A 144,179-nucleotide genomic window follows, 5' to 3' on the forward strand; every position below is an offset into this window, starting at 1 on the left:
ATAAAAATCTTTAATTCCTTTATGCGATCTGACCTTAATGCACTAAAAACTGGCTTTTGAATACTGCAATTTAGCTTCCAGTATTTCAGCCAGAAAGTGAGAAAAATCAAAACCATTAAATCAATGAGCTGCCTTAACCAAAAATTCAGCTGAATTCAGATTATTTAAGTTCTGGAACAGGCTTCCAAGGGTAGTTGTGGAATCCCCATTCTTAGAGGCTCTACGTTTCTATGATTAAACTATACATTGAAACAGAAAGTAGGAGTAAAAGCTAGAACATACCATGACCCCAATCCTGCAGTCAGATACATGTGAGTAGACTCCTATAGCAATACAAAATTCTAATGACATCACATGATCTCCACCTAGGCTTAGAGGTCAGTGCATGCCCAGGCAATTGCTAAGTGTATGCATGTATGTAGGATATACCCATGTCAATGCTAAATGTTCTTGGAACTGAATTTTCACATTCTCTGACTTTGTGATACTAACTGTACAGCTTGAATATTGCATTAATTTAAGATTTTTGTTGTGCATTTAAGCTTGGACTTTCAAAGGGACGCAAGAGAGATAAGCACCCAAATCCCATGGATTTGGGTGCCTAAATCCCTGAAACTCTTGAAAACTTTAGTTTCCTTGAGAGCTTTTGTTTGTTTTTGTTTTCTTTTTAAGTGGAAAAAACAGAACTGTTCACTGGGGCGAATATACATTTCTGGCTTCCAGGTTACATGGACTTAGCTTCACAAATAATACTTGTCTTCACAAATAGGACTTCCAGGGTCTTCAAACCAACAAGTCTGCACTTTGTTATACAGAGTGTGTGTGCACACTTAAATCTAAAAAAATGTTCTTTAGTCTCTAAGTTGCAGTTAATTGTGAAATTAAAACCAATTTTTTTAATAGACTCAGACTTCAAGGCGAGAAAGGACCATAATGATCATCTAGTCTGACCTCCTGCATATTGCAGGCCATAGAACCTCACCCACCCACTCCTGCAATATACCCCTAACCGCTAGCTGAGTTACTGAAGTCCTTGAATCATGACTGAAAGACTTCCAGTTACAGCGAATCTACTATTTACACTACAAGTGACCTGTACTCATGCTGCAGAGGAAGGTGAAAAAGCCCCAGGGTCTCTGCTAATCTGATTTGGGGGAAAATTCCTTCCCAACCCCAAATATCAGTTAGACCCTGACCATGTGGGCAAGACCCACCAGCCAGACACCCAGGAAAGAATTCTCTGTAGTAACTCAGAGCCCTCCACATCTAGTGTCATATCACCGGCAGTTGGAGATATTTGCTGCTAGCACTTGCAGATCGGCTACATGCCATTGTAGGCAGTCTCATCATACCATCCCCTCCATAAACTTATCAAGATCAGTCTTGAAGGCAGTTGGGTTTTTTGTCCCCATTGTTCTTCCAGTACTTCACCCTGATTGTTAGAACCTTTGCCTAATTTCAAGCCTAAACTTATTGATGGCCAGTTGACATCCTTTTATTCTTGTGTCCACACTGGTGCTTAACTTAAATAACTCCTCTCCCTCTGTGGTATTTATCTCTGATGTATTTATAAAGACCAATCATTTCTCTCCTCAGCCTTCTTTTGGTTAGGCTAAACAAGCCAAGCTCTTTCAGACCAAGGAAAAAGCACTAGCACTCAGTAAGCCACCCCCACACACACGTTTTCTCATCTTTTCCATAACTCAAACATATTCAGTCATCATGCTTGAACTGTACAATACTAAAAAATCCCAGATTTGAGCAGACAACAGCTATGGAAAATTGCATCCTAAAAGGTTAAACCAACTATGGCTGCTGGGGTATTAAAGCCCAAATATTTGGCATATGCTCCTGTTAGCCATTAAAATACACCACTGTCAGTTCTCGTGCTGCTTTCTGGTATGAAACAGTTAATAAGCAGTAAAAGTTGACCTGAAAAGGATCATGGATTAGTACCAAAATGATGGTGCATTTTTGTTTTTTAAAACTCCTCCTCCCTCCCCAATTCCTTACCATCCATGATTATCCAAAACCTTAAAAATCTATACTTTCTAGTTATAGTCACATTTGAGTTCCTTTTTAGAGTGTACTTTTTGGCCACTTGGAGCAGAGTAATATTTTTTGCAAGAAACTATTGGAAGAACAATATTTTGGAAAAATATGTCAATGCATGTTAATGATATCTTTGTAAGATATAACTCAGTTTCCTGTACTTGCATGTATGTATGACTCAACACCTGCTAAACCATGGCCTATTTGGGGGCAATATACCTGGTTATCAATTTAATTCTCTGCTGTAAAATTAAAAGATTAAGGCAGCATTTTTGGTGTTCATGCTTGTAGGTGTAAGTTTGTTTTATTAGACTTTGCACAAAGCCAACATATCTTTCTGTACTGCTGTGCCAGCTTCCTTTTGGATGGTGTACTGGTGTTGTATGAGGCTGCACTCTCTCCATTAGCAATCTGATGCATCAGTAGGAAAGACAGTTTGATGCCAGGACAGGTCAGGTTTCTTTCCTTGATGTGACTTCAGTGAAAAATTTCTAGAGAGAGTTAAAAAGTTTGCAAGAGTAACTAGGAAATGTAGCTGTGTCCTGTCACTTCTTTACAGATTTCAACATTCAAAAATTAGAACTGTTGTCCTACATTTTCCCATTAGTTACATTCTCTTCACCAACCCAGATATTTCATGAACACTCAGTGAACTAGAGAATTGCACAATCTGTCAATAAAGTAAGCGTATTTTGAACTACTGTCCATATGACTCAATTTGTCAGTAAAAACTGCCACCAGCGCTGTGCTTGCAGAAAAATGTCCATAAATGCATTATTGCGACTGGCAGATCGATGTCTATAATAAAAACAAATAGATTTAACAAGTGCTTGCTTTTACGACTTATGCTATTGGTAGAATGTGCATTCAGTTTCACCCTTCGACTTCTGGGAATGGGCAATACAGGCTATGTTGGATACTTTGCTGACTACACTAGTGTTACAAACAGAAAATTATTCTAACACAGGAAATCTTTTAAAGTATTAGACTGAATACATCTAGGATTTAGCTCATTGTTCTAAACATTTTTTCCAAAACCTGCATATTTAACAACTTAAAATAATGAAAAGAATTATGCAGAAAACGGAAACTTGTTTTTAAAATAGTCGCATCCCAGGTAAGGCCGGTGCAGAAACACTGTATTTTTGCTCCCTTGGTGCCATGATTCAGCTCCTATGCCACTAATCTAATTGAGAATAACCATCACTGTTCACACAGAGTTTCAACATTCACCATGTGGGCAAGGGTGTCACCTTTTATATCAGTAGCCTCTGGGGTAGTGTAAGAAGGAAATTATATATTGCTTAGCTAGAGCATGACTGGGTGTAGTGGCTGTCACAGACTGGTTTAACTTTTAAGGATTACAGCTGTTTTAGCTCTACCACATACTTAACTGTGCACTTAAGTAAGGGCCAACATTAACAAAAACTACCATCTATTTCCTAAACCTATTCTTCTTTTGGTTGTATATACCTTTCCAGACTATTAGGCTTCTCTTTGCAACTGAAGTTAATTTATCCTGTCACCTAAACCTACACCTTAAAAAACATTACTAAATCCCAGTTCGCTTTGGAACAGTTTTACCACATTATACAGTTTTCCCAAAATGAACTGCCCAACTCCCTGATTTTGCCTTTTACATAAACCCCAACAGCCTTTTCAAAGGGCAGAAGCTTCTCCTTCAGGCTACTCGCTCTTTAGTAATGCCATGAATTGATTCTCTACATATGTTAAGCATTAAACAGTGGTGACAAGTTAATTACAGAGTTATCAGGAGATAAAGAAGTCACGGTAACACAAGTTACAGTACAACTACTATAGTTTCCTATGGATCTTCTGTGTAGTTGCTGAATAAATGGTGTAATTAACTTGTCATGGATGAGACTGCAGATAGAAGCTGCCAAACCCATCCTTACAAGCTCCTAAATACACGTATTTGGCTACATTGATGTCAAAATCTTTGAGTAAAAGTTGCTTCTATCCTACCAAATACAAGCAAGATTGTAGGAAAGTTTTAGTGTTTAGGGTATTCCTACTTATAAATCTAACCAAGTCTATGAGCAAAACTATACTGTTTTATTTTTACTAAATGTTGATAAACCTATATTGTATGGATATACAAAGCACTCACAAAACGCTGTTGGAAAAAACCAAAATACATAAGCAACTTCAGAACTTTTAGAATGAGTATACTGTATTTCTAGGTAAGTAGGAGAAATCTCCTATGGTATTAAGGAAATCATTTTTGTTTTCCAGATCTAAGACTATTTCAACTTGATAGACGTGATGGCACTTAAACAGGCTTTCAAAGGAAAACACTGAGAAGGCACTGCTCCAGCTAGCCAAATTTAAGAATTGTACACAAAGAATAAAAAGCCCTCTACATTTTCTGGAAGAGAAAAATCAACTACTAAACTAGTAATTATGGTTTGAGACAAGATATTCTAAAGGTGCGAACACTGGGCAGGGAACCAAAGCGCCCCATCCACTTCTGTGGTGGAGTTAATAAAAACCCTGCAGATCTCAGTCTGTTGGGCAGGAGTGGATGTAAAGCGCATGTCACCTCTGTGAACTTCTTCCACCCTTCTCTCCAAAAATCCTGTAGAAGCGCTGCCAGAGTTAGGGATTTATGCACAAGGAGAACATGCTCACCACAACTGAGCACAGTGGGACAGCTGAAAGAATAGGGACCATTTTTAATGGTCTTTTAATGGACCCATTGCCCCTGGGTTATGAGGGGAGGGAAAATAGACTGTATCTGAGGTAAGGGAGAACCGAAGTGCCCAGTTCAGGTGGGGACACAGAACCACCAGGTGCATACGTGGAGACGGCAAGAGGTATTTATATCTTGTGTCCTCCAGACAGAACTCTGTCTCATCACAGACAAACAGCACCCCTCCACACATCCACAGGATCAGAATAAGGACTGTGTCTTTTACGATCTGCTGTGAGTATTGCACTAGTTGCCTTTTTTCTTTTGACACTGAGAAGAAACTTTTCCTTCGCTACCAGATTGGCCGATGCAGGATGGGTGGGTTTTGGATTTTTTATTGGTTGGATTTTTTTTGCTTTCCCCATGGCAGTTCAGGGACTCATTAGGGTAGGTCAGGAGGTTAGGTCAAGATGTCACAACTTAGGAGGTAGTAACTGGGCAGTGCAGGTATCATTCCATAAAGGTTTGATTCCCTGCTAAACCAGCTTGGAAGTGGATTTAAGGGAAGGCATCCCCTAACAAAGCTGGGGAATTGGCTCTTAATATCTGTACACCAGGGAGAGAAAGCCTCCTTTTTTTTATCCCTGCCCCGTAACAAGGGGAGGGCAGCAGCATCCCCGCAATTGGCCAGGACTAGGTTGAAAAGAGGGAATAGGTGATAATGATTAAGGAAAGAATGACGACAAGAATGTACAACTTACTGTCCGTTATACCCAGATGTAGGAAGTTTTAAAAGGTGTGACTTAATTATACCACACACATTTCATCCTGTTTTCTTCCTGAATGGACCAGGTAAGGACTGGGTTGGTAGGAGAAGGGCATAAGCTCATTAAATCTCCTTGGGAATTCCGCATGACAATTACTTCTGACTCGGTTGACAAACCTACCTCAACAGGTAGGGAGGAATTTTTCTGTGGGCAGGCACCAATAGTAGATTCCATACTATGGGTCCATTGAAGCTACATTTGCTATGCAATCAAGGGAAGACTAAAGGCCATATACACAGTTCAGCAGCATACCATTTCTATATAGTTACCTTGGTCTCCAATGGACTGCCAACATTCAACGGGTTCTCAGTCGAAAACTTTCACATTTCCACGAAATGGTTAACCCTAGCCCCCGCCCCAAACAGAATATTCCACAAGAAATCCCATGGAATTTCTAATCTGGCATATGTTTCCCTCATACTCCCCGCATAGCGACAATTTGGACTCAAGAATTAATCAGCTCTGCCACTAAGTGACCTTGAGCAAGTCACTTATTCACACTGTATCTTTATTTCACTGCTTGAAAAAGAAGATAGTCACCCATGATACAGAGAGAGAATTAATACTTATAAGGTGCTTTGAAAATTTGAAATACTATAGAAGTGTGACATTCTATCATTTAATAAGGTAAAAGCAGAGACCAAAATGAAAAAAAAAAAGAATTAAAAAATGAAAAAGATGCAGAAATTAACAATAACTACACTATGACTTGCTTGGGAATGATGAAGTAGCAAAGAGGATTTTTATATTTACTGTCTATATTTTTACAGTTTGTATTACAAATATAGCAATAAACCAATACTCCTTATTAACCTTTATTTTGCCTTCTCCTTACATTAAAAAGAGGAGTGACCGATTTGGCACCATATTACCAAATATTTTCTACACAGCAAACAATTATCTCAGCCCAGATTGAGCAGATGAGGAGTTCTGGAACATAGTTCATGCTGGCTACAATATTACTGGTTTGCTTCACTTTTTTCCACCATAGGGAGATTTTGTATGACAGAAGTGGATACGGGGCATTTGAAGGATTTAATTTTGTTGTTGTAGGACAGGCCTTAAGGAGTCACCTATTTGCTTGACATAGCAAGAGATCTGGTATTTCCATTTTATCTCAGATCCAAGATGATGAAAATACTAGGAGGCAACCAGATCTCCCAATTCACTGTAGCCTGAGGGAAGGGAGGACAGGGTGACCTGCAATAAAACAAGAATGAGGAGGAAAACTGAAATATTTAGGATTACTCTGTTCCCACCTGCAGATTCCAGATGCAGAGGCCTACTGATACCGCTAGTTTATGAGTGCTTGCAGGCTTCTACTGTAGGAAATACTCTGAATCTGGACCCAACTCCACAGTGCTCATAAAACCAAGAACCCCATTACTAGGAATTTTTTTCCAGTTGTCTCTTTCATGTACTATAGGATTGTACAGTGTAAATTTCAGTGAGATATTTAAAGTGAGGTTTTATTTTGAAAAGGGTTCACAAAAAATGGCACCTTCTTACTCATCAAGTCTGCTTTCTGGGTGCATTAGTTATATCTCATTATTCAGTGATGAGAATGCAGATTTTTAAAACCACTTTTTACTAGTTGGCCCTGAAGGATCAACACTGTTCTGGGAAAGCCTAACTTTATTTTTTCCAGCCTTACATAGCCACAGAATTGATAACTAAGTTCTGCTTTTAGTGCCATCCACACCAACCCATTTTGTCTTCAAATTATGCCTTTAAGAACTTCGCCTAAACGCAGTAGGTTGCAAAGGTGCAGCCAACAACATAATTTGAGATTGGTGGGATTCTATAGGTGTAAAAGAGATTAGCATTTGGCCAACTGAATCTTTACTACTGTGATCTTGAATTTGCAGGCCTGACAGCCAAGAAAGGCTCTCTTTTTATTTGTAAAATAAACAAATGGGATCTGGAAATCACTGAGACGCACTGTGTGTGGACCCCCACGATGCCTTTTTCAAAGAGTCACTTTCGGAGAAAGAGCACGCTTTAAGTTTCATCTCATTCGCTTGAAAATTTCCTATTCAGAATGTCCCAGCTGCATACCACCCTACACTAGAGAAATGCACAGCATGTTACAAGACCTTAGCATAGCTTTAAAAACACCCAAACAACCAAACAAAGGGAGGCAAGGGGAAGAAACCAAACTCTTCAAGCACTTTCCCAGGCTGTTCAAAGGAGAACTGCAGGCACAGCAAAAAAAAGTCTGAAGAGGAGACTTTTAAACCTGCTCTCCCTCCCCCACTTCTGGTTTTTTAACTACACTAGGGGATTTCAATGACTTTCTAACAAATAAACATGCTGCCCAGCTCCCTCTTTCCCTTGTACGAACAACCCTAAACCAGCAGGCCCAGTTATTCCGCATGTGCCAGCACAAGCCCCATTCCTAAGCAGAGCCGCAGCAAAAGGGAGGAGCCAGGGGCGGCGTTTGCATTTGCAAGCGAATAAAGCCTCCGGAGCTTCCACACCAACCCCCTGACCTGCAGCGGGGGAAGGAGGGGAGCGGGGACTGAAAACACCAGCCCAGACTCTACTTTGCCCCTCTCACCCGCTTTGCACCGCCATCGCTGGCTTTAGAGGGGCCGCAAGAAAATGCCCCAGCACTCACCGCTCTGCAGAACGGATTACAAGAGAGAAAAAAAAAAACCAACAACCAAAAAAACCCCTAAGACTTCACCACAAGAACAAACGCAGCAGCCCGCGCACACAAGTTGGAGCAGCGGCTCCTGCCGCCGGAAGCGCGCTTAATTTCCTCATACGCAATTTGCAGGAGTTAGCTTCAGCGTCACGTGCCCAAATCCTCTCGCGCCCGGAGCCCGGCTGCACCCCGGCGCACCTGCGAGCCCGCCCAGCGGGCATTAAAATGGAGCGGCCGCAGGAGCCTCGGAGGCGCTGCAGTAACCTGTGGCTGGGGGGGGAGAGAGAGAGACTGACTGACTGACTGACTGCCTGCGGTTGTTGTATGAAAGGGGAAAGCAGGCCACCGGGAGGGTTAGTGAAGGGCCTGGCTAGGGTGGGAGGTTTCCTGCGAAATTTGCAGGAAAAAGGTGAAAACCGCATAGATCCCGCTTCTTCTTTTTTTTTTTTTTTAGCTTCAGTCTGTACCATCAACACAAAGAACAAGCATTGCTGCTCCTGCTGCATCGAAATAAAACCCAGACCACCTTAGTGCATGAAGCCGGGGAGGGGAGGACTAGATCTGGTACCCAGATCCAGCTGGCTCTTGCCCACTTTTTGGCTCCAGACCCCCAAATTGTACCACTAAAGGGAGAATGAGTGTGGTGTCTACTGAACCAAAAAATCTGGCTCCTGATTCATCCTGGCTTACTAGCACTGGAAAAATGTACGTGTGGTTTCTGGATCCTGCCACTTTTTAGCCCCAGTACTCCCAAGTTCTAAACACTAAAAATGTAGTAGCTCCTAGGGCAGCCAACAATGCCGACATTGTTGCAGATTGATGTGCAACAGGAGCTGGATCCAGACAGCATTTGTATTCCAAACTGCAAAATTCTACCAGTTAAATCACAAATATGTGTGTGGTACTATCCGCTCTCACCCCCATCACATCTGAGCGCCTCACAAATCTTTAATGTATTTATCCTCATGAGAGCCCTGTAACGGGACCATGCTGTTATTCCCGTTTTACAGATGCCACAGAGAGCCTAAGTGACGTGCTGAGGGTCATGCAGCATGAGTGCTGGAGCAGGGAATTAATCCCAGGCGCCACTAGTTCTCGGCCCATACTCTAACCAGTTAGAAATCTTTCCTCTCAGAAGTACAGCTGTCCCAAATTGACTGCAAACATCCAGACTCCAGTGTATCCTTATAGAATAAAAAGACCCACAAAAATACAGGTTCAGGGTGAAGGCTAAAAATTGTCTGGATTCAGATGCTGGGTATGAGTTCTTGTGATGCTACGTCTAGTTCTTGAGTATGGGTATGAGTTCTTGTGACCTATGTGTATTTGGGCATGGACTTTTTGCATGGATTAAAAGTAATTACACTTGTTCTCTCTCTAGGCAATGGAATTTGGCTGCTTGCTGCCAAAATTGGTAGTGTCCAGCAGGACCCAAGAGCTGGATCCAGGTTTATGCAGCCCTCGTATGCTGAGATATACCCAGGTTTGGATTTTCTTTGATACAGTAAAATAAACTAGATCTGTGTTCTATTTTAATAGCTTTTGGGGTTGATGGTCAAAGACTGGTGGGATCCAGACAGATCTAGCTGCTATACTTTTCTGACTTTGTAAAGTGGGAAAGATAGGGAGGTAAGTTTATAAATAGAGAGTTTGCAAAGTGGGATGCTTAGTGTTTATAAAAGAGGCAATATGGCGTGAGGAGAAGGGTTAGGGTTTGTGCATAGGAAGGCAGGCTGTAGGGTGAGAGTTAGCCAAGTTTATAAACAATAGAGAGAAGGCAAGTGAGGGGAGGGTTACTAAATCTTACAAGAAGGTGGAAGCTCTTATTTCTAATTAAATGCAAAAATATTTTTGTGAGGACAACAATATTTCAGTATGTGAAGCTTAATCCCAAATTTATTGGGCCTAATTTTAAGGGTCTTTACATTTAGCTGAGAGATTCTCAGGGGGTTAAAAGCTGGAGGCTGTCAAACAAGGGAGGCATCCACTTAAATGAGGGAGATTTTAAATGACTCCTTTTGGCATTCTACAAAATTCTTCTTTGTAAGAGAAGTACGTTGTAAATAAAAATGCATTACATTAATTCCAAAAATGGTCTGGTTCTGCAGTCTAAAACTTTCAAGAGTTTGCCTGAGTAAAGACTCCAGGTTAAGGACCAAAAAGGATTTCTCCTTTCCAATTAGGATGACCAGATGTCCCGGTTTTATAGGGACAGCCCCAATATTTAGGGCTTTTTCTTATATAGGTGACTATTACTCCCCACCCCATGTCCTGATTTTTCATACTTGCTATCTGGTCACCCCATTTCCAGCTGGCAGCACTATAATATGGGCCTTGAGGGCTGACTTAAAATTTGGTAATTGCTGACTAGACTACTACTATGCTGGGGCATTGCAGAACTCCTAGTACTCCTAACTTTTTGAGGAGCAATCTTTCTGAACACCAGGCCTAGCTCTGCTGTATGCTCTCTAGCCCTTTAACCTTAAAACTGCTTAACAGGTCTGAAAGTAGCATGTTTGCCATAAGTATGTTTGGCTGTCTTTCCCCTCTAGATAGGGAAAGTGTAGTTTAATTTTGACTGAAGAATCACTTCTAAAATAGTCATCAGGTAAAAATGTCCTGATCTCCAAACAATTTCCTGCTGTTAGCTGCTACCCACAAAGAAATTGGTTTAAAATGACAGGCTTAAGTGATCTCAAGGCTGAATGGCAATTAATGTAAATAGTTTAACAATATATAAATCACATCCAAAGTACTTGACGTGAACAGTTTTTTAATTAAACATTTGCCGTTGAACACAAAAATACCTACATTACAACAGAGAAGAAAAATGGAAAAGTCGTTTCGTTGTTTGCAATAGATTGTAACCAATTAGAGAAATGTGGTTAATATGTTCTGATATTTTTGTGCATTGAGAATTAATCACTATTACTTGCCTCTGCAGCAGCCATTAATGAACAACCGATTCTTAGAAAATTGTGTTAATTTCCTGTATGGCACTACTGGACAAATACATTTAGGCATGATAACGGGCTACACATGCTGATGAGACTGGATTTTTAATAGGATATGTTTTAATATAGCCCAGGTCACTTGTAAATGAAATGTTATTACCATTGTGTGGTCCAAAACACGTTAAGTGGCCTTGTGAAATAAGTGATCTCAGCTCACTTCTAATGGCCCAGTTTGGTTCTTAGTCAAGTCAAGAGTCCAAATAGGAATTGCAGGTATCCACATCACAGAATTTTCCATCATGTTTTGACGGCAGCGGACACTCTTATTTGTATCAACAGAAAGGTTCAGGAGAGTCTGAGTTAGGCCCTGATCCTGTACATGTGTAAACATTCTTTAATGAGATTACTCTCATGCTTAAAGATAAGCCCATTCATAAGTGTTTGGACGATTAGACAGAAGACTGAACTATTGTCAAGGTTGGTCCCTCCATGTTAGAATTAAGATCCATTGGTAATGCAGTGTGGGGGAGTCATCTCTGCTCTACCCGTTGTTCTATAGACAACTTTATTTTCTACCCCAATCATTCTGACCTCTTTCCCTGACATAAAACTGTGATTTAAAAACAATGACAAACACGTTAATATTTTTTGTTGCTTTGTTAATTGTGCTTCATTCAAAATGCATGGCTGGGGGGAAATCAATGTTTTGACAAAATAGAAAAGCACATTATAGTTTAAATATTTTTATTATTGTATATGCAGGGCTTGTTCAAATGAATGGCACATACTGTATTTTGGCACTGTATTTTCTCTGAACGTAGAGTCCACCTAGCAATTGTCATTACATGAAAGCAATATACTTTTCAAAATATCTTCAATCAATTGTTGCACATATTAACCATAATGCATACATGATATCCTCTATATATCTGAGAAAGTCTATTTCACCAGTACAGATACAGGAAAAGGATACCTAGACTTCATGAAGATGGGTGCCCCTGTCTTGCAATAAGTTCTGTGCAGCCAGAACATACACCCATGCAGAACGAGTCCCCCATATTTGCGCATAGAAGTTGAAAAGTGTCACATGATCTAATAGAATAATTAGCATGAAATGCTTGGACCGTCTCATTCCCTCTCATTGAAAAATTGTTTTGGTAATTTTTATGTACACAATACTGTCTAAGGTAAAAGGAGTCTTAAAAGCTTTGGCCTGTTATTTTCTTATTCTTAGAGGGTATTAGAAACAATATAGAAAGTTGTTTTTTTAAAGAAACTCTTTAAACTCCCTGACTGTGTCATTCTAAATCTATACAATTGTATTTTTAAGCAATACAGAACTAGAGTTCTTTGAGAAAATTAACAAAATAATGTATGAGAGAGAATGATTGAATGTAATCGAATTAGGCTTGCAAACACTTTTGATAAACAATCTCAAACTTTTGTGGAAGGACTTTACTGAGCCAATGTCTTTAATTGCATTTGGCCAAACTTGCTTTCGAATAGAATTGGGCTTTGTAAGGGTTTTGTGATACAGAAGATTTACCCCCAGCTACAGTAATATAGACTTGGCTTGCTTTTTAAGTCATATCATGGTTTTGGTTCTAAAAATGATTAGGAAATAGGAAGCAGTTCTCAGGGTTGAAAGAATTTGATGGTGAGATACCCCATGTATATTTAGGTTTCAGAGTAGCAGCCGTGTTAGTCTGTATTTGCAAAAAGAAAAGGAGTACTTGTGGCACCTTAGAGACTAACCAATTTATTTGAGCATGAGCTTTCGTGAGCTAGAGCTCACTTCATCGGATGCATATGCTCAAATAAATTGGTTAGTCTCTAAGGTGACACTAGTACTTCTTTTCTTTTCATGTATATTTACTGTTTTTAGAATATAAATGAGGAAAAGTGTACTTCTCTGAATGCAGGAATGCTTTCTATTATAGACTCATAGACTTTAAGGCCAGAAGGGATCATCATGATCATCTAGTTGACCTGCACATCACCTCTCCCACTCACTCCCGAAATAGGCTCATCACCTCTGACTGTTACAGAAGTCCTCAAATCATGATTTAAAGACTTCAAATTACTGAGGGTTTGTCTACACTAGCACTTTACAGCGCTGCAACTTTCTCACTCAGAGGTGTGAAAAAACACCGCCCTGAGCGCAGCAAGTTTCAGCACTGTAAAGTGCCAGTGTAGACAGTGCACCAGCACTGGGAGCCAGGCTCCCAGCACTGGTAGCTACGCCCCTCATGGAGGTGGGTTTTTTTAGAGCCCTGGGAAAGTTCTCTCCCAGCGCTCTGCCGCGACTACAGAAGCCACGTTAAAGCGCTGCCGCGGCAGCACTTTAACATTGCCAGTGTAAATTAGCCCTCAGAATCCACCATTTACAATAGTTTAAAACTGCAAGTGACTCCATGCTGTAGAGGAAGGCAAAAAAAAAAAACCAACCAAACACCCCAGGGTCTCTGCCAATCTGATTTGGGGGGAAATTCCTTCCTGACCCCAAATAATGTCATGATCATGTTGGCAAGACCCACCAGCCAGACGCCTGAGAAAGAATTCTCTGTAGTAATTCAGAGCCCTCCCCATCTAGTGCCCCATCACCGGCTGTTGGAGATATTTGCTGCTAGCAGTCGCAGATCGGCTGCATGCCATTATAGACAGTCTTATCATCCCCTCCATAAACGTATCAAGATCAGTCTTGAAGCCAGTTAGCTATTTTGCCCCCACTGTTCCCCTTGGAAAGCTGTTCCAGAGTTTCACTCCTCTGATGGTTAGAAACTTTTGTCTAATTTCAAGCCGAAACTTATTGATGGCCAGTTTATATCCATTTGTTCTTGTGTCCATACTAGCGCTTAATTTAAATAACTCCTCTCCCTCCCTGGTATTTATTCCTCTGATGTATTTATAGAGAGCAATCATATCTCCCCTCATCTTCCTTTTGGTTAGGCTAAACAAGCCAAGCTCTTAGAGTCTGCTTCCATAAGGGCTCATCCTAGAAGCCCTTCTCTGTATTTGTTTCAGTTTGAATTAATCTTTCTTAAACATGAGATATCAGAATAGCACACAATATTCCAGATGAGGTCTCACCAGTGATTTGTATAGTGGTGCTAACACTTCCCTCTTGCTAGAAATAACTTGCCTGATGCATCCTAGGACTGCAGTAGCTTTTTTCATGGCCTCATCACATTGGTGGCTCATATTCATATGATCAACCAGTACATCAGTCTTTCTCCTACTTTGTCACTTCCAACTGTTATGTCCTCATCTTACAGCAAAAATTCTTGTTGTTAGTCCCTAAGTGCATGAACTTGACCTTTGCACTATTAAATTTCATTCCATTGCTATTACTCCAGTTTTCAAGGTCATCCAGATCTTGTATGATATTCCAGTCCTCCAGTGTATTGGCGATACCTTCCAACTCTGTCACCCACAATTTTTTATTAGCACACTCCTACTTTTTGTGCCAATGTCATTAATAAAAATGTTAAATAAGATTGGTCCCAAGACCGATCCATGGGAAACTCCACTAGTAACCTCCCTCCAGCCCAACAGTTCATCTTTCAGTATGATCCGTTGTAATCACCCCTTTAACCATTCCTTGTCCATCTTTCAATTCTCATCGTAATCCCCATCTTTTCCAATTTAACTGATAATTTCCCATGTGGAACTGTATCAAATGCCTTACTTTAATCCAGGTAGATTACATCTACTGCATTTCCTTTGTTTAAAAAAATCAGTTATCTTCTCAAAAAAAGAGATCAGGTTGGTCTGCCTGATCTATCTTTTGTAAAATCATGTTTTATTTTATCCCAATTACCATTTACCTCTATGTCCTTAACTACTTTCACTTTTAAAATTTGTCTTCTAAATCTGATATTGTTCAATGTATTAACGATTGAATATCTTAAAGATTGTAATCTGGACATTTGCCAGTGACACCCAAATTATTTAAACTACTGTAGTTATGAGGGATTGTGAGGAAATATTTAAGCAGCTGGGTGGCTGGGTTCCCATTATGGCAGATGAAACTCAGCATTGACAACTGGAAGGCGATATACTATGGAAGAAATAAATTAAACTTCTGAAACAGACTGATGGGTTCTGAATTAACCTCTCAGGAAAAACATCTAGGTGTAATCATGAACATTTAATGAACGTGTCTGCTCAATGAGCAGCAGCAATCCAACAAGCAAATAAAATGCTGGAATGTATTAAGAAAGAGTCAGAGAATAGCACGGTAAAAAATGTAATGGCATTATATAAACTAGTGGTATAGTCTCACCTGACATGTTATATTTAGTTATGGTTGTCTTATCTCAAAATGCATATATCTGAAATAGGAAAGTTCTATACAGGGGCAAGAGGAATGGTTAGATGCACAGTAGAAGGGGCTTGTATAACAGATAAGACCTTTAAAACGTGTATCTGTATTAGTTTGTCAAGGAGTTAAGAAGGAATGTGCTAAAAGTATATGGAGGTATAATAATCAATGTGGGCTAATCAAATGGTATAATTAGTGACTTAGATGTACAACGTTATACAAAAAATGCCTGGCCTTAGCTTTGGCTTTTGCCTAAAATAAAAATCCAATTCAATTAAAAGTAGAACTAGCAGATACTCCAGACCCAGAAGCCTCAAATAACCAACAAAACCAACCAAACTAGGAGGAGTGGTAGATACGCTGGAGGGCAGGGATAGGATACAGAGGGACCTAGACAAATTGGAGGATTGGGCCAAAAGAAATCTGATGAGGTTCAATAAGGATAAGTGCAGGGTCCTGCACTTAGGACGGAAGAACCCAATGCACAGCTACAGACTAGGGACCGAATGGCTAGGCAGCAGTTCTGCGGAAAAGGACCTAGGGTGACAGTGGACGAGAAGCTGGATATGAGTCAGCAGTGTGCCCTTGTTGCCAAGAAGGCCAATGGCATTTTGGGATGTATAAGTAGGGGCATTGCGAGCAGATCGAGGGACGTGATCGTTCCCCTCTATTCGACACTGGTGAGGCTTCATCTGGAGTATTGTGTCCAGTTTTGGGCCCCAGACTACAAGAAGGATGTGGATAAATTGGAGAGAGTCCAGTGAAGGGCAACAAAAATGATTAGGGGTCTGGAACACATGACTTATGAGGAGAGGTTGAGGGAACTGGGATTGTTTAGTCTGCAGAAGAGAAGAATGAGGGGGGGATTTGATAGCTGCTTTCAACTACCTGAGAGGTGGTTCCAGAGAGGATGGTTCTAGACTATTCTCAGTGGTAGAAGAGGACAGGAGAAGGAGTAATGGTCTCAAGTTCAAGTGGGGGAGGTTTAGGTTGGATATTAGGAAAAACTTTTTCACTAGGAGGGTGGAGAAACACTGGAATGTGTTACTTAGGGAGGTGGTAGAATCTCCTTCCTTAGAAGTTTTTAAGGTCAGACTTGACAAAGCCCTGGCTGGGGTGATTTAATTGGGGATTGGTCCTGCTTTGGACAGGGGGTTGGACTAGATGACCTCCTGAGGTCCCTTCCAACCCTGATATTCTATGATTCTATGAACAATTATAAAAACCAAGCCCAATGATGCTCCCCATCCCCACACAAACATTGGCCCCCAACAAAATCCTTTCTCTCCCCAAACATAGGTAAGCTATTCTGAACAAATCTGGGCTATTTCAGACTAAGGGAGCATATGTTCCACAGCTGAGGTCTTCCCTCAGAAAACATCCTGCTGTCTCAAGTGCTTCCTCACAAGTATCTCCATTGATCACAACTGCGACAGCATGTGGAGAAAACTGGGCTGTCAAGCAGGCAGGTCTTAAGTTGTTCAGGGCTTTCTAGTTCAAGACCAACACCTTAAATTCTACCCAGAAACCAATAGAAAGCCAGCACAAACAGACTCCAGATTGCTAGTACTGTTAAGATATACTGCTTATTCAGCAGGCTGTTGCATTTTTTACCAACTTCAGTTCTGGGTTGGTTTAAGATCTAGCCCCATGTAGAACAGGTAACCATAATCAAATCCTGAGATGAAAAAGGCCTCGATCACATTCACAGAGTTTATATTTGAAAGAACTAATCATAACTGATTACTGTCACCTAGAATCCTACTTTCGACATCTCTGACTCAAAGAATATTTCCAACACACCTCTAAACAACATACTAACCCACAGAATCCTTCCTACCAAGACTAGAAAAAGAAGGATTCTGTGTGGACCCCTCCTGAAGGTCGAAACAACAGACTGGACTTCTACATAGAGTGCTTCCGTTGACGTGCATGGGCTGAAATTGTGGAAAAGCAGCATCACTTGCCCCATAACCTAAGCCGTGCTGAACACAATGCCATCCACAGCCACAGGAACAACTCTGACATCATAATCAAAAAGGCTGATAAAGGAGGTGCTGATGTCATCATGAATAAGTTGGAATATGAATAGGAGGCTGCAAGGCAGCTCTCTAACTCCACATTCTACATGCCATTATCCTCTGATCCCACTGAGGATTACCAAAGGAAACTACACCATCTGCTCAAGAAACTCCCTCAAAAAGCACAGGAACAGATCTGTGCAGACACATGCCTAGAACTCCGACCAGGGGTATTCTATCTGCTTCCCAAGATCCATAAACCTAGGAATCCTGGATGCCCCATCATCTCACGCATTGGCACCCTAACTGCAGGATTGTCTGGCTACGTGGACTCTCTCCTCAGGCCCTACGCTACCAGCACTCCCAGCTATCTTCGAGACACCACTGACTTCCTGAGGAAACTACAATCCATCGGTGATCTTCCAGAAAACACCATCCTGGACACTATGGATGTAGAAGCCCTCTACACCAACATTCTACACAAAGATGGACTACAAGTTATCAGGAGGAGTATCCCCAATAATGTCACGGCAAACCTGGTGGCTGACCTTTGTCCTCACCCACAACTGTTTCAGATTTGGGGACAATATATCCCTTCAAGTCAGTGGCACTGCCATGGGTACCCGCATAGGCCCACAGTATGCTAACATTTTTATGGCTGACTTAGAACAACGCTTCCTTAGCTCCCGTCCCCTAACACCCCTACTCTACTTGCGCTACATTGATGACACCTTTATCTGAACCCATGGAAAAGAAGCCCTTGAGGAATTCCACCATGATTTCAACAATTTCCATCCCACCATCAACCTCAGCCTAGACCAATTCACACAAGCGGTCCATTTCCTGGACACTACTGTGCTAATAAGCGATGGTCACATAAACACCACCCTATACCAGAAACCTACTGACCACTATACTTACCTACATGCTTCCAGCTTCCATCCAGGACACACCACATGATCCATTGTCCACAGCCAAGCTCTAAGATACAACCGCATTTGCTCCAATCCCTCAGACAGAGACAAACACCTACAAGATCTCTATCAACCATTCTTGAAACTACAGTACCCACCTGCTGAAGTGAAAAAACAGATTGACAGAGCCAGAAGAGTACCCAGAAGTCACCTACTACACGACAGGCCCAACAAAGAAAATAACAGAACGCCACTAGCTGTCACCTTCAGCCCCCAACTAAAACCTCTCCAGCGCATCATCAAAGATTTACAGCCTATCCTGAAAAATGATCCCTCACTCTCACAGGTCTTGGGAGACAGACCAGTCCTCACTTACAGACATCCCCCCAACCTGAAGCAAATACTCACCAGCAACCACACAACAAAGACACTAACCCAGGAACCTATCCTTCCAACAAAGCCCAATGCCAACTTTGTCTACATATTTATTCAAGTGACACCATCATAGGACCTAATCACATTAGCCAAGCCATCAGGGGCTTGTTCACCTGCACATCTACCAATGTGATATATGCCATCATGTGCCAGCAATTCCCCTCTGCCATGTACATTGGCCAAACCAGACAGTCTCTATGCAAAAGAATAAATGGACACAAATCTGACATCAGGAATCATAACATTCAAAAACCGGTAGGAGAACACTTCAACCTGTCTGGCCACTCAGTAAAAGATTTAAGGGTGGCAATTTTGCAACAGAAAAGCTTCAAAAACAGACTCCAGTGAGAAACTGCTGAGCTTGAATTAATATGCAAATTAGAGACCATTAATTTGGGTTTGAATAGAGACTGGGAGTGGCTGGGTCATTACACATATTGAATCTATTTCCTTAAGTTAAGTATCCTCACACCTTCTTGTCAACTGTCTAAATGGGCCATCTTGATTATCACTACAGAAGTTTTTTTCTCCTGCTGATAATAGCTCATTTTAACTAATTAGCCTCTCACAGTTTTTATGGTAACTTCCAACTTATCTGTATGTGTGTATGTATATATATATATAATCTCTCCTTACTATATGTTCCATTCTATGCATCCTGTGAAGTGGGCTGGAGCCCACGAAAGCTTATGCTCTAATAAATTTGTTAGTCTCTAAGGTGCCACAAGTACTCCTGTTCTTTTAGCCTAGCTGCTGGAGATTTTAAGAGTGACATCTGGTATCAAACCTCATGTTTACAGGGATAACTTGATCACTAGTGGGATCCAGAAATGAATGTTTTCCCCCTTTTGGTAAAGGTATATATCATTACGCAATGGACCAGGTGCTTGAGGATTTACACAAACCTGAGGAGTATTGGGCATAGGCCACTCTTAGTGGCAGGAGAGTGGATTACATAGGAGTAATGGTGTAGTAGTCCAGTGGATCCCAAGTGGCTCTTTAATGTGTCTCCTGCAGCTTATAGAGTCACAGACTTTAAGGTCAGAAGGGACCATTATGATCGTCTAGTGTGACCTCCTGCACAACGCAGGCCACAGAATCTCACCCACCGACTCCTGTAATAAACCCCTAACCTATGTCTGAGCTATTGAAGTCCTAAAATCATGGTTTAAAGACTTCAAAGTGCAGAGAATCCTCCAGCAAGTGACCCATGCCCACGCTGCAGAGGAAGGCGAAAAATCCCCAGAGCCTCTGCCAATCTTCCCTGGAGGAAAATTCCTTCCCAACCCGAAATATGGAGATCAGCTAAACCCTGAGCATGTGGGCAAGACTCACCAGCCAGACACCCAGGAAAGAATTCTCTGTAGTAACTCAGATCCCACCCCATCTAACATCCCATCACAGGCCATTGGGCATATTTACCGCTAATAGTCAAAGATCAATTAATTGCCAAAATTAGGCTTACGATTCCCTCCCTAAACGGCTCACATCATACGATTCCCTCCCTAAACTTATCAGGCTTAGTCTTGAAGCCAGATAGTCTTTTGCCCCCACTGCTCCCTTGGAAGGCTGTTCCAGAACTTCACTCCTCTAATCGTTAGAAACCTTCATCTAATTTCAAGTCTAAATTTCCTGATGGCCAGCTTATATTCATTTGTTCTTGTGCCCACATTGGTACAATAGTTCCTTTCCCTCCCTGGTATTTATCCCTCTGATATATTTATAGAGAGCAATCATATCTTCCCTCAGCCTTCTTTTGGTTAGGCTAAACAAGCCAAGTTCTTTGAGTCTCCTTTCATAAGACAGGTTTTCCATTCCTTGGATCATTCTAGTAGCCCTTCTCTGTACCTGTTCCAGTTCATCCAATTCATCCTCCTTAAACATGTAAGACCAGAACTGCACACAGTATTCCAGATGAGGTCTCACCAGTGCCTTGTATAACGGTACTAACACTTCCTTATCGCTACTGGAAATACCTCGCCAGATGCATCCCAAGACCGCATTAGCTTTTTTCACAGCCATATCACATTGGCGGCTCATAGTCATCCTGAGATCAACCATTACACTGATGTCCTTCTCCTCTTCTGTTACTTCCAACTGATGAGTCCCCAGCTTATAAAAAAAATTCTTGTTATTAATCCCTAAATGCATGACCTTGCACTTTTCATTATTAAATTTCATCCTATTACTCCAATTTACAAGGTCATCCAGATCTTCCTGTATGATATCCCGGTCCTCCTCTGTATTGGCAATACCTCCCAGCTTTGTGTCATCCACAAACTTTATTAGCACACTCCCACTTTTTGTGCCAAGGTCAGTAATAAAAAGATTAAATAAGATTGGTCCCAAAACCGATCCCTGAGGAACTCCACTAGTAACCTCCCTCCAGCCTGACAGTTCACCTTTCAGTATGACCCGTTGTAGTCTCCCCTTTAACCAGTTCCTTATCCACCTTTCAGTTTTCATATTGATCCCCATCTTTTCCAATGTAGGTAATAATTCTCCATGTGGAACCGTATCAAATGCCTTACTAAAATCGAGGTAAATTAGTTTCACTGTGTTTCCTTTGTCTAAAAAATCTGTTACCTTCTCAAAGAAGGAGATCAGGTTGGTTTGGCATGATCTACCTTTTGTAAAACCATGTTGTATTTTGTCCCAATTACCATTGACCTCAATGTCCTTAACTATTTTCTCCTTCAAAATCTTTTCCAAGACCTTGCATACTACAGATTTCAAACTAACAGGCCTGTAGTTACCTGGATCACTTTTTTTCCCTTTCTTAAAAATAGGAACTATGTTAGCAATTCTCCAGTCATACAGTACAACCCCTGAGTTTACAGATTCATTAAAAATTCTTGCTAATGGGCTTGCAATTTCATGTGCCAGTTCCTTTAATATTCTTGGATGAAGATTATTACCCCCCTCCCCCCGATTTAGTCCCATTAAGCAGTTCGAGTTTGGCTTCTACCTTGGATGTGGTAATATCTACCTCCATACCCTCATTCCCATTTGTCAGCCTACCATTATCCCTAAGCTCCTCATTAGCCTCATTAAAGACTGAGGCAAAGTATTTGTTTAGATACTGGGCCATGCCTAGATTATCCTTAACCTCCACTCCATCCTCAGTGTTTAGCAGCCCCACTTCTTTCTTTGTTTTCTTATTTATATGGCTATAGAACCTTTTACTATTGGTTTTAATTCCCTTTGCAAGGTCCAACTCTATATGGCTTTTGGCCTTTCTCACTTTATCCCTACATGTTCTGACCTCAATAAGGTAGCTTTCCTTGCTGATCCCTCCGATCTTTCACTCGGTGTAGGCTTTCTGCTTTTTCTTAATCACCTCTCTTGAGATGCTTGTTCATCCAGCTTGGTCTACAACTCCTGCCTATGAATTTTTTCCCCTTTCTTGGGATGCAGGCTTCGATAGTTTCTGCAACTTTGACTTGAAGTAATTCCAGGCCTCCTCCACCTTTAGATCCACAAGTTCTTCAGTCCAATCCACTTCTCTAACTAATTTCCTTAATTTTTTTAAGTTAGCCCTTTTGAAACCAAAAACCCTAGTCAGAGATCTATTTTTGTTTATCCTTCCATTTAGTTTGAACTGAATTAGCTCATGATCGCTCAAACCAAGGTTGTCCCCTACAACCATTTCTTCTACGAGGTCTTCACTACTCAACAAAACCAAACCTAAAATGGCATCCCCTCTTTTTGGTTTAGCAACTACTTGGTGAAGGAATCCATCAGCTATCGCATCCAGGAAAATCTGAGCCCTATTATTATTACTAGTGCTAGTCCTCCAGTCTATATCTGGGAAGTTAAAGTCTCCCATGATCACACAATTCCCATTAGTATTTACTTCATTAAAAACATTAAAGAGGTCTCTATCCACATCCAAATCGGATCCCGGAGGTCTATAGCACACCCCAAGCACTATCCCAGAGGAGGTTCTAGTAGCTTTCTTCCCCGATGTGATTTTTGCCCAGACAGACTCTGTCTTATCCATTCCATCACTTTTTATTTCTTTACAGTCTACCACATCATTGATATACAATGTGTGATACAGCATGGCCAGAAGGCAGCAGGAGAGTGTTAGAAGGAAGCCTTATTCCATGTAGAGGGAAGAAAGTTTGCTATAGATTAATTAAAGCACCTGAAGCCAATTGGAGTACCTGAAGCCAGTCGCCTGATAAAACCCCCCTGCTTCAATCAGACAAGGGAAGGAGTTGAAGCAGAGCGGATTGGTGTTGGAGCAGAGAGCAGTTTGGAGGGAAGCAGAGGAGAGTTTGGAGAAGTGCTGCAGTGGGCTAAGAAGACCCAAGACCCTAGGTAAAGGGACACCTGGTTTGTGCAGAGGGAGGGCAGGAACCCCACAAGCTGAAGGGCAGGAGAGGGAAGTAGCCCAGGGGAAGGAACCGCTAGTTCAAGTGGTTTACCGCTATCCCTCGGGCCGCTAGGCTGGGACCCGGAGTAAGGGCAGTCCCGGGTCCCTCCCTCTCCACTCCCCTCCTCTAGGACACAAGTGGGGCAGTTAATACCCCAGTTCAGGGGCGAGAAACAGTGCCCTGAACCCTCCCCAAGAAGAGAAAGTGCGAGACCCATCAAAGTAGTGCCGGCAATTTGTCACACGTGGTGTCAAGTGTGGGATCTACGCACTGGGGACTTAAACCAGGGTTAGCCAAAACCCTCCCATCCCTAAGGTGGACGACGTGGTCAAGGCCCTAATACAAGCCATTGCAGCCCAGCAGGAGGTTACCCGGGTCCAAGCAACCGCCCAACAGAAGAGGATTCGGATGCAGCAGGAGACTAATCATAGAATCATAGAACCATAGAATATCAGGGTTGGAAGGGACCCCAGAAGGTCATCTAGTCCAACCCCCTGCTCGAAGCAGGACCAATTCCCAGTTAAATCATCCCAGCCAGGGCTTTGTCAAGCCTGACCTTAAAAACCTCTAAGGAAGGAGATTCTACCACCTCCCTAGGTAACGCATTCCAGTGTTTCACCACCCTCTTAGTGAAAAAGTTTTTCCTAATATCCAATCTAAACCTCCCCCACTGCAACTTGAGACCATTACTCCTCATTCTGTCATCTGCTACCATTGAGAACAGTCTAGAGCCATCCTCTTTGGAACCCCCTTTCAGGTAGTTGAAAGCAGCTATCAAATCCCCCCTCATTCTTCTCTTCTGCAGGCTAAACAATCCCAGCTCCCTCAGCCTCTCCTCATAACTCGTGTTCCAGACCCCTAATCATTTTTGTTGCCCTTCGCTGGACTCTCTCCAATTTATCCACATCCTTCTTGAAGTGTGGGGCCCAAAACTGGACACAGTACTCCAGATGAGGCCTCACCAATGTCGAATAGAGGGGAACGATCACGTCCCTCGATCTGCTCGCTATGCCCCTACTTATACATCCCAAAATGCCATTGGCCTTCTTGGCAACAAGGGCACACTGCTGACTCATATCCAGCTTCTCGTCCACTGTCACCCCTAGGTCCTTTTCCGCAGAACTGCTGCCAAGCCATTCGGTCCCTAGTCTGTAGCTGTGCATTGGGTTCTTCCGTCCTAAGTGCAGGACCCTGCACTTATCCTTATTGAACCTCATCAGATTTCTTTTGGCCCAATCCTCCAATTTGTCTAGGTCCTTCTGTATCCTATCCCTCCCCTCCAGCGTATCTACCACTCCTCCCAGTTTAGTATCATCCGCAAATTTGCTCAGAGTGCAATCCACACCATCCTCCAGATCATTTATGAAGATATTGAACAAAACCGGCCCCAGGACCGACCCCTGGGGCACTCCACTTGACACCGGCTGCCAACTAGACATGGAGCCATTGATCACTACCCGTTGAGCCCGACAATCTAGCCAGCTTTCTACCCACCTTATAGTGCATTCATCCAGCCTGTACTTCTTTAACTTGCTGACAAGAATACTGTGGGAGACCGTGTCAAAAGCTTTGCTAAAGTCAAGAAACAGTCTGTTGATGAGTCAGACTGCCCAGGACTGAGCCCTGCTGCAAGAGCTGATGAACCAGATGAAGACCCTTATGAAGCTGAACCGCAACTGCGATAGGACCCGGACCATATGGGCCAGCCACTGCCTACAGAAAATGACACAGGAGACTGATGTGGAGGCATACCTCCTGGCTTTTGAAAGAGCAGCCCTGCAGGAGACCTGGCCCCGAGATCAGTGGTCTGGTATCCTCGCCCCATTCCTGTGTGGGGAGGCCCAGAAGGTCTACTATGATATGGCCGCGGAGACTGCAGCAGATTACCCCCAGCTGAAGGCAGAGATCCTGTCCAGATCCCGAGTAATGACGGTGTTGCGAGCCCAGAGGTTCCATGAGTGGCAGTATATGGAGGACAAGACACCCGGATCGCAGTTGTTTGACCTGATCCACCTGTCCTGGAAATGGCTGCGCCCTGAGGCCCTCAGCTCTGAGAAGATGATTGAGCTCCTGGTACTGGACCGGTATATGAGGGGGCTACCACCAGGCCTCTGGACTTGGGTTGGTCAGAATGATCCCTCCACCTATGATGGTCTTCCTCGTGGAAAGACAGCTGGCAGCCCGCAAACTGTTCCAGACCCCAGGGGGTGAGACATGGCAAACCAGGAAGCCAGTCCCAAACCCAAGGCCCCGGACTGTCGAGAACTCCAGGAGAACCATAACTGGGAGGAAAGACACTGAGGAATGGCCCGAGGGCAAGAAGGGACCTGGGGGTTTGGGAATAGAGGGCTGGGCTGGCCGGCCAAAGAGCCCCAGGCAAGGGGCGGCAACTGGAATAAGGGGGCAGTGTTACAGGTGTGGGGAATTGGGGCATATAGGAGCCCAATCCCCCAACAGGAAAGAGCCTATACAATGTAATTTGGGGGATCACAGGGAGCAATGTGGCCTAATTGGCCTGGTAGGGGTCGCAATGACCTCACGTGGGTATACAAGATCAGTAAAAATGAATGGAATTGAAACCATAGCATTAGTAGGCTCCGGGAGTGCTGTCACACTGGTCTCGGGGAAGTTGGTGGGGCAAGACCAACTAACCCCAGCCAAAAACACAGGGGTAACGTGCGTTCATGGCACCGTAAATTTCTACCCCACAATGCCGGTATGGATTGTGATACAGGGGAATACTACCAGTGTCACTGCAGGGGTGGTCCACAGGCTCCTGAACTTGGTCTTAATTGGTAAGGACTTCCCTGGGTTTGAGAGCTTACTCTCCCCAGTAGAGCCAGGGGAAGGTAGCAACCCCCGGGCTGAGACGGAGGCACCTGCAGATAGCCTCACCTCAGTGTTTGCCGAATTTTCCACAGAGTTATTCTCATTCCCTAGAAAACCCTGAAAGTCTAGGTGAGAAAGGAGGGCAGATAAAAGATTAGGGACCAGGATTCTAGCAGAGAACCAGAAAGCCTCCCTTGTTGGTAGGTGAACCCGTTCAGGAGGCCAGGAGATAATTCAGGCCAGTGAGGACTCAGAGGCGGTTCCTAGCCCAAGTAGGGGCAACCCAGGGGGCAGAGTATAAACAGGCCGCCTGAAATTAGGTCAGATTGGTACCGAACGTGAGAATTTTGGGTAGGACCAAGCCAATGACCCACTATGTGTGAATGTGAGGGAGGAGGTAGTGGAGGTAAATGGTGTACCCGTGGAAGGAAAGACCAAAGGCCCAAGGCCATATTATGTGCTCAAACGCGATCTGTTGTACAGGATAGCACAAATACGAGGGGAAGAAGTAGAGCAACTCTTAGTCCCACGGAAACACACAAGGGCAGTACTAGAGTTAGCTCACAGTCATCTATTTGGGGGACATCTAGGAATAGACAAGACACTGGATAGAGTCCTAAGAAGGTTTTATTGGCCAGGAATATGTGCAGAGGTCCAGCGCTATTGTGCCTCCTGCCCGGAATGCCAGTTGCATAGCCCTGACCTCACTTGCGGTCCCCATTAGTACCTTTGCCTATTATTGAAGTCCCTTTAAAGAGGATAGCAATGGATATAGTGGGACCACTGGAAAGATCAGCACGGGGCCACAGAAACATACTAGTCATCCTTGACTACGCCACGCGGTATCCAGAAGCCATTCCTTTAAGAAACCCCACATCCAGGGCAATAGCAAAAGAACTACTCCAGGTTTTTGCCAGAGTGGGCATCCCTAAGGAGATCCTGACAGACCAAGGAGCCCCGTTCATGTCAAAATTAAAGAAAGACTTATGTACCCTACTCCGCATCCAGGCCATACGGACCTCAGTCTACCATCCACAAAGAGATGGACTGGTCAAGCGGTTTAACCGTATCCTTAAAAGTATGATCCGGAAGGTGGTAGCACAGGACGGAAAAAACTGGGATACCCTTCTACTGTATCTAATGTTTGCTTTCGAGGAAGTCCCCCAGGCGTCCACTGGTTTCTTTCCCTTTGAACTACTATACGGACACCTCCCACGTGGAATATTAGATATTGCCAAGGAAGATTGGGAAGAACAACCCAACCCAGGAAAGAATGTCATCGAGCACGTGACACAGATGAGAGAACGAATAACTCGAATAACCCCTATAGTACGAGAACATTTGGAAAAAGCACAAGAGGCCCAGCGGACATATTACAACCGTTGGGCGAAAGTACAGAGATTTCAGCCCCGGGAACAGGTAATGGTGCTAGTACTGACAGCAGAAAGCAAACTCCTAGGCAGCTGGCATGGACCATATGAGATAGTGGAAGCCATTGGGGAGGTGGACTATAAGGTTAGACAATCAGACCACCGAAGGCCAGAGCAAATCTACCACATCAACTTCCTGAAGCCCTGACGTGACCAAGAGACGTGCCTGGTCATTCGGGGAGCTCCACCCCAGACAGACGACCCACAGGGACAGGTGAAGATATCTTCTGAGTTAACTCCAGAACAATAAACAGAGGTCATTGATATGATCCAACGGAACCAGGACGTGTTCTGTACACAGCTGTGCCGTATGACACTGGTCCAACATCATATTGTCACCAGTCCCGGAGTAAGGGTAATGATAAGACCGTACCAAATACCGGAAGCTAAAAGGGAAGAAATTAAGACAGAAGTGAAGAAGATGCTGGAACTCGGGGTTATTGAAGAATCCCACAGCCAGTGGTCCAGCCCTATCGTCCTAGTCCCCAAGCCTGACGGCACCCTGAGGTTTTACAAGGACTTCCAGAAGTTGAATGAAGTATCCCAATTGGATGCCTATCCGATACCACGGATTGACGAGCTTGTTGATCAGTTAGGCAAGGCCCGATACCTAACCACTCTGGACCTGACCAAAGGATATTGGCAGATTCCCCGGCCGAGAATGCCAAGGAAAAGACTGCCTTCTCTACACCTGATGGCCTGTCCCAATACACAGTCCTTCCTTTCGGACTCCATGGGGCCCCTGCAACATTCCAATGACTTATGGACAAATTGCTGCAACCCCATGCCAAGTATGCCGCTGCCTATCGAGACGACATAGTCATCCATAACCCTGACTGGGAAACGCACCTCAGAAAAGTAGAAGCGGTGCTAGACGCCCTGTGGAAGGCCAGCCTCACTGCCAACCCTCTCAAATGTGTGATAGGACTAGCTGAGGCCAGATACCTCGGATATGTAGTAGGGAGAGGTTTGGTGAAACCCCAATGGAACAAAGTGGAGGCAATACAAGGTTGGCCTCGACCAGTCCGCAAAAAGCAGGTCAGAGCATTTCTAGGGATAGTAGGATGCTATCGGAGATTCATCCCTCATTTCGCCGCAGGGCCGTTGACGGATTTGATAAAGGCTCAAAGCCCCGAGATAGTAAAGTGGACTGATGTGGCAGAAGGAGCATTTGCAGATTTAAGGACAGTCCTTTGCTGCCATCCAGTACTCATAGCTCCAGACTTCAAGAAGGAATTCATCCTACAAACAGATGCCTCGGAGGCAGGGCTAGGAGCCATCCTTTCGCAGATGGTAGGGGAGGAGGAACACCCGATCTTGTACCTCAGCCGGAAACTCCTCCCCAGGGAACAGAAGTATGATTATATTATGATTATATTAGACAACACTTAAACAACAATGTTGACCCATGAAGTAAACTACTACTGTTTTTTTGTTTTTTTTACTGGAGCAGCTATTCACTATGGGTTTTGAGGACCAAAGAAAACTTAAATAATGCATAGGCTTTGTGTTGGTCCTCTGCACAGGGTTTAATTTCATCCTATATCTCTTGCTTTTTAATCCATATCAAGACAATACTTATTAGTTCCCACTGATTTTTTATTAGTAGTACTATTATTTTTAATGCTATCTTCACATAACATACTCTTGATCATGTACAAAACAACAAATTCCCCCAAATCAGGAGCATCATCAGTGCAATCTCCGCACCACCACCACACCAGATCCACTTACTTATGAGAACACAAGAATTAATACCAGGAGACTCAAGTGCTGAACAAGGAGATGCCTATTAAAGGTGACCAGGTTTGAATTCACAGGTATTTCTTGCTAGAGGAAATTCTAAAGGTCAGAACCCATCCACCTCTGCAAAAGCCACTGCTGAGACAGACTCGGAGGACATTCCTTCTATAAGCACCACTTGACACCTCGAGCATTCCTTCCAAAAGCAAATGAAATGGCAGCACTTAGGGGAGAGGTGATATTAAAGAAAACTGGAACCTAGACCATTTAGGACTTTGTAGGCCTCAAATTTCACCGAAAGGAATTCTTCGAGCCTAGAGATTGGAATACAGGTATTATGTTTTTGCTAGGATACCTAACTGAAAAGATGGGCTGCCGAACCCTGCACTAGTTGAAGCATCTACATGGCCTTCAGAGGTGCATTCTAGTGCTCTAGTCATGAGGTAACCCAGGCATGGATGGCTGGTGAAGCTTGCATCTAAGGGAAAGGCACGATTGATTACTTTCTTCCATCTTTCACCTCAGCTGTATAAGCACTTTCTTCCAACTGTGAATCCAGGAGTAGAATCAAGTCTAGTGAGATCCTGCAAAAGCACACCACTTTTTAACACAGATGGACAAAGTTACTCAATGGACATAGTCAATAAGCATAGACTTTTTTTTTTTTGGGTGTGGTGGGAAGAGGCCAGTTTGCATCATGTTTGAGAGATGCTGGCAGCAAAACAAGTAATATGTTCTTGTTGGTGCTTGAACTTCAGTGCAGGGATTGCCTCTACTATGAGTATACACCACACCTAGCACAATTGGAACCCTGATCTTAGCTGGGCTCCTGTGCACCAATTATAAATAACAGTACAATGGAAATGCACTTGGTATACATATGTATGGGTCAGATTGCACCTCATCCCTTCAGAGGGCAGTCACAAGTGGCCTGGTCTCCCTGCAAGGGCTATGAGGTGTATAGAAACCACTAAACTGCTCATCCACTGTACTCCAGGAACATGAATCATCCAAAAGTAGGCACGGAGGATGCCTGAGCATGGCCATGCTCTAACCTTCACTGGCTCATAGAGAAAGGGTGGACATTGCAGGAGGAACCATCATTCTCCCCCTACATGCTGGGGAAACATGAGTCACAATCTTGCCTGCAGCAACTGGGTTTGATGCAGCCCCCACTGCCTCCTACTCTGCTGTGGATAAAAGCCACAATGTAGCCCTATGTGAGTTTGTTTGAACAAATAAATAAGCATTGCTTTTCACAATCAGAAAAAAATAGCCAAAGAAAACCAGAAACTCTGATTTCATTTGCCAAGACACTTCTATTTTCTGAACAGCAGGGATACATTCTGCAAATGTAAATCTGGGAAGTTCATGTCAATACATATTTAGGTATTTTCTTTGTGCTCACATCATGTGAGTTAATTGGTCCTGTATGGGGTGGATGTGTGTTTATGTAAGTGTAAAAGTACTTTGAACTTGATTTCTAAACAGTTTTTTAATAATATAAATAATCTCTTCACCTAGAGTCTTCTTTGGAGTACGTTATTGCCTGTACATTTTAATTGGTGTGAAGTGCTGAGCAGCACGCACCTGTGTCGCTGGGAAGTATGGCATAGGTGTGCGTGTGTTTGGGAAATTCATAAAGAGTTAAATGTTGATGATGTGGGATATGATTTGTGCCTGCTGGCTGGGAAAGTGAAAAGTGAGGACTGGGTGAGACGGGAGGAAGAGACTGTGAGGGATAGTCACCACAGTGCTCGTTGTTGGATTTGGATGAGATGAGATGCTCCTGAGACATTTGAAGGCCTATGGATTTAAGAATGCCACTAGATGTAATCACTATCTGGAGGACTGTTATGACCATCCATATTATACCCCTGTTCGATCGTTAACAGTGGATTTTCAACAGTGACAGATCATTTAAGAAACTTGCTACTGTAGTAGTGGGGCTAGATTCTCCCTGTATTGAACCTTGTGTAGTCATTTATGCCTGTGCAGAGTGAATGTTTAACACAACCACATCATCATGGCATAGATGTATATCACTACACAACTCGTAAAAGAGTAGAAAATCAGGTCCACAACATATATATCCAGGGTTTGGGAAGTCCACTTGCCTGTGGTGAATAGGAAGCATCAGTTTCTTCATGGCAATGTGGGTAGCTTTCAGTCCTCAAGCAAGTAAGTGTCAGGCAAATTTTTCAAGTCTTGTATATCTGTAAAGTGTGATACTCTCTGATTAAGGTAAGCACTGGATTATACATCTCTTCCCATGCATATAATCAGTAAGAGGATGGGACTGTTGTTGTAAAAGTGGAGGAAACAGAGCAGGAGGGGGAAGTATTACAGATGCTGGTGAGCTGTGGAGTTCAGTAACCAAAAACCCTGAAGTTGAATATTTCTGAAGTTTAAGGAAGTTTAGATCTGGATTTGAGGTTCTTAACTTGCCATTATCACTGTCGCCAAAACCCCTGATACAGACACCCCTAAACTTTCTGAAAGTTTGGATTTGATTCTGCATTTGAACTTGGAAGCTTGGGCCCATCTCTGTTCTAAACAAAAAAAAAAAAAAATGAAGTAAGGAATCTGGAGGCATCCAGCAGGAAAACAAATGATCCCTGAGACAGGAGAGGAAGGAAATGGGGTGGTTTGAAGTGTGGAATTACTGGTAAATCAAGAAAATGAATTTTAGTAGACAAACTATTTTCAGTACTTATGTTTATCCAAGAAGCTTGCATAAGGCAGGAATATCATTTCCTGTAATCAATGTGCTGGGAGTTGTTTGCCAGCCACTAATGCCTTTAGGGAAATCTAGTACCAACCCATGTACATTAAAGGGATAGTAGTGGAAATTAGCTTAATTTTCTGGAAGACCAAAGCATAGAAAAGTTATGGTGGTTGATATTCCTTGCCTTTGGTTTGTTTGCAGTCTCAAAATTATCTCTCGGCTGCCCCCATGCCAGACTTTACTGGAAAATGCTTATTCACACTAAAGATGAAACTAGTGATTGGAACTCTTTTATACCTATCATACTGACGCAAGTATCCTGTGAAAGTACCCTTTGTTTGAATTGCTCAAAACCCCCCAAATAATTTATCAGGATTTTTGGTGAAATAGGGCAATTGACTTCACTAGACTTGGAGGCCTATATTAAATGGAGCTTTTGTAGCTATTGCCAACTTCCAATAGGACTCATGCATTTTGTAAATTTCTTAGAAAAATCACTTCACATTGTTTTTGGTTTTTTGCAGCTCACATATTAAATATATTTACAGTAGTGTATGTCCTTCACAACTGGTGTTACTGCCATTATTCATTGCTAGTCAGTTTGGAGACATGCCCATCTTCGTAATCTTAAAAATTGCAATTCAATATTCTTTTTCCAAATGAATAACCTTTCATGTAAACCATATTGGTATCAAATAACTGATTTGTTTTATTTCACTCAAAAATCTCCCTCCATTGATTACTGTGTTTGGACAGATTTGCTTCTTCCTTCCAAATGATCCTACACTGCTCATCATGGAGCACTGAAAAATAAAGACTGTTCATTCTTTTAGCCTTTTTAGCCACAATATATTTATATACAACTATCTCTTTATATATTAGAATCACATACTCTATCCTTAGAAATGAAGCTACTCAAAGTTGGTACTAACCTGCCTCTTGCATCAGTGGAAATGGATATTGTGATTGCTGTGTTGAAACATGTGCTCAAATGCATTGGGAGTTTTATACTATTTTTCAAACTGCCAAATAGATAATGCCAGAACGTTTCTGAAATGGGATACTAACATCAAGATATACTGCACCAATCAACAAACAGCAGGAAAAGTATAGTATAAAACTACAGATGTAGGAGACTACTACAGAATTTCCATTTTCATTTCCTATGTCAACAGCTTTGTAACTTACCTAGAGATTGTTTTATGTTTTCAGGCAAATTCTCAGTAGACTACAAGCCCAACATTCGACTCAGCCTTCAGAATCCAAAGAATAAGATATTCTGTAGTTTATGAAATAGTTGTTTATGAAAGTATCCTTTGTTTGAATTGCTCAAAAACCAAACATGAATTCAAACTTTGACAGAGTAAGCAGAAAATAAGAGGATCATAGTCATATACCAAATGTAGCCTTAACTACTGAGGTTCTCCTATTGAAAATGCAATTTTGTGTCTAGATGTTTATGGATGTCCTCAAATTCCCTTTCATAACAGCCCTCTTTGACAGACCTTTTTTCAGCTCTGAAATGTGAGAAGCAAGGTTGCTGCAGAATACTGTGTATGCCAGTACAGGAGGCACACCCACTGTCCCTCAGTCCAACAGTTTTCTTATGGAAGTCAATGGTGAGATAGGGATGAGTAAGAGGGTGGCTGACTCTAAGGGTATGTCTACACTACGGAATAAGGTCGAATTTATAGAAGTCGGTTTTTTAGAAATCGGTTTTATAAATTCGAGTGTGTGTGTCCCCACAGAAAATACTCTAAGTGCATTAAGTGCATTAACTCGGCGGAGCGCTTCCACAGTACCAAGGCAAGCGTCGACTTCCAGAGCGTTGCACTGTGGGTAGCTATCCCACAGTTTCCGCAGTCTCCGCTGCCCATTGGAATTTTGGGTTGAGATCCCAATGCCTGATGGGGCTAAAACATTGTCGCGGGTGGTTCTGGGTACATATCGTCAGCCCCCCGTTCCCTCCCTCCCCCCGTGAAAGCAAGGGCAGACAATCATTTCGCGCCTTTTTTCCTGAGTTACCTGTGCAGACGCCATACCATGGCAAGCATGGAGCCCGCTCAGGTAACCGTCACCCTATGTCTCCTGGGTGCTGGCAGACGCGATATGGCATTGCTACACAGTAGCAGCAACCCCTTGCCTTGTGGCAGCAGACGGTACAGTACGACTGGTAGCCGTCATCGTCATGTCTGAGGTGCTCCTGGTCGCCTCTGTGAGGTCGATCAGGAGCGCCTGGGCAGACATGGGCACAGGGACTAAATTTGGAGTGACTTGACCAGGTCATTCTCTTTAGTCCTGCAGTCAGTCCTATTGAACCGTCTTATGGTGAGCGGGCAGGCGATACGGACTGCTAGCAGTCGTACTGTACCATCTTCTGCCAGGCAGGCAAGAGATGAGGATTGCTAGCAGTCGTATTGCACCATCTTCTGCCAGGCAGGCAAGAGATGGGGATGGCTAGCAGTCGTACTGTACCATCTTCTGCCGAGCAGCCATGAGATGTGGATGGCATGCAGTCCTTCTGCACCGTCTGCTGCCAGCCAAAGATGTAAAAGATAGATGGAGTGGGTCAAAACAAGAAATAGACCAGATTTGTTTTGTACTCATTTGCCTCCTCCCCTGTCTAGGGGACTCATTCCTCTAGGTCACACTGCAGTCACTCACAGAGAAGGTGCAGCGAGGTAAATCTAGCCATGTATCAATCAGAGGCCAGGCTAACCTCCTTGTTCCAATAACAACGATAACTTAGGTGCACCATTTCTTATTGGAACCCTCCGTGCAGTCATGCCTGAAATACTCCTTGATGTACAGGCACCCCCTTTGTTGATTTTAGCTCCCTGAAGCCAACCCTGTAAGCCGTGTCGTCAGTTGCCCCTCCCTCCGTCAGAGCAACGGCAGACAATCGTTCCGCGCCTTTCTTCTGTGCGGACGCCATACCAAGGCAAGCATGGAGGCCGCTCAGCTCACTTTGGCAATTAGGAGCACATTAAACACCACACGCATTATCCAGCAGTATATGCAGCACCAGAACCTGGCAAAGCGATACCGGGCGAGGAGGCGACGTCAGCGCGGTCACGTGAGTGATCAGGACATGGACACAGATTTCTCTGAAAGCATGGGCCCTGCCAATGCATGCATCATGGTGCTAATGGGGCAGGTTCATGCTGTGGAACGCCGATTCTGGGCTCGGGAAACAAGCACAGACTGGTGGGACCGCATAGTGTTGCAGGTCTGGGACGATTCCCAGTGGCTACGAAACTTTCGCATGCGTAAGGGCACTTTCATGGAACTTTGTGACTTGCTTTCCCCTGCCCTGAAGCGCATGAATACCAAGATGAGAGCAGCCCTCACAGTTGAGAAGCGAGTGGCGATAGCCCTGTGGAAGCTTGCAACGCCAGACAGCTACCGGTCAGTTGGGAATCAATTTGGAGTGGGCAAATCTACTGTGGGGGCTGCTGTGATGCAAGTAGCCCACGCAATCAAAGATCTGCTGATATCAAGGGTAGTGACCCTGGGAAATGTGCAGGTCATAGTGGATGGCTTTGCTGCAATGGGATTCCCTAACTGTGGTGGGGCTATAGACGGAACCCATATCCCTATCTTGGCACCGGAGCACCAAGCCGCCGAGTACATAAACCGCAAGGGGTACTTTTCGATAGTGCTGCAAGCTCTGGTGGATCACAAGGGACGTTTCACCAACATCAACGTGGGATGGCCGGGAAAGGTGCATGATGCTCGCATCTTCAGGAACTCTGGTCTGTTTCAAAAGCTGCAGGAAGGGACTTTATTCCCAGACCAGAAAATAACTGTTGGGGATGTTGAAATGCCTATATGTATCTTTGGGGACCCAGCCTACCCCTTAATGCCATGGCTCATGAAGCCATACACAGGCAGCCTGGACAGTGGTCAGGAGCTGTTCAACTACAGGCTGAGCAAGTGCAGAATGGTGGTAGAATGTGCATTTGGACGTTTAAAGGCGCGCTGGCGCAGTTTACTGACTTGCTTAGACCTCAGCGAAACCAATATTCCCACTGTTATTACTGCTTGCTGTGTGCTCCACAATATCTGTGAGAGTAAGGGGGAGACGTTTATGGCGGGGTGGGAGGTTGAGGCAAATTGCCTGGCTGCTGGTTACGCGCAGCCAGACACCAGGGCGGTTAGAAGAGCACAGGAGGGCGCGGTACGCATCAGAGAAGCTTTGAAAAACAGTTTCATGACTGGCCAGGCTACGGTGTGAAAGTTCTGTTTGTTTCTCCTTGATGAACGCCCCCGCCCCTTGGTTCACTCTACTTCCCTGTAAGCTAACCACCCGCCCCTCCTCCCTTCAATCACCGCTTGCAGAGGCAATAAAGTCATTGTTGCTTCACATTCATGCATTCGTTATTCATTCATCACACAAATAGGGGGATGACTACCAAGGTAGCCCAGGAGGGGTGGTGGAGGAGGGAAGGAAAATGCCACACAGCACTTTAAGCACAGCACTTTAAAAGTTTACAACTTTAAAATTTATTGAATGACAGCCTTCTTTTTTTTGGGCAATCCTCTGTGGTGGAGTGGCTGGTTGGCCGGAGGCCCCCCCACCGCGTTCTTGGGCGTCTGGGTGTGGAGGCTATGGAACTTGGGGAGGAGGGCGGTTGGTTACAGAGGGGCTGCAGTGGCAGTCTGTGCTCCAGCTGCCTTTGCTGCAGCTCAACCATACACTGGAGCATACTGGTTTGGTCCTGCAGCAGCCTCAGCATTGAATCCTGCCTCCTTTCATCACGCTGCCGCCACCTTTGAGCTTCAGCCCTGTCTTCAGCCCGCCACTTACTCTCTTCAGCCCGCCACTTACTCTCTTCAGCCCGCCACTTACTCTCTTCAGCCCTCCACCTCTCCTCCCGGTCATTTTGTGCTTTCCTGCACTCTGACATTTTTTGCCTCCACGCATTCGTCTGTGCTCTGTCAGTGTGGGAGGACAGCATGAGCTCGGAGAACATTTCATCGCGAGTGCGTTTTTTTTTCTTTCTAAGCTTCACTAGCCTCTGGGAAGGAGAAGATCCTGTGATCATTGAAACACATGCAGCTGGTGGAGAAAAAAAAAGGGACAGCGGTATTTAAAAAGACACATTTTATAAAACAGTCGCTACACTCTTTCAGGGTAAACCTTGCTGTTAACATTACATACATAGCACATGTGCTTTCGTTACAAGGTCGCATTTTGCCTCTTCCCACCGCGTGAACGGATTTTGGTTGAATGCCAGCAAACATACACTGCAATGCTTTGTTCTACAGTGATTCCCCAGTACATGTTGCTGGCCTGGAGTGGTAAAGTGTCCTACCATGAAGGACGAAATAAGGCTGCCCTCCCCAGAAACCTTTTGCAAAGGCAGAACCGCAAATGCCAGGGCAAAGTAATCCTTTCACATGCTTGCTTTTAAACCATGTATAGCATTTTAAAAGGTACACTCACCAGAGGTCCCTTTTCTGCCTGCTGAGTCCAGGAGGCAGCCTTGGGTGGGTTCGGGGGGTACTGGCTCCAGGTCTAGGGTGAGAAACAGTTCCTGGCTGTCGGGAAAACCGGTTTCTCCGCTTGCTTGCTGTGAGCTATCTACAACCTCCTCATCATCATCTTCTTCGTCCCCAAAACCTACTTCTGTATTGCCTCCATCTCCATTGAAGGAGTCAAACAACACGGCTGGGGTAGTGGTGGCTGAACCCCCTAAAATGGCATGCAGCTCATCATAGAAGCGGCATGTTTGGGGCTCTGACCCAGAGCGGCTGTTCGCCTCTCTGGTTTTCTGGTAGGCTTGCCTCAGCTCCTTCAGTTTCACGCGGCACTGCTTCGGGTCCCTGTTATGGCCTCTGTCCTTCATGCCCTGGGAGATTTTCAGAAAGGTTTTGGCATTTCGAAAACTGGAACGGAGTTCTGATAGCACGGATTCCTCTCCCCAAACAGCGGTCAGATCCCGTACCTCCCGTTCGGTCCATGCTGGAGCTCTTTTGCGATTCTGGGACTCTATCATGGTCACCTGTGCTGATGAGCTCTGCATGGTCACCTGCAGCTTGCCACGCTGGCCAAACAGGAAATGAGATTCAAAAGTTCGCGGTTCTTTTCCTGTCTACCTGGTCAGTGCATCTGAGTTGAGAGCGCTGTCCAGAGCGGTCAGAATGGAGCACTCTGGGATAGCTCCTGGAGGCCAATACCATCGAATTGTGTCCACAGTACCCCAAATTCGAGCCGGCAACGTCGATTTAAGCACTAATCCACTTGTCAGGGGTGGAGTAAGGAAATCGATTTTAAGAGCCCTTTAAGTCGAAATAAAGGGCTTCATTGTGTGGACGGGTGCAGGTTTAAATCGATTTAACGCTGCTAAATTCGACCTAAAGTCCTAGTGTAGACCAGGGCTAAGGCTATGTCTACACTTACGATGGCATGTAAAGTATACACACTGCACTCCTCTTAGCACAGGTATAAATACCAGTGTACACAGCGAGACACTGCTCAGGTGAGTAAAGACCTTACGGTATATACCTTACACAGCTCTCTGCATGCCCAAGCAGTGTCTCCCCCATTTACACTGCTATTTTTAGCAGTGTAGTGTCCTGCTGTCTCCCCGCTGCTAGAGCTTTTTCCTGCTGCAGGAAAAAATTCCAGGAGTGGGAAGAAGTTCTGACAAGGGCTAGGTAGCAGGGAAGGCTCTGGCAACTCCCCTCCTGCTGGAATCTTTCCCTGCTGCCTCCCCCCAGCCAGAGGCTTTCACTGTTATGTGTATTTACATACCCCAGTGTGGACACAGCCTGCTTTTCAGTGCAGCATGCACGTACCTATGTGTACCCCACATGCTGCCACCTAAGATTTTGTATAGAGATATAGGGCTTTTCTTATGAGTCACCCTGGGCTTAGGTGCTAAAATTTGGTGGATCTGTTTGAGGACTCAGTCTTATGAATTCCGATTTCATGAACCCTAACCTCAATGTGTCTTGAATCAGCCATTTGTTAGCAAAGACTGGTCATGTATCACACAACGTGTGTGGAAGCCACAAGGCACTGCAGGACAACCAAAAATTTGTAAATTGGAATTACTCTGACCTGGTAGAACTATGCTAAAGAGAGTGGCCACCCTCAGGGAAGCTGGTTCTCCCAAGTTGCCTTCCGAAGTTGCAGTTGGAGCAATGGAAAATCTCCATCAGTAAAGAAGGAACAAAAAGAGAGATGTTAAAAGCTGCTGTTAAAAAGAATCCTGACCATTCAAGCTCAGAGGAGCTTGTTTTAGGGAAGAGAGGGAGACCCTGGCCAGAACCTGAAGGCTAAACAAGAGGAAAGTGGTACAGGAAGGGCTTGAGACTCCTGAAGGGACTGACAAAAACTGAAAGGGCTCTATAGGATGGGTGAGGATGCTGAAGAGAGAGGGGTTTACATGCAGTTTTTGTTACTTTTTTATAGATCTATGTATCTCTTGTGTCCTCTATGAGTAAAGTATGTGTGTGTTTAGAAGTTCTTTTGCAGAGTCTGTGTTACTTGCTTACACTGTGGCATGGTTTCCAAAGAGGGAAACAGTAAACCAGAGGCTCCAAAGCATTAGTGGAACTGTGAAAGCACGCAGCAGGGAGGCTTGAGAGAACTGATACTAGTTTCAGGGCCTGGCTGTTAGACCATTAGGTCTGCACTGTCAAGAAGGTTGACAGAATGAGGGTACGCACCAGAACATTTGCCTGGAGGCCCAGAGCCAAAGAGCTAGTGCTTAAACTCTGCCCATCCCCAGCAAGCCAACAGCATGTGGGATCTAAGGATTGAGTCCAGTACAACAGCCTAATGAGTGTCCACAAGGGAGAGCTTATCAGGGTTGTAACGTGGCATTGAGATTCAGAGTCATTGCTTCTGATTCATGCTGAAAGATGGGGCTGATTTATTTCCTACCCAAATATAAAGGAGGTGAGTGTCTCTTTGGAACAATGGCAGTTCTCCCATTGAGTTTAGTGAGAGTAGTCATACCAGTAAAGATTGCAAGATCAGACCCATTTTGTAAGAAGTTATTAAATCCTGATCCAACACCCTTTGAAGTCAATGGAAAGATTCCCATTGATTTCATTGTGCTTTGGATCAGGTCAATAAATCATGAAAAGTGAATTACTCACATTTTCCCTAATTTCCACAGAAAACGGCCTTTTCTAAAAACACCTGATCTTTAAGAAAGTTGATAATGTTCTTCTTATGGGTTTGTTTTTATTAGTCCTCTAAAAGAACCAGGGATTTTCCAGAGGGCTGCAGGCTAAAGAAAGCTGATATCATTCTTAATTGCTCTATAATACCTGTATTACACAAGAAAGTAAAACATCAAAGGATAACAATAGACCAGTCCAAAGAAACACTTCGGAAATTTGGTTAATAACATGCCTGCAAGAAGAGTAGGTGGGCACTTCAATAGTGAAGGTGAAAATGTGTACTCTGATGAGGTCCGGAGTTTTCTGAGACTTACTGTATTAGTGACTATGATGAACATGGGAAAAGCATCAGCAAAGACAAGACAAAAGGAAGCCTGAAGAACGACAAGGGAACATATTAGTCTTAAAGAAGATGAAATTTGTATTTTTAACAAGCGATATTTTTATGAGCAGTTCCCAGAAATCAGGATGAGATAATCGGCAATTGCTCAATGTCTTATGAGCAATTATGAGGAGAGGCTGAGGGAACTGGGATTGTTTAGTCTGCGAAAGAGAAAACGAGGTGGGATTTGATAGCTTCTTTCAACTACCTGAAAGGGGGTTCCAAAGAGGATGGATCTAGACTGTTCTCAGTGGTAGCTGATGACAGAACAAGGAGTAATGGTCTCAAGTCGCAGTGGGGGAGGTTTAGGTTGGATATTAGGAAACACTGTTTCACTAGGAGGGTGGTGAAGCACTGGAAAGGGTTACCTAGGGAGGTGGTGGAATCTCCTTCCTTAGATATTTTTAAGGTCAGGCTTGACAAAGCCCTGTCTGGGATGATTTAGTTGGGGATTGGTCCTGCTTTGAGCAGGGGGTTGGACTAGATGACCTCCTGAGGTCCCTTCCAACCCTGATATTCTATGATTCTTTGAGTGTCCTATATTTGCAAATCTCATTTTAGAAGTTCCTAATTTTTGTTACAACCTTGTGCTGCCTCCTGTAATAGCATTGACTTCTCCTGTCATTTTAAAACTGCCAGTGATTTATAGAAATGGAAAAGAAATATTCAATATAATGTTATACAACTTAATAGAACTAATAATTTAAGTCTTAAAGAAAAATGGAACCAAAATGTCTACAATACTTGAAAAGAAGTCAATAACATTTTAATTATCAATAATATTGTTCATTACTGAACAGATACAAATATTATACTTAATTCTAAGGATTACTTAAAAAACCTTTCGCTGTAAACTCAAAATATTTTCTTCCCAGATATTTTGGATTTGTGGGGTTTTTTTGGCTGGGTTTTTGTAAAAATATGTATCCTGTCAATTCCTTAATACAATCTTTTCATGTTGCCACTGAACTGCCTTGAGCTCTAGATTGGAGTTGATGAGTTTCAGCTTCCTTATTTCTGAACTCTGCCAACAAAGGTTCCAACTTGTGTGGCTGCTAAGTCATAAAGAACCCTAAAATTATGTGCAAATAACAGTCACAACACAATATTCCTAACCTGTATTTACATGATTTCCACATTACGAAATACTGAAAAAAATCTGTTTTCCTAATATGTATTTTGAGACACATAAAACTAAGACATCTTACAATTCTGCTCTAACTTTTTTCTGTTTACTTTATTTATTACGTATAGTATTACTGTTAAATGAGTAAAGCAAATTTTCAGAGTACTTACACATGAAATTTAGGACCTTATCCATGCACAGAACATGCTTCTCACTACTTCACATGGAAAGAGGCAGCATTTCTCCCTTTTTCTGTACCACATCTACACAGATATGGGAATCAATGTGGGGAATGGCTGGATGAGGAGGAGGAATGGCCTGGGAGCAACATGAATTGTCCTTCCACTGACCTTGTGAAGTTCCCCAAGAAAAGGGAAGTACTGTATTGCCTTCTATGCATGCCCTCTTTGATCGGCCCCTTTAAATGGGTAGAAGAATATTCAAAGTCCGCCACCAGCTTGACAAGTCCTGCTAGTGTCAATTTTCCCCCAGATCAGATTGGCAGTGACCTTGGGAGGTTTTTGCCTTCATCTATTGCATGAAAGGTGGCTCACAGGCCAGGATTATCTGGGTATATCTGACTTAATCATTTCCCTGATATTGCAGAGACCTTGAGCATTAATGCATCTCGGACCCTCCTGTTCTCTGCCTTTGGCACATAATAGTCTAGTATCCTATGGGCTGTAATACTTTACTCTCATTTTGGTTGTTGGGTTTAGGGTGCATGGGGTATTGCTGGCCTGTGATATACAGGAGGTCACACTAGATAATCTAGTGGTCCCTTCTGGCCTTAAACTCTGACTCCATTGTGGGGTGAGGTAGGTGCTGGGGTCCTAGCGTGGAGGCAGAGGATCCATAGGTATTGGTGCAGGGTTCATGGCCCATTCCTGGTGGTGGTAAACTTCCCTTGCCCCTCCATGGATAATTTTAGGAGGAATTTCATGTGATGCTGTATGATTGAATATGACTATTTATAGCATTGATATTACTGCTGTTATACAAATGCAATAAATCTTGTACAAAGTATGACATGTAAGGTGTCAATGGAAAAGTTATGATTTGCTAAGTATGATTATCGTGTTTATATGTATGTATCATTTTTGTATCTGAACTTATGAATATTGGCTGTGCACTGGCATCATATACATGTTGTATTCCTGGGTTACATCCACCCAGATAAAATTTACATTAAGGCCAGACAACTATGTATTGATGACCCATCAAGGACACAAAATGGGCCATAGAAAAAACTCATTCCACCCAGATAGCTCTTCTTGTGGATGCCTAAGACTCCAAGGAGCCAATGGCCACCCCTTGTGAGTCATCAAGCCATGTAAGGACATATGATATGCTCAAGTGACCCTGGACTCCATCTTAGGCCAGTAGCTTTCCACACACAGTAAATTTCCAGGCACATGGCAAAATATAAAAAAGGACCCTAACATATCTCCATTTAACCTCTTTCCTGCCCTGATTCTCTGGCCTGTGAATTTAGGAGCATTTTGAAGCATGGGCTGAGAACCTTCCAATCTTTTGGAAGTTACCAGAGAGACTTTACAAGATAGCAGTCTATTCCATCACTGCTACAAACCTGATACAAATAAATTGCTAAATCCTAATATGTGTATAATCTATTAACCATTATTAACTCTCTTCTTCTTTTCTTCTATTATTAAACCTTTAGTTTTTAGTTACTAAAGGATTGGCATCAGCATGATTACAGGGTAAGATCTGAGTTATATATTGACCTGGCTATGTGTCTGATCTCTTGGGATTAGAAGAACCCTGTATTTGATTAAAGTGATTTTCAGTAACCATTCATCAGAGTCTGGTGTCTGGGTGGGGCAACCTGGGCTGGAATGCCTAAGGAGACTACATTTTTTACTTCTTGTTAACCAGTGTGGTGAGATAGAAGTTTACTGTTGTTACTGGCTTGGTATAATCTAATGAGAGAATAACCAGCAGTTTGTGTGAGTCTGCCGTAGTTCTCAGAAGTTTGTGCTGAATTTGGCATTCTCAGCTGTGACCCACTGAGGCATGGTGACACTCCATGAAGGAGATTTTATTTTTTGGCACTTAGTATCAATCACATTATGCAGCAGCTCTGAAAAACACCTAATCCCTTCAGAAGCACCTGAACCATTCTCTTTACTTTAACTACTGCTTGAACTTGCTAGTATATTTCAGGGAATATTATAAAATAAATAATATGCCATTGTCACATCATACTAACTTAAATCATGATCCCACTGTGTCAGTGGGGGTCCCAGTGAACTGCTGCTGCCCTGCTCTTACCCAGTGGTTCACTACTAACTGGTTGAAGAGACCATGAAACCTGAAGCTGCATCAGGGAGGCTTCCTTTGGGTCCTGATTGGAGGAACAGTGGGACCTCTAATTGGTCAGGGCTTCCTACTTAACTTGCTGCGCCTCTTTTTCTGTTTATCTGTACAACTGGGTGAATTCCTGGTTGGCTGCTACATTGGACTGTGCCTTCTTGTCTGACTTCTGATTCCTGTCTCTGGTCCTGACCTTTGTCTTGACTCCTGATGCTAACTTCAGCCCAGACTGCTAGGTTTGACTGCCCTGGGTGAGATGCTTAGACCAAACCCTGTATAGTTTTGTTCTTGTGCATTTACTTTATCTTAAAAAATGGTAGTAAAAATGATGCTCTGAGGTTTATGGGCTCTATTGGATATTGAGTTCATTATGGTGAAGTAGTAATCTCTTGAAACATTTTTATGCTGGTCAAACACCTGAATTTTTATAAGTTTTTTTTTTTGTAATCACTATTAAAGCACATCCATAATATTTTTGTTATCCTAGTTCCAGTGCAGCTAAATATTTTGAGTACAGTCCTCTTTTTTAGGTAGTGATGGTATAGCAGTTACAACAAAGGATGAGCAGCTAAAATCTAATCTGACTTTACTTATTGATTCAGTTCCTGACCTGGGCAAGACTCTTGACCGCCTTATGCCTCAGTCAACTCAGCTGGAAAATTGGGTAAAGAGCAGGGCCTGCTGGAAAACCATCTTCAATTTGAACTAAGATTTCCTGGATACTTAAGGAGTGTAGTGCTTTGGCACAGACGTAATTGATAGTGGACTGTACAGCAAAAACATCCTGAGCTGTGTGACAAAATTGGTGATATCTCATTTGTTGTTGAGGCTCTGGGTGGTCTCTGCAGTCAGAGACTAATCCCATTTCTTGTGTTTGAAGCATTTTTTTTCAGTTATGTAGCATTAGTTTCTGTCCCAGGCAACCCCTCTGTACCTGCCCTTGTTAGGAGCACAGACCAAGCACTGCTGGACTCTGAGAAGGCACTCTGAGGTAAATTACAGTTCCTGTTGAGTTTAGGGGTTGCAGAACTAGATTATTCTGCCCTAGATTTATTGCAACCAAAGGTGGCATCAGTTGCTGTTGTATCAATAAAAATGGCATCCATGATCACCCCAGTATCCACATGTTACCTTTTCAGAATGTCTTTGCTATCCCAAACTGGGTTTCATATTGTCAGTCTGTAGCCAGACTTTGCTTTAATTGAGTTGTCGCAGGGTCACTTTACGTTTCCATACCCATTTATCACATTGCAACTCCTAAAAATAGGCATAAATATTAGTGTAAGCAGGGTCTGAATAAGTTCTCTCCTGGCAGCTTGCTGGGAAGGAGAGAGACTTCTGGAGCAAACTGTATTTACATGAACACACCTACTCTGCCAAGATATCCAGCAGATAGAGCTGTGTTGCTCAACGTGATCAACATTGGCTGGTGTTGGGTTACAAATCACTTTAATATGGAATGCAGGGGTAGTGAAATGTTGTTATCAATGTTGTTGTCTTTATTGTAGGAATAAAGGGGAGCGGAACTGTGCTTAACTTGTCCCAAAGAGCTGAAAATCACTAAGAGACTGACCTGCAAAGATCACAGCAGAGAGGCAGGCGGCAGCGATGAGGTGGCCAGCTGAGAGGGACGAGTGGCTGGTGGGGCAGCCAGCCAGCACAAGTGCTCAGATGGCGGAGCAAGCAAGGTGCCTTCTTCCCCGGGTGGAAGGTGAATTCACACAGATGTACCTCTGAACCCTGGGTCCTCACTGACCAAGGACAACCACTGTGAGTGGGGTGTGGTGAGGGAGCAGAGGGGGCATAGCAAAGAAACTTTTGGTTGTAGAATTCAAGACTGTGAGGCAGAAGACACTGCCCCACGCAGTCTGGGCTGGGAGTCCTACTCATGGTTTTTTGATTATGAATCCTGCTTGTGGCATTTTCCCTAATTAATGTCAGGTGACTTCTCTCCTTTCATTAAAAGTTTCTTTTGTACACTCAGAGTCTGTGCTTGCGCATGAAGAAGTATTGCCTCTGAGGCACCCAGGGGTGGTGTATATTTTTCCCAGGTTATTGGGTGGGGGCTCAAGCTGGTTCTGTGTTGTATTGTTGAAAAGGAACCCCTAGATATTGAACCCTGGCCTGGTTGCTGCCAGCTCCATCCGGCAGAAGGGTTATATTAGAAATGTATGAATTCAAAGCAAGCTGAACTCACACTTTTTCCTGGTTCATGCTACATACTTTCTGTGGTGCCTCTACAGTTAGTACACTGCTGATTGCAGTCTTCAGATACACTCATCCTCAATCTGAACAGTTTGTCCAGTCCTGCAGTTTTGTTGCTGCAGTGTTGAAGTCATATGGATCAAAGCCAAAGGCATGAAAATGGCATGTAGATAACCACTCGAAACTGATGTGCAGGCAGCAAGTGATCACCCACATGCACAAACAAAGCACCATCCTCTCACTAATTTGGCACTGTATGCAGTGGTTGAAGGCCAGCATCATCTGCTTGTGCCAGCAGATTTAAACTGCCCCAAACCTGCTAATCCATTCTGCATGACCCAAATTGGAAAAATTGCTATTTTATGTTCCTAATCCCCCATCTGCTATTTGTTTTCCTTCCTTTATCTTCCCATGATTTGGGAAGGAATTCAGGAATGCAGAGCACTACCTCTAATGTAGAGTGGCATATAGCTGATACTGCTTGCATCCTCTTAGTAGGTAAACTTGCTACGTTGTGTTCAGTCTGTAAATCACACCCACCCTTCTAGGTGTTCGCAATTTAGAAAATGATTCATGGGATTCCCACAAGCCTTTGATGATTGTGTTTAGGAATGTCATCTCTGCCAGCTGTATAGCAACAGCAGGAAGGACCAACCTCTTCTCAGCCAAATCTAACAAATACTGCAACACCTGTCCTTTAAATAAGTCAATATTTACCACATTTCTCTGGCTCTAAAGGACAGAAAAATAGTCATAACTGGATACTGTAGGCAGTAGCATGTTTGATGGCTACATTATTCGCAAGCAATTCTCAAGTGTTTCTTTTCCCAGGTTGTACAGGGACATGAACACTGCCTTGGGTTCCTTTCTGAATTTTCAGGGAGGGTTCTGAAACATTGCCTGTTAAAATGAATCAAAGCTTTGATTGTCATGATTTTTCCATGGGTTGTGCTTAACCTTAATATTTGTATTCTGCCACAAAAATCTCAAAAGATCACCCACAACAGCTTTAATGAGATCAATAAAAAGGAGACTTTGCTCACTTTAACCTGAAAACCACCTTGCCCCAAATTGTCACAATTAAGAAAAAATATTCCAGAAGTAATAACATCCAGCTCTTACATAACGATTTTCAGCAGTGGATCGCAAAGCACTTGACAAAGGAAATCAGCATCCTTATCCCCATTTTACAGATGGGGAAACTGACACACAGGCTGAGGAAGTGACTTGCCTAAGGTCACCCAACAGCAGACCTAGAAACAGTCTAGATTTCTTGAATTTCTGTGCAGTGTTCTATCCACTGACTAGACAACACTACCTCCCTCTAACTGAACCAAATTCCACATGCTTTTTGACCAGCCCTGAGAGCACTAACCTGCCAGTAAATTAGGTGTAAATTTAATTGATTTTAGAAGAGCTTTTGACACACATTTCACAAAATCCTACTCCAGAATTCAAATGATCTTGGATATAGGAATTTACGTTGGAGATAAAAAACTGGCTGAAGGACTACAAAGTTGTAGTGGTGAACATCAGTAATTTGAGTTGAGGGTGGGTTTTGGTAGGATACCATGGAAATATTAGGTACCTACTCATTTAACATCTGCATTAGTGATCTTGAAAATTGAGTAAATAGTGCATTAATTACATGGCTAGAAGATACTAACTTGAGAGGTTTTATAAACACCCGTGAGGACAGAGAAATTATGCAAAAGACCTTGTTAAGTTAAACATATGGTCAAGAAATAAAGTGGAATTTAACTTGGAGAAGTCCAAGTTAATTTTTCTGGAGAAAATAATCTAGAATGTATGTATTCAATTCAACTGGGCAAAGGTGGGCATACAGTAGGTAAATCTGAAAAGTAGCAGCATCCGAAGAATCGTAGGAGCAATAATGGGTTCACATTACACATAAGTTTGAAATGTGGTACGGCAACAAAAACTGTTAATGGAATTTTTGAATACTTAGGTACAGGCAATGTGTGAAATCCTGGCTCCCCTGAAGTTACTTAGATTCTTGCAGTACAATGCATTGACTTCATTAGGACCAGGATTTCACCCATCAGTCACAAAGCAGGTAAATTCATAGCACTTCTCTACAAGACCCCTGTGTAGATTGCACCTGGAGTGTGTTTATTCAGTTTGCTGATATTTTTGTGATAATGAGGAACACAAAACTTTAGGATGTTCAGCTAAGAACACCAAAAACAATTAAGAGGTGGAGGCAGTGACTTATTAAGAGAGTAAAAGAACTATTTATGTATGGTGTGACTAATAACTAAGGAGAGATACAGTAACTATCTACAGATATTTGATGGGTGAATCACCAAGTGTTTAATAAGCATAATGGAATGAAATTAAGAAGAAAAAAGAAAATCTTAACCTGAATATCCAGGAAAACTTTCTATCAGTGATGTCTTGCAGATTGTTTTCCTTTGTCATTTTAAAGTTAAAGTTAACATTTTTCCTGAGGCTTTAGGCACAGATTGTGCCAGAATGAAGGTACAGAATATAAGCATAATGGTGCAAAGAACTGAATGTAAAAAGTGGTGCCCTGACTTGAAGGCAGGATTCTATGTGCAGTCTAGCCAGAGCCACATAAGAAGCACTACTAATGTCCCTCTTTTGTGACATGACACATCTGTATATGCATCCAAAAAGTTTATTACCTATTTTGAAAACTCATACATAATCTGCTATCTATTATCACCCATAGATTTCTCTTGCAATTACTTCTTTCCAGATTTCCTCCTACCATTGAGAACCTTTGTTTCAGATTATTTTTCCCTAGATATATTAGCTTGCATTTTTCAAAGTTAAATCTCACTTTTCACACAGAGGCCATACATTCCACTTTGAAATACTCTCTGATAATTGAGGCCATAAGACCTGGTTATCAGAGAAACATAGAAGTTAGAGATGAAAAGTTCTATTAGGTCATCCAGCCCATCTCCCTGCCAGTGCAGGACTATTCCATGGGTCTGACTAGTTCATGGTGTACTGACAGCCTTCCTTTGTCAAAACGGAGTCATAGTGGTATCTTGGAACAGCTCTCTTTGGACCTAAACTCAGACTTTGCTGTTGTAGACAGATAAGTTCTCTTTCATGTCAGTGTGCCATCAGAAAAGAAAATTCAACACATTGATGCAATGAGTCAGACATTGTTAGTGGAAGATCCTGCACAATTTCAAAAGATATTATATGTCTAAGCATCAAAGTACTTGAACAAAAATAAAAAACAGATTGGCTAATTCTCTGGGTAGGATTCTTATTCTGTCAGTTTTCAGCATAGAACAAAACAAACATTGAAGTGCGTGAAATACAAAAACACGTTTTGTGCTTTAAAATGGAGTCATCTTTTTGTGCATGAAAGATAGTAAGATGGCACCCACTCATGCACAAAGTAATCAAAATTAATATTTTTAGCAGCAAATTGCTAATACTAAGCAAGGGCCTGATCATTTTCTCATTGAAATAAAGGGAAAACTCCCTGATTTCACTGGGAGCAGGATCATACTGCAAAACAAAGGTTGGATTACTTGAAACTATAATTGACCCAGTTTTGTAGTGGTAAGGGGGGCAGGGATGAGGAGGGTCCTAACCATCTTCAGTTTCTTGGTATATCAAGACTCAACTGTTACTACCAGTCTGTCTGTCTAATGTACTCTTTCCACCTGCTGGATATTCTGCTATCTATGTTAATAGCATTCAGTATTGCAATAAAGGCAGTCCTGGCTGATGTTCAATTAGATTAAAACCAGTGAGTTTTTAGTGCTCTTCTAGTTCTTTTCAATACGTGGGTGCTTTTTTGTTTCTTCGGGTGGGGGTGGGGGAAGTTACCTTTATCATAGTAAAAGTTGGAGCAAAGAAATAGTTACATTTATATCCCTTCCAGTCTGGTCTAAAAGAAAATAAAAAGGTTTTGTTCTCCTTTCCTATGCAGGCTAACTGAGTCTCAGCTGATATACATATTGAGGGGAGCATACCTCAAATAAAAGCATTTTTCATTAGAGTCAAAGACTGTCTTTAAACAATTATGTGACATTCGTTTGTTATTCTACTTGAAATACAAACAGGCCATTTCATGCAATATCTACAGTATGGAAAAATACTGATTTTCTGTCTTATTTATTATTCTCTGAAATAGGTTTTTTGCTGACCTAATATATTGAAAAAGGACCTTCTGTTCTTCCCCGATGGGTCTCAAGGCTCTTTGGGTCATTTTATATACATTGCACATCTTTGACCAAGACTTTCAAAGGGTGTGCACCACTTGAGAGAATGTTATATAACTCCACAGAAAGAAGCCTTGTCTGTAATTAAAATTCTATACAAAATAACAAGATCGTCATCAGATTCTTTATATTCATATACAATCTGTTGCCATGGGAGCTAGCACTGAATAGCAAGGTAGGCAAAATCAGTAATGTTACATTACATTTGCCCTATAGCCACTGGAGCGCCCCTTAAAATAAAGTCACCTTTTATCTCTGCTTTCGGAATAAACACTAAACTGGATTTTTAGTGCAAAATCCTGATTTCAAGGTTATTGATGCCAGACTAAATTAATACAGTCTGTGCGATAGCATACAAAATCCCCAGCAAAGCCAGGGATACTCCTGTCTTTTGAAAGCTTGACATTTGTTTTTCATCATGAACTTAAAGGTCACCAGCTACAGATGAATCAGGACACCTACTTGAGTTTACATTTACATGCATTTTTATTTTATTCCCACATGCACTTTTTTATAAGATCTCTCACTGGAATAAAACAGTAGTCCTCTCTTATTATCCAGGTTTGAAAAACGAAAAGAGTTATCATCCTACTCTCTTTAAGAACAAACTAGTTGTTTTTAATCTCATTATACTGCAGTTCCAAGAAATACATGAGTTTTCTTTTAGCTCTCTGCGGATATTGCTGCTTATACCAAACATCACAAGTCTCTATAATCAGCTATAAGCGATGTTAAAAAAAGTGATAGATTAAGCCTGAATCACTAGTTTGCTACTTTTATAATCTCACATGATGATTGCTAAAATACTGTCAATGTTGCATTGTCAAAGTAATTGGAAACCGGTCTCTGTGTACTGGTACTTGTTTAATTTTTATTTCATTTCTGGAGAGATGTATGCAATTAATCAAAATGCAGGATTCAGAATTTATGATGAATCAAAATATAGGATTTGGAATTGTCAACAGATGTGCTCCATCTCTTCTGCATATGAAATTTTTGTTTTTGTTCAGGATAGGCATGTGACCTGTATTGCTGCACAGATTTTGTGAAACCAAATATTTTATATTTTTACCAAAATACATGTGGAGCTGACAGAGCATGATGCATTCATTTTCCTTGATTTTGTAGTGAGGGAAAGGCTAGCATGAATAATTCAAAAATAATGCTGAGACTGTTAAGATTTAGTACTGGAGAGGTCATCACAGTTGGGAGAATGAGCTGGGAGACTATTACTATTCCACGATCTTTGAATCTCAAGGTGACATCATTATTTCTCTATATCTATAATGTGGTGCAGCAACCAACTTATTGCGGTGTTTCTCATGTAGGGTAGAAAGATCAATTACATACAGACCTCAAAATGTGAACTATAAGCATAGTGTCCAATAAAACTGTCATTAACAGTCACCACAATTTTAGCTGTATGCTTCCAGGTCAAGCTGTTTTAAAAATGATAACTGACATTGAAAGGTTGAATAAAGAGCACTCATTCTAAAGGGAGCAATTTTTTAGCCAAATAACTTAAACTCTTTCATTAACAAATGTGTTAATTCCTTCCCTGATGTTACAAAAGTATTTAATCTTGAGTTTAAAAAAGTGTGTGTGTGTGGGGGGGGGGGGCTTGAGCATTTAAACAAAAGAGTATTCAGTCTACCCTGGAAACACAGAGGTTTGCTACATGATCGACATCAATGGTAAGTATTGTTGAACACAGATAAAGCATCTCCATGCAATCCGATTTAATTTATTCCTGTTTTCAACAAGAAACTGAAAGACACTACCCAAAATGGAACTTATATAAGAGTAATGTTTACCACATTACATTAACTATTGCCTCACCTTCCCATATATTGATAGCTAAATCTGTTCCCCACAGAATATATGGTATCCAAAATAATTAAGGTCACCCACAAATATTCAAAAGTAATGTGTGACAGCAAATAGCCTTTAGTACTGCAGAAGTATCTCTCTTTTGGATAAACACTGATTTGTATGTTTAATTAAACATACATTTACACTAGAGACTATTCCTCAAGAAGCGTAACTCTTCCAGTCAATTCTCTTTCTATTTTTTTGTTTTCATTTTCACATCAATATTTGAATTATAAATTGTAGTTTTGAAATAGGGGGATTGGGTGGGGGATAAACCATGCATCCAATAATGTTTTGATAATAGTTTCAAAGTTATTCTAAAACTTATGCTATACATTTAAAGCAAAGATTACATTTTGTTATTCAAACAAGCCAAATCACTCTTCTCCTTCCTCATTTTTTTCAGATTTTTTCCTATAGAATTTAAGACAAGCAGGGACCAATGTGATCATCATTTCATCACATTTTTCTCATACCTCTTGGTTACTTTCTTCAGCGATAGGTGAGCACTGACACTTTCCCCAGACAGAAACTAAATGTCAAGTTGTGGAAAAAATTTGTTCAGTAGTTCCAGCATCTGACTCCTTGGTAGTTTTCACAGGCAATTGTGTGCTGATGCTTGTGAATCTAACATATGGTTAGGTTCCAAATAAGCTTGTTGGCTGCTTTATACTTCTGAATTCCATCCTCCTTTCATTCATCTCTGCAGCTTTGGCAATTAGATGCTACCCCAGAAAGTATTCATCTGATGGATCAAGTGTATGCAGGGAAGACTGATTAAAAAGGAAGACTCTTTATCACTTTGTTTGCAAAGATCTTCTGATGAGAAGAGCCAGAAAGAAAGGAGACTGTGATTGGACCATGGAATTTAGTCTAGCTAAATCAAGAGATGAAGTAAAATGAATCAGAGGGATCAAAGGCTAATAGGTATATATGATGATCCCATCAGAAACATAAAACAGCTGTAAAATACAGAGCTTTTTTTAAACTTACAGTAGACTACAGGTAGATTGCAGGTGGATTTTTTTAAAAAAATAAATAAAACGGTGGCCTTCTAAACCAAGCTTTTTTTCTGGCTTGACCAAACATTTATGCACCATTTTTTAGGCATGCAGAGTGAAGTTGACCCTTGTGTAGATGGCCAGCACAAGACTTATGCATGACTTAAGTCCCACTTAAGCCTCATTTTGAGAACTTAAGTGAACTTAAATTGTGCTGTAACCCTTTTGCTAGCCATCTGCGCAGGGATGGATTTTGTTCTTTAGAGTAGTTGCAAGCAATAGGCAACAAAGAAGGACAAACTGCTTTGAGGATTGTTAAGGACAGTCACAATGTTCATAGTTTCACTGTGAAAGTGGCCAAAAAATATGAATGTAGCAGCTAGTAGGAGTTTGTATTCTATCTGCAGTGTAATGAAACCCAGGTGACTACTCTCACAGGGGAGGAAAGAAGGTCTTACAGTAAAGGAACTTAAATGGGACCCAGGAGACGGGGGTTCAATTCCTGGCTCTGCCACAGACTTTTTGTATGAATACAAGCAAGTCATTTAGTCTCCTTCTGCTTTAGTTCCCCATCTAAAAAAGGGGATTGATAATACTTCCCTAGGTCACAGAGATATGATGACGATTATTCATATTTGTGAAGTGTTAGGATATTGTTATGATGGGGACCGTACGATTAGGTGGACTGTGCAATCAGTACAGATAAAGCACAGTATATGGAGGAAGTATGGTCTAGTAGTTAGGCACAGGACCTGGAGTCAGGAGGTGTGGCTTCTATTCATCCACAGACTCATGTGACCCTAAGAAAATCAATTGGTCAAATTGTGGCATAGTTTCTGTAAAGCTGAAATAATTCTAACTTATCTCACAAGGTTGCTGTGGGGCCAAATTATTGCTGTAAAGCTATGTCAAAAGCTATGTTACACTAGCTGAAAATCTGGCATAGAGTATGGGGACATAACACAGTAATAAATATGTTGTAAGCTAAAGCCATCTTGCTCTCCCTGATACCTCACTTGACAGCTAAATAATGATCATACAATCAAGAGATACTGTAAGAGGAGTTTGAGCTCATCCCCATACCAAAGAGGGAGGAAATCTGCATTTCAAAGTGCTCAGAACTGGTGACATTTCTGTTTAGAAATTAAAACCCCAATTCCTTCATGAATGAAGTAACACTTCAGGCAGTAGAAACACAAAAACCAACCAACCATTCTCAATAGATTTGTTCATCAACACCTATAGTGGAAACTCAGTCAACTAATTATAGATTTATTTTTTTTAAGTGATGAAATATTGCATCAATAAGAAACAAACCTCTAGAATATGTTCGTTATCTTCCACATTAAACGAAGTCTATGACCCGTTAGCTCCCCTATTAAATTTAATAGGTTGCCTCATGAGAAGCAGCTCATTAATATGAATATGAAGAACATGCTTCAACCTGCAAAGTAAATAACACATATGAGTGTTTACCATGGGCACATTTACTCTTAAAAATGAACTGTTTCAATAGAAATAGGCTAGGAATCAGGTACCTTGTTTCTATTCACTGCTGTATCAGACTTGTGGTGTGACATTGAGGAAATCATTTAAGTGCTTTGTGCCTGTTTCTGCAACTGTTGAAAAAAAAAAAGGAAATTGTAATACTGTACCTATGTCACATGGCTATTGTAAGGCTAAATAATCAGCATTAATAATATTGGGCTAGACAGCGACATTACAAGTTGCCCTGAATACGGCACAGCATGTAGTGTGAGCAGCAGACAGAGAATGAATTATGACCATGGCACCCCCTCACGTGCCAGGGAAAAGCAATCTGCTCCAGATCTGTACCAGTTTCAGATTATTTCTTCTTTTGTGCTGGTGCAGCTCCATCAGCCAGTACTTTTGGGGTGAGCGGAGATCAAGGTTCCACTCATTCCTTGGCCATACCAACCTACTCCCTGCTTGCAGGGAGAGGAGTATTGGCCCTATGGTGGCTACTCTCCCTACTGTACTGTGACCTGTGATGTGGGTTCCCTGCACAAGGGAGTAAAGGGACCTCTTCAGTCCCTTAATTCCCTGTGTGCAAACACAGGACGAAAGACAACCTTGCTCATTACTGAAATGTTTAGAAGCCATCCTATGTGCTTAGGTTTCTGTTTGATTTACTTACAGTAAGTTACTAAGGGCAAAATTAACAAAATCCCACACTAAAAATTTAAACAGAAAAAGGTCAGGAAATACAGAGGTTATAGCTCTCATAGGAACATTTACCCACATTGGGGTCAGTTTTCAGAGGGGCAGCTTCTTTTTGGCGAGCTCATTTTCTCTCAAAAATTAACACACATCTGTGAATTACAGGCATAATTCTGAGGACTGGCACCCTGAGAACTTGATTATATTATTCATTCTTTTTGAGTTATCAGTAAGTAAAATTTCCTTTATATATTTTTGCTGAAAGAGTTTATTCATTCTACCATTGTTCATAAATAGCTACAGGGATTGTCTTCAAATTTTGTAGGGGAATTAATCTCTGGGTTTAGACCAATCTTGGAAAGCTTCAGACTCAACAGTGGAAAAGAAAAGGTTATAACTGAAGCCTGAACAAAACAAAAAGAAATAAATTAAAAAAATCAGGCCTGATCCTACAAGGGGATGTGACCAAGTGGACTATTACACTGATGCAAAGCCCCACTGAATTCAGTGGTCCAGAACCTTCACATCTGTTCACAATGGAGACACTCCAATGGCGTCAATCCTGTGTGGAAGAGGGGCTTTGTCTCGGTTTAGTGGGGAAAATTCCCCTTTCCTCTTACTTTTTAAACTTTAAAAAGTAACACAGAAAATAGGATTTCCCCCCACAATTTCCATAAAAAACAAATTAAAATCTTCAGGATAGAACTAGTGTAATCCTCTGGGATCATGTGGCGGTCCATTGACTTCAGTGGAATTCCATCTACTTGAAGTATTTTTAAGTCTTTTAGGCAGAGACCATGTCTTCTTGTTTTCACTGCAAAGTACCTGTTACATCCTGGAGGCTATAAAAGGGCAAGATTTCACTCGCAGCCCCCTGTAAGGAGCAGCATGTGTGACAGGTTTTTCCCAGGGTACCGGCTGGGGTACCTCTGAGCCGTCTGACCCACCAGCCTAGGCTCCCTTTCACACTGTGTTGCTGTGACAAGCTGTAGACCACTCCCACCAGCATTCACATAGCCAGGGACACAAGCAGCTGCAGTTACATGCAGGCTTTGGCCAGCCACTGCATGAACCAACAATAGAGAGGCTGCAGCCAAAGTAACCACTGGCTCCCCAGCCTTAGACTCCACAGCTGTACTGTCCTGCCCTTGTTGAAACTCCAACCAGTATGAATTTATTACCCAGTTCGCCCCTCCCTCAATGTGGAGAGTAATATGCAACAAACTTTTGTTAACGAAGTTGAGATTTTTCCACAGACACTTCACTTAAAGGCACAGTGGTTTAGATTAAAACATAAAACAAGTTTATTAACTACAAAAGATAGATTTTAAGTGATAGCAAACAGATCAAAGCAGATTACCTAGTAAATAAACAAAAATGCAAACTAAGCCTAAAATACTAGAAAGATTGGGTATGAATTAGTAATTTCTCACCCTGACTGATGATACAAGCAGGCCTGCAGAGTCTTAAGGCACAAGCTGCACTTGCTTTGCAGCTTGGAATCCCCACCACCGTTCCAAGTCCTTTTTCTTCAGAGCATCTCTCAGGTGTTGAGTTGTGGGGGAGTGAATAACAACAGATGATGTCACTCCCTGCCTTATATATCTTTTCCATGGGGTAGAAACCCTTTGTTTCAAAAACAGTTCCAGCCCAGTTTGTGGAAAAATACCGGTACCCAAAATGGAGATCAGTGACATGTGGTCTGGTCACATGTCCTTGCATGCCCTGCTGAGTCATAGCAGCCATTACTTACAAGCTGTCTGGAGCATTCTCAGGAAGGCTCACCAGGTGGGGGGATAAGCTTCTCCTAGCTCCTATTTTTTTTCCTAATGGCCCATTACCCTGAATAGGCCCTTCACAACCAGCTATCTAGGCTGGAAGCATTTTGCCTAGTGGATGTTTCCCAGGTGTAACCACATTTGAAATACAGATACATAGTCAATATTTATAACTTCAGATACAAAAATGAAACATGCATAAATAGGATAATCATATTCAGAAAATCATAACTTTTCTGACACCCTACATGACCTAGCTTGTAAAAATGCATCATAATTATGCCATTATCATATCCTAATATTACTATGATGAATATGGGGTGTACTGTCACAGCATGTATGTCACTGCATGTGCTCCGTAGGAAGAACTCCAGAAAGGAACTGTGACCCTCAAAACATCCTCCTGAGTTACAGTTCCTTCAACATACCTGTTTTGTGCAGGGAGGGAAGTGTGCTGCATCAGCCCATTACAGGAGGCAGCAATGCCGGCTGGAGCATGAGTGGGTGGGAGCCATGCCTCTGTCTACTACCCTCCTCTCTCCACACACTCTTCATGCATTTGTTGGGGGTGGAGAGGGAGTATCAGGGTTACAGACCCTGCTCTCCCTACTGTACCTGGATTCATGATCTATGAAGGGTCACAAGGTGGAGGGCCTTCATTTCCTGCATCACAGTATAAGGCTGGGTCATAATAGAGGCCAAAATAAATAATTTCCTAATAATAGTTATCAACTCAACAATAGAGTTTGCCATCACAATTTTTTTTTTAATAATTAAACACTTCGGAATTAATTCAAAGTACTTAGAAAAGTTTGCACGGTTTTGACCTACACTCTGCTCCTTAATGCGTACAAATGCAATGTGTTGGGTATTCCAATAATTTTTTACATTTTTGTTCCATTACACGTACTCAGGAGAACGTCTTTATTTCAAATTTAAAATAGTCTATGAAAATCTGTATTGACGTAGCATCTTATTAGGCTACTTGCAAAATATTCCCAGAACTAATTTTTAATTAATATAGTTCACTGAAAACTTATAAAAGATTCATACATAATATGATAAAAAGAAATAAACATCTTCAATAGCATGTCATTTTATTTTTCTAATTTCTTTGTAGAACATTGAGGGTTTTTTTACTCCTGTGTTGTCAGAACGAAAACACCTAGTCTTGTGAAATGACTTACACTTGTCATTTTGTTTATCATAACATGTCAAATTTGGCAGATCTGCCAAAATACATTTATTAAATCAGGGCAGTTCTGTCACTATTACTTACATTGGGTGTTACCCCATTCTACAAGTAGTCCTATTTCTTTCAGCTGGAGTTCTTGTAGAGTAAGATACTACTCCTCAAAGGGCTTGATCCATAGCTCACTGAAGTCAGTAGAAAGGATTTCATTTATACAAACTGGCTTTGGATCAGTCCAAAAGTGATGAAGGATGGCAGAATTGGGCTCTTAATGTCTGATCCTGCAAATATTTACGATTGGGACTTTTCATGGTAGAAAGCACCACACCTGTAATTAAGTGTTTGTAGGATTGGGTCCTTAGAGAAATAAAAAGGGCATATTCCTGTCTCAAGATCTTTCAGTAAGAAAGACCCTATGTGCTCTTTGGTACATTATATGTAAATTATCTTCGGACCAAGGAATTATGCATAAGAGTCCATGGAATATTGTGAGACTTCTCCAAGAAGCCCTCTCCTTACTCCTTTTTCTCCCCCAGAGTCCCGACCAGGGGAGTATCAATATCTTGTGATGCTTAATAAATCTACTTATTTTAGTCTGCTCCCAGATTTTAAGTTTGCATCAGAGTTTTATATTACAATATTTTCTGGCACTGTAGAAGTTGTTGGGGGGGAAATCTGGAGAGTTTGATAGCTGAGCTGGGCAAAGCTGTGGCTTTTGGTTGCCAGGAAAGCATTGCTTTGGTGTATCCTGAAAGCAGTTGCAGGAGGCCTTTGCTGCTGAGATGGGACTTCATCTCCTTAGCCCTTCTGCTTTTGGGCAGCGGCAGTGGTGGAATTAGATTTAGGGAATGGCAATTTGCATTCCTCATTTCCCACATCAGTAATATCTAGTTATCCTATTATTTGCCATTACATCCAGCAACAATGGATGAGCCTGTTTGCTCTATGATTCTTCTAAAATGTTCAGCAGTAAAATAGCTAATGCTGATATTTGCATCATAATAAGGTTTCATTCCCACCGATATGGAAGAGAGAAGTTGACACTTGTCCCAAAGCTATTGTTTTAGACTGTCTGCAGACTCAGGCAGACATCAGTGTAAGTGGGGGAGGAGGAGTGGCATTTCAGGAGGCCATACAGGGTGTACCTACCCTCTTGGGTGGCAGAAAGCCTGGGTGGGTGGGTAAGGTTCTGTGGCCTGCAATGTGCAGGAGTTCAGACTAGTTGATCATTGTGGTCCCTTTTGATCTTAAAGTCTGTGAGTCTAAGGGACTCCCTGTGCAGCTGTGTGAAGGAGGGCATGGGGAAGTGCTGGGAAGGGTAAGGAACAAAGGAACTTCCTCCCATGAGTGAATGGATTTTAGGGCTGCAGAAACTACTCCAGCTAGTGAAGCTGCTTTGTATCCTGGATGGACAGACTCCCCACCTTTTACCCCTACAGACATCTTCAGTGACCGACCCAGTTTCTTAGGCAGGGCAGGGGAGGATGTTGCTCTACATGTAGTTTCTTTTAAAGAGCTTTAGTGATGTTGTTAGAAGTATTAGTGATCACATTCCAGAAATCATGAGCATCACAACAGAGGAGCGACAGGGTTTGGCTCATAAAGGACTATATAGAGTCTGAACACCTATACAAGAAATGAGGTAGGTCAAAATTTGGGGCCTACCAACCTGGACAGTACCCCTTTACTTACTTTAACCAGGGAAATATTACAAGACCAATAACAAGACCATGATACAGTAATAACACCAGCCATCTCCATTTAGGCCTCCCTTAATTTCATGTTGTTGGACATCTTTGTCCCAGTCAAAGTAACACAGCATCCTTGGCAGGGTCCAATCCTGCAAGGTGCCGAGCACCCTCAACTCCTGTGCTATTTTAGGGCATTCAGCCCAGTCAATGTAAGTCTTTACATCGACTTCAATGGGCTTTGTATCAGGCCCTAACTGTAAACTGATACATTCTCATGTAGGTAAGCTAAAGTAATGAAATTACTTATTTAAACATATATTGTCTATGGTAATGTTATTTAGTTTAAATCAGTAGTACTTCCTGATCCCTATGTAGATTTGCATAGTGCAATATTAACCTATCTACTAATGATATTGTAAGTCTGGGTTTTAGCTTATTTTAAACTTAATCAAAAGCACCATTGGGTATTCTTTAATGTTATAGGAAAGGAATGATTAATTTAAGGTTCAGGTGCAAGATAGGGTCAGGAAAGAAATGTTACTGGTTATAGTGATCATTTCAAGATGAATTTGTGGTTTGAAGCTTCATTTTGTATGATGGGTGACATGCGAGTGATCACAGTGTTTTGGTGCAATGTTCTGTGATGGGCTTTTCATAAAAATTAGCTGACAATGTCATGAGTATACAAGTAAATTTATAGCTTTCATACTGGACTACCATTCCCAAAGCAATTTCCAATCACTTGGGCTTTTTATTAAGTTTATTGTTCTTTTATTGTTCAGCAGAGTGTAAGCAGTGAGATTACAAATAAATGTAAGTTTCACTGGGTATGAAGTCAAGCTTGTAGAATTAGGAAAGAAGCAAGTGAAGGAAAGCAAAAATTAATTTGAATCATCATTGGTGATATGAAAGAGCACATTTTGACTTTTCTTGTCAAATGTACATACTGTATACAGCGTCTGAATTTGACATACTGTTTGTTAAAGTTGAAACAGAAAATTCAGAAAACAGTGTGTCATTTATGCTCAAAATATATTGATGAAGCTTTTGACTTTCTTACTGAAATCATCGTTGATTTTTTTCCCAGTTCACTTCCTACCTCTTTGTTCTTATTTCTCACTATCACTTGCTTGTAGCATAACAGAAACCAACAAGTGAAGGACAACAAACTTTCTCACTTCAGAATCATTCTCATAGTATCTTCAGCATGAGACCTTCAGCATTTATTTCCCTCACCTTTTCCCCCCTCAGAGAATGAATATTTTATCATTTTGGTTAATATCCCGACTAGCAGAGCAGAAAATCAGACATAGCTTTGAATGACACATTTTCAACTGCAAGTTAGTCAAAAAAAAATCATTCTTATGTGGGTCTTCAATACTTACACAGTTTTCAGGAAGCTTAATTAAAATGTGTGTTCTTTCCTTGTTATTACTATAGTGGACTCCACTTAAAACTAGATGCTGTTTGTCTGAACAATCTGACAATAACTGGGATCCAAAAGCAAATCAATTTGCTGTGTTGCTTCCGCTATTACGTAAGTTATAAATAAAATGATTTTTTCCCCAGATGGCTCCCTGGTGGCCTTGCAGTCCTCCCAGTACCTGTTTTTATCCCTGCTTTAACTGCCCCATGGCTTCTCTAATCCACTTGCCCCTATAGCCTTGTTCCATCGCCTCTTGGACTCACTGAAGTCTTTCCCCAAATGGTACTTTGCTTCATATGAAAAAGAGCCAAGCTTTCAGTGGTGGAAACAAGTTCAAACACAGTTAATGCAGTATCCAAGATGACCATAAGATTCCTAGCAGCTTCAGCCCCCAAAAAGATTTGCAAAAGCAACTATCCTGTTCCTTTCTATGACTGAAGAGCAGCTTTTTATTATTGTTAATGTTACATACCACTCAAGAGGGTGTTTTAGTCAGACAGATAATATCAAATGCTTTGCATCCCAAGCGTAAGGAATTTGAAGTTCTTCCTTTTTCAGTGCCAAGTGGAGAAAACTGATGTTTGAACAAGAGTGTGGTAGGTGACAATTAGTCATGGCCCACCTTGTCTCTGTAGAGGCTGTCTAGCATCTACCATGTAACAGCTAGGGTCCCTCTGCTGCATGGTTCTGATGCTGAAAGCTTCACATGACAATTGTGCTTACGCATGAACAGTCCCATTAAAGGTGATGGGACTACTCATGTGATTAAAGACTACTCACCTAGAGAGCAGGTTCAGGCTGCAAGTTCATCTTCTATTGTGTTTTGCTTAACTCAGTCATTTAAAAGACTGAAAGGCTGACATTTTTCTACCAGGCCTGTTTATGCCATGGGTGAATTATGCCTTCAGATATGTGGAAGGATTCCTATTGAAATCAATGGAAACCATACGTATACAAGAACGGAACATGTCACTTTATCAACTCTTTATTTTCTAACTTGCCTCTTTACGACAGCTGAAATCAGTAATTTTTATACGTTTTGTGCGTGTGTTTATTTTAGAAAATTGGTGAGAAGTAATCTACAATCACACAGAAATAGTAATAAAAGGAAAACAAGAAAATGATAGGACTAAAAATGGCCCATATTTTTGCCATAAACACAGTGGAAGTATATTGAGAAGTATAAGCAAAAAATCAATAAAAAGTAGAATGTAAGAGCTATAGAGTTCAAACAAAGTGCATTCACTCCCTAGTTCATATGAGGACTTGCTGATATATACATGCAAAATTTCATGAAAATCAGAATTTATTGTCATCAATAATAATGAAGAACTTAGCTCTGCTATTTCTCTTCATTTTAGCTGTACATTTCTCCATAAATGTACCATCTATGTAAAGGACTCAGTCTTGATCCTATTAAGTCAACTGCAAGTCTCCAACTACCTTTGATGCAGGTTTGGGCCCCAGATAATTTTTCTTTATTTTTAATAAAGTGATATATGTGATTTGATGTTAGTCTGTCTCTTGAAAAATGCACAAGGAATAAAATTCCAGTGTTTGGAATTATCAGGGAGTTAGCCCCAAATCCCTATCAAATGTAGTTCTATCTAGATAAGAATGGTAGTGCTCTTTTTCTGACTTGAGTCTCGGTTTTACGTATATATGAGATCAGTGTGTTGCACAAAAGTTACTTGGTTGATAGATTCAATACATATTCACTGTTTGCTACTGAAAACTGGTATATTTTCTAATTTTAAATGCCGTGGAATTGGCTCTAGGAGGACTCCATGCAAGACCCAAGGGCCATTTTTTATTTCTCCTATGTTATTCCTCCCTTTTCTTTATATTACCAAATATAATTTATACTGGAGTTCTTTTACTTCTTGTGGTAGTTTCATCTTCTCTCTGTCTGTCTATCTGTCCTCCTATTGAATCTGAATACCTCCCAATCCTGCATTTAATTTATTGCTAGTCTTATCACTATGTGATTTCTAGATACAATGAAAAAAATGCTTTGGAAGGGTCTGATACAAAACCAATTGAGCCAATGGGGATCCTTCAGCTTATTTAAACAGACTTTGGATCCGGCCCTACATGCCTGTCATACAATGTAGTAGGGAATCCAGTTTATCTCCGAGTCTGTTTGTTTCACTTTTTTTTTTTTTTTAAAAGTAAGGGTTTTTATTTTGCTCATCAAAATATACGGGAAAGGCTAAGAATGGAGACATCCATTCTGGCTCCAAGCCAAGACAATTTGGCTGAGAAACAAGTTTCCTATAATTTAAAGGTTTGCTATAAAAAATAACCCATTGTTGTTCCATTCTTTATTTGGCTGTTTGCAACTTAAAAAAACCCCAAACCATTAGTTTTTAAATTAGTTTAGAAAAAAAGAATCTTCAAACTTTCCTTCCCAGAAAATAGACTGGCTCCTAAAAGAAGTTAGTCATTACAAACACACTCTTGATACAATGGCTGGCTCCAGAGCAGCAACCTTAGATCCCGTTTTGCAACTCCTACTCATGTGAGTAATCTTTATTTATGTCCCACTCACATGTATAAGGATTACTTATGTAATAAATGGTTGGAGGTTCTGGCACCAATGGAGGAATGAATTGAGCAACCACTGTAAAACCTACTGTTAGTGACTCTATGATGGATGTGTTTTACAATTATTTTGGTGAGATGATGTTTAAGCAGTGACACTGGGTTTTAGTGGGTAACTAGTCATGTCTTTCATTGTCTTTGAACCCCTTGTTTTTAAAATGACCATATTAATTAAATGAAAATATACTGAAGAACTATCAAGATGGCAGAAGCAAACATTTAAATGGGTAGGGAGGAGGGGATGGGGTGGGGAGAAAATTTCATATTGAAAAATGTACCAAATATTTGAAAACTCAGGCTGATTGTAAAACTTCAGGATATTGATCCAATCCTGCAAATCTTATATTTCATCAAAAAGATAAGTAGCAATTGGATGTCTAACCTGGTGAATTCCAGTGAAAATAAGGTAGGATCAGAGGCTAAAATAGGAAAAGAACAAGTTAAAAATTACTTAGTTAGATGTCTTCAAATACATCCTAGAATATTCAAGGAGCTGACTAAAGAGATATCTGAGCCATTAGCGATTATCTTTGAAAAGTCATGGAAGATGGGTGAGATTCCAGAGGACTGGAAAAGGGCAAATATAGTGCCAGTCTATAAAAAGGGAAATAAGGACAACCCAGGGATTTACAGACCAGTCATCTTAACTTCAGTACCTGGAAAGATAATGGAGCAAATAATTGAGCAATCAATTTGCAAACACCTAGAAGATAATAAGTTGATAACTAATACTCAGCATGAATTTGTCTAGAACAAATTGTGTCAAACCAACCAAATAGCTTTCTTTGACAAGGTAACAAGCCTTGTGGATAGGAAGGAAGGGGTAGATGTGGTATATCTTGACTTTAGTAAGGCTTTTTATACAGTCTTGTATGATCTTCTCATAAAAGAAACTAGGGAAATACAACGTAGATGGAGCTACTATGGAATGGGTGCATACCTAGTTAGAAAACTGTTCCCAGAAAGTAGTTAAAGTAGTTCCCAGAAAAAGTAGTGGTTCACAAGCTGGAAGGGCATATTGAGTGGGGACCTGCAGGGATCAGTTCTGCGTCCAGTTTTGTTCCACATCTTCATCAACGATTTAGATCAGCTGTTCTCAATGAGCGGTCTGCAGCCCACTGTGGGTCCGTGAGCCCTTTCAAGGGGGCCATGGGGCCCCACAGCTGAAACTCCGATCCAGGCACCCCAGTTTCCTTTCTCAGCCCCCTGGCCAGGTCGGAGTCAGGAAGCTGGAGCCAATGTAGTGGTACAAACAGCTCCCTGGCAGAAGAATTTGCTATCTAGGTTGTACTAAGCATGCTCACGCAAACTGAGCAGGTTCAGTAGGTAACTGCTATTGGTGGGAAATTGTGCCAGCTGCTGTTTTTCCATTACACTGGGCCGTGCAGGGCAGCTGCTGCTCTGGGGGCTACCATGGAGCAGGCAGCCGCAGTGTTCCCTCCTCTCCTGCTGATGCCCCAGGTTGAAGCTGCTCCTCAGCTCCCAAGTCCCAGCCCCCTTTCCTCCCGCAGAGGCAGCCAGTAAGAGCCCCCCTGAGTAGGGCTCCATGTCTGGCAGCCCCCTCTGAGAACAGAGACTGCAGGGGAATCCTCCCAGCACACAGCCCCTATTACTCCTCTCCCTGCACCCTGAGCTACCTCTCTGCCTGCACACAGCCCCTAGTACTCCTCTCCCTGGACCCTGAGCTATGCCCTCCCTGCACCCTGAGCTACCCTCTGCCTGCACACAGCCCCAGTACCCCTCTCGCTACACCTTCAGCTACCCCCTCCCTGCTCCCTAGGCTACCCCCCTGCCCACACACAGCCCCTAGCCACCCCCTCCCTGCACCCTGGGCTAACCCCCTGCCCACACTCAACCCCAGTTATCCCCCTCCCAGCACCCTGAGATACCCCCCTGCCTCCACACAGCCCCAACTACCCCCTCCCTACACACAGACCCAGCTACCTCTTCCCTGCACCCTGAGCTATGCCCTCCCTGCACCTGAGCTACCCCCTGCCTGCACACAGCCACTAGTACACCTCTCCCTGCACCCTGAGCTAACCCCTCCAAGCACGCTGAACTACCCCCCCCGCCTACACACAGCCCCTAGCCATCCCCCTCCCTGCACCCTGAACTACCTCCTGCCTGCACAAAGCCCCTAGCCACCCCCTCCCTGCACCCTGACTACACAGTACACACAGACCCAGCTACCCCTCCCTGCACTGTGAGCTACCCCACCCTGTACCCTGAGCTACCCCCCTGACAGCACAAAGCCCCTAGCCATCCCCTCCCTGCATCCATAGCCACCCCCTGTGTGCACACAGCCCCTGCACCCTGTGCTATCCCTCCTGCCCACACACAGCCCCTAGGAAAGATGTAGAGAAAGTCCAGAGAAGAGCAACAAAAATGATTTAAGGTCTAGAAAACATCACCTACGAGGGAAGATTGAAAAAAATTGGGTTTGTTTATTCTGGAGAAGAGAAGACCAAGAGGGACATGATAACAGCTGTGAGCGCAGGGGACTGGACTGGATGACCTCCCGAAGTCCCTTCCAGTCCTACAATTCTATATTCAGTCAAAACTCATTCATTTTGGTGGTGGTTTACATCAGTTAGCTTTCCCTGTCTGTCTGTATCTATCAACTTCTGACAATGTGTTTAATCAATAAACAATATTTACACAGATTTTCACCTTTTGCTGGTTCCACCTATGTGAATTTGACTTACTAGGGTTGAATCTCAGGAGAGGACAGCTTTATTTCATTAAACCTATGACAACAAGCCATTTTGTTTCATGTGGAGACTTTGGGAGTTCTAATATGTTTTGAGTGGGTAATGTTTCCATGTGTTGTGATCCCATTCATAATCCATTATTTGGATAATTCCTCATTTGTGAGACCTGGAGAAATTATGGTATGCACAAGCATTTTTTGAATATTTATATAATGCCATAGCAGAGCTTGGGGTATCAGTTGTCTTGAAACAAAGAGGCAAGATCCTCAACAGTTCTCACATTTAAGTGCAAGTTTGATTCTTTGGCAAAAATGCAAATTGCAGTGTTGGAAGAAAAAGCATTATTGAACATGAGGATTATATTCTAAAGCAGTTGATTTGAACAGCTGTTGTCCTTAACAGGGCATCTGAATTTAGCATGAATATAATTTTACTGACAAGAACTACTTTGCAAGTTAAAATTTTTAGCATGGTTTAAAAAACCCACTTAGCTTCATATGAAATATTGCTGTTTTTCCTGAACCATTTAGATGAAATGTCTTCATGGCAGTTAGAATGGTTGCAAACTCTTAACTTAAAGTTGTTCCCATACATAGCAAAGATAATGGTTCTGGTATTTATAATGAGGGCTTATACTGAGCAGCAATCCGCTCTGTCTGACATATCTAGTCCCATGTGGTCAAGATACAACATTCCTGGATGTTTTCCTTGTACCATTATTCGTATCATACCTGAAATTCCCACTGTAGTTTCAGCTGGAGAAGATAATTTTTACTTCCATCTAAAAACTATTGAGTTTTATTGCTGGTATAAAATGGCTGCTAGCTGAATTTCCTTGGTGGGTGAATGATCCTTATATATTGTGGAATTCTTTTGTATGAAAGGTATGAATATTATTATTACTTTACACTCATGTAGCAGTTTTCATCTGAAGATGGAAATGTAGTTTACAAAGCTAAGAATTATTCATCCTATCATACAGATGTGGAAATGAGGAACAGAGAAGTTAAGAGATTTACCCAAGGTCATACACCAAGCCAGCGGCCAAACAAGGAGTAGAACATAAATCTCTTAAATCCCAATCTCATGTTACTAAGTAGTAGGCATTTTTGCCTATAATATAAAGTGTAAGATTATGACATAATACTAATGTATAACAATACAAATGATTATAACAACAATGTGCCTGAATTTCTCAACGAATAAACCATTTTTGGCAAGTAGACATCCAGGCATACGTCATTAATATATAATAAACAGTAGCTTCAGTTCAGAATTAACCTTAAGGCTTTTTTTTCCCTCCTGGTTACTCAAGTCATGCCATGACAAGAGAGTATATGGACTGGGGGGAGAGAGGGAGGGAAAGGAGAATGAGAACTATCCGCTCTGTGAACTCTGTGTTTCATTGAATTTATGAAGTATTGATTTTGGAGGCCATTTGCCCTTTTGCTTTCTGGCACTAAGATATAAATATTATAAAGAGGTATTTTCTGGCATTCTCTTTATTAAGGTGTTGAAATATTTTATTTAATTCTGGAAATATTGTTATCTAAACATTGCGTAACTGTAACATAAAAGCAACCAAAACCTTGTGGTGATTGCAATCTGCAGCCAGAGCCCTGCCTTCCAAAATGAAGGATGACCTTCGGTCAGTGTGCCACACCCCAGATCCTTACACAACAGCAGCTCCTCCACACATGAAGGACCATCAAATACTACAAAGTAGCCCCTGAATGACAAGATGGAGGTGAAACTCAAAGCTTTTTGTGTTGGGACTATGCATAAGAATAGAGAACCCACACTTGGATATATGTGGAAAGACTGAGAAGAACAAAATATTTATCAGCTGATCTAATAATAAAACCTCTGCACATATTAGTAAGGAAAGTGTATTAAACTAATTTGCAGTGCAGTAGAGCACATATTGGAAAAGGTCTAAATTACAATCAGGCATTTTTCATTTTTGGTGCCAGAACATGCTTTCTTTACTCAGTCAAAGCATCTTCACCTTCAGTGGCAGCTTTGCTTTGACTGATCTGAGTAATGTTAAACCCAGATTCAGCCAGGTGCTTAAGCATGTACTTCACTTTAAGCATAAAACTACTCACATGCTTACAATTAGACATGTGCTTAACAGGCTTGCTGAATTTCCAGTACTGCCAGCTCCTGCTTGCACTGAAGTCTTTGGCGTAATTCTGTTGATTTCAAAGGGATCAGGATTGGGTTGTTCCACTGAGGAGACGTCTGTGTTGTTGCAGCATAAGTTTGTTCTATGGAGCTTGAATTTAAGCAAAGCAGTTTTTATGGAAAGAGTGTGATGTTGCTTGTATTGATTTGGCAACTGGGGAAGACAGTGTTAGTGGGTGACCTTGAAAAATGTGATAAGTGGCAAGGGTGCTGAAAGGTTGAAGCACAAATGGGATGGTTAAAAGCAGGGATATTTCTAGCCTTTACTGACAAACAGAGGTCAAGACTTCCATGGAACTCTTCTCCATAAGAAGAAGCTTTTCAGCAGCCATGGAATATCCATCTCATTCTTCTCAGCTTCACAGACAAAATATTCACAGCTAAAGGGGGATCACATAAAACTTTAACCAATACTACCCCTTAAAAACAAAAGCAAAGAAAAGAAAACCCTAAATCCAATGCCTGTATTCTCCCTTTTCTATTAAAAAGGTGCAGAAGGTGCTCAGATCATAATACGATTACAAAAAATGTAATAAATTTAGTGGGACTGACTAGAAACTCTCACTAAAGAGATTAAAAACTGCACATACTAGGTTGAGGAAGATGTGAACAACTGTATCACCACATGGCAGACTCTATAGTAAGGAGAAAGAACATAAGGGAATGTTTGGAAATCTTTGCTACATATCTTGCCATGTGAGATGAAGCAAACATATCCCCACTGGTTCCAGGAAGTATGAGAATTCTTAAGTGCTTGTAGAAATGTTTATATTTTGTCAGACTGAGGCACAGATTTTGGCTGGAAGTAATTTACTACTCTCAGCGCAGCATAAATTTACTCTGTTTTCTTTAGTAACTTAGTCCCTGATTCTGGAAAGAAAACTCTGTGGGCAGATCCCTGCACAGCACAGAACCCCACTGAACTCAGTGGGGCTCCATTAGGTTCTCGTTGCAGCATTGGAGCAGAATTCTGAATTTGAAGGGTAGCCTATTTAGACAAGTGTTTTGGGTTTGGCCCTGAGTCCTCCCATATTTCTCCAGTGCACACCTCAGGTTTTTGGAACTTTTAGACATTTTGCAGATTTCCTGCACTGAAACAATTGTCATGTTCTAAATTGGCATGGCAGCAAACCAAATAGGAGGTTTTAGTTTGTGTGTAGAATTGGGAAGCAAGTTTTGTAGTAAGTTGCTCCACTTTTCAGCATGAAAATCATGGGAACGTATGGCCCTAAATGAGGATTATAGGGTGCATTTGCTAGGTGAAAATATGTTTTATTTTCACCTTCCTCTGAAGCACCCAGTGTAGCCCACTATCAGAAACCTGTTTTGTTAGGATAATTTTTACATAGTGGTGTGTCATCGATAAAATAAAATAAAATTAAAATAAAAACAATGAAGTCAGCCTGAAATATCTAAGTAAGAGAGATCATGCTGAATCCACCTGCAACAGAAATGAAAACTGCTATGGTGAATGTAAGGAGTCCATTTATCTTGGCCAGCTATTTGGGCTAATTAAAATCTAGCAGGAAGATATCAAAAGTACAAGCCGATGAGAAGAAAGCATATTTGATAATACTGGTGTCACATTAGCAAAAAATATAGCAAATACTATAAATTTAGCATTTATTAAAAAATTAATCTGCTACTGGAATTATTTCCATTAGAAAGGAAGGGAGTAATTCTATAGCTTTATACACTATTACAGTAGGAGAGTATCATCTCTTTATGGATCAGAGCCAACAAGAAGGAAACAGGAAACCTGGGGGATGGGAGATAGAAACTTCAGGAAAGAATCAGACTGTGTAACTCTTCTTGCTGAATCATTTACATAAAAGACTGTTGTTTAACCGATTTCATATGCCCTGACTCCTGATATGACATATTAATGTTTGGACATCCTGTATTATCTAGGATGGACCCTAACTAGTCCCAGGAATTATAGGGCAGACAAGCAGGAAGCAGGAACAGAAATTGATCATTGTAAGTGGTTCCTAGGTCTCTAAGAAAAACAAGAAAATTCTGCCATTTATTAATAAGAGAATATTCTACAACCAAGACCTTTCTTCTTCTCTGTGGTTTAAAAAACAAAGGAAAAAATGCAACTGATTAAATATTTTTGTGTTGCAAATGAGCAACAAAGCTGGCTGTGTCTGTGTACATGATTTCTAAATACTGTAGCAAAAGTGCCTTAGGAAATATGTCAACAGTCTCTATTTGATAGCCACGATTTTTCCAGCAAAATATTTACTATATTATCACGTTGTTCTTCCAAAAAGCTCTTGTATTTCCAGTGGAATTAAAAGGGAGGTCCCTATTTTTCTCTCCCTAATGTCCCGATTTATAGCTTTCAAGTGTTGACATGCGCTAGCACCTGAGATAGCTTGGTGAAGAGCTCTGGGAAATGTTTCAGATAAAACCAAGGAACTCTTCACAATCAACTAAGCGACTGATAAAATGTACTCTGATTTATTTTCTGTATTTTAGACATCTCCTTTTGAGGCATAACCTCATGTTTATCAAAGAAACATCTTCCTGCTAAAGAATACAAAGAGGCATTCCTCAAAATGTTTCTTGAGAATACTTGCTCTCTGGTGGTTAATCTCAAGAGAGTTTTTTTAATAGTTGAGGGACTGGTCCAGCTTTCATTGGACATGATGAGGGCCCTACCAAATTCACAGTCCATTCTGGTCAATTTCAAGGTCATAGGATTTTAAATATCGTAAATTTCATGATTTTAGATATTTAAATCTGCAATTTCATGGTGTTGTAATGGTAGGTGTCCTAACCCAAAAGGTGGTTGTCAGGGGGTTGCAAGGTTATTGTAGGGGGTTGTGGTATTTCCACTCTGACTGCTGGCAGCGCTCTTCCTTCAGATCTGGGCCGCCAGAGAGCAGCGGCTGCTGGCCGGGAGCCCAGCTCTGAAGGCAGTGCCCCTGCCAGCAGCAGCGCAGAAGTAAGGATGGCCTGGTATGGTATCGCCACCCTCACTTCTGTGCTGCTGCCTTCAGAGCTCGGCCACTGGCCAGCAGCCGCCACTCTCTGGCCACCCAGCTCTGAAGGCAGCAGCACAGAAGTGAGGGTGGCGATACCACGACCCTTGTACAATAACCTTGCGACCCACCCCCCAACCTTCTTCTGGATCAGGACCCCCAGTTTGAGATACGCTGGTCTCCCCCGCGAAATATGTATGGTATAGGGTAAAAGTACAGAAAAGACCAGATTTCGCGGGGGAGACCAGATTTCACAGTCCGCGACACATTTTTCACAACTGTGAATTTGGTAGGGCCCTAGACATACTGGCAAAGCACCCACTAACCCAGTGGGAGAGGGACTGGGCCCCTGGCTAGCAACTGCCATTTGTGAAAAGGGTTGGGAAGAGAAGGAGCTGCAGGCCATAGCAATAGCAGCAATCACAAAGATTGCAACCTGTGAGATTAAGAGGGAAAGGAGCTGCAGGCTAAAATAGCAATGGGAACAACAGAAGCTGCAGCTTGTGAGAGGAGATGTGAAGGGGCTGCAAACATAATAGCTTCAGGAGGAGCAGAGGCTGCAGCCCGTGGAAGTGATTTGGAGAGGAAGGAACTGCCCACCACAGCATTAGCAGCATAGAACACCAGAGACTACAACCTGTGATAAGCCCAGAGAAGGAGCTGCAGGTCAGAGAAGCAGCAGGAACAGCAACTAGTAACTAGGATTCTGAAGGAAAAGAGCTTTAGGCCTCAGGAGTAGCAGCACTGAGAAAAGGAATCCTAGAGAAGACCAAAGAAGCTGGTAATAATGAGTTAGATTGAGAAACTGGAGTTTGGGGTATTTGGAGCAGTTTTTGGTCAGCTGTGTGGATATCTGTCTGTTTAGCATTATTGGTGACTTATTAGCTGGCAATTGTAACTGAATTGTTTCTTTTTTCTCAACTTTGCAGTTTACCAACCCTGAAGGGTTCCACATCATGAATCAGCCCTCCCGCCCCCGATCATGAGATTGACTTTGAAACTCACACGATTTTAAAAAGAATATATTTTGGGTCCTTTTTGTTTGCCTGCTAGTCTTTGAGCTTTTAGGGTTCATGTTTTCAAATTTCCCACCAAAACTATGAAGATTAGGAACTTTCCTTTTTTTATTTTAGATGATAGCTGAGATTCTCTTGCCATCACCTGACTCTATGAGCTAGGACTTTGAGGAAAACACCAAATATCGTGACAGTCACAATAAAATCTTAAGATTTGGAAACATGGTTACTTGCAATATATTTTCATATTTAAATAAGCACTGCTTGGGCCCCAAGTAGAACATTCCTTTAAAGCTGTATGATATAGGAGGACTATGTTTCTGGGTGGAATTTAATTAAAAAAACAAAAACTAAAATTAATCTCTTCAAGACATAATACTTATTTTAATCCTAACCATAAGCAAAGATATACACACACTGTCCTATTCAATACATAACATTGTTTATTTGAAGAATTTTCTTTAATTACCACTTTAATGCATGTTTTTAAAACTTCTCACTCCTGGAAGAGATTGAGTTCCTCTCCTCTACCTTTCTGCCACTGAATGTAATGAGAATCTCACACACAGCTATAATTTACAGCTCTAAAGGTGTAGGTTAAATTTAGGGTTTGAACTTCTTGGGTGCATTGCATTAGTATTTCTGTCACAACTCAAAATTTATTTTGAGCCAAACACAAATATTAACAATGAGTAAATAAGTATAAAACATCACAGACAAAGCTGATATAATGAGTACAGCTTTTTCCCCTTGTGATGTTCTTTGCTCTCTTATCCTAAGGTTCTGAAAAATTTGAAACTAAAACATCTGTAGTTGTCAAGGCTATTCAAAGAATTTCTATGTTTTGCACTTAGTTACCGAGAATGAGTCACTTTTCTGGTACTGTCAATTATTGTTAATTTCTAAGCAGCATATTCAGAATTAGTCCGGCTGTTCCTCCATGCTGTAGGTCAGTATGAGTCAATATTGGTGCTTTGTAGAACCTGTTCAGTGTGTCTTTCACTTTTCATTTGAAACAGCATTGGCAGATAACAAATATTTTCCAAGCCAAATCTGAAGATAAATACAGATTTATTATTTTTTAACACCTTGATCCTATTGTGATCCTTGCTACATTGAATCTCTTTACTTTGTGGTGGTTGTAAATTGAACTCCATCTCTTCTTCATGTAGTTTTGGGTTCAGATATGTCCTCACTCATATTTTAAATTATCTGAATTTAAAGATTGTAGTCACATCTAGATGAGGCATGTACTCTAGAACACATGAAGTATCAGAGGGGTAGCCGTGTTAGTCTGGATCTGTAAAAGCAGCAAAGAGTCCTGTGGCACCTTATAGACTAACAGACGTATTGGAGCATAAGCTTTCGTGGGTGAATACCCACTTTGTCAGATGCATCAGGACCACAGGACTCTTTGCCGCTTCTATAGAATGTGTGAATTACCCCAAACTGATTTGCTTAGAAATTTAAGGGTGGTGGTTGTTTTTTTTACAGTTTCAGGTGCAATGGGCCTTATATTTACAAATGGTTTAAGAGTAAAATTTCAGGTTGGGACTGTGTCATTCATGGTTTTGTATAACTGTGCATTTAACTGAACCTCTTGCTCACAATTCAAATGAGCCCTGCTCAGTGGCTTTTCTGTGGTGAGGTGAGTTGGTGGCCAGTTCCTTCACCCCTGGACAGTGTTTTCTTCCCGTGCCACTGTCTCTTTTGTCATCCAAAACGACCATATTCCTTTTATACCTAAAACACTGTGGAAATGTTGTTTGATTGTACCTATTTATGACAGCCTTTTCCTATTTGAAAACGGGGATGGCATTTCCAGATCTTCCAATGCATTTGGCATTTTGTAGAAGTTTCCCATTCACAATCCCTAATTTATATTCCCCTTTACTCAAACAAAGCAGAATCCAGTCAATTCACATCTCCTTCAATCTCAAATTACTCCTATGAAGAAACTGATTCTCCTTGAATATTCACTGAAATTTCAATGGTCTTCATTCATTGTTGGCTGCACTGAAATCAGACACTGCGTTTAAAACTTTCTTCTTCAAACGTGAAAAAACAAGAATCAAGTGGAGCTGTAACATCTACTATCTCTTCCAATGTTTCCTCCTTCCTTTCTAGTTCATCTCCAAACCTTAAACTCTGCAACTATGCATTAAATATGGAAGTATCCACTAGTATCCAAACTTTCTCTGGGTCTGATTCCAGCTACCAGTGCACATAGGGTCCTTGAGGCAGGAATTATATGTTCCCATGTGTTTGTAAAACACCTTGCATGACTAGGATCAAATCCTCAGTAGGATCTACCACAATACAGATAATAAATTATAATCATCGCTGGATTGAATCAGTATATCTGGGACAGCAGTTCAGTCTAACCAGTGCTGCTAAGATCAGTGCACCTTCTAGGCCAGGGGCGGCCAACCTGAGCCTGAGCAGGAGCCAGAATTTACCAATGTGCATTGCCAAAGAGCCAGAATAATATGTCAGCAGCCCTCCATCAGCTCCCCCCACTCCAACCTGCAGCCCCTCCTGCCCACAGACAGCCCCACCAATCAGTGCCTCCTGCTCCCTCACCACACCTCCCGCCCACTGCCATCAGCTGTTAGCGGTGTGCAGGAGGCTCTGGTGGGTGGGGGGGAAGAGCAAGGGCAAGGCAGGCTCAGGGGAAAGGGTGGAGTGGGGGCAAGGCCTGGGGCAGAGCAGGAGGTTGAGCACTGAGCACTCCCTGACACATTGGAAAGCTGGCATCTATAGCTCTAGCACCAGAGTCAGCGCCTATGGAAGGAGACGCATATTAACCTATGAAGAGCTGCACGTGGCTCCAGAGCCACAGGTTGGCCACCCCTGTTCTAGGCTATCACTGTCCTCTCTTGTGGTATCTCTTACTACAGGGCCTGCAGACTCTCCAGGATGTGGTAAGCTGGACACTGCTAGGTTGGTGGAATCCCTCTATTTGCTTTTTCTCTACCAGGGTCTTTGTCATCTCCACAGACATCAGTCAACTATGAATTATACTTTTATTTAAGCCAGATGAAAGACTGAACCAAGAACGGAAATCAAGGAAAGTACCAACTTTATTCTCGTTCCCTACAGCAGTGGTTCCCAAACTTGTTCCACCGCTTGTGCAGGGAAAGCCCCTGGCGGGCCGGGCCGGTTTGTTTACCTGCTGCATCCGCAGGTTCGGCCGATCGCGGCTCCCAGTGGCCACGGTTCGCTGCTCCAGGCCAATGGGAGCTGCTGGAAGCAGCAAGGGCTGAGGGACGTACTGGCCGCCACTTCCAGCAGCGGGATTGGTCTGGAGCAGCGAACCACGGCCACTGGGAGCTTCGATAGGCCGAACCTGCGGATGCGACAGGTAAACAAACTGGCCCGGCGCACCAGGGGCTTTCCCCGCACAAGCAGTGGAACAAGTTTGGGAACCACTGCCCTACAGTGATGTTGTGACAAATTTCATGAGAATGGATAATAAAGTTGAGGCAATTGTAATTTACAAACTTGAGCCTAGCCATCTGTCACAGTGACTGATACCCAAATCCTGCTCAACTTAATAGTGCAGAACTCTCACTGAAATCATGAAGATAGAGGTACCTTTAAGAGCCAAACTCCATTTGCCCTATAATCAGAAAAAGTGGGAGTTTTGCTGAGAAGAGCCCGAAGAGCTTGCCTCGGACAAGTCCATTAATCTCCTTGAATTTGTGTCTTATCCTTGTTGCATCAGGTAACGAAACCAAACCAAACCGCAGGCATTTGGGAGTGAGGGAATTTTGAATTTGAAGATGGCAAGTGTGATGGCTGCCTTCTTGATGACACGTGGAGATGGAACTGGGGGCCTCCAGAGTTAAAAGCAAAAACTACTACATCTTGAGCTAAAGCTCTGTAGCTGTGCTACACGTCTATTCTCTGTGAATTGGCACAGAGGGGGACTTGTAACACATGCTCACCAATAAGTTACCCAAGGATTTTGCTTTATTGGATGCTGACCCTCACCTAACATCATATATACCACTGAAAAATGGTAATTTGCTGTTTAGTGTATGAGAAATTAGTTATCACCAAAAGGCAGATTAGACTTTCATCCAGCTTGTTTTATTTATGAGAGACTGTACATGTTATGTTATGGAAAATCTGCTGGAAGGACCGAATTTGCTTGTTCCTAATGTAAAATCTACCTTCTCTGATCCTGATGTTTTTTTATTTACTACTTCATCTTTTTGGAGCTCTTTGTCAATAGGTTTGTGAATACTGTCTGTTTAGTGAGGAATTCTTAGGAGGGTTTTTTATGTGGGATGTTTTCAGTTATCCTTTTACCTACTACTTAATGTACAATGTTTATTTATTGTTGTGTTGTATGATTGCAATAAACTATTGTAGCTGTCTGTTTCTCCTGATTAAATACAGTATTTGTTAAATAAATAAAATGATAATAATGAACTGGGCCATTCCCCACACATAATGTATGGCTTTCACATTTCTGACACTTTGGAAGATATATGAAATGCTGATATGCAAGAGAAGGTTTGTAAATCAAAGGGAGTTGGAAAAGATTCTGATTTGCTTTCAGGCAGCGGGTCATCTTTACCGTTATATACTCTGCAGATGGTTTTGACTTTCTTTTGGGCACAGAGGTACTGGTCTGAATAGGCGGCTGGGCCCGAGGGGCCTTCATTAACGGCATATGAAAGAAAGATCGTAAGAGGGATGACTCCTCATCCAGGTGGAAGGATTTGTGCTTACAAATAATGGGTCAAGGTGCATATGCTCTTCAAGATGGCATGTGGCATCTTCATCCACATTGGCTTTAGTATAATGATTGATTATTGGTCCCTGTAAGGCGACAGTCGAGATGCAATGATTTTTTTCCTAATCTGACTACAGACATCCTTGCAGCACAATAGTATATATTGTCATTTGTGCTGTTTAATTAAATTATTGTTTTCATTTTCATGCAAATTAAGATAAGTTATTTCTGCTCTTGAGTTGTGTGTTTAATAATGGTACAGATTTTTATAGACTTGAAAGTAATGTGTTAACTTCAGTTGCTGGGGGGTGTCACTGTAGCAAAGCATTTCCAAGAGCTTTTGCACAGCAGAGCCCAGCAATTCCCACTGATTCAGTAATTCATGTGCAAGGTACTCTCATACCTCCTCTTCATTTTATTCTCAGTATTCCACAGAGCAACCTCATCTCCACATATCAATTACTGTGGTATTAATTTCTTTTGCTGTATATATCTCTCTGACTTAGCTGTTTGTCGCATGCTTAACTTACTTCTCTGAGTAGGTTTCTGTAAGATTAGGCCAGAATTTAATATTGTGGGTTTCTTCATGTGCTAATTCCATAGCAGATTTTTTTAAATTTTATTTCTTTATTTTTTGGTGGGGTGTGGGGTGCCTATGGGAAGAGTTCTTAAATAATGGACAAAAATAAGATTTTAAAAAATTGTCAGAAGAGTACCCACCAGAAACTGTGCAAACAGGAAACCTTTTGATTATGTTCGCTGGTGCGAAATTAGTAAAGAGTTTGAAATTGTCTTATGCTTACGGATTCTATTGTTTTCAAAGAATAATTCCATCTATTTTAACATTTTCAAGTATAATTCCATTAGTAACAGCTCTTCCTTTGATTGTGAACTACGCTAATTGAAAGGTGTGGTGCTGTGTCTGTTTTGGCAGTTATGCTTATATCTTTTGTTTAAAAACTCAAAGTGTTGGCTTTCCTGTCCAGCCTTCCTTAGTATTTTCTGTTTTGGTGATGTGATGACAGACTTACAGTGTGTTTCCTTGTGTGTATGGTAACAGATGTTTATGTGAATAACAGACTTTTTTATGAAGGCATACACTTTATAGCCAAATACTAATTAAAAATAATTGCATGTAAGCATTTTTGTTTATTCCCTGTTGTGCATCTTTAATCATTTGAAATCACCTGCAGTTGAAAATTGAGGCAAAGATTTGATACTGCAATTATAAGAGGCCATCTGACTCTGTATTAGAAAGGAACAGCAACATATTTGGAAAGCAAATTATTATAAAATATGTGAATGCGTGGCCTCTTTGAATTTGCTCTTATATTGGGTCAAAATATCAATGCATTATTGTGTTAAACTAACAGGAGTTTAAGGTACCTTATCTTCCAAACCAATTGTTTCTTAACTAACATCCTGTTCAGGACATTTTCTGTGCCCTAATAAGCTCATTACAAATATATTTTAATTAGATGAGTAACAGATGGTTCCGAGTAAATATGGGCAGTAGTGAATATAGTACTTTTTTTAAAAAGAATAAAAAATGCAGATTCTTTTTAAAGACTCAGCATCTTACTTTGGATTGTGTCATAATAGCTGGTTCAGTTAAATAAAGTGGAAACTACTGGCAAGGGTACTCAAATTGGTGAAAGAGTAAAACAACAACAACTGGGTTAAGAGAACTCTTCTGGTATATGATCGGCTTATCTAGTAGCCTCCTTAGTATGGAAATGAAGCAAATGTGGTCTCATGATTCAAGACTGTATTAGTCTCGTCATATAGTTGAGCAAGATTTTATTTTAAGGCTTGCCTATTGGTGACTGACAGGGCTGGATATAAAGCCCACTGGAGTCAATATAATTTCAGTGATTTCAATGAGCTTTGGATCAGGCCCAGAAAGTAAATGAGAAAATGTTTATAAGGGACAAATTGTGGCATTTAGCAACAGGTTTGCTTAATTGGCATTGTGGAGCTACGGTACCTGGTGGATGCTTCCTCAAAGTGAAACATCACCTCCAGCAGCCTGAAATGGAAGGGGAATAATCCACAGCTACATCCTTTCTTGGAGTACTTCACATTTTGCCCAGGGTGGCAGCCCCATTCAACTTCATTCCTCCCCATTCCCTGAGGGCATATGCAGCGAGCAGTCCTCAACACAATCCTCCCTTGCTGGCTCCAAATATATGGTTCCTACAGCTATCATACACTGTTCACAAATAATATGGCAGATGCCATTTAGAAACATTAGCTATATAATAATAATAAAAAGTATGTGGGTGAAATTATGGAGTTGCATCACCAGGGAATTTAGCCTAATGATTCTAACTGAACAAGTTTCCTGCGCTTCACACATTATACATTGTGGGAGATGAGTGAATGGAAAGGCTAGATAAGCAACTCTTTTGGAGTTTCACTGCTAAGTGAAAGATTCTATATGTTTGTGTGCTGGGAGAGGGGTTGGGGAGAAGGAGACTTGGGGAGCATTGTGTGACTGAATGCATTATCATTTGTGGGGGAAAGTACCAATCTTTTGTTGACTTTGGCTTTTACTTAGAGAAATCCTGTGTGATTATTTTTTTTTCTGTTTAAACAAACTAAAGTTAAGTCTTTTATGTAGCTGGAACTGTTATTTTCACTATTTGAAATAAAATATGATTGGCCAAGACAGAGAACAGCATCTGTCAAGTTTATATTCCTTGCTTTGATAATCATGCTGCTGAGCTTCGGGTTGGTAATGCAGATCTCAAAACAATAGGGTGGAAGAACTCCATATTGCAAAGGAATGATGATGAGAAAAAGAAGAGCTGAATCAAACTTTCATTGACATAGTTCTACTCTTAGCGATAAATCTGCTATGCGGCAGGTCTCAGACAGATCAATATCAAATACTCAGTAGAAGTGAAGGATTATTTTGGCTGAAATGTAGAAATGTTAATCCCCTGCATACTTACAATATTCTATTAGTGACTCCACCCCACCTTCAAGTTGGGGTAAACAGATCTCCAAATGGATGCAAGACTTGCCACCAAAAAAAGAAAGTTTGTTATCAACTCATCACTCCAAATATTTGAACTAATCTGTGCTGACATTGGATGAAATGACCATTTCAGGCTCAAAATATATAATGTCTCTTAGAAGTAGGATAGCTGACAACAGCCTCCTCAGCTATGGAAACACCTGTTTTTTTGGCTGTTATATGATACCTGCTTTAATATGGGCCATCTCTTAAACTAGCAACTGTAGATGGAAAGCAGTGTCATGAGTCAATACATAAGTCATTTAATTTACAAGCACATGCAACAGGCTACCAAATTTTGCAGCCCTTACTGCTATCTTTTGGAACCTAACATTTTGGTAAACATAATGTCAAGGTTCCTTCCCCACTCTGAACTCTAGGGTACAGATGTGGGGACCTGCATGATAGACCCCATAAGCTCATTCTTACCAGCTTACGTTAAAAACTTCCCCAAGGTACAAATTTTGCCTTGTCCTTGAACCCTATGCTGTCACCACCAAGTGTGTTAAAGAACAGGGAAAGAGCCCACTTGGAGACATCTTCCCCTAAAATATCCCCCCAAGCCCTACACCCCTTTTCCTGGGGAAGGCTTGATAAATATCCTCACCAATTTGTACAGGTGAACACAGACCCAAACCCTTGGATCTTAAGAACAATGAAAAATCAATCAGGTTCTTAAAAGAAGAATTTTAATTAAAGAAAAGATAAGAGAATCACCTCTGTAAAATCAGGATGGTAAATACCTTACAGGGTAATCAGATTTAAACCATAGAGAATCCCTCTAGGCAAAACCTTAAGTTAAAAAAAGACACAAAAACAGGAATATACATTCCATTCAGCAAAGTGTATTTTACCAGTCATTAAACAAAAGGAAATAACACATTTCTAGATAGATTATTTACTAACAGAAGTTCTGAGACTGCATTTCTGATCTGTTCCCAGCAAAAGCAACAGACAGACCGACAGACCCTTTGTTATCCCCCCTTCCCCAGCTTTGAAAGTATCTTGTCTCCTCATTGGTCATTTTGGTCAGGTGCCAACAAGGTTATCCTAGCTTCTTAACCCTTTACAGGTGAAAGGGTTCTGCCTCTGGCCAGGAGGGATTTTATAGCACTGTATACAGAAAGGTGGTTACCCTTCCCTTTATTTTTATGACACATAAGTTACTGGAGGCTCCAGCAGAGAAATTGCGTAATATTTGGCCTTTTGTGACATAACATTTCTGGAAAACATTATCTCACATAATCCCTCCTGGAACAATATTTTGGATTAATTATTGTGGTTCTGTTCATTCAGCACAAACATAAATGTGCTTTACATCATGTTAGTGCCAGTTAAGAGAATACTGCGTGCATCTGAAGAATAGCCACAGGCTCCATTTTATGTTTGATAGCTGCCACAATAGAAAGACTGCAATCTTAGAGCAGGCAGAACTAAGTTATCACTCACCTACCTGGCCAAAAGGGATTCTTGTACTAACTGGATCCTCTCCATTTTCCTAACTTGGCTGGAAAGGGGAAGAGGATAACCCTCTGGATGGCCCTGGATCTCTCTTCAGGGATGAGAAAAGAAAGGAGCTTCCTGGCCCCAGCCCATTCCCCATACTTGGGAAGAAGGAGAGAGAGTGACTAGTCAGCCACTGAGGGGAGAGGGTGACTCACTGAGCATGTGTGTGGAAGTGTTAAAAGACAACAGCAGTGCTCAAAGTATGTTAATGCTAATATGACAATTCTGATATCCAGATCTTCCTGACTTCCAAATTTCTGGTCCCATATACATCCCTAGAATTTGTGGATGAAGATTTTAGTGGACATATATCCAGAACACAGACTTACCTGGCACATAAATATGCAGTTTATGTGTACATAAGCACAGCTATGGCACTATATAGATAATAAAGAAAATAATGAATTTTACCAACATTACCAATCATAACAACCTGAATAATACCTTTTTCATTTAGAATCATAGAATAGAATCATAGAATATCAGGGTTGGAAGGGAACTCAAGAGGTCATCTAGTCCAACCCCCTGCTCAAAGCAGGATCAATCCCCAATTTTTGCCCCAGATCCCTAAATGGCCCCCTCAAGGATTGAACTCACAACCCTGGGTTTAGCAGGCCAATGCTCAAACCACTGAGCTATCCCTCCCCCAAATTTGCAGTTCTCATATCTGTTGTCTACTAAACCCATTGTCCTCTAAGCCAATTAACATCAGAATCTTATGATTGTAATTATTTGTACTGACATAATAGTTTTAATGGTAATGTATATTATATTAGCAAAAGTATGTTTCACAATTGTATGGTAAGGTACGTACAGTATCCTAGGGGCCTGTGACCTGTCCCCGACATATTCAGAGTTACAGGGGATAGGGTTAAGCCACATAGTTTCTTCTAAAATCGATAGGAGTTGAGTGGCTAAATCCTGACCTATTCAACTCTTTGAAAAGTGAGGAGCAAGTGTGGTTTTGTGGTGCTTCAAGTGTTGGTTTTGGCTTTGTGTCAAGGCTGCTCTGGGAACAATGCACTGAAGCAACATCAGAGCAGTACTCTTGAGATTGCACATAAAAGTCAGTTGGGGGAGGGAAGGGCAAGAGATAGTGCCCCGTGTAACATAGTGACTATTGCTGTACAATCTGCTCAGTTTGAAATTGTCTAGTGGCTGATCTGAAAACAGGACATAATAAAAGCAGTATTCCTGCCAATACCTGATGGAGATATTCTATTTGCTGAAGTGGTAGCTACATATATTTCTGGAGAAGAAGCTTCCTTACATGTTAACAAAGAATCATGTTGCTTGGCCAGGGCCCAGTTCTTAGGTCTCGTACAATCCCTTTGTGAAACTCTGGTGGTGCAAAGGAGCCATAATGATGGCTTAATCAGCTACCTAGGAATTACCCCAAGTAAGAGGAGTCCTTGGACATGTAGACCTGCAGAGCCGGTTTAGTGAATCTGTGCCACCACCCTTACAGTCCCCAATACAGGGGGCATGGCTGGGAAAAGGGTGAGTTGCTATTGCACTTGTGTACTCCAGCTATTCCTGGCTACCAGAGCACACTTGTGGGCCAGGCTGCTCTGAAATAGTGGTGGGCTGAACTTCCCCCCAGAACAGCCCCAAAACTAGGTTCTGCACTGAGTGTATCTAGGCCAGACCTGAAAATTGAGATCCAGGCATTTTATTTCCACAACTGAGCTACATTATTAACTCTAGAACTATGTAGAAGGGAGATTATATTTTAAAGATCTTCATATTTTGCACAACTCTTTGTCAAAGGTAGACAACATAATTTAAAACCCTTTTTAAAAATGTGTCTGATTTGTGAACTTATATGCCAGTTTTCCCCTCAGGATAAATATAAATGAAAGTGTTACAGGACCCTTAAAAACAGGGCTATTATAAGGGAAATGCTAACAAATTCTCTGGTATAGTGGCATTGCTGGGCTGTTCTGCTCATTCAAAAGTAGCTCGGAATGACCTTACAAAGTTGCAGCTATAATGTTAAATGAAAGTAAAATGTGTGCCACTATTGCGGAGGTTTGTTTATGGTGTGACCTAAATTAAAGTGGCAATTTGTTTTATTTTGGTTTGTTTTCTAATTAGTCAAAGCTGGTGGGAGTAATTTTATAACAAAACATATCAGTATAACTGAAGCACAATGACTAAAAGAAGATCTGACTTATAAGGTAATTAAAATTTGAGGTCTTGAGGTATTTGACCATGTCACTACATAGCATATTTACAGCAGTATCCATGTTTTCAGGAGTAGTAATTTACACTCTTGCATTTTTGGAAAGATTTCAGTTATTTTTTCCTTGCTATGTATAGGCATACAGTGTTCTCCGAACCATCAACAGTTAGGCTGTCCTTGGACTATGAGCCTTTAAGTTCCATAGCTGAACTCAGAGAAATTATGTACAAAAGCTTTATGGAATTATAGAATGTTTTAGCACGTTTAATGCTGCATTGTTATCTTTTATGCTGTATGTCATTAATTTAGTAAGCAGATACCTACCTTCTTTTCTCCCCAAGAGCCATAAGTACGTGCATAGATCCTGGAAAAACTTCAAGCATGTTTTTTTCTATTTGTCATAGTTTCAAAAAGAGCAGAATACTTAGGATGGAATTAAAACATGACCTCAAAGGAAAGCAAAATTAGAATAAGTGGGTGCTGAGAATGTGCCTTCAGTGCATTGAAAAAATGCTATACCACACCTTCGTTATGATCCATTTAAAAACACAGGTGCTTAATCTGATTTGAAAATTGTAAATAAAAATGCAATATAATATTTGAGAAGATAACTCATCACAGCCTTGCTAGTGGCTCTGTTCTAGTGAGGGTTCGGAGGGATCCTTCCTACTGCCAACGTACTGGCCACAGTTGCAATCCTTCTGCTTCTACCACCCACTCAAAAAGAGGCAGGGAAAGGCAGGATTTAGGGCTTTGAACTTCCCCCCACCTTGGCTCCAGCCAGTGCAGTTTGCTGGTGATGTAGGGGAGTGAATGCATCTTTCACACTGCACCTTCTTAATGCTCCCTTTGAAGTTCTTGCATTTTCCCCTACACCGGGGATCTCAAACTCAAATCACCACCAGGGCCACATGAGGACTAATACATTGGCCCAAGGGCCGCATCACTGACACCTTTTCATACAAAGATACAAAATCCCCCCCCTGCTCTAGCCCCAGCCCCGCCCCCACTCCACCCCTTTCATGAGGCTCCACCCCTGCCCCGCCTCTTCCCAACGCTGCCCCGCCCCCATTCCAACCCTTTCTCCGAAGTCCCCACCCCAACTCTGCCCCCTCCCTGCCCCTATTCCAACCTCTTCCCCAAATCCCTGCCCCAGCTCCGCCTCTTCTCTGCCTCCTTACCTGAGCACGCTGTGTTTGCAGAGAGTGAGCAATAAAAGGTCTGATTCAGTTTAATTTGAAACAGTTTCTAATTTGGCTACCTGCCCTTGAACAGTCTTTTGCACTCTTCCCCCATCCAGAGCCTTTTTTTAAAAAGGGATGAATTTGCTTTTGAAGCAAAGCTGGACTCATATTCAGCACAGCATTTTGAAAGATCACAGTATGTGAAAACACTTCTCCACTTCATGTAACATTTTTAATGAAATATTTGTAATATCCTGAAACAATCATATATCATTAACTAATTTCCATCACTGGTATTGACATCACTGGAATTGTCAATGGGAATTTTCTGTGTGTTATGGGGAGTAGAATTGCTTTGAAGTGAACCATTGTGCAGGTCAGAAAGAAACACTTTTCCCTCTAACCATATCCTCTTGTTTTGAACTTTGCACAGTACTCCAAATTGCATTAATTTTTTGGTATCGTTCATTTAACCAGATCTGCCATTTTTAGTAACCCGTTATTTTAATAACTTATACTAGTTTGACATCTTTGTCCACATTGACACCTTTTCCTTTTGCTTATTTCTACTTTATTCTACTTAAAATAACTAATGTTATTTTAAGATTATAGTAAAAGTCAGTTTTACATGTGAACAGCTTCTTGCATGTTCTATTTTTCCAAGCAAAAATGTATACATTTCAATCATATTTATATTTCTGTCCTTCCAGATGTGCCCTGACTTGTTTTATGTGCCATGTATTGCTCAAATGAAGACCAGTATTTCAGGTTTATTTCTACTTTTGCATGCTGGTACCCATCCTAGATATTCCAGCTGTTCAGTGCATCACAGTCCCCTTTTATATTATGTATCATCTACTTCTGACCCAGGTTTGGTACAATCACTGTCATTTACTATGATTTGATCTTCATCACACATCTAATATTAACAAAACATTCACAGTGTGATAGCTACAGTAATTATAACATTCTAGCATATCCTAAGATGCTACCACTCCTTCATGGACTGTATTAGGTATTTGTGAAGAGATAATCTGGTATACTGTATTCTGAATATCGTTTTTATTACATAAACCTTGAAGGCGAATGCTGAGATTTGTCAGAGTTTTTGATTGCAACAAAGTTGTGGTGAAACAAGACAGTAAGGAATTCTGTTGGAAATAAAATCTTAAATGGGATTCAATTCTTCATGAATAACAGTTGGATACAAGATTAGAATCATTGAATAACAGAGTTGGAAGGGACCTCTGGAGGCCATCTAGTCCAATCCCCTGCCCAGAGCAGGACCAATCCCAACTAAATCATCCCAGCCAGGGCTTTGTCAAGCCTGACCTTAAAAACTTCTAAGGAAGGGGATTCCACCACCTCCCTAGGTAACGCATTCCAGTGTTTCACCACCCTCCTAGTGAAAAAGTTTTTCCTAATATCCAACCTAAATCTCCCCCACTGCAACTTGAGACCATTACTCCTTGTCCTGTCATCTGCTATCACTGAGAATAGTCTAGATCCATCCTCTTTGGATCCACCTTTCAAATCACCTTTTAATTGATGATTAACTCATTTGTCTTTATTGTCTTACATTAAAAAATGCTAGACTAATTTAATTGTTTAACAGTAAACATATCCTCTAATTTTTCATCAGAGGAATTATTTATCTTTGACAGAAGAACAGTAGCAGTCTAAAGCATAGTATTTAAATTTCTGTTCATAGTCATAGAAACCAGAGATGGAAAAGACCTATTAAGTCATCTTGCCCATCACACTGCTAGGGCAGGATTGTTCCTTACAGTGCATTTTCCTAAAACTTTCCCTGCTCTATTTTTAAAAAACCCTTAGTAATGGTGCTTTGACTGCTTCTGTTAGGACACTATTACTCAGTAATAATGTGTTCACAGGATTAGTTCCATTAAACTAATATTATGCTTTGGGAAAAAATGTAGTTTTCACTGTTGTTTTCTTCTTCTGATTACCTATCTTAAAATAAATATTATGATTCTGATTTCATTCTGTTCCTTTTTCATTATTTAAGCAAGTTACACTGTTCAAGATCATTAATCTTGCATTTTTTTCATCATACTGTAATAGCTCATGCTGCCCAACAATCATTATCTTAGTGCCACTTGTCACAGAGTTTTCTATCCATCAATCCCACTTCAGAGTTGTGGGTCTGCAACAGCTCCCTCATTCCACTGGGGCTTCGGTCCTTCTTCATTTTATTCTAGTGCCAGATCTATTGGGATTCTGTATTCGAGATCGCAGCCCTTTCACTACCATAACGTCAGTGTGTTTAAGGAAGAGCCTGAGTGAAAAATCCTAGAAATCCTCTACAGCCAATTTTTTCATTCTTCTATGCTAACCTAGTGTTTGCTCTTCTGCTGTCTAATATTGTCACTTCATACATTGCCATAGAACACAAAAAGCCAGTGATAAGACCAAACTCGTAAAATTAAGGCTTGAAAGGTCAAATACTTAGATTATAACCCTTAGAGCCTAATTCTGTAAAGTACTGACAAGCGTCAACTGATATTTAAGTCAATAGGCCAGATTCTTCCCTCATTTTCACATAGTATAAAATCCAGAGTAACTCCATGGACTTCAGTGGAATTATTCCAGATTTACTTCATGTAAATGGGGCCACCCCTATCCTCTGATGCTCTCAGACTCCATCAGTAACTAGCAACTTCTTGTGAATTTATTTATATTCCCATCACCAACACCAATACAATCTCATGCAGCAAAGTATTTACAGTGTTTCTTGCCCTTTCCCACAGGGCCAGGGAGGATCAGACATCTCCCTTCCTTGGGATCTCAGCACATACTGAGCTCAACTTGGCCAAGTCCTCCCCGCTTACTTTCTTTCTATGTCATCTTTTATACCCCTCAACTACTCCTGGGGGAATTCTGCACCAAAAAATTAAAAATTCTGCAACAACCAATTAAAAATTCTGCACACAATATTTTCAAATTCTGCAAAATTCTGCATAGTTTATTTGTCAAAATAACACAATATAATCACAAGATGATTCACCAGTTTCAATTATTTTGGGTCATTTATTTAAAAATATCTGTCAGCAAGTATGTCTGTAACAATACAGACAAAAAAAAGATTTAGGAAATTTTTTTTTTACAAATAGATTCCTTACTAGGCCTATCAGTACAGAACTCTGAGTAATAATTCATATAAACTACAATACAGAACTGTATTTCCTGCACCCCTCAGAAGCAGTGCAAAGGCTTGGGGGAGTTAGGGGTAACGGAGGAGCTGAGAGAAAGGGAAGTAATTGCTGGGAAGGCGCGTGGGTGTGAACTTGGAGGGTTGTTGGGTATGGGTGGTAAAAGTGTGGAACAGGTTTTTTGCGGGAGTGGGGAAGGATTATTAGGGAGCTTCCCCCATGCAGACCCTGGATGACCCCTAGCCTCTCCCATTCTGTCAGGCACATCTGCCCCTGTCCACATGTGTCCCACCGCCCACACTCAGACACCCATTCCCCCCATCCCTGTGTGGCCCTGCACCCCCTCCCCTTGTCTCCCTATGGCCCTGCAACTCCCTTCCCCTGTGGCCCATTGTCTCCACTCCCATTCAGCCCCTGCCCCAGTCTGTCCTTCCCCACTAGCCCTTATGAGCCCCTGTCTGATCCTCCAGCAGTCTCACACTGTCTGTCTCCCCATAGCCCCTGTCTCCTGACCTTGCCTGACAGGTGCTGTGAAGAAGGCAGGCTCTTTCTCTTCCTTAGCTGGCTGGGAACTGCTGCTCTGTCATTCACCACAGCACCCCTGGTGGGCAAAAGGCAGAACTGCAGCAACTTTCCAGCCAAAGTTATTTTCTGCTGATGCTGCTCTGTTCTAGCACCATAGCACCCTTCGGTGGGCAAAAGGTGGAACTGCAGCAACTTTTTGGCAAAGCTTTTTTCTGCACAAAAATTTAAAATATGCATGGCTCATTAATTATGCACATGTGCCGTGGCGCAGAATTCCCCCAGGAATACCCTCATCTGATGGCAATTGGTTCATCAGCTCTCCCAGACTGATCAATGAATTTGCTGCATATCTGGAATCAGCCTCCTCCAGTGGAGCTGACTGGTGTCTAAGCCCTGGTCTACACTAGGACTTTAGGTCGAATTTAGCAGCGTTAAATCGATGTAAACCTGCACCCGTCCACACAATGAAGCCCTTTATTTCGACTTAAAGGGCTCTTAAAATCGATTTCCTTACTCCACCCCTGACAAGTGGATTAGCGCTTAAATCGACGTTGCCGGCTCGAATTTGGGGTACTGTGGACACAATTCGATGGTATTGGCCTCTGGGAGCTATCCCAGAGTGCTCCATTATGACCGCTCTGGACAGCACTCTCAACTCAGATGCACTGGCCAGGTAGACAGGAAAAGAACCGCGAACTTTTGAATCTCATTTCCTGTTTGGCCAGCGTGGCAAGCTGCAGGTGATCATGCAGAGCTCATCAGCACAGGTGACCATGATGGAGTCCCAGAATCGCAAAAGAGCTCCAGCATGGACCGAACGGGAGGTACGGGATCTGATCGCTGTTTGGGGAGAGGAATCCGTGCTATCAGAACTCCGTTCCAGTTTTCGAAATGCCAAAACCTTTGTGAAAATCTCCCAGGGCATGAAGGACAGAGGCCATAACAGGGACCCGAAGCAGTGCCGCGTGAAACTGAAGGAGCTGAGGCAAGCCTACCAGAAAACCAGAGAGGCGAACAGCCGCTCTGGGTCAGAGCCCCAAACATGCCGCTTCTATGATGAGCTGCATGCCATTTTAGGGGGTTCAGCCACCACTACCCCAGCCATGTTGTTTGACTCCTTCAATGGAGATGGAGGCAATACGGAAGCAGGTTTTGGGGACGAAGAAGATGATGATGAGGAGGAGGTTGTAGATAGCTCACAGCAAGCAAGCGGAGAAACCGGTTTTCCCGACAGCCAGGAACTGTTTCTCACCCTAGACCTGGAGCCAGTACCCCCCGAACCCACCCAAGGCTGCCTCCTGGACCCAGCAGGCGGAGAAGGGACCTCTGGTGAGTGTACCTTTTAAAATACTATACATGGTTTAAAAGCAAGCATGTGAAAGGATTACTTTGCCCTGGCATTTGCGGTTCTCCTAGATGTAGTCCTAAAGCCTTTGCAAAAGGTTTCTGGGGAGGGCAGCCTTATTGCGTCCTTCATGGTAGGACACTTTACCACTCCAGGCCAGTAACACGTACTCGGGAATCATTGTAGAACAAAGCATTGCAGTGTATGTTTGCTGGCATTCAAACAACATCCGTTCTTTATCTCTCTGTGTTATCCTCAGGAGAGTGAGATATAATTCATGGTCACCTGGTTGAAATAGAGTGCTTTTCTTCAGGGGACACTCAGAGGAGCCCATTCCTGCTGGGCTGTTTGCCTGTGGCTAAACAGAAATGTTCCCCGCTGTTAGCCACAGGGAGGGGGGAAGGTTGAGGGGGTAGTCACGCGGTGGGAGGAGGCAAAATGCAACCTGTAACGAAAGCACATGTGCTATGTATGTAATGTTAACAGCAAGGTTTACCCTGAAAGAGTGTAGCCACTGTTTTATAAAATGTGTCTTTTTAAATACCGCTGTCCCTTTTTTTTTCTCCACCAGCTGCATGTGTTTCAATGATCACAGGATCTTCTCCTTCCCAGAGGCTAGTGAAGCTTAGAAAGAAAAAAAAACGCACTCGCGATGAAATGTTCTCCGAGCTCATGCTGTCCTCCCACACTGACAGAGCACAGACGAATGCGTGGAGGCAAATAATGTCAGAGTGCAGGAAAGCACAAAATGACCGGGAGGAGAGGTGGCGGGCTGAAGAGAGTAAGTGGCGGGCTGAAGACAGGGCTGAAGCTCAAATGTGGCGGCAGCGTGATGAGAGGAGGCAGGATTCAATGCTGAGGCTGCTGCAGGACCAAACCAGTATGCTCCAGTGTATGGTTGAGCTGCAGCAAAGGCAGCTGGAGCACAGACTGCCACTGCTGCCCCTCTGTAACCAACCGCCCTCCTCCCCAAGTTCCATAGCCTCCACACCCAGACGCCCAAGAACGCGGTGGGGGGGCCTCTGGCCAACCAGCCACTCCACCACAGAGGATTGCCCAAAAAAAAGAAGGCTGTCATTCAATAAATTTTAAAGTTGTAAACTTTTAAAGTGCTGTGCTTAAAGTGCTGTGTGGCATTTTCCTTCCCTCCTCCTCCACCCCTCCTGGGCTACCTTGGTAGTCATCCCCCTATTTGTGTGATGAATGAATAAAGAATGCATGAATGTGAAGCAACAATGACTTTATTGCCTCTGCAAGCGGTGATTGAAGGGAGGAGGGGCGGGTGGTTAGCTTACAGGGAAGTAGAGTGAACCAAGGGGCGGGAGCTTTCATCAAGGAGAAACAAACAGAACTTTCACACCGTAGCCTGGCCAGTCATGACACTGGCTTTCAAAGCTTCTCTGATGCGTACCGCGCCCTCCAGTGCTCTTCTAACCGCCCTGGTGTCTGGCTGCGCGTAACCAGCAGCCAGGCGATTTGCCTCAACCTCCCACCCCGCCATAAACGTCTCCCCCTTATTCTCACAGATATTGTGGAGCACACAGCAAGCAGTAATAACAGTGGGAATATTGGTTTCGCTGAGGTCTAAGCGAGTCAGTAAACTGCGCCAGCGCGCCTTTAAACGTCCAAATGCACATTCTACCACCATTCTGCACTTGCTCAGCCTGTAGTTGAACAGCTCCTGACTACTGTCCAGGCTGCCTGTGTACAGCTTTATGAGCCATGGCATTAAGGGGTAGGCTGGGTCCCCAAGGATACATATAGGCATTTCAACATCCCCAACAGTTATTTTCTGGTCTGGGAATAAAGTCCCTTCCTGCAGCTTTTGAAACAGACCAGAGTTCCTGAAGATGCGAGCGTCATGTACCTTTCCCGGCCATCCCACATTGATGTTGGTGAAACGGCCCTTGTGATCCACCAGAGCTTGCAGCACTATCGAAAAGTACCCCTTGCGGTTTATGTACTTGGCGGCTTGGTGCTCCAGTGCCAAGATAGGGATATGGGTTCCGTCTATAGCCCCACCACAGTTAGGGAATCCCATTGCAGCAAAGCCATCCACTATGACCTGCACATTTCCCAGGGTCACTACCCTTGATATCAGCAGATCTTTGATTGCATGGGCTACTTGCATCACAGCAGCCCCCACAGTAGATTTGCCCACTCCAAATTGATTCCCAACTGACCGGTAGCTGTCTGGCGTTGCAAGCTTCCACAGGGCTATCGCCACTCGCTTCTCAACTGTGAGGGCTGCTCTCATCTTGGTATTCATGCGCCTCAGGGCAGGGGAAAGCAAGTCACAAAGTTCCATGAAAGTGCCCTTACGCATGTGAAAGTTTCGCAGCCACTGGGAATCGTCCCAGACCTGCAACACTATGCGGTCCCACCAGTCTGTGCTTGTTTCCCGAGCCCAGAATCGGCGTTCCACAGCATGAACCTGCCCCATTAGCACCATGATGCATGCATTGGCAGGGCCCATGCTTTCAGAGAAATCTGTGTCCATGTCCTGATCACTCACGTGACCGCGCTGACGTCGCCTCCTCGCCCGGTATCACTTTGCCAGGTTCTGGTGCTGCATATACTGCTGGATAATGCGTGTGGTGTTTAATGTGCTCCTAATTGCCAAAGTGAGCTGAGCGGCCTCCATGCTTGCCTTGGTATGGCGTCCGCACAGAAGAAAGGCGCGGAACGATTGTCTGCCGTTGCTCTGACGGAGGGAGGGGCGACTGACGACACGGCTTACAGGGTTGGCTTCAGGGAGCTAAAATCAACAAAGGGGGTGCCTGTACATCAAGGAGTATTTCAGGCAGGACTTCACGGAGGGTTCCAATAAGAAATGGTGCACCTAAGTTATCGTTCTTATTGGAACAAGGAGGTTAGCCTGGCCTCTGATTGATACATGGCTAGATTTACCTCGCTGCACCTTCTCTGTGAGTGACTGCAGTGTGACCTAGAGGAATGAGTCCCCTAGACAGGGGAGGAGGCAAATGAGTACAAAACAAATCTGGTCTATTTCTTGTTTTGACCCACTCCATCTATCTTTTACATCTTTGGCTGGCAGCAGACGGTGCAGAAGGACTGCATGCCATCCACATCTCATGGCTGCTCGACAGAAGATGGTACAGTACGACTGCTAGCCATCCTCATCTCTTGCCTGCCTGGCAGAAGATGGTACAGTACGACTGCTAGCAGTCCGTATCGCCTGCCCGCTCACCATAAGACGGTTCAATAGGACTGACTGCAGGACTAAAGAGAATGACCTGGTCAAGAGAATGACCTAGGTGGTGGTGTTTGGGTGTGGTTTGTGTTTCCCTGATTAACAGGATTTAGGTGGGAAGGCTATGACAGATTCAGAGGTGGCAGTGGGAGTGACCCATGTAGCAGATGACACAATGAAGATGACTGGATGTGGAAGCTGTGGTATGTACATGATCCTGGAGGGGGCACCTGGTAAGAGTTTTGTCTGCATGAAATGCCGTCTGATAGAGCTGATGGAGGAAAAGATCAGAGGTTTGGAGATGCAGGTGGAAAGTCTGGTAGAGTTTAGGAAGGAGTTTGAGCAGATTATGGAGCAAAGACATGAGGTATCTGAAGGGAAAAGCTCAGACTTGCAGATGGAAGCAGGACTAGGGAATTCTGAGGGGAGACTGGGTGAGGAAAGTGGTCAGTGGAAGCATGTGACTAAAAGAACTAGGCAGAGGAAAAGACGGGCTAGTGAAGGAGAAATAGAGCTTCAGAATAGGTTTGCAGAGTTGGAAAATGACGAAGGGGCTCAGCAGGTAGTCACTGAAGGTGACAGGGCAAGGAAGAAGAGAAGAGCGGTTAGTCCTATAGGAAAAGGGGAAGAGTTAATGGAGATTACACCAAATATGAGCCCCAGGAGGATACAGGATGGGTTAAAAAGGATTACAAGGGAGAATGGGAATGGAAAGAACTTGCAGCCAGAGGGAACAGGGGATAGACTGGAGAATAGCACTGTCACTAGGAAAAGGCAGGTCTATGTGATTGGGGACTCTTTACTGAGAAGAATAGATAGGCCTGTAACCAGAGCTGATCCAGAAAATAGGAGGGTGTGCTGTCTTCCAGGTGCTAAGATACGGGATGTAGACCTGAGGTTGAAAAGGATTCTAAAGGGAGCGGGAAAGAATCCCCTAATTATCCTTCATGTGGGAACAAATGATACGGCTAGATTCTCGCTGGAAAGTATTAAGGGAGACTATGCTAGGCTGGGGAGGACGCTTAAGGAAATTGAGGCTCAGGTGATCTTTAGTGGGATTCTGCCTGTTCCTAGAGAAGGGCAACAAAGGTGTGACAAGATTATGACTATCAATAGATGGCTTAGGCAGTGGTGCTATAAGGAGGGCTTTGGGATGTATGGTCATTGGGAGGCATTCATGGATAGAGGACAGTTCTCTCGGGATGGACTTCATCTGAGTAGGGAAGGAAATAGACTTCTAGGATGGAGGCTGGCACAACTGATTAAGAGAGCTTTAAACTAGGAATTTGGGGGAGATGGTTGGGAGATGGCCAGGTAATCTCCACGCCAGAATTTAGCATAGAGTGGAAAGAAAATGAAGTAAGAGTGGATACAGCTGTAGGTAGGAGGAAGGGCAGTGTAGATACAAGTCTAATAGGTTATACTGGTAGTAAAATAACCGTGCCTAATAGGGTACAGAATGTGAGTGAGGCCAAACAGCAAAAATTAAGATGTTTGTACACTAATGCAAGGAGCCTAGGTAATAAAATGGAGGAACTAGAGTTACTGGTGCAGGAAGTGAAACCAGATATTATAGGTATAACAGAGACCTGGTGGAATAGTAGTCATGACTGGGCTACAGGTATTGAAGGGTATGTGCTGTTTAGGAAAGACCGAAATAAAGGTAAAGGTGGTGGAGTAGCACTGTATATCAATGATGAGATAGAATGTAAAGAAATAAGAAGCGATGAAATGGATATGACTGAGTCTGTCTGGGCAACAATTAAATTGGGGAAGAAAACTATTAGAGCCTCCCCTGGGATAGTGCTTGGGGTGTGCTATAGACCGCCGGGATCTAATTTGGATATGGATAGAGCCCTTTTTAATGTTTTTAATAAAGTAAATACTAATGGAAATTGTGTGATCATGGGAGACTTTAACTTCCCAGATATAGACTGGAGGACGAGTGCTAGTAATAATAATAGGGCTCAGATTTTCCTAGATGCGATAGCTGATGGATTCCTTCAGCAAGTAGTTGCTGAACCGACTAGAGGGGATGCCATTTTAGATTTGGTCTTGGTGAGTAATGAGGACCTCATAGAGGAAATGGTTGTAGGGGATAATCTTGGCTCAAGTGATCATGAGCTAATTCAGTTCAAACTGAATGGAAGGATTAACAAAAATAAATCTGCAACTAGGGTTTTTGATTTCAAAAGGGCTGACTTTCAAAAATTAAGGAAATTAGTTAGGGAAGTGGATTGGACTGAAGAATTTATGGGTTTAAAGGTAGAGGAGGCCTGGGATTATTTTAAATTAAAGCTGCAGAAGCTATCGGAAGCCTGCATCCCAAGAAAGGGGAAAAAATTCATAGGCAGGAGTTGTAGACCAAGCTGGATGAGCAAGCATCTTAGAGAGGTAATTAAGAAAAAGCAGAAAGCATATAGGGAGTGGAAGAAGGGAGGGATCAGTAAGGAAAGCTACCTTATTGAGGTCAGAATATGTAGGGATAAAGTGAGACAGGCTAAAAGTCAAGTAGAGTTGGACCTTGCAAAGGGAATTAAAACCAATAGTAAAAGGTTCTATAGTCATATAAATAGGAAGAAAACAAAGAAAGAAGAAGTGGGACCGCTAAAAACTGAGGATGGAGTGGAGGTCAAGGATAACCTAGGCATGGCCCAATATCTAAACAAATACTTTGCCTCAGTCTTTAATAAGACTAAAGAGGATCTTAGGGATAATGGTAGCATGATAAATGGGAATGAGGATATGGAGGTAGACATCACCATATCTGAGGTAGAAGCGAAACTCAAACAGCTTAATGGGACTAAATCGGGGGGCCCAGATAATCTTCATCCAAGAATATTAAAAGAATTGGCACAAGAAATTGCAAGCCCATTAGCAAGAATTTTTAATGAATCTGTAAACTCAGGGGTTGTACCGTATGATTGGAGAATTGCTAACATAGTTCCTATTTTTAAGAAAGGGAAAAAAAGTGATCCAAGTAATTATAGGCCTGTTAGTTTGACATCTGTAGTATGCAAGGTCTTGGAAAAAATTTTGAAGGAGAAGGTAGTTAAGGACATTGAAGTCAATGGTAAATGGGACAAAATACAACATGGTTTTACAAAAGGTAGATCGTGCCAAACCAACCTGATCTCCTTCTTTGAGAGAGTAACAGATTTTTTAGATAAAGGAAACGCAGTGGATCTAATTTACTTAGATTTTAGTAAGGCGTTTGATACTGTGCCACAAGGGGAATTATTAGTTAAATTGAATAAGATGGGCATCAATAGGAAAATTGAAAGGTGGATAGGGAATTGGTTAAAGGGGAGACTACAACGGGTCCTACTGAAAGGTGAACTGTCAAGTTGGAGGGAGGTTACCAGTGGAGTTCCTCAAGGATCAGTTTTGGGACCAATCTTATTTAATCTTTTTATTACTGACCTGGGCACAAAAAGTGGGAGTGTGCTAATAAAGTTTGCAGATGATACAAAGCTGGGAGGTATTGCTAATTTAGAGAAGGACAGGGATACCCTACAGGAGGATCTGGATGACCTTGTAAACTGGAGTAATAGGAATAGGATGAAATTTAATAGTGAGAAGTGTAAGGTCATGCATTTAGGGATTAATAACAAGAATTTTAGTTATAAGCTAGGGACGCATCAACTAGAAGTAACGGAGGAGGAAAAGGACCTTGGAGTATTGGTTGATCATAGGATGACTATGAGCTGCCAATGTGATATGGCTGTGAAAAAAGCTAATGTCATCTTGGGATGCATCAGGAGAGGTATTTCCAGTAGGGATAAGGAGGTTTTAGTACCGTTATATAAGGCACTGGTGAGACCTCACCTGGAATACTGTGTGCAGTTCTGGTCTCCCATGTTTAAGAAGGATGAATTCAAACTGGAACAGGTACAGAGAAGGGCTACTGGGATGATCCGAGGAATGGAAAACTTGTCTTATGAAAGGAGACTCAGGGAGCTTGGCTTGTTTAGCCTAACTAAAAGAAGGTTGAGGGGAGATATGATTGCTCTCTATAAATATATCAGAGGGATAAATACCAGAGAGGGAGAGGAATTATTTAAACTCAGTACCAATGTGGACACAAGAACAAATGGATATAAACTGGCCACTAGGAAATTTAGATTAGAAATTAGACGAAGGTTTCTAACCATCAGAGGAGTGAAGTTTTGGAATAGCCTTCCGAGGGAAGTAGTGGGGGCAAAAGATCTATCTTGCTTTAAGATTAAACTCGATAAGTTTATGGAGGAGATGGTATGATGGGATAACATGGTTTTGGTAATTAAATATTCATGGTAAATAGGCCCAATGGCCTGTGATGGGTTTTTAGATGGGGTAAGATCCAAGTTACCCGGGAAAGAATTTTCTGTAGTATCTGGCTGATGAATCTTGCCCATATGCTCAGGGTTTAGCTGATCGCCATATTTGGGGTCGGGAAGGAATTTTCCTCCAGGGCAGATTGGAAGGCCCTGGAGGTTTTTCGCCTTCCTCTGTAGCATGGGGCACGGGTCACTTGCTGGAGGATTCTCTGCTCCTTGAGGTCTTCAAACTACAATTTGAGGACTTCAATAGCACAGATATAGGTGTGAGGTCTTTTTTAGGAGTGGTGGGTGAAATTCTGTGGCCTGCATTGTGCAGGAGGTCAGACTAGATGATCATAATGGTCCCTTCTGGCCTAAATATCTATGAATCTATGAATCTATAAGTCACTCCAAATTTAGTCCCTGCGCCCATGTCTGCCCAGGCGCTCCCAGCCGACGTGGCCAGGAGCACCTCGGACACGACGAGGACGACTACCAGTCGTATTGCACCGTCTGCTGCCAGAAGGCAATGGGTTGCTGCTACTGTGCAGCAAAGCCGTACCGCGTCTGCCAGCACCCAGGAGACATAGGGTGACGGTTACCTGAGCGGGCTCCATGCTTGCCGTGGTATGGCGTCTGCACAGGTAACTCAGGAAAAAAGGCGCGAAACGATTGTCTGCCCTTGGTTTCACGGAGGGAGGGAGGGAACGGGGGCCTGACGATATGTACCCAGAACCACCCACGACAATGTTTTAGCCCCATCAGGCATTGGGATCTCAACCCAGAATTCCAATGGGCAGCGGAGACTGCGGGAACTGTGGGATAGCTACACACAGTGCAACGCTCCGGAAGTCGACTCTAGCCTCGGTACTGTGGAAGCGCTCCGCCGAGTTAATGCACTTAATGCACTTAGAGCATTTTCTGTGGGGACACACACACTCGAATATATAAAACCGATTTCTAAAAAACCGACATCTATAAATTCGACCTTATTCCGTAGTGTAGACATATCTTAAGTGACCAGAGTGCTGGCTTATCTGTTTAGCTTCCAGCACAGGGGTGCATAAGGAGCTTTGCAGGGTGTGGTTAACATTTCACGTGAGGTGATCTCCTTTCCATACTACTGGTCCATCATCCAGACATCATATCAGCTTCACAGACTCTTGGCCATTCTTTCTGCTCTGGAAATTCCTTACTATGGATATTTTTTCTGTCTTTATTACAAACTTCCTAAGGGATACAGTATTGTCAACCTCAAATATTTGATAATCATGAGTCAGGCATGAAAAAATACATGAGCTTTGCTTAAAAATAATGAGATTTGTTTTAAAAAAAAAATTTTGAGCTCTCTTGGTTTTTGACTCTTTTAGGGTTACATTTTCAAGCTTTTCTCTTCAACCACAAGGGCTAGAAATTTTCTTTAAAAATGAAAGCTGAAATTCTCATGTAATCACTTCCCTCCAGGAGCTGGGACTTTAAGTAAAACATTAAATATCATGAAACTCATGATAAAATCACAAGAGTTAGTAACATGGAGGATAGATACAGGCTGTACTTTAGTATGTATTGTATCCTGTTGTATTCTAGTCCTTACAGCACTCTTTTGCATTCTATTTTCTATTTCAGCAGAAAAGATACCCTTACCAGAGTCAGCAATACAGAACTTTCCCTCATTTATTTTGACTAGTCCTCACCATTAACTCCATAACCTGGACATAATATATTGGAGAAATAATGCATCTCATTGCCTTGCAAGCATCCTGCTTTCACCATGTGATTTAAGCATTCTGCTAGAAAACTTCATCTTCCCTAATTGTTATAACTAGAAAAAATATCAACACAATCTCTAGGTACTTTTGATGTAAAAGTCAAAGGAAATTCAATCAGCTCATTGACTATAAGGTCATCTTTTCTCTAAGTTCAGCCACAAAACCAGTTTTGTTTTGCATCTTCTTGCACTTGCCTTGAACATCTTATTAACAATTTGTGTAAATATCTCATCCAGAATATTATTACTATACTAGACTGTTGACTCCAATTTCATAAATGTATAAGAAGTGAGCAAATTAAGTAGTATGAACTATGACAGTCCTCTGACACTGACAGTGTAGTGTATTGGCCCACACATGCTGTACAGCATAATGATTACATTACAATCTTGTGATATTATTCAAAATGACTTCAGATAAATGAATGATAAACTAGGGGTTATGCTTCTTTTATTACAGGGCTGATAAGGTAGCTAATCAGTGTCCAAGTATATGTCATTACATAAATTATGAACCAGAGTTTGATGTGTATTCCCAAAGAACCGGAGCCTGAGTGTCATCTGGTATAAGACTACAGGCTGAAAAATGAATTCTGAAAACAACAGCCATTTTCGTTCTAACTGTATTAATAAATTACTAATAAATAATCTTAAAAGGTTAGGAGACAGTCTTTTCATCCATTAGCAGAATTTTTGTGCGCTAAATAACTCTAAATTAGTGTGTATATATAGAAGATTACTTTTGCAGGCAAAGATTCTACCCTTGTGCCCACTTAAAAGGAATGATCTTTTTGATAGTTCTGTGGAGGATAGATAAACAAAGCGTATGGATTTCTTTTCCTTTTTTTGTGAATAAGATGTCTATAATTTTGGGAATGCTAATTATGGCAAGTTCTGTAATTTCTTTATGTTCAATATACTGCTTCTGAGTCTGACAGCCCACTTCAAGAACTTCAAGCTAACTGATCAGCTGATTTCTGAAGCAAAAGGTGACTGGTGAAAGAGTTGCAGTTCAGAATGGTTATTCCCTCTTTCTCCTCTCCATCTATCTTGTGAACAATGGCAATCTTAATTATTAAGCTAATATGCCAGTTCCTGGTTGATATCCAGCATCTAATAAATTGGCTTTGGAAGATGCCTTTCATATGACAAATGTTCACTTGTAAAAGTTTCTGTATACTGAAAATAGAATTTATTCTCATCTTGGATTCTTCAATTTTTTTGATATGTTCAAATGTATATATTCAGCTTCACAACATTAACCATAGGTGCGGGAACTAGAGGTGGGGGAGTGCTGCAGCACCCCCGGAGTCCTGGCTGCCAGCCCCATGTCTGGGGTGCCGGCGGCCACCCTGCGCCCAGAGTCTCAGCTGCCTATCCTGGGTCCCAGCTGCCATCATGGTCTAATTTGGAAAATGATTTTTTTTCATTGAAAATGACATTTTTCTTTGGATTTTTTGTATCTTTTTGTGGGGGGGGAAATGAAAATCCAAAAACGGAAAAAAACGGTCTACTAAAATGCAAAATTTTCAGGAAACATATTTGGTTCCTGGCAAGAGCCTGGGAGAATAATATGAAATGGAAATTTGTCACAGCCAGCATTTGAGCGCCAAAGGAGGTTGAGCCATGTAACAGGTATGGTATATGGTTCTTACAGTTCTGTCATTGGAATTCCCCTGCCCACCTTTTCTACTCTCTCTCTCTCTCTCCCACCCTGAGTGGGAATCCCTGAGTATGCTCAGCAGATTCTCCTCACCTTTCTTCTTTGGCAGTCACCAGTGGAATAGTGCATAATGCCTAATGTAGCAGTCTGCTGCCTTCCCTGGGGACAGTGATTATCCTTCACAGCTGTGGAGACCAGAAGGCTTGAGAAGCTTTTGTGGGCTAGAAAGCATGGAAGTAGGTTTTGCTGAATCGAGCCCCATGTAATTAAATGGTCAACATTTATCTTGTAAGAAAAGGATAATTACATGATATATGTTTCCTCTAAAAAACAACAGCAAACCTTTTAGCAAGTCTTCAGTTCAATGAGAAAGCTAAATGAAATAAATAATGTATTGAAAAGTGGGGACATATGTTTGTCCAAGATCAATGGAAGAAGGAAGGATTTTTATTAAAATAGAATTCAAAATATCAAAGTGTACAAGCATTTTAATTGAATATTTAACATCCACTAAATAACATAACTATGGGGAAAACCTGAGATGAAGAAAGCATATATTAAGCAGACTATTTCAGTATGGGTTCCATTTGCCCCATTGCTAAGAGAAAGTTCACTGTTTTCCTTTTTTCTGTTAAAGAACCAATTACTGAAATTTAAATCAGGAAGGAAGATCCTGCCAATTTGACCCAAGTCCATGTGCACTGGTAACCCACGACTTCGTGGGAACCTGATGGCTGTCTTAGTATATGGTGTAAGGTATCAGAGGGATAGCCTTGTTAGTCTGGATCTGTAAAAGTGGCAAAGAGTCCTGTGGCACCTTGTAGACTAACAGACGTATTGGAGCATGAGCTTTCGTGGGTGAATACCCACTTCGTCGGATGCATGTAGTGGAATTAAACAAAGACAGGATTAAACAAAGACTGTGAATGGCTAGCCAACTACAAAAGCGGTTTCTCTTCCCTTGGTGTTCACACCTCAACTGCTAGAAGAGGGCCGCATCCTTCCTGATTGAACTAACCTCGTTATCCCAAGCCTGATTCTTGCTTGCATATTTATACCTGCCTCTGGAAATTTCCACTACGTGCATCCGACAAAGTGGGTATTCACCCACGAAAGCTTATGCTCCAAAATGTCTGTTAGTCTATAAGGTGCCATAGGACTCTTTGCTGCTTTAGTATGGTGTGAGGATCCACAGGGCGAGGACCTGGTCTGTGAGTCACTGCACTATCTGCACCACCACGAACAGCTCTTGCAGAGGAGTGATTAATGGGCTGTGAACCTTGTGTGACCAAGAATAACTGGATATGCTGCGCACAGAGGGCCTGACTGACAGTGCTTCTACCCGGTTAGTCCAGACACACTACTTAAGCCTGAAGGGAATGCCATGAATTTGTCTGTGCAACTGAGTGGCTCTCTAGCTGGCTTCTATGACAGACCCTATTTCTTTGCCTAGCTCTGGTTCCTGGCTTACAACTTCAGCTCTGACCCTTAACCCTAGTTCCGGCTTCTGGTTCTGACCCTTGGCTCTGACTCTACTCATTAGGCCTGATTACAGCTCCAACTGTGAGGCATGACCACCCACACTCTGGCTGTGAAACATGGTCTGTGCTGTAAAACAGCTCTCCTCTGTATTAGTTTGCTGGGGTGAGCTCCCTCTGGTAAGGTGTGGCCCTAGGACTTGCTACACGTACAGCACATTAGGTTGGGCCATTGCTAGGGCACAAACACAGAGGTGTTTTCCCCATTTCAGATTATGAGGCTTTACTCTGAGGATGGGGGGCATGGATCAGCATTAATGTTGCACTTCCCATCAGTATCCGGGCCGGGAAAGCTAATGATCCAACCAGTGGACAAAATTTGGTGATGATCCTGATCCCTTGCCACGTGAGGTGCATTGCGCATATGCTAAGATGACCCTGAGGATGCTCATGTGATTAAGATCCCATCTTGCACACTGTCAGAGGCAGGTCACTTGATGCTGCTGCTTACCTAGATCATCCTCTGTTGGCCTACCCCGGCCAGAAATTCACAGACTGCAAGAAATATGCAGATATGTATCTTTGTATCTCCAAGGAAGGCAAAAACTTGTTGGAGGGAAGAATATAACTTGAGTGTGTACTAAATTAAGGTGGAGAAAACTATCAGGAAATGTCCTCCTGACACCAGAAGTGGCCAGATGTGATCTCTGGGATAGTCCACGTGAACACACTGTTGAGCAATAAAATGAGACAGTGAAATATGGTACAATAGCATCTTTCAAAAACAAGTCATTCACTGAGAATGTTATATTGCAGTCAGATAACCAGCAGTGACTTTCTACAGAACAGTGTGATCGTGGAAGCATTGACAAACTCAAAATGTGAAGGTCAGTTAGGGGAACATAAGAACGGTCATAATGGGGCAGTCTGATGGTTCATCTAGCCCAATATTCTGTCTTCTGACAGTGGCCAATGCCAGGTGCTTCAGAGGGAATGAATAGAACAGGCAATCATTGAGTGATCCATCCCTTGTTGTCCACTCCCAGCTTCTGGCAGTAAGAGGACAGGGACACCCAGAGCATGGGGTTGCATCCCTGACTATATTGGCCCAAAGTGGAACCTTCATGGGCAGAGACCAGAGAGAAAATGTATTCACCCGGTTGATCCTCTTATTTGTCATAACCATGATACTTGTTCCCCAACAATTTGGGCTGTACAATACCAGGGCCAGACCTGGGTAAATCTGATTGGCTAACTGCCTGACTGATAGATATAGGTCCAATACACATCTGCAACCTATGCCCCTAATCAGCTGTGGGCATTAAAATGGCAACCCTCTGAGGGCTACAATATTGTACCAAATCCTGAGGAGAACATTTTGGTTTTGAAATGTAAGAAGAAAAGTGCAATTTTATGTGGTCTGACATATAAAAACCCTCAAATTATTAAAAGACTGTCATAGAAACTATGGGCAAGTCCTGGTTAAATTTAGAGAATGTCTACGGTATTTATTAAGGGTTAAATATTGGTCCCCTTCACAAATCCAGACACAACTCTTGCATACGGGATCTTTGCAGGGGTTACAAGGCACAGGGTTTTTTTCCTCAACTTTAGCACACCCATACCAGCACTCCAAGGCTGGCACTTGTGCTCACACTGGTAGCAGTGGGGGTTGGCTGCTTGCTCTGCATAGTCTCACACCCAGTGGTCATGCCCCTGCCTTGCCTCCAAATCCCCTCTGCAGCTGTGAAGGCTGCTGTGGAGAGAACCATCTCACAGTTTTGTCCACAGCATATGGTGTGCAGAGCCCATCTGCATTTAGCTCCATGGCTTATCCCTATGGTACTGCACCTTTTCCACTGGTTAGGATGCTTTACACCTATATTGTGGGATAGAGGCACATTCTTCATTAGAAATGTTAAAAATCATTTGACCAGTTGTGCAAAATCTCTGATAGTATTTCTAGATAGTAGGCCAAATTCTTCACATGCAGCTTAGATTGTATGGGCTGGGCTGTTAGGAACTGTATCTTTCTCACTCTGTGTTTATCACCATTTGCACCAATGGCACTATATTAAAATGTTAAATAGCAATTAATTATAATTAATCCTGGTGTAACTAAATTGATTTAAATAGTTACTTCAGACCCAGTATGTTGTCACTCATTGCATTTCTAGTGACTCTGGGTTTTTTAAACATTTTTTATAAATTAATTTGACTTGCAAAGCTAAACTTTTGCACTGAGGATTCCCAAAGTGTAACCCCACCCTTGTTTCTCTGGAAACATTTATGATCAGAATGACAGAGGATGTTTACAGTAATACAAAACAACCGTCAGAACCATGGTGACTGGACGACAGTAACACTTTCTAAACACTGTGTTTGTTTAAAAAATATATTGCATATGGTGGACAATATTATAGAATAAATATATAACGTATGTGTGCAATAAGGGGCATGCAAATCTGCTTTCATTTTTTTATTTTGCTAACCGGTATGCAAGTGTAAGCGGGGAAATAGTCCCACTCTTGTGGGGAACTTTCCTGGCTTCTGCACTACCCCGGTGAAGTGGGCGAGCGAAAGGATCTGAGTCCTCACTCCCACTTCCTTTACCCAGTGGCCTCCCGGCCCTTGAGGACTTCCCTTCCGCTCTCCTGTCTGGCAGAGTCCTCGTAACCCCAACAAGGCTGGGCCCAGGATTCCTGGGCGGCTCGACCCCCAACCCTGCTGTGGTCACCTAGGAGAGGGGCTAAGATGTCCCCACTCCGGGGTACTTTCTCTGCACTGGGCACTTCTCTGACCCACTGATCATTACACACAAGTTAAAACAAATGCAAGTTATTTAGTCAACAATTAATTTTAAAAAGAATAAGGAAAAATGGGAAAAGTTAAAGGAAACACATCAACCCGCTCTGTGGCAGGGAATATCACAAACTGTGTCTCTGGAATATCTGGGCAGTTCACAGTCTGTTCCTTGTAAGTCCCAGGCCTCCTTCTCAGGCCCTGGCTGTGCTGCAGGGATGCTGTGGGTTGGACACTTGCTCTGGTGGTGGCCACACGCTCTTAGGCTCTAAGTGGTAGGACCCTTCTGCCCGGTATCGCCCTGCCCTGTCGGGGTTACGATCCAAGCCTGGCCTGCAGAGCCCCTTGGCTGAGGCGTCTCCCTGTGCTGGGCCTGCTGCCCAGGGTCCCCCTCGCTCTCCCCAGCTGCTCACCACACCCACCTCCAGACTGCTCCAGCCCCAGCTCCACCACTCTGTCTCTGCACTTCTGCTGCTGCTGCTGTTCTGCCTCCAGTTCCCTGGCCAGCTTCTTTGGCCCCTCTGGCTCTGGTTGCGGCAGCTCTGCTCCCAGGGCAAGTCTGCTCTCTCTGGGCTGTGCCTCTGGCTTTGGGGCTGCAGCTCTGCTCCCAGGATAGGGTCTGCTCTCTCGGGGCTGCTTTCCTGGTCCCTCTGGATCTGGCCCAGCTCTGCTCCCTAGCTTAGCTCGGGCCCCTGCTTTCTTCTTAGCTCAGCCCCGCTCTGTCTGACCCAGGCAATTCCTGCTCACACGGAGGACGGGACCTCCCTGGCCTCCTGATTCTCTGATTAGCCTGCTCACCGTGTCATTCAAGCTGACCTGGAGCATTGGCCTCTCCCCATTGTTCCTGGGGGCTGTCAGTCTCAGGGTTCTGATTTCCCATAGACCCTTCCCCTTTTAGTATTGGGAACTAGCCAACCAAAACACCCCCACTGACTGTTAGTAAGAGGGCAACAGTCCCCTTACACAAGGTTCTAAAAAGGATATTTTTTCAAAGAACATACTATAGCTTTACAGTGTGAGATCCCAGTGTACATATTTGCAAACAGTCCCCCCAAAACAAACCCCAAACCCACCACTACTGTACCTATACCAGTGAAAAATCTGCCAGAAAGTAGCTACTTGATATTCCTTTTTATTACTACTGCAGCTGCCTCATTTTTTCTCATCAAAATAAAAGAAAATCACAGGATCCTTACAAGAATAGGTGACAGCAAGTAGTTACTGAGAATTTCACATCCCTAGCTCTTAACTTTGTAGCATCCATCCAGATGGCAGATTGGAGGCTGGGATCTGCAGGGTGGTGACAAATACATGGGTAATAGCATTCAGCTTTCCTAACAGTAAAAGTGAATTCATTATTCCTCTTTGATAGTAGACCTGACATGTCAGATGAGAAGAATCTCTAGAAGAACCTGCCAAAGCAACAACACAAATAAATGCCAGATACAAGTGCTGCTTGATGTATAATTACAAACATTGTATCTATCATCGATTCAAATTATCTGATATGTAAAGTCGGGGTTGTTATTACATCAGGCAAACAGTAACCTTGGAAAGCTAACTGGTATGGTTATACAAAAAAAGTGTTTAGACAGAATAGTCTCTAGTGACTTCATCCAGTAACACAGCTCTAGCTATTGTTTTCTTATGGTGAAAGCAAAGATCTTGAATTTATATTCACAATGTACAGTGTTTAACATGCAGTGTTTAACAGTCGGGATCCAACTATCACCCCTGCACACCCCAAACTCATTGTCAATCATTTGAATTTTGTACAGATAACATCACTGATCTCCGGCTTTTGCTGAGGGGTACAAAATGTAACTTGGGAAGGTGATGATGCAAAGATGGCTTCTATTGGCCTTTGCATTCCCTGGATCGTGCGCTGACTGTGTGCTGGGATGGTCCCCTGGTGGGTAAATTATGTTGACTAATAATGACCCCAGTGAGCTCATACAGCAGCTAGGAATTGCTGGGGTGCAGGGAAAACCCTAGCCTTGTCTCCTACAGTGAGTGAGCGGAGAAGGCATGGGAGCCTTTAAGCCACTTCTACACCATCAGCGGATCCCCCTATAGTGAGGTGATCCAGCCAAGACCAGAAAGGTTGACTCTAGAATTCCGTGAGCAGTCCCAATGTAACTGTGGATCAGGATCTTTCTATTTTAGTTTCTAGTGCTTGGAAGAACACTGTGAACAGGGAACCATCAGCTTTCCTTACTCAAATGAGGTGAACAGGTTTTAGTCCAAAATATTCCTGCACTGCTTGCTTTGGGTGAAATACCCTGCTTTAAATTGCAAAAATGTCAAAATAGGCAATCCTTTTTCCTGGTATCTTTGCATGTCTTTATGACATGATCAGCAGCACTGGTTCCCCTCTAGTGTGCTCAGGAAGATGCAGGCAGAGAAAGCCTTTACATCATAGTGTTAATGGTAGTTGCAGGTTACACTCCTACAATTACTCAAAATTCTTATTTTTTTACTACTTTCTTCTATAGCAATAATTTAAAGTGATACTTATGGAACTTATTTTTGAATATAGTTTCTATACGTCTCAGGGTATATCACTTTTATAGGCAAGATTTATTCAACAGACATGTGCAAGTATGGTAGCATAAAGAAGCATAAAATAAATTAAAATCTATTAGTTTAAATAGACATAATTAAAAGACAGTTATATTTTTTCTGTTTGTTTCCAAAACATCTATCCATTCTATGGTTTTAACATGACCTGTAACAGTCACTCATTTGTTATTCCTTTTTACTTCTCTTTTTGTTCATTTGTAATTAATATGTTATTACTCTTCAAAATAGTATATGGAAAGGCCAAACAATAGAAAATACTAGTCAGGCAGTTTACACTTAAAAGATCTGTAATGTAGGGATTAACTGCCAAGAGCCAATTTATAGTACATATTTCACAGAAGAAATAATCCGGATGATATCTCCTTTATCTAGAGGGACTTCGATTTTGAAACCAGTTCTTCACAAGGTATAACAATTTCAAAGTCCTCGGACCAAATTCTGCTCTACATTACACAGGTTTAAAGATGAGAATATCCACTTATTTCAGTGGATTTAAACCAAACTAAGGAGCCAGAATCTGGCCTTGCATCCATAATTTTTTTTTTTTTTTGCTCAAAATTAAAGCTCAACCAAGTGAGAAAGAGCTTTTTTTTTGTATTAAATTCTTATCTCCCCAATCTAAAAAAGCTTTTGTAGATCAGGCAGAGCTACAGTTTCATCCAGGTTCCTGTCAGGTTGTTCTGTGTTACTACAGTCAAAACCCTGGGATTATTATATTTAGATCAACATATTGAAAAGTAATATAAAGACATCTAAATCTTAAATCTTTTTAGAGGTTATAGGTGAATAATGAGATTATCTGTAGATTTCTTGCATTGGCAAAGTTTTAACATTTCACTCAATGTGTCTAAAGGTTATATCTATTACAGGTTTATCATATCTGAAAACAGTATTTCAACAGCTCTGGTCTTACAATATTTAAGGGGCAACAAGGTTTCTTAATCACAAGTTTAGCTGTTAAGAAAGATTGATTCATTGCATACAATCTTAAATATTGTTGTACATTTTCTCCAGATGATATTGATGCTCAAATCATTTTATTTATCATTGATGAAGCTAATTATCTCATGATTTGTTTACATAATCTTGTTTATATTAAGTAGATAGCAACAATTAACTTTGTTTTAACTGTAGTTATTTGAAATACAGTAGTGGTAATATCTGCCAGAAGCAAATAAACATATTAGCAGGAAATGCTTAAATGATCTGGATAACCCTATGAGCCAGCATAGCAGGTGGTAATATCCTGTTTTTAAATTACATTTCAGCAAGTGAACATAATAAATCCTCTTGTGTTATATATTTCGCTGGTAGCAACTTATACTCACATTATTCTATTTGACCTCATTACTGCTAATCATTATCACATTTTTAATAGCTGCCACAGTGAGTGAAACAGTTAATACAGTATTTCTTGCCGAAAGAGAGCCTGTCAGGTTATTGATGACAAATTAAAATTAATAAAGAAGATCTGTGTTGAATTTGAGGGAATGGAATAACTACGAGCATCCAGATGATTGGAAAGGCCTCTGGGGTACTCTGTGAAGAATAATGTTTTTGGTGTACGTGTATTGTCTTGAAAGGAACGCTAAAACTGCCAAATCTCTGCTTTTGCCTGGAAGACTTCCTGAAATAGGAACTGTATTCTTTTGGCCCTCATCACATGTAATTTATCCCTCAGAGAGTTATTTCCTGTTCTGTACAGCTTAGCTGTGTGGTGTAATAATAGCATGTTCCTAAGGTTCTACAGTTTTATTTACCTCAGTAAGAACCTTTACAAGAGCAATCACTGGCGCATATCGCAGGAGTCCAGATGATAAAGTAAATGAGTAAAAGTTCAATACTGCATTTCTTCAGTATATACAGTGAACCTGCTACTCAGGAAATAGAGCCTGTTACTATTTATTTAAAACGTTCTGTGATGATATAATTTTCGTTTCAAATCATTTGTTTGTTAAGGATGGTAAAGCAATTATATACTGTCCAGGAATTCTCTATGTATTTTTATCTATACTAAAGTGAACTAGAGACTGGAATATAACTCACTTTATCAAATGTATACATACATTTACATATTTTATATGCTTTGTGTCTATTTTTAAATAGTAGTGTTTATTAAAGGTGCACATTCCACAGGGAACTGGGTAGCTAACTGGAGATAGTCATTCACCATCTGGGACTATAGTTCAAGGCCATCTTGAGGTCCTGAATTAATTGAATATAGTGGCATTAGTTCAGTCCTTAGTAGACAGTAGTCCACATCACAAAATCACGAGATATAATTTTGACTGTGCCCAGGAGGCACACCAAGGAGACTGAATTATCCCTTACCAAAAGAGAAAGTAGTCCTTGGAGGTCAACATTAGAGGTCATTGGTGGGTCAGAGTAGAGAAACTCCAACACTAGATCTGCCTAAAAAGGAAAAAATAAACAAACATGTTTCAATTACAGTATGTAAGCAATTCATGCAGAATTTCTTTACACAAAGGGTTTTTAGAGTATGAACAAATTGGAGAACTCAGTAGCAGAAGTATGAGTTCATGGGAGTACATGGATGAATTTTTGGAAAGGAAGGAATACAAGGTACAGCTATTAACTACTTTGGAGCAGTCAAGCTGCTAAACTACTGTATATTGCATATATATTCCTAGGTGTATAAGTCGCGTTCCTGGTGGATCATACATTCTTCAGGTCCTTAATATTCATGTATTTCTTTGGAAATAAACAGGTTATTTTAGTGTGTAAAGCCTAGCCATAACAAGACAGAAGTAATTGAAAAATAATTAGGCAGTTTTTTTAGACAGATATTGAAGTCAATATTATTAGCCTTGTTTCAAATTAAAGATCAGAATTAGCATCTGAATTTTAGGGAATTGGATCAGATCTGAAGCTTATAAACTTCGTCCAAGGTTCAATAACAACAAAATAAATTGTGCTTTATGCATCTCTTACAAAGTCCCAAAGCACAGTAAATGACCATGGAATTAATATCATACATTTTAGAGGCTTACATCTATATGTTGAAATGTAATCTTCCTTTCATACAGGATTAAGGGGATGTTAGAGGGTTGAATAATTAAGATAAAATTTTGTGTACTTCACATGGTTGACAAATACCAGTCATATTGCTCTCAGTCCCTGAAAAGTAAAAATGAAAATATAAAAAATAAGAAATAAATTCAATTACACATTTTCCCACATGTATTTCACCTTTCCTTGCAGCTCAAGGGAATCATTCTTGAATTGTATTTCACTAGCAGACTATTTTTACCATTATTTTTAACTTAATGAGTATACCTTACACATCAGAGAGAAAGTACAAAGGTTAAATTTTACATTAAGAGCACATCACAACATGGTATGCAAATATCCCTATGCAAATGTAAAACCACTAGAAGATAAATGTGTTATATTTTTAACCAGTTAACTATGACTGTGAAGTATGGTGTGAGATATTCAGTGGTTTCATTTTTATATCTTTCTTGTAAATAATGCATAAAGTACGTAGATGTTGTCAAAATATGATTAAGCTATTAGCTTTATAGTTTTCATAGTTAAGAATGTGTTCAGCATGTAGCTCATAATAACTCATTTCTAAATGGAGAGACCATTATAAACTATTTCTTGTTCAAGTGAATGTTATCATGTGACATAATGATTTTGCTTAAAACCACGTTAAATGAGGAGTAAAATTAAACAATATTGCATGAATTGTGTTTGACTAATTTTGTGTCACATTATATTAGCCAAGCTTTCAAAATATGTGTTAATGACAAATAGTGTAAGCCCCTAACATACTTTATGTCTGTAAAATCACCCTTAAGTCATTAGCTTTTAAAAGGTTCATTTTGTTTGCAGTTTTTGTAGCCAGTGGCTTTTTAGTGATTACTTTTGTCTACAAATCTAGACATGATAAAAAAAAGATATTTTACATACGTCTTTGGGACTTATTGCCATATTGTGGAGGCATACTGTGTGCATTAAAACAATATCTAATAACCGATGAACTTTACAGTTTTGAGATAAACATTACTAAGGGCGTATTTTTAATACTGATGTTGCATTTACATAAGCAGCATGCTGAAAAAGACTAACTATGCTTTTGATCAACAGTTTGTTTCTCTTAGGCTCTGATTTGTCAATTGCCAGTCACATAAAATGTACTATACTAGTATTTAATATTCAATGCTAAATTATTTTAATTCTCTAGCAAACTATACTTTTAAAATGCCCTACTTTCCAACAATGGATTACTCCTAACTTGTTTTTATTTTAAATAAATGCCACTGGAATTCCAAAATGTGTTGTTTTTATTCCTCCCAGGCAAATATGGTTATGCGCCAGGCAAAATAGCTATTCAGGCTCGACTTTGCCAGGATAAGGATATATGAGAACTGCAACATTAAAACAGCGCAAGGTAAAATACGTACTGTTTACATTCATTGCTTGGAAATACTGTTTGACCTTTTGTTGGAGGAGCGGCAACCTTTCTGTAGTTAGAAAGACAGTTTTCACAGGTCATACAAACAAATTTAAACTGTTGCAAAACTCAAACAACACTTAATGTCATGCTTGGAGTAATGAATGTCCAAATACTGCTAATTTTACTCACAGGAGTAGTCCTATTGGATCATATTCAGTTCTCAGCAGCTAAACTATGATTAAAGTATACTTTTGAATCTAAACTACCTGGCAGGGAGCATGTAACTTGCGAAAGGTGGAGTATAATGTAGGGTAGCTGCAAAGCTGGTGTAAATCATGAAGGATGGTGCTAAATTTGCACACTGTGCCCACCTAGCAAAGCTGCTTCTAGAGACTCTTCCGAGGGTCCACTGAAAGTGGAGCTGGTTCTGATGGCTCCAAGTGAGCCATCAGGGGATACAAAGGGTCCTCAATATTTCTTGCCAAATTGTCTCAATATTTTGGAGAGAAAGAGAGAGAGAGAAACACAAAACCCTATAGCAATCTATATAATAAAGTACAGGTTTACTAGCCCATCATAAAGATGTCCAAATACATCCAGAGATTTCACCCCATCCCACCCGTTTGCATCCCAACATATCTTCCTTTTAGCTCAGGGGTTGCGTGCTCTCTTGGTTAGAGTTTGAGTGGGAGAGGAGGGAGGAACTGGGAGTTAGAACTCCTAGGTTTAGCTTTCGTATTCAGGAATGTAAATCCTTCCCTTGCAGCCTCCATGGTACACAGATGCCTGACACTGCAGGGACCCCATTAGGACAGCTCAAAAGATTTAAGCCGCAACAGTACTCTGGCAGCTGAGTTTCTGTTGCTGCATCCTGTTGCATCTCTGACTATGTTCCATTGGGACTGCAACTACACTTGCCCAGAGCTGGTTTAATGTGCCTGCTGCTCCCAACCCACCCTGCTGTGAGCAGAGCTTGGGCTGCTGGCACACAGAGCCAGAACTGAAAGCAGAGTTGGGAGAGTGGCAGGAGCTTGGCTTAAAGTTAGCTGTCTCCTGAATCAGTTGCAGAACCTTGCTTTGTAGATTAAAGAAGAGACAGAACCATGAGGAGGAGTCCATCTGAAAGCAGGGGCAAAGAATCATAAGGTGAGGGATGATCATTTGGGATCAGGGGAATCTGGGGTGATGAGGTGAGAGGGAGTAGAGTTTGAAGGGCGAAAGAGAGATATTGGGAAGGAACTAGCGGTGAGTAGGAGGAAAAGAGGGAAGACAAAAACCATAGAAAGATGAATTCCTCAACAGCAACAGGAGAAAGAGAACAAATTACAGAGTCAGATGGCACGAGGTCAGAACTCTAGCAGGTGCCATTTTTAAAAAGTAAAAACTGAGATAGACTTGTGAATACAGGGAGAAAATAACAACTGGTATTGCCTTCAGTGAGACCCTGCATGGGTATAGCAGTCAGTCCATGTGCTAAATTGTAGGGTTGGAGTCTGAGGCCCTGATCCTGCAAATATTTGTGCATATGAAAGAGTGCCTGCATGGGAGGTGGTTTGGCAAGAGTGAATAGACAACCCCTTGTCTTTCCTACAGTGATGGGTCTCCAAAAAAAGTTCAGAAAATTCAAACAGCAACTGATCCTGAACCACTGATGTCAATAGGAATGTTGCCACTGTGAGTTATTTTCCAAATTTTAATTAATATCACTGGGATTTTTTTCTGTAATACCATTTCCGGGTGATTTTCATTGTGTTTGATGTTTAAGCCTTATTTGCATATTTCTTTGGTTTGATGTCACTGTTTAGGAATCCTATGTAAATTAAAATATAGCTTAATTTGGAATACAGTCATGTTACAGCACTTTGGGAAAATGAAATCCCAAAATTACTGTATAGCAGCTAAACCACTTAATGTAGATGTATGGACAAAATAATTAGATAGCATGTTGCCAGTAAAAGAGAACTGTCCTCTAATATTAAAATAGATTTCACATAGATTTAACTCTTTCCACAAGATAGCCAAAATTTAAATTTCCCCTCTTCTATCTTTGTTTATAGTATTATTGCTGTAATATCAAATTCATACTATCCTGTATCACTGGGATTTAAATTCACTAATTACATAGGGTCATCACAATAATGAATTAGTTTGTGAATCTCTAGTAAACTAAAATAGGATGTTTTGATTGTGGAATTATAGAATTATTTTAATGGACAACTGTTATTAATGGAGATTTGCAACCACTCTGTGTGTCTTATTTAATTTCAGCATGCTTTGGTTCATAGTACCGTTGCTAAGTGCAGAAAGTACAGGGCTTGCCAGAATCACAAACCCACCTCAGCGTAGCCTTGATTTTACAATGTGCTCCATGTGGTCAGATTCCTTAGCCTGCACAGAAGTTAGTGCCACATGAATGCAGGCGTCCATCTGCATGTTACTCAACACAAGATCAGGGCTTATGACTGTTTCTAAAGCATATGATGGTAATAGTGGGTTTATTTCCCATTCCCCCAACACACACATGCTTTTAGCTTCCATAATTTTGGTTCTGGTCCTAGACTGGACCAACACGGTAAGAGCCACATAAGTACCTAGACAGATAGATTGAAAGCTTCCATTGAGAGGCCTTAAAATAATAGCCCTGTTGTGTAATTTTTAAAAACATACCATCAGAAGAAACTAGAAGGTTTATCTGTGAGATGATATGTTTTTCTTGAAAATGAAGTCACATGGTTTTTTTAAGCTATTTTTAATAATATTCTAGGCCTAAATCTGGCTTGGTTTACACATATGAGTAGTTCCATGCCAAACTGCTGGCATAAGTGAACTAGGTGAATTTGGTCTGATATGCAGAAATCCTGGTTGGCACAATAATTAGTATTAGTGAATTCAGTATATTATTGTTTAACTGCTACATGAGTTTCTGATCTTAGTGTTTGAATGACTGATTCATGGTCTTGTTAGATTTTGGTTGTGGCACAAAGCTACTCTTTACTTGCCAAACAGATGAGCTATTTGGAAAAGTTCTCTGTGGTCTTTCTTATTGTTTTTCAGTCAGTCAAAATTTTGCTTTGGTGCATCCATATCAAATAATATTAAGCACCTTATACTTGTAGAACGCTACACATATGTTAGCTAACAGCTCAAGTCAAGTAGATAAATACCACCCCTATTTTACAGCTAGAGAGACTGGGACAGAGGTGTGACGGAGCCAAGGCCGTGCAATGAGTTAGTCACAGCTGAGATTAGCTTTCAGGAATTCCTGGCTCTCAGCCCTAGTGCTGTTCCTCCAGACCTGAATATTTACACAAACCTGCATTATTCAGCAGATGAACAATCTTCTTCCAGGAGGCATGTATATACCGATGCTGATATATGAATGGATAGTACTCAGCTGTGGCTTAATCCCAGACCCCAATAGCAAGACTTTATTTCTTCATTTAGCTCCCTTGCTGGAAATAGTTTTCTGTCCTTTCCAGTGATTGGACAGGCTGGCAATGAAATAAGGACAACAGATTGGAGTGGGGAAAAGGTGCGGACAAAGGAAGTGCTGGGATTTCTAGTGCTCCTGTGCTCAACTCCTTTGACAAAATCTTCATGCTACCCACCCTACCCTTATGACATAGAAAGCTACAGCTTTATCTGAAGCATTTTCCCTCTGGACACTTGTCAGAACAAAGACTATAGACTTTGCATATAATTTATACTCTTGTATATGAGGAGCTTGTCACATCTTAATGTTGAACCTCACCAGAGAGAAGACCTCTTAAGCACTCTGTATTCTGCAGAGTGCTCTGCATTTGGGTGGGAAAATCGGAAGTGCTCAGCAGCTCTACTCTCTCCCTCCCCCATCTGCATGCTTTGTATTTGCTGCCCAGCCACTACTCTGGTTCTGGCTGCAATCACTGCATCCTTTTCCTGATTGTAACAGTTTTTCTGGGGTTCTCTTCCCCCAGAGAATAAAAGTGTATTTTTTAGTAGTTTATCACTCAGCTAAACTTGAATGTGTATGTAATGGGAAAAGGAAAAGGCACTTCCCTAGCCTGAGGACTTTCTCCCTGCCCAAAATCAAAAACCTGCTGCAAACAATGAAGGTTTTACGCTAGCTTCTGAAAAAAGGCTGCAAGAATCTTTTGGAAAGTGTTAGGTAACCTTAAAATATGGGTAACTACCTGCTATCCTTATAATGAAAATTGAGTCTCATGTAATCTCATGACTCCAGAAACTGACACTTTAAGAATAACACGAATTATTATTAAACTCGTGATAAAACCATGAAAGGTGGCAACTCTTCACTTTGCGACACCAGCACTACTATGGCTTCTAGCCTTGTGCAGTCATCTGTGCCACACCTCCCCTTTGGACATCCACGTAAGGCTGTAAAAAATCTGCACCCACAGATGTATCCTTTCCAATGGTGTAGCACCACAGTTGTATGTAAGCATGGGAAAAAGTGACTGCTACCAATTTGGACCCTGGGTTCTACCTTTGGAGGTCTCTGCTATACATTTAGGGTCAAATTTTCATTTCAGAGTAATTCATTCACCCTCATTTCCCACCTATAATAGGTAATTAGACATTTCACTCCTAATATTTAAACCTGCAATTCTGTGCAGCTGCAACCACTTGCAGGTGCCAAACTGTATTTGCAAAATCAAAGGCCAGTGGTAAGAATCTGAAATGTTATGTTTAGAAGATTGAGAGATATGCAGAAAGCATAATGTTCAGAGGCCTTACTGGTATGGATAGTGTAAATGATGTGCTGCCCATATTGGCATACCTTATTTGAGTACCCTTGGCATGCAAGAGAATCAACCTGGTCTCTTCATGATGAGGGAGAAATTCTATGGCAGTCTATGCAGATAGGAGGCAGGATGTTCTGGTGGTTAGGAAGGGAAGGGGTACTTCAGCCTTTACGATACCACCCTGGCACCTCCAGCATAGTGGAGTTTCAAAGGTAAAATAAAGCCCCCTCTAACCCAGACCCTGTTCTGAGCTCAGCTCTGCAGTGGTGCAGTGATGAATTCGGTCCTCAGTCCATAAGGTTATTTTTACTTGGCATGGGGGATACTAATTCCAGGACTGTGTTACCTACACATGCTGTTGGGGTAAGAAAAGAGATGGGTACTGTTTGTATGTATTAGTACAATTCCCATATTTAATGTTGATTTGTCATGTGTAAATGGCATTATCCAGGATATTGGACACAATGGTGTTCAATATATTATTTTAATGATGTAGGGGGAAGTGTGTGGGCGGATGTGAGTCTTATGCAACTTGCTTTAAGGCACAGCAGAGCTACTTCTTAACTACACAACTTTAGGTTAATGTACCCTCTTGATAAAGATGTTAGATATCTAGTGTGTTGGAGTGTCACAAACATCCTGTTCATAGTAAGAAAACAAATGATCCCAATCCTAGGAGCTGAGGGGTTAATTATATATCCTGTTCAAAAAGTGTTTTTATAGTTGAAAGAAATCAGTTTCTTGTGTTACAGTGCTAATACTGACTACAAAGAGTCAATAGAATTACTCTATCCACACAATCTTTTCATTGAGTTGAAGCTGTACTCACTTCGTCTGAGGCATATGTCTCTGTGAACCCCCATGCTCAGATAATGTCAGTACATCTAACCAATTATGTAGTTCTGTTTATTCAAGAGGTTCATTTAGGTTCACTCTGAGTATGAATGAATTTGCAAAGATGAAGGTGGAGCATATTAAATAGAGAATTAATACTCACTCTCCTCTGGAAAATAGTGTACCATTATTATCTTCTGAACAAGTAGGCCAAAGTACAGCCTACTCTACTGCACTACAAAAACTTGAATCCACAATTGCTTGTGCTGCAAAACATACCTGAGAATACTCAAATATGACCAAAATCTCTTAGTTCTAAAACTGTGACCTAGTAACTATCTGGGTTTACAGTAACTCATGGGTTTACTGGGTTTACAGTAACATGTCACATTTTTTTGCCGTTGTGGTTTATAGCTGGCAAGGCAACAGGCTACATTTCAGAATTTTAAAAAAATAATTAGACATTCATTGCAATGTCATGGAAAACCAAACCCTCTGATTTAGGTCACTATTCTTCATACAAAATTCAAAGTGGACTGAAAGTTTCTCTGTGGTATGGTTTGATTTGAGTTTGTTTGTTACTTTTGAGGGTAGGGGTTGCTGTTACTTGTCCAAAATAAAAAAAAAATGTTGCACTAGACTATTTTATCTCTGTAACTGAAATCATAGGGTATTTTAACTAGAGATGTACATGAACCAATATCCCAGGCCTGAATAATCCCAAACTTTAAGGAAGTTTGGATTCAGATCTGGATTTAAAATGTCACAACTGGGCTGAGCCAGCTTTGTGGCTCTGAACATCCTCTGCCTTGGGGAATAATCTGTATCTGTATATTTGGGCTATCTCTAGTTACAATTTCAACATTTTGGGGTCTCTCCAGAGTCTAGTTTGCTCAAGGATTATTAGATTGTGGATTTTTTTGGACCAGGCAGCCATGAAGGCAGCTTTCTATTCAAAGGGAAAATAATGCTCGATCCACAGTTAATCAGCTCTCCCAGACTGGCAGATTGCAGAAACATATTATCATATTGTAGAATAACGTGTTGACTCCTGACAAATATACCAGGTTAGTCCAGCAAAGTGCACCTTACAATGATGCCAGGTGTACTAGTTACAACTGATGAGCCGTAGATTTCTATAGATTTCAGTGGAAGGTCAGGAGAAAACCAGCAAAGCAGGTAGAATGGATGGCCTGTAGTGAAGCTGTTTAAAAAAATATTTCAACAACTTGCTAAAATTCAGCTTCCATTTGAATGTTTCATTTCATGTACTGTATTTAAGTTCACTGCACTTGATACATTAAGGTGAATTATTGCTGTGCTGTAGTAATGTATTTGTTTTTAACCTTTGAAAATTATTATTATAATTATAATTATTATTGTATATATACGCATACCTGGGTATGCTTGCTCTGTAAATCATTTTGAAGAATGATTTAGAAAATAATGTAATTCCTTTGGACCAGATTCTGAGTTTATTATACTTCTGTAATAAATCCATTTACTTTACTCTAGATTTACACCACTGTGTTGAGATCAGAATCTGACCCACAGTTTTAAAAAGAGAGCCTTTTTAAAAGAGAGAATCTTTAACTATAAAAATACTTATTTAAAATATAAAGAATACTGTTTGAATTTTCTTTTTTAGACTGGTATAATAAGAGTACTAGAACAACAGAAGATTGATGTAATAAAAAGAAACAGTTTTTCTATTAAAATGAAAAAAGCACCTGTTTTTCCCCAGGAATTCAAGAGTTATACCTGAAAGAATATGTTTAACATTTTAAATTCAACAATGTTCCTCCCACCTTCTAATACAGCACAGTGTACGTTTTAAAAGGTCTACTTCTAAACAGATCTTCTATTTAATTAAAAGAAACTAATATCAAAGCAGATTTTGGATTTAAAATTCGTGTTTAAACTTCTCATAGATTAAGTGAGCTTAAACAGTTGCTATTCCTGACTTTAACAGCATTATAAAATACATTAGAGATTGAGAGGATAAAATTCTGCCATGTTAGGTTACAACCTAACTGCTATTTGCAGTTGTAAGGACTACTAATGGCACAGGGACAAGATTTATTATAGTAAAGACATCCTGCTTAACATTACCCTTGTCATTCCATTAATAATGACTGCTTATGAGCCATCCCGTTGGCATCTTTGTTGTCCTGAAAACTTAAAACTCACAGCACAATTCTTTACGATGTGCTACATTGCCCCCTCTGGGTATTCCTGACCATTATCCCATTTGGTTATATTCAAAACTGCTGCCTCCTGAGAGAGCATTAGGGCTGACCTTTAACCCTGCAATATTCTTGGTTCAAATGGCATAATAACATGTAGTGAATATTTACAAGCATACTTATACTATAATAGAGTACTGCTGTGAACATTAGCACATATTTTCTGCTCAATCAGGCTTTGATGTAGAGCTTGGCTTGTACCCTGGAGAAAATGTAGTCCCCAATAAGCTATGCTACTAAAACACCCTTGAACCTAAACAGCTTACATAACATAAACTGACTAGATGCAGATTAGCAGGCAAACATATACATTTGAAATGTTGCGAGTCCCAGTAGCATGTTACTGTGCAGCATAATGTCTTAAAGAGCCTTCTCACTAGAGGAATAAGTGGGAGGGAGGCACAATACATTACTAAGTACCTGGGATTGTAGCAGTATAGTTAAATGAATCAAGAAAAGGTGATCTTATCCATGAAAAGAAAATTAAAAGCAATAAGCCATAATGACAACAGGCAGACCATTTCCCTTTTTCTATCTTCTTTTTGAATGGTTGTGGGGGTAACTGTGCATCACACCGCTGACTTCTAGCGCTTCCAGTTTTCTGCTTCTCTCTTCATCTCTGTCAGTGACATCCTTACACAGCTATGCCTTGCCTTGCCATCATCCAAGGTTCCTGCCACACGTTTTCTATGGTGACATCAAAGAGCATTGGCAGCAGTTGTACAAACTGTGCTTGCTTCCAAATCACTCTCTTAAATCACTCCCTTTCACAGTGTTGTAGTTTCTGCATCGTTGTATTCTGCACCATGTCAATCCAATACTCAGAAACCTCTGCAGAAATTCCAGTGCTCTTTGTGTAACCCACTGTTTTCTCTACCATATGCACTCAATCTTTTACATAAAGTGGTGACAACCACAGTAATTTCACAAGTATCATAGGCATTATATATTTTTGTGAGATTTATAGGAAAATATCTCAATTTTGTTCAATGGGACAAAATGTTTTCAGTGTCACATGATTTCATATGATGTAGCTTGTGTGGTATCTCTGAATTTACTGCGTGTTACCACTACACATCACAAACCAAAGGCACTTCAGGCTTCAAATTTTCCTCTCCCTTGAGCTAGTGGTGTGATTCAGGTCATTTAATCAAATCCTGCCATTTCTTCTTCCACAACATATTGAAATTCCATCTTTATCCAGGCAGAGAGAATGCTTGTCCACACGTTCATCATAACCCATCTTGGTTATTACAGCCTTTTCCTTTCTGGCCTCTCTGATGCAAATATCCCTTGTCATATACTCATAGATTTTAAGTTCAGAAGGGACCATCGTATCTAGTCTGACTTCCTGGACATTGCAGGGCACAGAACCTCACTCACTCCTGAAATTAACCCCTAACCTTAAATAACTCCTCTCTCTCCCTCGTATTTATCTCTCTGATGTATTTAGAGAGAACAATTATATCTCCCCTCACCCTCCTTTTGATTGGGCTAAATAAGCCAAGGTCTTTGTGTCTCTTCTCATAAGGTAGGTTGTTCATTCCTCGGATCATCCTAGTAGCCCTTCTCTGCACCTGTTCCAGTTTGAATTAATCTTTCTTAAACATGGGAGACCAGAATTACACACAGTATTCCAGATGAGGTCTCACTAGTGCAGGGGTGGGCAAACTTTTTGGCCCGAGGGCCACATCTGGGTATGGAAATTGTATGGTGGGCCATGAATGCTCATGAAATTGGGGGTTGGGGTGTGGGCTCTGGGGTGGGGCCAGAAATGAGGAGTTCAGGGTGCAGGAGGGGGCTCCAGACTGGGACAGGGGGTTGGGGTGCGGGCTCTGGGGTGAAGAAGGGTGGGACCAAGGGGTTCAGAGGGTGGGAGGGGGATCAGGGCAGGGGGTTGGGACACAACAGGGGGTCAGGAGTGCAGGCTCTGGGCGGTGCTTACCTCTAGCAGCTCCCGGAAGCAGCAGCATGTCCCCCCTCCAGTTCCTACATGGAAGCACGGCCAGGCGGCTCTGCACACTGCCCCATCTGCAGGCACCACCCCTGCAGCTCCCATTGGCCCCATTTGCTGGCCAATGGGAGCTGCGGGGTGGTGCTTGGGGTGGGGGAAGCGTGTGGAGCCCCCTGGCTGTCCCTACGCATAGGAGCTGTGTGGAGCAAGACCCCAACTCCATTCCCCGGCAGGAGCTTGGGGGCCGGATTAAAACATCTGAAGGGCCGGATGTGGCCCCTGGACCATAGTTTGCCCACCCCTGCACTAGTGCCTTGTATAATGCTACTAACACTTCCCTCTCTCTACTGGAAATACCTTGCCTGATGCATCCTAGGACTGCATTTGCCTTTTTCATGACTACATGACATTGATAGGTCATAGTCATCCTGTGATCAACCAATACACGCAGGTCTTTCTCCTCCTCTGTTGCCTCCAATTGATAAATCCCCAGCTTATAGAAAAAATTATTCTTGTTGGCCCTTAAATGTATGATCTTGCATTTTGCACTATTAAATTTCATCCCATTTCTGTAACTCCAGTTTACAAGGTCATCCAGATCTTCTTGTACGATATTCCGGTCCTCATCTGTATTGGCAGTACCTCCCAACTTGGTGTCATCCACAAATTTTTTTAGTGCACACTCACTTTTTGTGGCAACATCAGTAATAAAAATGTGAAATAAGATAGGTCCCAAGACCAATCCCTGAGGAACTCCATTAGTAGCCTCCCTTCTGTCTGACATTTCACTTTTCAGTATGACCCGTTGTCGTTGCCCCTTTAACCAGTTCCTTATCCACCTTTCAATTCTCATTTTAATCCCCATCTTCTCCAATTTAACTAATAATTTTCCATGTGGAACTGTATCAAATGCCTTATGGAAATCCATGTAGATTAGACCTACTGCATTTCCTTTCTCTAAAAAAATCAGCTATCTTCTCAAAGAAGGAGATTGACTTCCACCTCAGATGTGGTAATTTCTACCTCCATATACTTGTTGCCATTAGTCACCCTGCCACTACCCCAAGCTCTTCATTAGCCTCATTAAAAACTTTGGCAAAGTATTTGTTTAGGTGTTGGGCCATACCTAGATAATCTTTAATCTCCACCCTATTCTCAGTACTTAGTGGTCCCACCTCTTCTTTTCTTCTTATTTATATGGCTATAGAACCTTTTACTATTGGTTTTAATTCCCTTTGTAAAGTCCAACTGTGCTTGCTGTTTGGCAGTTCTCACTTTATCCTTGCACTTTCTGACCTCCAAGAGGTAGCTTTACTTGCTGATCCACCCCATTTTCCATTCCTTGTGGGCTTTCTGCTTTCTTTTAATCACCTGTCTGAGATGCTTGCTCATCCAGCTTGATCTGCAACCCTTCCCGATGATTATTTTCCCCTTGCTTCTGATGCAGGCTTCACATCCTTGAGTTCTTCAGTCCAGTCCACTACCCTAACTAATTCCCTTAATTTATTAACATAAGCTTTTTGAAATCGAGGACCTTTGTTGTAGATCTATTTTTGTTTATCCTTCCATTCCTTCCATTTAGTTTAAACTAATTAACTCATGATCACTCGAACCAAGGTTGTCCTGTACAACCAGTTCTTCTATGAGGTCCTCACTACTTACCAGTACCAAATCTAAAATGTCATCACCTCTTGATGGTTCAGCAAGTATTTGGTGAAGAAATCTGTCAGCTATCATATACAGGAAAATCTGGGCCCTACTGTTATTATTAGCACTTGTCTTCCAATCTATATCTGGGAAGTTAAAGTCTCCCATAATCACACAATTCCCAGTAGTATTTATTTCATTAAAAACTTCAAAGAGGTTTCTATCCGTATCCAGATCGGATCCTGGTGGTCTGTAACACACCCCAAGCACTATAACAGGGGAACCTCTAGTAGCTTTCTTCCAAAATGATTTTGTTGCAAACAGACTATCTTTTCCATTGCATCACTTCTAATTTCTTTACTGTCTACTTCTTCATTAATATACAATGCTACTCCACCATCTTTACCTTTATTTCTGTCTTTTCTGAACAGCACATACCCTTTGATACCTGTACTTCAGTCATGACTACTTTTCCACCATATTTCTGTTATCCCTATACTATCTGGTTTCACTTCCTGCACCACTAGTTCTAGTTCCTCCATTTTGTTACCCAGGCTCCTTCCACTGGTGTACCAAAATTTTAGTTGTGTCTGGCTCACCTGATTGGGTACAGTCATTCTATTGCCAGTATCGCCTACCTGACTGTTAGCTTCATTGGTATGGGCACTATCTTTCCTCTTAATGTCCATTCTCCTACCCACCACTGTTCCTTTCTCCGTTGCTGTATCCTATCTTACTTGATTTTTCTTCCCACTCACTGTTAGAATCAGATCTGGAGATGACATGAGCATCTCCCAGCCGTCTCCCTTGAGTTCCTAGTTGTGTCAACCGCCATCTCAGAAGTCTATTTCCCTCCCTATTCAGGTGGAGTCCATCCATGAGAACAGTCCTCTGTCCATGAATGACTTCAAGTGGTCAGACATCCCCAAACCCTCCTTATAGCACCACATTCTGAGCCATCTGTTGATCATCATAATCTTGTCTCGCCTTCATTCTCCTCCCATATGGAGAGGTAGAAACCCACTGAAGATCACCTGAGCCTCCATTTCTTTAAGCATCTTCCCCAGCCGGGCATAGTCTCCCTTGATATGTTCCAGCAAGAATCTAGCAGTATCATTTGTTCCCACATGAAGGAGAATCAGTGGATTCTTTCCTGCTCACATTAGGATCCTCTTCAGCCTCAGGTCCACATCCTGTATCTTAGCTCCTGGAAGACGGCATACCTTTCTGTTCTGTAGATCAGCTCTAGTGACAGACCTGTTTATTCTTCTTAGTAGGGAGTCCCCTGTCACGTAGACCTGCCTTTTCCTGGTGATGGTGTGATTCTCCAGACTTCCTCCTGTTCTTTCTGGCTGCAAGTCCTCTTGTCTTTTATTCTCTCTTGCAATCTTCTGCAAGTCATCCTGTATCCTCCTGGGGCTCTGAACTCTGCATATCTCCATTGGCTTTCTCCTCTTCTTACAGGACTAGCTGCTCTTCTCTTCTTCCTTGCCCTCCCTCCTTCAGTTACAGCCTGCTATGCTCCTTCTTCATTTTCCCACTCAGCAAACCAGTTCCTGGGTTCTAATTCAGCTTCACTAGCTGGTCTTTTCCTCTGCTTGGTTCTTGTAGTCACATGCTTCCACTTCCCACTTTCCTCACCCAGCAGTCTTCCCTCCAAGTTCTTCAGTCCAGCATATATCTGCACGTCTTGACTTTTCCATTCAGCCCCCTCTTGCCTTTGCACCATCATCTGCTCAAACCCCCTTCAAAACTCAACCATAGTTTCCACCTGCATCTCCAAGCCTCAGATCTTCTCTTCCATCAGCTCTATCAAGTGGCACTTCATACAAATGAAGCTCTTTTCACGTACCCACTCCAGGATCACGTACATCCTGCAGCTTCCACATCCGTTCATCTTCATTGTCTCTTCCATGGCTTTGGTCACTACCACTGTTACCTCTGTAACTGTCATAGTCTTCCCACCTAAATTCCTGTTAAGGATCCTCAACCCTGCAAAAACAGAAAAAAAAAAACCCCACATAACACTCACAAAAACCTCACTCATTGCCCTGAAAGACCAGGGACTTGTTCCTCCCATCTCCTTCAACAGAATTCCCACTCAAACTCCCCTGTTTACAACTCTGTTTGCTGCACTTGTGCCACTGCTCCTTTCCAGCTCATTCAAAATATGGTAACTAAAGCTGTCTCCTTCATCATTTGCAAGCTGACATGCCTTATACCATCTCCTTATATCACTCCACTGACTCCCCCTTCCACCCCATCAACATTTCCCCTCTTCTATCCTACAAGTGCAGAATTAGGAGATGGAAAAGACTTACAGGAGTGTAGCTGTGAAAGCTGATTTCCAAAGCCTTTGGGCATTTCTGGTGATGTCACACCATGATTTTACCAACTTGCTCCAATGCACAGCTGAGACCTAGCTGATAAAACGAAGAAGAAAATCCCTAAGCCCATTCTGTAATATGTTTAAATATTGACTTGGGAATATGTATCATAAATGTATATCTTTAAACAACTGTCTGCTGCTTCCTTTTCTTGAGAACGAGGTTGTTATTTTTTGTGTAGATATAAGTAAATAGTTTTTCCATTTCTTTATTCTTTATTGTATTGTTCATATCTTAACATGTGGAACAATAGGAAAGTTATTAAATATTTAATAAAATATTTATTTTATTAAAGCCTGGTGATGTTAAACTTTCAGCTTTCCAGGTGTTGGGAGTGGCTTTGTGCCTGAGAGACTTGTGTTGGTTTACTAATGTGTAGTTGCTTTGTTTATGTATTATTCTAACTAGAGGGACTGTCTTGTTAAAGACTAGGAGAACTTGAGTCTATACAAAAAGGTTCCATCATTATCAAAAAGCTTGATTTGGCTATGACCTGCCTGTCTAGCTAGAGACAGAATAAATCTTATCATCTCAATGTTCTTGCTGTACCATAGACCTATTTCAAATCTGATATTAAAATCTTCATAGACAAAAAAGATGTCCATTTCTGATATTTTATTCATAAGATCCCTCAAGGTGTCATTGAAATTCTTTCAGTCTTTCATCAGTATGATCTTCTGCTGGAGAGTATACCTGCACAATAGATGAAATGGCTATCCTCTGAGAATAATGGCAGCCATTCTGATTCATAGATTCATAGATTCATAGATATTTAGGCCAGAAGGGACCATTATGATCATCTAGTCTGACCTCCTGCACAATGCAGGCCACAGAATTTCACCCACCACTCCTAAAAAAGACCTCACATCTATATCTGTGCTATTGAAGTCCCCAAATTGTAGTTTGAAGACCTCAAGGAGCAGAGAATCCTCCAGCAAGTGACCCGTGCCCCATGCTACAGAGGAAGGCGAAAAACCTCCAGGGCCTTCCAATCTGCCCTGGAGGAAAATTCCTTCCCGACCCCAAATATGGCGATCAGCTAAACCCTGAGCATATGGGCAAGATTCATCAGCCAGATACTACAGAAAATTCCTTCCCGGGTAACTTGGATCTTACCCCATCTAAAAACCCATCACAGGCCATTGGGCCTATTTACCATGAATATTTAATTACCAAAACCATGTTATCCCATCATACCATCTCCTCCATAAACTTATCGAGTTTAATCTTAAAGCAAGATATTAATTGGGTTCCAAGTAATTATCAAATTCATATCTTTATGTTCACTAGGAAACTTTTTTCCTCTTTCGAGTCTCCTCTAAATACAGTTAGCAGTCTTGATTTTCCTGTTCCAGACTCACTGTATAAAATAGTCCTCCTTACTGTGTCTTTAATTCTTGTTGCTAAATTTACAGTGATAGAGTAATGTACATTTTAACTGTCTTGTCTTGGAATTGTTAATATTCAATGTGCAAAGATTAATAACCTGCTGTGCACAAATAATTACCTGATAGATGTAATTAATTTGCTAAGATAATAGGGCCTGATTCTCCATTCTGTTATTCAGGGTTATACTGGTGTTTTTCTACTGATTACACTTCTGTGTAATGGAGTGGCAAATCAGCCCTTGAGCCTTCAGTGTAACTTCTCTAGGTCATTTAAGTATTTTCCTGAAATAATAATACAAAATATGAAGTCTCTGTATATCTGGCAATATAAATTGGCACCTCTACAGTTAGGAGTTATTCAGTATTTAAGAGGTTAGTACGCAGGTGACTTTCCCATTTCCTCCAAGACACAATCCACCTGCCTCCCTCTTACCCCTTTCTTAAGGTTTGGCTTTAATAAAGAACTGGTTGGAAAACATTGCTGAAAACAAAACTAAAGTTTTAGTGGTTTTCCTTCAAGTGGTTTATTTTGTGTTCACAGTATGCTAAGACCAGCCAAAGCCTCCTCCTGAGGTGTAGTTGCTCCTAGGGTTCCTAGAACAGGGTTAACCTGTTCAGCCTAACCCTCAAGTCCTCTATGCCTCAGACTCAAGATCTCTCTGACAGGACAGGTTTCAGAGTAGCAGCCGTGTTGTCTATATTCGCAAAAAGAAAAGGAGTACTTGTGGCACCTTAGAGACTAACAAATTTATTTGAGCATAAGCTTTCGTGAGCTACAGCTCACTTCATCGGATGCATTCTTATGCTCAAATAAATTTGTTAGTCTCTAAGGTGCCACAAGTACTCCTTTCCTTCTGACAGGACAGCAACTCTGAAGCCTGTTCCTCTCTTTTTATTCTTTCCACCTGGAGGGCCTTCTCACTAGGTTTCATCACCTGCAGGTGTTGCTGGCCTGGCTTCAGTCTCCCTGTCCAGTACAGATCATTAACTTGGTCAGCTGTGGGTACTGATCACCTAATCACAGGATTATATAACAGTCATAACAATATAGTCATTGCTTAAATGTACCATGCAAGTTCTCTACCCAGCATAAAAATGTATTCAGATTTTCCAATACATATCTGGGCTTCTTTATTTCTGAGTGCTTAAAAAGAGAGAGCTACCAGTTTCAGGTGCCCTATTTGCATCCATGTTACAAAATATCTCAATTTTTAAAGGACTGTTTTGTTAAAAAACTGTTTATTAGATAATGTTGTCTATTCTCTTCTGAGATTTTTTTGAGGCAGTTTAGTGACTGAAATTAAAAAAAAATCAAACCAGATAAGATATTTAATTTGACAAGTGGCTACTGTGTATAAATACTATTTAAAAATCCTACTTTTGTGCATCTGTAAACTTACTGATCATGAAGGTGGCCTGCCTGACAGCACTGGAGGAGAGCAAAATCCTCAATTTTTCACTAAATCAGTATAGTACGGGTAGAGGCCTTGCTTCCCAATCAGTGTGCCACAACCATCACCTGGAGCAGACCACTGTGTGTGAGAAGTGAGTTCCTTCTCCCTGCTCATTCAATCCTTGGCCTTTCTGTTGTGATTGCCAGCAAGCTGTTAATGAGTGATAATTATTATGGTGCTGTTTAAAATATGTATATTATATAATGGATTTCCTAAAATAATAATAAACTGATACAACCGAGGAGAACATTCAGGGCAAAATCAGAAGTATTTCTGTACATAAATCTTCAAAGACCTTTTTAAAAATCTTGTAGTGTCTTGGAAAGACCTCAGTGCATCCAAAGTGAATTGTTCAACGGCAACAAAAAACTTGAGCTTCCCAAAAAGCCATTAAATCTAAACAATTATGATAATACCCTCAATGGCCAAATTATGTGCTCCTGTGAAAGAAGAAAAGGGATACGAAGTTTCAAATGTTTGCTGTCATAGATTCAGATAAATCAATCCCTTAGGCAGTTTCCCCACTTACAAGTTACTTATTGTTAGACTGAGGTGGCAAAAACACATTGGCATTATCACAATTTTTTTAAAAAATAGACATTCTTATCTTTAAGTCTCAGCTAATTGCAGGTATGTGGCGGTGATATCCAGGATATCTCAAAATACACCCTACTGTGGTTGTAATATAGCAGAATTTTTTCAGTGTTATGTGCCATACATAGGAGATTGGTATGGGGGCTTTAGTGCTTGTACATGGCTGTTTGGGCTAGAGCCTGGCCTTTGAGATTTGTGTGCTTTTGTCAGGTTTTTTTTTTTTTTTTGCCATCTGCTCTTAAATGATTTCAGTGCCAGTGGTGGGGAGCGAGTGAAACAGAAGAGCTGTATTTAGACATGGGTATGTGGCTGCAATGTGATTTAAAGCTGTGTTGTTTTATTTTATATATGTTTTTATTAGGAAAATCTATTTACGGGGCCTGATTGTGGCTGGCTCTCATGATCGTGCACACTGCCTGCCCCTTCCTTGCCAGCTCGCTACTAACCCCTTCTGCGCTGCAAGCTTTCCCCAAAGAGCTATGCCTTCCTCCCCGGTGTACCATTCTCCAGAGCCGTGAGGTGACATGGTGGATAGGCTCCCCCTGTAGAATGGGAGGCACTGTGGATCCTGCTGGAGTGATGTGAAGGGGGAAAAAAATCAACTCCCAAAATCTGGCCCTGAATATTTTCCATTATTTGAGATTGACGACTCCTTTACAGTTTGGATTCGGACTCAAACTTTCCCAAAGTTCATGTGTACTCAACTGTTGAGTTTTGATTCGGACTCAGCTTTGGGTCTGGTCCTTATACTGGAGCACAATAGTGTGGGGAGGGTATAAAGAGCCTTCTCCCACTCTCTTGCGCAGCCGGAATAAATAGCCAGGCAAAGTTGCATCCCTGTGCTCAGGAAAGAACTGACACTGCACCTCCCCATGCCACTGGGGCATGTGCTACTCCAAAGAGAGCGGGAAGGCGGCAGAGAGCAATGTTTAAATTATTAGGAGCTTCTTTCTTGTCTGCTGCCAACCTGCCTGTGTTTTGTGGAAAGCATGCAACAAAGTTAATGCTTTCTCCAACTCTTTTAGTTTATTTCTGTATTTGTATAGCACTTTCACCCTTACCCATTGGCTGTAATTCCTTAAGATGAGCCATCCATTTGTTATTGGCAGTAGTTCAAACTTCCAGTCTAGAGTGATCAGGTTTTTAGCTGCCAGTAACAGAGCATTAACAAATCTGTTCTGATATTTATCTGGGGCAATGTCTTTTGTTACATCAAGAGTACCAAGTTTAGGACATAGTGTAGTGGTATTTTCATAGTATCAGACATGGCACTTAACACTTCCCTCCAATACTTTTCCAACAACGAGGAACAATTCCAGAACATGTGTATGAGTATTCCCTTACGTATTTGGGAGATGCTTCAACTTTTTCTGGGAGAACTACCTTATATTTGGGTGTGTTACTGCAGTAACTTACAATTCACTGGAGACAATGCATAACTTGCTTACTGGTCTGAATTCATCCTGTTTAACTGTCTGCACCCTTTTCTGTCCTATAGCCTGTGCTATACAGGAGATCAGACTAGATGATCACAATCCTTCCTTATGATTTTATAATCTACAAATCACTTATGCACTCCACTCCACAACAGCAGAATTTACATATGCTAATTTTCATAATTTGGAGGATTTTAGGGTGTGTAGGGTCCTGTGGCCATCCCTCCCCATCAGTCTTGGAGGGAGGCCAAGCCCCCTCACTGCTGCATGTCTATAAATGTAAGGCTCAATGGAGAATTAGTGGTCTCAGGGTTCTGGCTGGCTGTGCAGGGCAGAGCAATCAGCAGTCTATTGCCTGGTTTCCTGGCTCAGGCAGACAGCAGGTAAACACAGGCATCTTGGCCTAAGGTGGGTAAATGGCCACCCCAGGGTGGGGTTGCTGTGGCCCAGGCCCACCCCACTTCATCAGGTCCAAGACCAGGTCCCTAACGATGGCATGTGGTTCTACCACTGGGTCACGATAATGATACTTACCTTGTTTGTAAAGCACACTGAGAACTGTGGATGAAAAGTTCAGGGATCCCACTGAAACATGCTGATCTGAACTCTGGCAACACAACCAAACTATTGTCTGGTGTCCCTGGGCTGCTTCTGTGTGTACCTCCATCTCCTAGGATTCCTTCCTCTCCCTGGGGTACATGGCCAGTGGCAGTCCTAGTAGCTCCTCTGGGTCCTGGTCGGTTGGCGGTCCCATCACCTCTTCTGGGTCCTCAGTGTTGCAGGCAGGCAGACATCTGCTTTCTTCTCTGGCTCTTGCACAACTGAGCTGCAGGGCCTGTCTTTTAAACTTCCTGTCCCACCCCTCTGCTTCTGGTCGGGGCATAGCTTGCCTGGCTCCACCCACCAGGGGGCAGAGAGTCGTTCCTCCCTGTCACATAACCTATACGACAGGGCCCAATCCTGTAAGGTGCTGATTATCTCCTATAAGGAGCTGAGTTAACTTAGCTACCATTGACTTTAATGGGAATTTAACAACACTCAGTACCTTGCAGAATTGAGCAGTTATCAGTTCACTTGTATAACTCACAAGATACATAGGTCACACTTCCTTGAAGACAGAATAAGAAAACCTCCAGTGATAATTATCATAAGAGCTTTGGAAATTTGATGTAGACATTCAAGACTTAATTGAATTAAAGGAGGACTTTTTTTATTTGTGTCATAATGCGTGTTGTTAGCATAGCCATTGTATAACACAGTGTATTAGGTAACTGTGGTGGAGAGCTCTACATTTTTTTACAGTTAGGGAACAAATTGTGTAACCCTTGAGAAGAGTTCACTTGATAACTGTGTTTTACCCTCTTCTCTGCAGAATGTTGGTGACTTAATTAACCTACTTGTAGCTGTATCAGCTAAAAGATATATTTCACAATGCATCTACATCTCTTTCTCAGTCATCATATACTTAAATTGCAAATTCTCATGAACTGTAACCCAGTGTCTTATGGCTCTTGATTCTACATTTCCCTGTAGATCTTTTATCTTCAGATGTGTCAGAGCTGGAATATGTGGCTAGTTGCAAAAGGTATAGCTATATTAAACCACAGAAAAAAACTGCACATTCAAATAATATTAATTATTTTAATATTAATTATTAATTATTATATATAATAATAATATAAATAATAATAATAATCTGATTTAAAACAGCAAAGACAGAAAAATTAGAAATAAGAGTGGCAGTCCATCCTTAATCCATTCTACTGTGCCTAGGTATCATAGCACATTTTGGTACAGTCTGTAATATTCACATGTATGGTTTTGAGCCATTACGATATAGGCTGTGCATATTTGATATAACTTACAGGAGCTATCCACTCAAAAGTTAGACTTAGGGCCACATTCTGCCTTTCCTCCATCCTCAGGCACCCAAGGTTGGAAATGAAACAGAAGTTATAGTCCTGGTCCCCTGTTCTGTTCCTTGCACTGGGTGCAGGGATTTTAAATCACTGGCTTGCCACAGAGTAGCATTGAGGGCAGTTCTCCTCGCGGGAGTACAGGCCAGGACCAAGGGAATAGTGGGCCATGGGTAATGGACAGAGCATGATTCCACTGGGCCAAACTCCCAAATGGGTGCGGTGCAGAGGGTCATAGTAACTAATCCTGCCTGTAGGTTGCAGTATCAACTGAAGCCTAGGTGTAGACTGTGGCCTCCTTTTGTACCTTCATGGTTCCCTGTTGCAAAGCCCTCTTTACATGGGTTTTGTGCAGGAGGTTTTCTGTGCAACCTTCCTCTGGCTCTCTTGGGTGCCTGCATTATGATGCAGTCCTTAATTACATAATCACATACTATTTTTCCACTGGATCCCTGCCTCATTCAGTGCACAGAATGGACAGTGCTCACTTAATGAGCAGCTATTCAATATTTTGTCTTATCCTTATTGTTCAGTGTGTGACCCCAGGCCTTATTTACTATGCAAACCGTATTCTGAAGAAAGAATTATTAATTTCCTCATAGGTTTTTCTGTGGCGCTTATCACTGCATTATCTAAGTGCTTTACAAACATGTTATTTTCACAACATCCCCTGTGAGATGTGGAGTGGTATTGCCCTATTTTACAGCTGGAAAACTGAGGCATGCAGGGTATGTCTACACTGCAATTAGACACCCTTGCCTGGCCCACACCAGCTGACTCAGGCTTGCAGGGCTTGGGCTAAGGGGCTGTGTAATTGTGGTGGATGTTTGGTCTTGGGCTGGAGCCTGGGCTCTAGGACCCTGTGAGATGGGAGGGTCACAGAGACTGGGCTGCAGCTCGAGCCCAAACATCTACACCGCAATTAAACAGCCCCTTAGCCTGAACCCCAAGAGCCTGAATCAACTGGCACATGCCAGCCATAGGTTTTTAATTGCAGTGTAGACATACTGTAAGAAACTATGGTAAAAAGTATCCACTGATTTTGAGTGTTCAATCTGAGATGCCTAACAGCTGATGTTTCAGATACTTAGCATTAAAGCAGCACTTGATATGTTGAAAGCACAACTTCCAATGATTTGAATTGCAGCTGTGTGTTCTCAGCACTTCTTCAAATCAGACTCCAGGGTCTCAAGTCAGGCACCCAGAAAATGAGGAACACACAATTAGTGACTACACATGAAAAGTTTGGTTTAAGCGACTTGATTAGCATCAAATAAGCACTTTATGGCAGAGGCAGGGATAGAATCCAATTTTCCAGGGGAGTATTCAGCTGCCTTAACCAGGAAACCATCCTTTTTGTTCCTGGAGTCCCCTGCTTCATTCTCTTCACACCTTCCAATTTCTGCAAAAAATGAAGCAGAGATCTTACAGACAACAATCTCCTTCACTGCATGTAGCAGGTCCATCCATGTACTGAATCGGGCAGGGGGCCTGTAGAAAAACCATCATGATCATGTAGTTAAAGATGATATCATAATGCATATGGATAAGAGGGCTGTTTATAATAATCGGGCCTACAAATTTACCATAATGCTGATCTCAATTGTGAAAAGTAAGTGAAAGTTCATAAAATGTCATAATAATCTATAACAAATGTTGATGGGAAAAGGTGCAAAAGATAGGCAGACTGAATTAGTATAAACTAAAAAGCCTATTGATATATCTCAAGAAGTGTGTTAAGATCATACCTGATAAGAGAAGTGTGGGTACGTAAATCAATACACCAAAATCAGTGTGTCAGAAATTAGGCCTAACTGGTTGACAACTTAATGAGAGGACAGCCTATTCTGCCTATGGCTCCCTTTTGGTGTTCTTCAAAGAAAAGACTTTTGGGGGGAAATCGGGAAGCGAACACTGGCTGACTAAAAGATGGGAGTGGGACAACAGGAATGAGTGAACTTCACCATTATGGCTACTACCCACATCATTTCCTGGGATCCCAGGATCCACTCTAACACCACTGGGCCTTCATCTTCCTTATCCTGAGGAATGTCCCGACCAGACAGGCATACACATGTCATCACCCTCTCCACCAACTCTGGCTGACTCCTGAACACCATCTGGGACATGAGACTTTGTCACCTCCCACTTTGTGTGCTTTTCTTTTCTATCTCATTTCTTCTATTTCCTATCCCTCTCCTTTTGCCTTTTGCTTAATATGAGTGTGACATAGCCAGCTGAGACTGCATCTTTTGCAATACAGTTGTGAGCCTGAGATTGAAAAGACAGCTACAAGCATTGCCCTAAACGGCCTGACTGGTACAAGTTTGCTGGGTCTTGGAATAGCTGATAAGAGCTTGTGCTATGCCTATGTTTTTGCAGAAGTGAGACTGTAAGTGAAAGTCAACACTAGAGACAGAAGCATCATTTTTTATATTTGCTTTTCTCTTCTTTCCCTTTTTGTATACATTTGTCCTGTTTTGTGTTCTAGGAACTGGGATTGGACTTTAACAACAACAGCAACAACAAGTGCAGTCTATCCCAGCTAATGTTTTCTCTTTTTCACAAGAAGGACAGTTATTGTCATTGTTAATATTATAGAAAAGATTGTCACACTCTCCACAGCTAAAGGAAGTAGGAGCAAGGGGCATGGTTAAAATAAAAGCCTTATGTAATCTTTCACACTTCAAATGCTTTAATTGTTTAACCTTCTTTTTATGTATATTTAATAAGGTTAAAAAGGCGTTTTTATAGTATTTTTGCCATGGTTCTAAACAGGTTGAGGTCTCTGTATACCAAACCCAGAACTTTATTTAAAACTGTGTAATGTTGGACAGTGACAGGACAAAATTAACACCTTTGACTATTTGGGCCCATAAAGTCCATCAAAATTAATTCAATAGGGCTGAATCAAAGATGCACAGGCAATCTTAATTCTGGCATTTCCTAACTTATTCTTTTAGCAATTTTTTTTGTGGGCGGGGGGGGGGAAATAATTTCCTAGGTTTTTAAAAAACCAACTGAAAAAACAGAAGTTCCATCATGTGGCATCATATTGACCCACATGGGTCATCAGCAGGAATGGAAGCTTTAAATTGACCCACAGACCTCTCCCACTTGAACTGATGGAGTAAGTTATCATCCTCTGTGGACTACTACTAGAGGGGGATGGGACACTACCAGTGGGTTTTGCAGAGATTTGCTCACAGCAGAGGAATGGTCCGACTCAGGACTCTTAGGTTCCATTCCACTGTCTGGGGGTTGAGGTGGGGGACGGGAAATGAGCTCTAAAGGGCACTGACTCTTCTGACTCTTCCAGCCAAGCATGAAACTTCTGCTCTGTTCCCTCCAACCTGTCTTTGTCTCAGTCACCTTCTCTTCACCTAGCCAGTCCCAGTCGCCACTCCTCCAGGCTTCTTGTCCCAGTCTCAGTCTTCTTGGTCAGCCAGTCTCATTCCACTGTACTACAGGATCCTCATCTGGTCTCTCGTTCCTCCACTCCAGCCTCCCATCATACCCCACCAACATTTCTCACCCCAACTAGCTTCCAATCTCAGTCTCCCGCCCGGAGCTCCTCATCCAGTCTCAGTTCCTCACCGACTACTGGCTCACAGTCCACATCCCTGCTTCCTTCCCTGGGTTCCTGTCCCAGTCTCCTTATCCAAATAGTAGCAGTACCCCTCTCTGGATCCCAGTCCTAGTCTCCTGGTCCAGACAGTCCAAGTCCCCCCCCCTCCAATTCCCAGTACCAGTTTTCCTTTCCCACCCTGCCAGCCTCCATCTCCTGTCTTCCCACTCTAGGCTTCTTATCTTGATCTGTGCTGGCCCCCCAACCCCCACGTCCAGCTATTTTCCTGTCTGCATACAAATTAGGAAGCTTCCTCCTCCATACAGCCTGGGTACAGTAGGGGGATAAGTAGGAGAACAGCAAAGACAGGCTCCCTGCTCTGAGTTCAGATGACTGGATCAAGCAAGGCCTTCAGCAGCCCTGAGCTGCAATCACAAGGGAAGTTCTGCAGAGCTGTGATCTGGAGCATGCCAATGTGCCCAGAATCTTTGGGTAATTCAGCTACTAAAATCAAAGAAGTCTTCCTGAATATGCGTGAACTATGATTTTTTAAAGCTTTATAACTTGACCATATTTGGCCACATTTTTATAGTGACCATAAAATGCACAACTGGACACAGAGGCCACCCTTTTTCCTCTATGAAATTTCATGTCCCAACTCCAAAGCATGGGGATGTTAGAGCTGTTCAAAGAGAAGGTTCCCAGAATTTTTAACATGTTCAGAACAATGTATTTTTCCATAAATTTGTTCCCAGTTGTAGGCATGCACCTGGCATAGAAAATTTCAGACAAAACAGTTACAATTTGGCAAAATTATAAGCAACTGAAAACAGAGTCTTCTAATGGGAAGTGACAGAGAATCTTAATAATAGGTTGTACTACTATGCTCCCTATAATATGGTGATTTTATACACACAATATAGGCCCTGATTCAGAGCTCATTGCAGTCACTGAAAAGACTTCCACTGACTTGAATGGATTTTGTATCAGACCCATGCAGTGAAAGTCTAGAGAAACCACACTGAGGACTTCCTTAAATGGACTTCCACTTTTAATTTGGAATATTTACATAGCATAAAACCAAAACACCTCTTATTATGATTTTTAGTTGTATTTTTTCTTCTTCTAGTGTCTCCTCTGTTCTTGCTGCAGTCTCCATGAATCTTCCTATTCTCCGCAATTGATTTACACCTTCCACCCCCCACCCCCATGCCCCACCAGGGTGTCACATGGTAGCCAAAGCCTTTCTGGCATTCCCAACATTGCTGGTTCAGAGAGTGAGAGATCATGACCAGGATCCACACTTAAATCTCCCACATGGCAATGGAGAGCACTTTCACTTAAAAGCATAATGTTTTGAAAAACAACAACAAAAAGCAACACAACAAAAGGTTCTTTCATTAGGGTATGGATTTCATTGAAGGCATCATATGGCCCTTTCCCCCCTAGGGATTTTGATATAGCTGATTATGCTAATATTTGTGAGAGATTGTTGCTATGGCACAGACCTTTCCATGAATTTAATGATGTATTTTACATTAGATACAAAAGTTTTTGTAATGTCATTAGAATAACTAAAGGTGCATTTAAAAATTGTATATATATAATGGACTTAGCTAATTATTTGTTTACTTAGGCTATATGTATTTATTTGTGCCCTTAATTTTTCTTTATCTTTTAAAAAAGGATACTTATATTCAGTGAGATATAAATATTTCTTTTCCATGAGCACATAGTGAGGAACTACACAGCACCGATAATGTTATTCTGAATATACTGAATTTTTAAAAAAGCAACAAAAATAATGCTGAATGTATTAAATTGCATATAGATTTTCAACAGCTGAGTGTCAGATAATTTAAACTGATTTGATTTTTTCACATCAAAATCATTTATATGAACAAACCTTTATTTTATTTTCCCCTTTTTTGAAACTAAAGTCACCTTTTCTATATTTTGCTGTCACTTATTATCTACAAAATATTATATTAAACTATATTTATTTAGGACTCTATATACTGCAACTTGCTGACCTAAATACCTTCAGCTCACATAATCATTATTATTATTATTATTATTATTATTATTATTTATTATTTGCTTTGGAATAGCACCTCCGGGCCCCAATCAGGGATCAAGGCCCCATTGTGCTAGGCACTGTATATACACATAACAAAATGATGGTCTCTGAATGGCAGTGGAAGACCTAAAGCATGTTGCAGGATCCATTCCTTTAAATGCTTCATAGATTCAGGATCAGTTAAGGTTTTCCTAGCGGCAACTCCTTCTTCAGAAATGTATCCATCTGCAGTCAGTTTAATGCAGATGAAACCGTTACAACTTCACTCTTCACAAACTCTTTATGATTCCTAATTAAAGTCTTTGTCTGAACACAAAATAATTAATACATAAAATGAAGCACAGGGAAAGAATCAACTGTGCAACTAGTCGCTCAGTTGTATGTTTAAACAATATTTAATCATTAGAGTAACACAGTGCTTGCACTTTTGGAAAAAAAACAAGCCTTATGCTTCATGTTTATTTAACACTTTGACTAGTTCATTCTTGGAGGTATGAAATGAGGCTTATTGAGTGCCAGAGTAGTAAATCAAACGTTCTGAAAATTACGGGGTCTTAAACAGTAGTGTCATTTTAAACTTAAACAGTTCAGTGGTACATGGACATATAAAACTGACCTCTTATAACAACAACTACTGTTTACACTGAAAGGCAAGTAAAGGAAATAAAAACAAAACATAAAATTCAGTGTAGTAAGGATGTCATTTACTCAGATTTCTGCCTGTATTCTGAAGATATTGATACGATAATTTTTATTCATCTAACACATGAAAAATATGTGCAGTACATCCACACATATGCACATCTATATGCACATGCTATATATATAATAAAAAACTAGAGCTAGGTGACTACAGCAACAAATTTTCCACCAATATTTGTTCCAATTTTAAAACACATTTGCTTTGGCTGTGTGCTTGCTTGTTTTATGTTCACTTTCCACAAATATTCTAGTGAATGAGTTTACTGTTGGAAATGTTAATAGAAACAGCAAATTTTAAACAAATATTGAAGAATATTTGTGGAGAGTGAATTTTAAATTTGTAGGTACCAATAATAGCACCAGAAACCTGATTCTAAGAGTTACATTCATTTATTTAGGGAACATAAATGTACTGGAAGCCTATATCATGGTTCATAACCAACTGGTTCAACTTTGAATACTGAATACCTGCAAAGAATAGCTTGAGTGTGAGTATCTTATCAAGAATTGTTCACCAAAATTATTTGCAATACAATTACTACATTTAAGAAAAAGCTGTAAGAAAAGCTTACATGCCTCACTCATATGGTACTTGCTACATTCTGAGGTTTTGATCCTGCAAACACACTTGTGACTGAGACTACAATGGAACTACGCATGTGTATAAAGTTTAGCATGTGCCTAAGTGTTTGTGGGATTGGGACCTGAACTATCAAAATCTTTCCTCTGGATGTAGTGAATTGAAGATAATTTCAATAAAAGAAAATACATGAAATTAATAGACCCTGTGCTGTGAATGAATATAGTGAAAAATCACAGGCTAGCTCTTTTACAGAAATGTAAAGAAAAGAGATTAAGTTGTGTCTGAGGACTGGTGATGGGTTATGAACATTTTCACCTACTGTCACCTCTTTAAATCTAGTCCACTTCAGTAGTGAACATAATTTGTTTTTATTTAGCTATTTATTGTTCTATATCAAATTAGTTAGTGGTGTCAAATGGTTAGCTTCCTACTCTTCTAGTCCAACCACTTGAGGGGAAGATTAGTCCTCCCTGTGATTTGCTACCTTGGGGCAGGACGATGGGGCAGCCAAAATCATGTAACTCCAAGTGTTTGCTAGTACCTACACCCCAAACTTGATTCCAGTCAGTCAGTCTCCATATAATGAATGGAATTAGAGCAGCTTTTTCTGCTTTTGAGGAACAAAAGTATAAAATCTTTGAAGAAGCATCTTGGTTAATTTTTTAATTTCCTTTAACCTTGTTCCTGATATTAGTTCTAGTTTATATTTCCTGGTTATGCAGGGCTCTTTCATAACCTGCTCTGTTGTTCCTTTTTAGTCCTCTTTTCAACATCCGTATGTTTAATGCTCTACAAGGGCTTACACACCATACTTTATTGGCTTCCTGAGTAAATCCCAGAGCATCATGACCGATGACCAGATTGTAACATCCTCACTCAGGCAGAACTTCCATTAAAGTCAAGGGGTCCTTTCTTGAGTAAGAATGACAGTATTTGGCTGCACGTCAAGATATTTTTTTCTCTTGCTTCCGCAAGCAGAACATGAGCCTAATGGACAGAGGTCAGCCGCTCAATTTTGAAGAGAGCCTAGAATGGGCTGTTTGTTAGTTTGAATCTCTGATGAATGGAACATTGCAACTCTAATTATGAATCTTTGGGAAATGTGACCCTTCAATTAAGTGTATTAATTGTGTTGTGGACTGTCAAGAACTTTCATTATTAATGAACGCATAGGGTTAATATTAGCTCATTTCATTTTGTTGTTCATGGTATTTATCACTTGGAATATGACTTTCTAGTTAATTATACAAATCATGCAGCATTCACTTTTGATTAATGTCTGAAGTTCATACAGTCTTTGTTAAACAAACATTCATTATGTGTGGTGCATTATAAATTAATAAAGCATTCTCTTTAGCTTCATGTTGTATCTACAAATGTTTTCAATATATTGAAAATTTTCCTTATGTGGGGAAACTTCATTAGTTATGAGAAAATAAATAAATTGTGTTAGTCCCCTATGTATTATTATTTATTTATTTATTTTATTTATTGTGATGTCTTCATTGTGAGGAGGTGGTCAGAGTTTGTAATATCTCATTTTCAGAGGTCTATATATGGGGCCCCTTCATTGTTTCTGTGTAGCATATGGATCTTTACATGCAGACTGTTCTGCAGGATTGCTACTATAATTTGTTCTCTTTATTCTATTTATATTCTGTTCCAACAGTATTTGAGAATAGCGGTATCATTCACCATCCCTCACATTCTGAGTTGGTATTTCTCAGAGTTAACTTCTAGAGCAAAAAAACTGTAATTCTTCATCAGCCGTTAATGTCTTAAGTCTTTACGTTTTTGTACATTGGGGCTAATTATCTAATGCTGCAATACTATTCACATTACTGCCAAACTGTTGAAAACAATGAAGGATTTCTACAGTTTCTTAATTTTGAAATATTCTGTTTCTAACCAGAACTTCAAAATATGGATATGTTTTGCTGATCATTATATTTATTTATCCATAAGCTAGACTTAAAGTGTGTGTGAGTTTGAGGATGGGGAGTAGAGTGGTCTTCCAATAAGAATTTGCCAATGCATATCAGTTTTGAACTGGTAGGATCATTCCCTATTTCTGTAGGAAAAAAGGGTAGTACAGGCACCATTCTTTCATAAACACAGTATTGCCAATCCTAGGCATTCTGTGGCCACAGGGTGCGGAAGTGAAATGAAAACTGAGATTCTCAGGTAATAACATGATTCCAGCAGTTGGAGACTTCAAGAAAAAAACCCAAATCACAAGACTCAGGATAAAATAATTACAGATGGCAACATTTAACAGTCTTCTTTTGAGAAGCAGATTGTTGTTAGAACTGAACAGTGTCAATTATGTATTCGTTTTAATATATGGACTAGAGCCCATCAGGAGTTGACCAGAATCTGTCAAGATTATTTCATCTAGGATTTCTTGCAGTAATCTGATTAGAATGAGGTTCATCCCCTGTTCTCTAGATGAATTCAAACCAAGGTCTTGGAGCTGAAAGGCCAGTGACTAATTTTGAGAACAATCGCACCTATGAAATGTTCCATTATTTAAGAAACATTATTATTATTATATTATTTTATTTTGATAAATGATCTGTCAACAATGGATGAACTTAACATTTCTTTTGGTCAATAAAGAAAATATTGAGGTTACAAGCTAAACGGTACCTAAGTTAGCAAAGATACAGCATACTTCAGTGTATTCAATTCAAAAATGCCTGCTTTAACTAGTTTCAGGGTAGCTATTACAATTTTCATCCATAATATATGATCAGTTTGTAAGAATTTCCTCTACATGTGTGAAACATATTTAATGTTAACATTCTGAAATTGGAGATGTTTATAAATAATGCACTAATAGATGTGAAAGAGTGTAAATGATTCCTTTGTGTTGTACCTGTAAAACTGTTACACTACTGATTTAAAAAATAAACAAGACCCACCATATATACTCAGAGTACTTTCATCAAAGGGGTAACATTCTTTGTCCCTCTTTATGTAAATTAAAAATCTTTAACTAGTTCTGTGTCAAAAATAAATAGTTGGAGGAGCTTGAACACAACATTTATTTTGTATGTACATTAATGGGCAACTCCATTTTTCCTGGAGGCTAGAATCCACTTTGAAATTCATGTTTGATAAATTCCCTGGCTTTCCGAGTAATTTAGCTGTCTATAGGGCTGTTGATCCTTTGAGTGTATTGCTGAACCATTGGGACTTGTGCACCACATCTGCATATCCAAGTTCAAATATATACTCAAGATGATTGGTTTAAACTTTTAAGTTGTTGATTTTATTCCTGATAGATTTGTTAGATTGTCTCCCATTTCATTTCTAAAATCTGTGCGTAATCTTCACTAAATCTGTGCCTTAGTCCTGACTAAATTCACTGGTTTCAGAGTAACAGCCGTGGGGGGGAGGGGGGGGGGCAGAGGGTGAGAAAACCTGGATTTGTGCTGGAAATGGCCCAACTTGATGATCACTTTAGATAAGCTATTACCAGCAGGAGAGTGGGGTGGGAGGAGGTATTGTTTCATATTCTCTGTGTATATAATGTCTTCTGCCGTTTCCACATTATGCATCCGATGAAGTGAGCTGTAGCTCATGAAAGCTCATGCTCAAATAAATTGGTTAGTCTCTAAGGTGCCACAAGTACTCCTTTTCTTTTTACTAAATTCACTGATTGAGATAGTAAAAGAGTCATTTTGTTTGCATAGTGTGAAATTA

At 41.4% G+C, this 144,179-nt stretch overlaps 2 protein-coding genes and 2 long non-coding RNA genes across 7 annotated transcripts in view; 3 read left to right on the top strand and 1 right to left on the bottom strand.

The window, feature by feature from the left end:
• MGMT (O-6-methylguanine-DNA methyltransferase) overlaps positions 1 to 5,825 on the bottom strand; it is a 311,394-nt gene extending 305,569 nt beyond the window's left edge. Inside the window, exon 1 of the mRNA XM_075131014.1 lies at positions 5,802 to 5,825. The gene's annotated coding sequence lies outside the window, so the exon portion shown is untranslated. The remainder of the gene's footprint in view (positions 1 to 5,801) is intronic.
• A 2,058-nt stretch (positions 5,826 to 7,883) lies between these two features.
• Positions 7,884 to 19,551, top strand: LOC125639877 (uncharacterized). 4 transcript variants are annotated; one of them, XR_007357625.2, is made up of 3 exons: positions 7,893 to 8,535; positions 9,564 to 9,665; positions 17,218 to 19,551. It is a non-coding gene; the product is annotated as an uncharacterized LOC125639877 (long non-coding RNA). The 4 variants fall into 4 exon arrangements; XR_007357624.2 differs by having other exon boundaries at positions 7,894 to 8,887; XR_007357623.2 differs by having other exon boundaries at positions 7,898 to 8,441.
• A 24,438-nt stretch (positions 19,552 to 43,989) lies between these two features.
• LOC142072826 (uncharacterized) lies at positions 43,990 to 112,926 on the top strand. Its single transcript, XR_012669413.1, has 3 exons — positions 43,990 to 44,180; positions 45,438 to 45,699; positions 112,838 to 112,926. It is a non-coding gene; the product is annotated as an uncharacterized LOC142072826 (long non-coding RNA).
• LOC142072656 (uncharacterized) lies at positions 90,107 to 91,814 on the top strand. The gene is made up of 2 exons (XM_075130138.1): positions 90,107 to 90,689; positions 91,277 to 91,814. Exons 1-2 carry the CDS (start codon positions 90,107 to 90,109, stop codon positions 91,795 to 91,797), a joined length of 1,104 nt encoding a protein of 367 aa, XP_074986239.1. The 3' UTR covers positions 91,798 to 91,814.
• Positions 112,927 to 144,179: the final 31,253 nt, after the last annotated feature.

This window comes from Caretta caretta, chromosome 7 (assembly GCF_965140235.1).
Source record: "Caretta caretta isolate rCarCar2 chromosome 7, rCarCar1.hap1, whole genome shotgun sequence".
Lineage (NCBI taxonomy): Eukaryota > Metazoa > Chordata > Testudines > Cheloniidae > Caretta > Caretta caretta.

Coding starts and splice junctions, on each gene's coding strand:
- LOC142072656 (XM_075130138.1), top strand. CDS start 90,107: ATGCAGAGCTCATCAGCACAGGTGACCATGATGGAGTCCCAGAATCGC. Junction 90,690..91,276: donor AGGCGGAGAAGGGACCTCTG/GTGAGTGTACCT, acceptor TTTCTCCACCAG/CTGCATGTGTTTCAATGATC.